At 41.7% G+C, this 112,405-nt stretch overlaps 2 protein-coding genes across 16 annotated transcripts; one reads left to right on the top strand and one right to left on the bottom strand.

The window, feature by feature from the left end:
* Positions 1–1,748: 1,748 nt before the first annotated feature.
* Positions 1,749–31,468, bottom strand: Cdc37l1 (cell division cycle 37 like 1, HSP90 cochaperone). 2 transcript variants are annotated; one of them, XM_006991079.4, is made up of 7 exons: positions 31,334–31,468; positions 26,688–26,969; positions 17,933–18,023; positions 11,184–11,299; positions 10,425–10,547; positions 6,582–6,746; positions 1,749–2,363 (listed from the first exon to the last, which is right to left on the bottom strand). In XM_006991079.4, the coding sequence occupies exons 1-7, from the start codon at positions 31,463–31,465 to the stop codon at positions 2,265–2,267; spliced, it is 1,008 nt and encodes a 335-aa protein (XP_006991141.2). In that variant the 5' UTR covers positions 31,466–31,468; the 3' UTR covers positions 1,749–2,264. The 2 variants fall into 2 exon arrangements, with proteins under 2 accessions (XP_006991141.2, XP_076418020.1); XM_076561905.1 differs by lacking the exon at positions 6,582–6,746.
* On the top strand, positions 31,380–105,202 carry Spata6l (spermatogenesis associated 6 like). 14 transcript variants are annotated; one of them, XR_013048013.1, is made up of 14 exons: positions 44,072–44,341; positions 48,332–48,469; positions 51,616–51,664; positions 57,768–57,809; positions 78,369–78,493; positions 80,896–80,973; positions 82,069–82,308; positions 84,859–84,958; positions 87,528–87,562; positions 88,287–88,474; positions 98,188–98,233; positions 99,138–99,239; positions 100,851–100,960; positions 105,008–105,202. XR_013048013.1 is itself a non-coding variant. In XM_076561874.1 (13 exons), the coding sequence occupies exons 2-12, from the start codon at positions 48,455–48,457 to the stop codon at positions 99,225–99,227; spliced, it is 1,047 nt and encodes a 348-aa protein (XP_076417989.1). In that variant the 5' UTR covers positions 31,380–31,512; positions 48,332–48,454; the 3' UTR covers positions 99,228–99,239; positions 105,008–105,202. The 14 variants fall into 14 exon arrangements, 12 of the variants coding, with proteins under 12 accessions (XP_076417989.1, XP_076417975.1, XP_006991143.2 ...); XR_013048012.1 differs by having other exon boundaries at positions 44,092–44,341; positions 98,188–98,272; XM_076561874.1 differs by lacking the exons at positions 44,072–44,341; positions 100,851–100,960 and adding an exon at positions 31,380–31,512 and having other exon boundaries at positions 98,188–98,272.
* Positions 105,203–112,405: the final 7,203 nt, after the last annotated feature.

The raw sequence follows: 112,405 nt of genomic DNA, 5'->3' as shown, positions 1-112,405 counted from the left end.
CTCTCAATACTAAGGACATTTTCAAAATAAAGGAAATAAAAGGACTCTAATATACTGTCGTTTTGTTTTGATTTTTTGAGACAGGGCTTCTATATGTAAATGTCCTGGAACTCACTCTGTAGAGCAGACTGGCCTCAAACTCAGAGATCACCTCCCAAATGCTGGGATTAAAGGAGTGTGCTACCACACCTAGCCCAATATACTGTCTTAATACTAAAGTCCTGGCAATGAGTACGTTACCATCCTTAAGTGCAAATTATGACATCCATTAGTGGCTCCCCCAAACAAATCAATCACACTTTTACACACTGAAACACAGAACACTTCCTTTGGGAAAAAATTCCAGTCAAATGTCAAAGAACAGTTTTTTTTCCTTAGTCAATTTCTGTCTCAGAAAACAAAACCAAAATGAACGTTAAATCCTCACTTTGTTACTGCTTTTTTTGTCACCAGTTTTTGGCCCTTAAGAGTTTAAATTATAGAAGGCAAAATGAAAGTCATAACCACTTGGCTGAGCACAGAAAAGCAGACAAGCTGTGGGCAGAAGCGAACTGGAGTGGGAACTGGTCAGTCCAGTCCACTTCTGTGAGGGACGGCGGAATCATTCTCTTCTAGTCTGTCCATTTGACAGGAAGAGGAAAACCGAGAGCATGCTCCAGACAAGAAGAAAAGAGAGAGAGGAAAAAAATACAACAAAACCAAAAACACCTTCCATGACTAGGCCACTGATTGAAAAGAACTACAAGCCAGTGAGCACTACCTTATAAATTAGTCAAACATTTTATTATAGAGTATATATATTTATATCAAAAGCACAAAAAGACTTTTATTCTGGGAACCAGGAAGATTGTGACATTACAGGAGTATGATTCAATGATTCCAGTCCATTTCCACAAGTACCCCATCACCTACTTCAGCCCCCTTGGCTGACAGAAGACAGATGAAGCCAAGGTCACAGCTCTGACCTACGCAGGCCACTGAACATGATTTTCTTACTCAAACTGAGACCTATAGTCCCAACCCCAGGTACCCACATTCCAAATATTTGCTACGAATTGAAGTGGGTACTGAGCCAAAGATTACACTCAAAAATAATCAAAGCTAATGCTCCTGTAAGTCAGAAGATTAATCCTCAAATAATAAGGATATCATAATTGGCACTGTCATCTAATTCTAAATAAAAAGAATCAAATATCCTGGTGGATCTGCAGTGACTTATATAGGAAGAAGTGAAGCTCAGAAGCATCTTGTAACTGAGCTAGAAGCTAGTAACAGATGGAGTGAAACCCATCATCACCACTGAGGGTGACTGTTATCAAGTTCTTAGACATGGTTGGCAGCTCAAGGCAGCTTAGCGCTACAACATTTCTCAAGGCTTCACCAGAGGGAAACACACAATAACGGTGATTTAACAATGACCTTACTCTTCCTGTTTGTTCTTACAGGCCCTTACTATTCTTTTAAAACTTACTCCCTGAGAGGTCCCAGACTATGTCAAGTAAAGAAATCAGAGTAAGCTTGCAGTTCATCTTGCTGGAAAAACAGAAAACTGTATCGCTTTCTACACATGCCACACTCCTTAATATTTAAACAGTCATCAGGATAAAGTCAACTTCTGAACAGTTTTGAGACGACTTGAGGGGTAAATGTCATGTTTTTAATACCAAATTTATAGTCAAGGAGTTAACTGGTGGTGCCGAAAATACAAACATAAATATTACCTTAAAACAATAATTTGTGCCATCCAGTTTACTTATTAGTAAAGTAGGTTACCACTACTAATTTATTGCTTTTAATGTGATGAACACCAGATGTGACAGCTGAACTTTGCGGTGGGACATAAGCACATTTGCATCTTTAATTCTTTCCATGAAGTAGGACATGTACACATCCACGGGAAAAAGACCATGTAGCAGATGCCTCCTCAGTCGGCCAGTCTTGTAAACATTGCATTGTGCAGATTTTCATACTTTGATTCAAAATTAAGAACAGTTAAAGGCAAATTTAGTAACTGAGGGGTGGGGGAGAGTCCAGTTTGACTTCCTGCAACATATGGTACCACTCCTCCCTTCAGAAACAAAACAACACAACAAAAAACCCTAGCAGCACATAAAAAAAAGTTGCAAAACATTTCAGTACTCTTTTCCCTCCCATCAAAAACCGAACAAAAATAAAGTGCAGCACCCATAAAAGTGTCAAGAAAATAGCCAAGCTCTTCCTTTCTTGTAACAAAATAGTCCTTGGCCTCAGCAGTCTTAAGTGAGTTATACAGTATCCATCATTTTCTCCTCCTCTTCCTTATGCAGCACTGAGTCGACACCGCAGAGAGGCGTACTGATAGAATACTGAAGATAATCTGGATTCTGGGGGGAGAGGAAGAGGGACAACACTTGAGAAGCAGCCTCATTCACTCCAGGACATTCAACTGTGCACCTGGCTTCACGCTCTGGTTCCTCTGAAGCACAACACAATAGGAAAGAAAATGGATTTGTGGAGTCTACTCCGGCTGAAACACAAAGAACTAAGGGTAGGATGATATTACTGAATCCAAAGAGATGTGATAAAAACAAGAGTGGATATATGGCAACAGAAATGTAACAAGTACCACACTTTTTTAACCCTTTCAACAAAACTAATTTTAATTCTTTAACCATACAAAGCTAAATTTCCCTGTGAGCATTGTATTTTAATTAATATGACTTTTGGGGGGCCGGAGAGAGATGAATCAGCAGTTAAGAGCACTTGTTGCTCTTCCAAAGGACCAGGGGATCTGACAGCCTGTCTGGCCTCCATGGGTACTGCATGCACACGGTGCATGTATTTAGGCAAAACACCCATACACATAAAATAATAAAATTTTAAAATCTGTTAAAATACAGTTTTTAGTCAGCAGTGTATCCTTAAGATAACTAATTACAACAGTTAAGTACTATAAATGTAAAACATTTTGATAAAGGTAAAATCCATGTACTGAGTAAAGTAAACAAAGAAAAAAAATCTTTACTTTTCCTGAGAGGTACTTTTGCCTACATTTAAAAAAAAATATGAGTTCAGAATATTGTTCAATTAACGCAAAACTAAATGCATGATTTTTAAATGTTCCATGGGTATGAGTGTAAGGTCTTAAAACCCAAGACTTTACTTGGCCATTTCGTCCTTTTGAAGTCATTTTTTTTTTCTCCTCAGTAATTCTGAATATTTTCCAGTGACCTGGACTTTTTATTACTTTTACTACCTAATTTCATTTACTTTTTAATAAACATTAATGAGCAAAGTTATCCAAATGAGATAGGCTTCTTTAGTAAAAGCCAAAAGCTAGGCAGGAATTTGATTATTTCCAAGAGAAACTTTTATATTTTGTTTTAATGCTTCTACTTAGTATTATTAATACTCAGGGAGAAAAAAAATATGTCACAACTTAATACCATTAGAAGCCAATCCAGAGACTAAACATGAAGCAGCTGCTCCAAGGCACTGCTGAGTCCTATCAAGGCTAAGGATGGCAGTATATGATGTGTTTCAGAGGACTGGTTTTCACCATAAAACTAAAATCAAGAGTGTTCCTGAATTCTGAGCTTTATAAAAGTCAATATTCTTGTTATATTACTGTTTCCATAAAGTAGTGCTAAGTCTTTTCTGATATCTGTTTCCGATTCCAGAGCCCTTCAAGACCAAACTTACAGTAACTCTAGCATGATACTCAGAACTAAAAGCAATCAATATCCCTAACCTAAGTGACACTGAAATTACACTGGTTGCCCTATCTGTCTGTCTGTCTGTCAGTATTCTCAGCACTTCACTTGTCTCAGTATACAGTTCTCCCCCAAAGCATGACCACTTGTAGTGTATGACTCCCAAGACCGGGGAAGGACATTCAAAACCAGAGTATCAGCCCCATCGCTTACTGTGCTAACTTTGGGCGAAGTAATTTAACCTTTGAAAATTTCAATTTACTTATGTGCAAAAATGAATTTAGCCAGGCGGTGGTGGCGCACGCCTTTAATCCCAGCACTTGGGAGGCAGAGGCAGGCGGATCTCTGTGAGTTCCAGGCCAGCCTGGGCTACCAAGTGAGTTCCAGGAAAGGCGCAAGGCTACACAGAGAAACCCTGTCTCATAAAACCAAAAAATAAAAAATAAAATAAAATAAAAATAATGACAGCATATTTAAGAAGATTAAATGATACATGTCAACATATCATACAACCCATGAAGGGTAGGTGAAGTTTATAAAATAATTGCTCAGAGGCTTAATATTAATTGCAAATTTTATGGTCTATTGGCTCAGGCTTCTTGCTAGCTAGCTGTTACAACTTAACCCTTAACTATTAATCTATGTATCACCACGTGTTCCATGGCTTTATCTGAGTCCCATTCCATGTTGCTCCTTGAATGGCGGTCTGGCATCTCCCCTTAATCTTTCCTTTCACTATCTCTCTTGGATTTTCCCACCCTGCCACAGGCCAATGCAGCTTTATTTGTCAGCCAATGGAAGTAATACATATTCACAGCATACAGAAAGACATCCCACAGCACTGTGATTAAGCGATACATGTCAACATATTGTACAACCTAGGAAGTGATATAAAAATGGTATATCATTATTATAGTAAGATTATTTTTAGACTTCAAAACGGTCATCTTGATCCCTTGGATGGCCTCCTTCTACTGTTTCCTTCATCTAGTCAATAATCTTATCTTGAACAGCAGCACTCCTCACCCTGAGGCAGTCTCAGTCAGAATGCCTAAATTCTCACCCTGTAAGGAGCAACTAGTCTATTAACCCAGAGTAATTAAGTATGGAGATTCCTGATAATAGTAATAATTCAAATGGCAAAATTATGACTCCAGCCTTCTCTACCACAAGTGACAATGGAGTCCTGGCCACATGTGTCAGCTGTTAACTGGTATGTATAAGAACGACTTACTTCTCTCAAACCAGATGCATCTCGACAATACAGGTTGCTTATATTTTAATGTGTAAAGAACCACTGACATCTTAGTCTCTCATTCCTCTGCGTGCAGGAGGTGACATCATCATAAAACTCCCTTGGAAAAAAATTGCTTTCTCATGTGCTACTTCTCACTACAGTATTGAAGTAACATTAAAGAAGTGATCTGGGGCTGAAGATGGCTCAGTAGTTTAGAGCGCATGCTCCCTTGCAGAGCGCCAGGGTTCACTCCCCAGTACCCACGTGGTGGCTCTCAACCATCTGTAACCAACAGTTCCAGGGGACCCAAAGCCCTCTTCTGACCTCCCTCTGGGGGCACCAGGCACATATGTGGTGCACATACATACATGCAGGCAAAATATTTTCATACATATCAAATAAAATTAAAAATAAAGAAGTGATCTGTAGGCATTCTTCAGGGGGCTATTCCTGACATGTCTAATTAAATGAGAACACTAGTAATTATTTAAAGTCAGACTGTGATTATTTACACCCTTGAAAATGTTTTTGGTTGAGTTAAAGATGACCAATTGCTTGCTTCCTTACTATTTTAGATACTACATTAGGTTAAAGTGCTGTGTAAAATTTAACAGCTGTTTAAGTACATGTTACTAAAATGGTAAAATTATAGTCACATAAGGTCAAGAAATTGAAAATTTCAATTTTTACCATTTTAAGAGGCTTAAAGATAAATACGGCCACTCCTCATATTGTCTTCTGAATGACACTTTCCATCTCCCAATGTAGACAATGGAATAAACTGGCTAAAGCTGGTCTTAAAACCTTGGAGCCTGGAAATGAGAGATAACTGGGCTCTATTTAAGTGGCTACTTCTAAAATCACAATGGGCAGGGACTGACAGTATCGTAAAGCTCTAGAAGTAGTATCAGCTACACTAGTGTCTGCTCCCCTCTTTCCACTGATATTTGAGTGTGTGTGTTAACGACAGTTTTTCTCTGATCTAACAACAGATTCTGAGGAAGTTCAAACAGGTGCTAACAGTACGCACACTCTCACTAGATATATAACATTAACAAAGTATTAATTACATAAAGCCATGCAACAGATCACTTCAGTTATCACTCACATGTCTGCTCGCAAGCTAATTTCATCCTTTAAAAAATTGCCAACAATGGTTTTACTCAGAAGGAGATGTCTGTGGGGAGCCACCCTGAGTTTATGACTGAGGTAACACTTGACATTAAAAATGTTTAGGTACAGCTCATCTTTTCCACATTAAGATGAGACAGAATTTGGTGTCTCTAAGAAGACAGAAGAGACTCAATGCCAAGGCATGGAATGAAATAAGACTAAGGGTTGTTGTTGTTATTATTATTATTATTATTATTATTATTATTAAGTATTTCTTTTGGAGACAGGGTCTCTCAACATACCCCTCGTTGGCCTGGAGCTCACTATGGCAATCAGGCCTCAAGCTCACAGAGATGATCCATCTGCCTCTGCTTCCTGAGCGCTTGGATTAAAGGCATGAGCCACCACATCAACACTAAGGATTATTTTCTGAGTCAAGAAAATTTTAAGTGGTCATACATACGTTATGCACAAGTGGTCCTAAAGAACAAAATTATGCGAGTTCATTTATGAAATGAGTATTCCCTTTTCCAGCTTACCTGTGATAAGGATTCTAAGGAGCCTATGCATCCAACACCAGAATGGGGAACATGATTCTGAACTGTTACAGGTTGAAAGCTTTGTGATTGAGCATAAAGTCTTACTCTTGACTTGAAAGCTTCAAGTTCATTTTTGAATGCCTCAAAATAACCTTCTTCCTCTGCCTAGAACATAAAAACAAACAAACAAAAACAATGTTTCTGGGCTGGGCAGTGGTAGCGCATGCCTTTAATCCCAGCGCTGGAGAGGCAGAGGCAGGTGGATCTCTGTGAGTTCGAGGCCAGCCTGGTCTACAGTGCAAGTTCCAGAACAGACTCCATAGCTCCACAGAGAAACCTTGTCTTGGAAAAACAACAACAAAAAAGAAAGACTGTTCTGGACTCCTAAACCACAGAGTAAATTTCAGAAGCACATAACAGAGGTGGAGCAGAGGCAGCAAAGAACAGTGAAAATGCAGAACCCAGTACAGTCTCCTCACAGACTGTGAACAGTTTCTTTCACAGAACATTTACAAAGAGTTGGTCTGCTCTGTATTTCTTTCTGCTTCAACAAAATTAACTAACAGGAAACATACTCCTATACAAACACATAAAGTGGGTGTGGCCTGGTGGTACAGTTTTTAAGACCAGCTATTCAGGAGGCTAAGGCAGGAGAATACCAAGTTCAAGGTTTGGTAGGCAAAAGAGTGAATTTAGCAGGAACAGGGCAATTTACTGAGACCCTTGGGTGGATGGATCTCTGTGAGTTCAAGGCCAGCCTGGTCTACAGAGCACGTTCCAGGACAGCCAGGACTGTTACAGAGGAACCCTGTCTTGAAGGAGAAAAAAAAAAAAACAAAAAAAACAAAAAAACCAAGTTATTTTTTATAACTTCTTCTGAGACGGGTGGGGCACTTGGTTAGCATGTACAAGGCTCAACTTCTAGAACTGCAAAACAAACTTTATTGAGCTCTCACATTCACTTTATTCTCACTTAACTGGGCCTGGGGGCACTATTACCTATCTAGTACATCTCCGACCTTTCAAAACTATTTGTAAAAGTTATACAAGACAAACTCAACATTCAGCTTAATTACTGTAAGGACACCTTAAGTGTTCTAATTAAGCCAGTGTCTGGCATCTGGAAACAAACATGTTAACTTTGGCTGAGGGAAGGGGCTCTCTCTCTGGCATCCAATGATGTAGGAGTTCTCCATGAAAAGCCCCCATCTTCTGACACAGGCCTCTTTTTAAATGCTCCTTCTATGTGTACCTGGCAGGGTACATGCCCTGTGCTAACAGCATGCTTGCTGGCTTTAAGTTCAAGGGCGAAAGAGATCTTGTTAATGGAGTTTAGGTTGTAGAACTTGGTTGAGATTGTAGATTAGCTCTGGGTTACATAAACAATGGAAATTATGTTCTGGGAGGATATCCTATCTTTCTGGACAATTTCTTCAGTTAAGCTTAACATCTCATTGTAGTAATACTAGCTGTACTTGTGTGGACCTATGCTACTACTGTCCAATGCTTGCATCCAAAGGTAATCGCTATCCAAGGCAAACAGCACGGCAGCGGACTACTGTAATCCTAACGCTGAGAGGCTGATCAAGAGACCTGACTCTGTTTAAAGACAAGACATTGTTTATTTTCTTTATGCCAGTTTCCTCCCTTACAAAACAGGAGCAAAAATCTTCATAAAGTACAGAAGGATTTAATAAGTTAACTCATGCAAAATGCTTAAAACAGTGCCTGTCTTGACAGAAGCACTCAATGAATACTGCCTAATTGTTAATATTAAAACTGTTAAGGTTGAAGATTTTTAATTATTTTCAGTTCTGTTTTATCAAAGAAAAAAAATTACATGTAGTGTGGCAATGTCCCATTACATATTAAGTATCGGTTTAAACACATTAAGGTATCACTAAAAGGTATACTTTTTATTGCTTCTATGAGTCAAGTAAAAATTTAGCTAAAATTCCAACCCAGTCATTTGTTTATTAAAAGTCCACTATAAACTGTAGGATAAGATTGTAGGAAATTGTAGGATTAGACTGTACTTCACAGAGTTTTTTTTTACATTTAAAAATAGAATTTAATAATTCTACCACTCAAGCATAGCCAAAGTTAAACTTCTGGTGTATTTCCCTTTAACTTCTAATTATGTATGATGAAATGCAAGAAACCATATATACGTGTGAGCGCGCGTGCGTGCGTGCGTGCGTGTGTGTGTGTGTGTGTGTGTGTATTGGATCCTCAGCTCCCACGTAACATTCCAGCATGGTGGCACACATCTGGAACCCCAGCACTGAAGAGAGGGAAGGGGGAGGTAACAAAAACAAGCAGATCCTGGGGGCTTCCTGGCCTAGCCACAATGGCCAGCTTCAAGTTCACTGAGAGACCCTGTCTTGGAAAACGGGATGGATTTTACCGTTGTCAGCTTCTGGCCTCTACACTTTATATAAGTAAACTTGCATACACACAATATGTAATATTTAAAAGACAAAACCATTCTTGAAAGCACCCTCCCCCAACAGGTGAGAGTAGTGAAATATGCTTTTCATCTCCTCAAGTCTCTCATGCTTGGCTTAACTGACGGTAAAAGGCTTCACCATTTCCTTCAGCATCAATGGCACACTCCTCCGTGAGAGGGAAAGCAGCCGCCGAGCATCACAGTAGCATTATGAAATCACTGCCACTGAGGGCCTGTCGACTGTCAGGGCCCTGACCTTGCTGAGAACTTGCTCTCTATGGTGCATTCCTCAAAATGGTCTTGCTATTTAGATGTGCACTTGTTCAGTTCCAGCAGAAATACTTCCAAAGGGGTTGTTCTAATGTATACTTCTACTAACAGTGAATTCGATTCTTACTGCTTTGCTTCTTAGGAAACTTTTAATTATTACTGATCCAGTAAACGTGAAACAGTCATTTTTCTGTAAATATTTATTTTCTTTAGTAGGGCCAACATTATGTGTCTATAAACCATGCATCTCCTATTTTAAACTTGTAACATAAACATTTTCCTAGATTATGGACAATGTTCCATAAATATATAATAGCTGCGTAACATTCTATGTATGTAGACATACTTTCTGGAAGTCATCCTTCAATGTGAGATGTTTAGGCTGCATGCTTGCTTCCTCCTCCTGCCTCCTCTACTGTCCCTCAACAGGATCTCACTATCTCAGCCTGTGCTGACCTCCAACTCATAATCCTCTTGCCTCAGCCTCCTGAGTATATTTTATATTTTTTCATTACAAATTTGGTTTCTTTCTTTCTTTCGTTTTTTCGAGACAGGGTTTCTCTGTGTAGTTTTGATGCCTGTTCTGGAACTCACTCTGTAGACCAGGCTGGCCTCGAACTCACAGAGATCTGCCTGGCTCTGCCTCCTAAGCACTGGGATTAAAGGCATGTGCCACCACTGCCCAGCCAAATTTGGTTTCTTAAACGGTGAATTCTACATGTGGAGGATGCTGTATCTGTTTTGCTCAACACCACATTTGAAATGGCTTTGCTTTCCATTAGTAAACACTCTATATAATAAATGGGTAAATGATGAAGTACTCCACAATAGTCACATTAATTTGCATGGGTTTCAAAAATGAGTTTTAAATATACGGTCTAGTGTAGCCTCTTAACTCATTTTAACTCTCAATCAGCAAAGAACTGTAATACTACATTGTATTATAAATGCAAGCACTATACTAGCTTATATGTACTAAGTACTAATACTGTACATTTCTTTTCACTAGAAAACCTACAGCATTTAGCAGCCTATTACCCAGATAGCTTCCTGATATGTACAGAACAAAGAGAGCTCAGTTACAGTCCAACCTTCTTAATTAACAATACCAAGTAACTACTTACTTTGGCTTTCTGGAAAAACAAACGAAAACAGCCTCTTGGATCCACATTACAGTTTTTGGCCATTTCCATAATAAACTGCATTACCACAGCCTGATGTGCTATTTGTTCCATTAGAGCACCTTTCTGAAAAAGACACATACCAGAGTTATAGAAAATACTTCTGGAAAGAGACTCAACTGGTACTGAGGCCAATTTTGAATTTTTAGAGTACTTTAGATTTTACTTTTTATTAAGTAAAAGACTAGCTAGACATAAAGTGAATGTTGTCTTAGTGCTGTTATGTGGACCAGAATAACCACATGCTTTTGGCTTGGTTCACATCATGGTTACTCCATGAGAAATTTCAAAGGTGACTCTCTGACTAGAGTGCATGGAAAGGCGGCAGAGCGAGCACACTGGAACCAACCACAGTAAACCCTCGCAGTAAGCTGGAAAACAACAGGAGGACTTCACAGTTCCTTCTAATGACCTTCCTGCCATCCTTGTTGTTGTTGGTGGTGGTGGTGAAGACAGGGGTTCTCTGTGGAGCCTTGGCTGTCCTGGAACTAGCTTTGTAGACCAGGCTGGCCTTGAACTCAGAGATCTACCTGCCTCTAGCTCTGGAGTCCTGGAATTAAAGGTGTCTTCCACCACTGCCCAACCTCCTGCTTCATTTAAAGTAAATAATGAAAAAAAGGAAGGAAGGGAGGGAGGGAGGGAGGGAGGGAGGAAGGAAGGGATTCTATTCAAGTTTGCAGACACTCAAGGTTCATACAATACCTGCTCAGCTTCTAGATGAAAACACCATAAAATAAGATATTTAGCAGTTTCTTCACATACAATGTACGGATGGTCAGACAGAAATCTCTGACTATCATCCCACCGACTCAACATACCTATAAAAGAGAATTGAATCACAACTGTCAACCATTTCCTTCCTTCCTGTGAGGCAAAAAGTGAATTCTAAATGTTTCTCTTTAAAGACAATTCCCAGTACCAGAGCAGTGTGTATGTGACAGGGCAAGCCAAGAGCACTAATACCTCTTAAAGCAATACCCAGCAGACTGAACTACAGCAGATTTTACTTCAGATAGCCTGACTTAAGAAGAGTGACCAATTGAATTCCACTGCTTACAGGAATGCCTGAAGTCCCCAGACACTGTGACACTTGGTCTTCCTTAAGGTTAAAGGGGAGCCAATGATTTCGAGATATATCATTTACTAAGAGAACAGTGCTTTCCATTGGAAAGATGGTTAAGAATCTGTTCCTGAGTGGCTGCAGCCAAAGACTGCAGATGGCCACAGAGCTTGTTCAAGGACAGCCTGACCAACTTTGCAAGACCTTCTTACAAACAAACAAACAAACAAACAAGGGGGCTAGGGGCTGGTTCAATGATCAAAGTGTTTGCTTATTATTATGCATGAGGCCTGAGGCTCAATCTCTAGCACAAAAATCTTTAAAAAGCAAGACTTTAAAAAATTATATGTGGCAAATTTAAGGGCTTACTAAACATTCAAAATAAATTATAATATCTCTAATTTTTTTTAAAGAGTCCAAGATATAGAGTCAAATGTAGACATTTATCAATTCAGAAAACTTTATCAACTAGGAAGCAAGCAAGTCAGTATTATAATAACTGATATACTGCAATTATTTTAGTTACATTAGGCAATACTAATGCTGTCTTTTCAGTGTATACAGTAAACACTTATTTTTTTTTTAAAAAGTCATTGAACATATATAAACACTGTCATTTTGTTTCAAGATATTAACGAATCTAAGTAGTACTTAGCATGCATCTGCATCTTTACCTAATTTAACAAAGACACTATTGCCAAGCAACATGGGACCTGGAGTGTGCTGTTCAGGGTTACATTTGAATGAACTGAGTATCACAACGTCAGAAACTTCAGTTTACACACAGAGCAAAAACGTTGCGGATATTATTAAGCCATTTTCGAAGTTTCAAAGGACTGTCTTGAGAATATGACAATAAAATTCAGCTCTCAACACAAAATGAATTCCTACATACTAAATTTCACATGAGAACATAAGATCAAAACCAAAGACAAACACCTTACATTGCAACATGTGGGGAACCAATCGAAAATATACTATCTTTAGAAAAAAGGTGGGGGCAATTTTAGTCTTTTTTGTTGTTGTTGTTGTTGTTAAGAAAAAAAGGGGGGGGCAGAGTCTTCTACATAACTCAAGAATCACTCAATCGTTAAACTTCTCCTGCCTCTGCCTCTCAGTGATAGGATTAGAAGGGTTCACCATACTTTTCTGACAGTTGGGTCATTGAAGATTCTGAGACACAGAATGATTCTGCAAATTTATTTAAAACTACTTCCCTAGGAGTTAATGAATGCTGAAAATCTGAGCTCATGAAAGTCCAATCCTTATTTCTTATACCTAAAGACATAAAATGACTCCTATGGCAGTTCCTGCCCCCTCCCCCTCTCTCCCCATACTTTGAGAGTATCTCATGGAACCAGGCTGACTTTGGCAGCATTGTGACTTTATTACAAAACCCTGTCCATTTGGACTCTGAATAGACAGTATGAAAAGGACTGGTAACACTTGCTACCAATCCGTTACATGCTGAAGTTTTTATCTTTTTAATACCTAAGCCACTTGAGACTTGACAAAGATATTAGATCTTGATTAGTATGAAATTGTGAAGTTACAAGTAGTCCATTTAGGTCTTAAAGAGAAAAGGTGTGGAATTTTATAAGGAAGTATTTAAAGAGAATCCAGAGTTACAAGAACAGAACATATCTGAAATTGCTGTTATTTTGAAATTTGTAAACAGAGTAACATAATCTAGGATGATGGACAGGGATGGTCTGAACCTCAGCCTCACCTCGGGCAAGTGCCCTCATATACCTCGATATCTTCCCACGTAGAGTAGGGCTAAAACAGTACCTGACATGAAGGATTTTTATGAATTAAAGATATTAATTCATATAAAGCTTTTAGAACAGTGCCTCACCTAGTAAATACTTGATAGCATGTATTAACACAATAGTGAATAATTCACTCATATAGCAAATACTTATTAAGACAATCTTTTGGTTAAGGAGAAGCCAACCACTCTAACCAATTTCTCAGAATTCTTAGACTTGCTTACTTTGACAAATTAAGTTAATTACATACATCTAAATGTCATCAGTTCTCAATGGTCTATCTGATTCTTAAAACTGCTCCCAGTACAAACTCTGCATTATCTTTACAGAATACACTTAACATTGTATACCATCTACTGTAACTATCTGCTACAAGTGCTCTAGCTAGGCTGAAAGACCCTTGAGAAGACTGACTATTCCTGCCTGAGTGCTCCTGTGTTTCTGTCACCAGACAAGTGGTTTTCACCTCCATGCCTACGCACAGTCATGTTAGTAAAAACCAAATCCATCCTTCTCCCGGCCACCCTACAGGCTTCTGAGGCTTCAGGTTACTTCATCAGGTATTCTAGAAACTCCTCTGACTTCCCATTTCTCTGGCATCAAACTGACCATGAAGTTCAGTGGCTATACTATTATATACTAAATACATTTTAAAATATTAAGCCATGGCAAAATTTTAGAATAAAACCTTAAGATATTTTTTCAGGTAATAAAAATTATATTTGTTGTGAAGAACTTAATTCCCAAATTAAAAAAATATGTAATTCTATCATAGAGACAATTTAAATCCTACATGTTTTCATTTCATTTTATTTTATATTTTATTCAGTATTTCATAGCATGTTTTTTAAAAACAGGATATTAATTTTTTAAAGTAAAGCACAAGTGAATAGAATCGAGATATTATAAATGAAAAAAGTTTTTATACAAATGTTTATAGTTTTTGATTAATTTCCCAGTGACCACATCCTACAGAGATTCAGAAAAAGCTGAATCAAAGTTAACTATGGCTGGAAGGGAAAATGATGTGCTCTGAAAAACCACTGCACAATTCAAAGAGCAGCTCCAAGAATCACAAAGACGGTGATGTTAAAGGGGTTAAACAGTTAAATCACTGTAAATGGTTGTGAATATGAATAGGAAACATGCTGTGTCTAAATCAGCACTTTGATTTAAAGCATGAATCAACCAACCAACAAAAATGTAAAGGAAAGTCAGATTCAATAATCTTTAACACTCAACAATGGTACCATTTAATCGGTAAACTTCATCTAAGTAGAAGGGTAAAAAGCAACAGGAGAAGAGAGTCATCCAACAGGACAAGAGAGAATTAGGAAGAACTATGAAGAATGTAACTACAAACGAGACAACTATTGGTTTGAAGTGCCTGCTGACCTACACAGACAGCTCACCTTCACCAGGCCCTCTTTTAAGAGTCTACAACGGAATCCAACTTGGAAGCTTTAATTACAGCTGCCATTCCAGATGTTTTTTAAGGAGTTCATCAATATACCTATCAGTCTGACAATGCTTTTTTTCTTTACTGATAGCATACACTAGCATAAGTATTTGTTTTCTCCAAAGGTGGACTGCATCAAACCTTCAAACTCTTGTCTCGGGCCTCTATCAACTGTGCTACCACTTTGTAAATGTGGATTCTGCTATCTCATCACCTCTGTAACTGTAAATTTAATCCACTCTATGTTCATGGAACTTGGCAGGCAGAAGTAGTAGATGCCCCAGATGCCTATTTATATATAATAAGATACACATATGCCAGAGAGTGGAAAGTTAAACACATGAAAAGTTTGGGAGCCTACTACCTTAGGAACATTTCTGTGGATCCAATGTGCTGCAGCAAGTAGGGTATCTCCTCCAAAGTGAAAAGCCAATGTGCATTTCCACTAAGAAACAGGTACAATGTGAATCTGGGAGTGGCTATAAGTCTGGTTGGATTTGAAGACAGCAAGGGTCTGGTTAGTATTACAAGATGAAATGCTGGAAGCTCACAACATGCAATGGTAAACAACTGCTTATTAATCACTGATGGATGTCAAGCCAGCCTTTTTTCCTGGACATCTGATTAAGCACACAACAGTTTCATAAACTAAGGGATCATGTCTTAGGTAGGCATAGGCTTAAGATTATACACAGACTCAAGAACATGGAATCTTTTCATCAAGGATGTTTCGGTAACCTAGTCCAGTAGAATCAATGAATACCAAATTTTTTCAGGAACAAAAACTCATGCTAAAACCCCAATATGGCACTACGTTCTATAGAATTATCCAGTCATAAAGTAGCTTGAGTATATTGGTCCAATTTCTTCTTGGAGGGATCAATAATCCCTCACATGAACAAGCCCTTTCTAGAGCTGAAAGTGTCCTCTCTCTTACCATGCTTCTACCAAATTACATTTTGGAGTGTACTAGATGGACTGACTGGTCATTGTACCACATTATTTTTGGTTCATTTTATATCAAAATAAATGATGAACATGAACTCATGAAATTCACTGGTCTTACCATGGACTACTCAGAAACAGCCGGTTTTACACAGTGAGGAAAGGGTCTACTGAAGACTGAGTCTCAGTGTCAGGTGGATTACAACATCTTGTGAAGCTGGGAGGTTTTCCCACACAGAACTGCATTTAACCGAAGCACTCAATCTACAACAAAAGAAGGTACTAGTTCTCACTTACTAGGTGACATGACTTCAAAGCAACCAGCCTACAGAATGCCAGCTGGGCAAAAGCACCACTAGTGACACTGTTCTCTCAAATGCTATGTGTGTCCAGAAAGAAGCATCAGGAGATGGCACATCATGTCCCTGAAGCAGAACACATGGGTCTTGGTAGCAGGACTGAAGTAGGAATGGCAACTGACAACACAGGACTCCTTTACAAATTACTATCTTCTACCCCTGTGATTCAAGACCCTGCTGGTTTAAAGACTTTAATATCGATCCAAGAGAGGGCTGCTTATTCCTTCTGTTTCTATATATGAAATGACACGATGATACATATAGAAATGTGAACCTGTGTTTCTTTTTTTTTTTGTTTTTTTGTTTTTTTTTTTTTGGCTATTTGTGACAGAGTCTCATAGTCCAGGCTAGCCCTGGACTTGTGATCCCCTAGCTTCAGCCTCTTCAGTGCTGGGATTACAAGCACATGCCATCATGCCCAGATTTCTTCAGGTACTAACTATTCTTGAATTAAGTACAGTTTTTCCTTTTGAAGAAAAAATACTTTGAGGGGATGGGCACAAATGGAAAAAGGTTTCAACATGCCACTGATGAATAAAACACAACAAAAACCAGTCTGTTAATTCATACAACACTTGAATTAAAAAAAAAAAAATATGGTCTGAAACTCAATTCCTCACACTTCCAAGCAGCATTTTTAATCTAGCAGTATCACACTGCTTGTAAGTTTCAGAACATATCATGCATGTATTTTCTGATTCTGCAAATTCTAATGCTGTTGCCTAATCTCTATGGAAAATCCTTATCTGCCTTCCTAAACAAACTTAAACATTGCCTCCTCCCCTATGAATCCTTCATTTACTTCAACTCTCCTCTCCCCGGCCCCCCATCTTCCCACAATAGAAAAAGCCACTTTGGGACTGGAGAGATGGTTCAGTCATTAGGAGTGCTTCCTGTCCAGCACCCATGTTGGGTGGCTCACAACCACTCCTAACTCCTCCTGCTCCAGGGGATCTGATGCCCTCTTGTGCTCTTCATGGGCCCCCTACACATGTGGCATATACTTACAGAGATATAAACACATAAAGATTAAAACATCTTAAAAAAAAATGGCATTCGTGTGTGTGTGTGTGTGTGTGTGTGTGTGTGTGTGTGTGTGTGTGTTCCGATCCCATGGTTAGGTGGTTCACAACCAACCATAACTTCTGTTCCAGGGGATCTGACGCCCTCTTGTGGTCTCCATGGGTCCCCTACACATGTGGCATATACTTACATAGACATCTTAGATCTGTGTGTGTGTGTGTGTGTGTGTGTGTGTGTGTGTGTGTGTGTGTGTGTGTGTGTATTATCTGAGCAACATGTCAAGGAACTATGAATTACACATCATCTATCTAAACCTGAGAAAAGGAAAAAAATGAGTGTTGGAGCTGGCAGGATGACTCAGTGGGTAAAGGTACCTGCACCAAACCTGATGACCGAAGTTCAATCCCTGGCACCCACATGGTGGGAAAAGGAGAAAACTGATTCCATCAAGTTGTGCTCTGCCCTCTACACATGTGCTGTGGCATGCACCTGACCCCTCCCCACTGCCCATGAAAAGAAAATATATAAAATTTTTAATGAATGCTTATCTTTTAATGCAAAGAAACAACAAAAAAAACAAAACATACAGTCAGTCAAGAAATGCAAAGCGGTGATACCATCACAGAAAGCAGCATTAGCAGACCGAACTGTGCTTCTCTTTACAACCTAGTTTTAGATACAAGCAAGGTCTAAAGCACATCATCAACCTTGCCACAAGCAACAACACACGTGGAGCTGGTCACATGGTTTTTGGACCTCATTTTAGAGGGTCAATTTTATACACACACGGATGATATCAAACACAATAAAGAACACTTAAGCAGTAGACTCACCAAAATGTCGGATTTTTTGCTCATATTTCTGCATAAATGATTGTGATTTATCTTCATCTTCTGTTTTTCTTTTATCTTGATTAATAAAACTCTGAAAAAATTTAGTAATTAAAATCAATATTTTAATTCAATTTCTTCAGATGCTAAGTGCTTAGCGATCTTTTCTATAGACATGATGTAATAAAAATATTGCATAGTACTATGCATCATTAAACTAATCTGTTAAAACTTGTTATTAAAAAGTTAAACATTCTCATTTGGTAGTTTCATTAATTTTGTTTTAAATTATAAATCTAGGGATCACACAGGAAAAAGTTGAATGACTTTTCATTAACCAGATTACCCTATCAAAGACAGGAATGGAAAGATTCTTCACATGTGTTATTCATTTTCAATAAACACTTGCAATTCTAGCCTAATCTTCGAAGCAAACTCAGCAAACCGAAGTATACAGAGTCAAAGATATTTACTATGAATTCTTTGAGAAGAGATAAAACAAAAATATAAACCTTGACTGAATGTCTAAAAACTTTCTCTTGGAAGGCTAAATAGTTTAATTCTTAATACTAAGAACAAACTTCTACTAAGGAAGTATTTACATTTGTTAAGTAAGTCATGAAACAGACCAACAAGTTTCTCATCTTACCAGCAAAACTGGCACAACAGTTTCCCAGAGTATTCTGATACACTTTATACCCAGATATTATCACTGACAAATTGAAAAGCACAAACTAGCTCCCTGCCAGCTTGTTTTTCAAAATAAAAGCACCTTGTACTTTTTTTTAAAATCTAGACCAATACTGTCCTAGTCACAAATATACTTTAAAATTTTCTACTAGCCCCATTAAAAAGCAGAAATACACAAATGACGTTCATAACCTAATATATTCAACATATCATCATTTCAATGTGAAAGAAACACCAAAAATTATTAACAAAGTATTTCACTTCTGGTGTTTTGGTATTGAGTAACGGAATCTGGTGTATACTTTTACACTTATAGAACATCCCAAATTGGATTAACCACATTTCAAGTGCTCAGTGGCTCATGTGGTACTTATTAGCAAGACCCCTGAGCAAGGATAACATTCAAAATTATGAAGCATTCTATACATGAATATATTAATTATATATTATATATATTTATTCTATATAAAAACATTACACACACACACACACATACACACACACACACACACACACACACACACACACACACTTATATGTTTTAGATTTGCTTCAGGTGATTGAGTATTTTGCCTGTTTGCATGTGTAAGTTCCATATATGTGACCAGAAAGGTCAGAAGAGTATTGGATCCCCTAGAACTGAAGTTACAGATGGTTGTAAGCTGCCATGCAGGTGCTGGGAACTGAACAAGGGTCCTCTGCAAGAGAAACGTGCTCTTAACTGATGAGTCATCTTGCTAGCCCTGTTCTATATTTTAAGTTTTAAATTGCATATCTTAATAGAGTATGGGTGATACAAGTATACATACTTGGTAAAATTTTACCTATATTACATGCATACCAAAGATGTGAGCAACTGATGTGGAACATGGGGCTCCTAGTTACTTCCTATCCAGAGAAATTTTCCATACTGAAATTTAAGCTTTAAGCCCAGTGGGGTTAAGAATGCTTGCTGTTTAGCCAGGCATGGTGGTTCATGTCTTTTAGTCCTAGCACTTGGGAGGTAGAGGCAGGTGGATCTCTGTGAGTTTGAGGCCAACCTGGTCTACAGAGTGAGTTCCAGAATGGCCACAGCTGTTACATAGAGAAACCCTGTCTCAAAAAAAAAAAGAAAGAAAGAAAGAAAGAGAGAGAGAGAGAGAGAGAGAGAGAGAGAGAGAGAGAGAGAGAGAGAAAGAGAGAGAGAGAGAGAGAAAGAAAGAAAGAAAGAAAGAAAGAAAGAAAGAAAGAAAGAAAGAAAGAAAGAAAAGAAAGAGAGAAAGAAAAAGAATGCTTGCTGCTCTTCCAGAGTTCAGTTCTTAGTACCACATCAAAGATCTCACAAATGCCTTTAGTTCCAGCTCCACGGAATCCAGTATCCTACTCCGATCTCCTCCATAACCTGTGCACGTGTTGCTTACAGTCACACAAACATACATGCATGTACACAAATTAAAAAAAAAAAAAAACAACTTTTAAACTTTAAAAAGACCCCAATTCCACCAAGTGTATGTCCATGGGTTAGTGAAGGGAAATGATGACATATAAAGGCCTCATTGCTCTAAATTCTCTTTAGAAATATAGTACTGTTTCAGACTCAGAAAAAACTAATATACAAGATCTACCTTTATCATAAAAATAAAGCTTTTAGCTTCTGTGAACTGTTTTCCTTAGCCATTTTGACAAAGAGAATCAAAATATTTATACCTATCTGTATATTCACAGACTTATGTTTCTCCAAAGTAATGCTTAATAGAGGTTACTATTCTTCAATATTTACTCAATTTTATTCTGTATTAAATACATTGTTCATAAGTTATCGAGTTTCACCTTTCTCCCCCTTTTTATGCACTATGAAATCAATCTTTAGAAACTCTACTTTCCAAATAGGAACAAATATATAAACCCAGAGTAGTTTGAGAAAAATGGGATTTTAATAGTTCAGCCAAGCTAATGATATCCTTTGTTAGTACTTGTTAGCGCTACCAATGAACACCATTATAGAAACATCATTTTCTTTCTTTCCTTTTTATTTTGAGGGCTGTGTGTGTGCGGTGCTAGGAACTGAGCCTGGGTCTTGACACACTACACAAGGGCTCTCCACTGAGCTCCAGCCTCAGTCCTTTTCACTTCTTTATTTTGAGATAAAGTCTCACTAAATTGCCCAGGCTTACCTTGAACTTGTACAATGTCTGCCTCATCCAACCAAGTAGGCTGGATTACAAGCCTATACTATACATCAGGCCAAGTAGAAATGTTTTCCTTCTTAAAGACATCTTTTTCCATTTTATATTTTATGTGTTTGGGTGTTTAGCCTTACACATATGTGCACCACACACATGACTGTGACCACAGGGGCCAGAAGAGGGCATGGGATTCCCTGGAACTAGAGCTGCAGATAGTTATAAGCCACCATCTGGGTGCTAGAACACAAACCTAGGTTCTCTACAAGAGTGGACAGTCCTCTTAACTAATCTTTCAGTCCCACAGTTTAGCATTCCTTCCTCAGACTTAATCCAGTACTTGATTAGGTATTTAGTTTTCAGCTTCTTCATTAATAAAATAAGGTGGCTCAATTAAAATCCCCAAAGCTTTGACCACTGCTTTAGAAGGCACAAATGAGGGCTGTGAGCAAAGTAATCTTAACTTTGACTTAGTTGCTCTCATCAGTATAAATGCCTCTATCCTTAAAAGCAGTGAATGCTTTTCTACACATTTCCTCATGTATATAAACAGTATTCTAGACAGCAAACGAAAATCGCCTACAGAGGTTAGGGGGTATCAGCTCAGTAGTACAGTGCCTTGTGTTTGACTTCCAGCAACACAAAAATAAAACCTCCCCAAACAAAAAAATCTATAGCTGTAAGAGCTTTCAAACTTCTAAATACAATTTAAGCAATTGTATTTAAGAAATAACACTATATACGCCCTAACATAAATTTTATAACACAGTGGTGACCTTCATTAAGTAGGATGAACTGTCTTTTTTTTTTTTTCCCCACTACTTGAAGAAGATAAAAATGCTGGGTGGATAACACCAAAATGTTTTCACAATTTGCTTAAACTGGCTCTGCCACATTCTTTCAACAACAAGCTCTCTTGTGATTCTACAATTTAAATCCATTTCTTCTTCAGATTCAAAAGGGAAAGCTAAGGCTTCTGTACACTAGTGAGAAACCGAATAATGTCCTGAAGAAAACTTAGAGCTGGTGAGGTGGCCAGGCAGGTCAAGGGACTGATGGCCTCACATTATGTAAAGAAAGGACCAACTCCACTAACTTATCCTCTGACCTTCATACACATCCCCTGGTGATATACTGTGTAGTGTTCCCCAATAAAGCTTGCCTGAGGATCAAAGGACAGAGCCAGCCACTAAATTAGACATAGAGGTCAGGCAGTGGTGGCACATACCTGTAATCCTATCATTCAGGAGGTAGAGATCCGTCTGATCTCTGAGTTCAAGACCACACTGGGCTACATGAGAGAAACAGAACCAGGCAGTGGTGACACACGCCTTTAACCCCAGGAATTAATATTGCAGGACACAGAAAGATATATAAGGCATGAGGAAACAGGAACTCTCCTCTTGAGGCTGAGGATTTCGTAGAGGTAAGCTAGTAGCTGGCTGTTCTGCTTCTCTGATCTTTCAGCTTTCACCCCAATACCTGGCTCTGGGTTTTTAATTATAAGACCTTTTAAGACTCATGTTACAATGCCCTAGTAAGCTTGCTCTTGTGCACACACCTGCTCTCTCCCCCACCCCCCTTATACTTACACACACTTACACACACTTACACACACACACACACACACACACACACACACACACTTAAAAAAAAAAACAAACCTAAACATGAAACAAAAAACTACTAACTCTGCCAGTTACTGCTCCCACTACTCACAAGCTAAGGAAGAAGAGCTGTTTGTTTTGTTGTGTTGTTGTTTATTTTGCTTTGTTTTTTTGAGACAGAGTCTCTTTATGTAGACAAATCTATTCTGGAAACTATGTGAACCAGATTGGCCTCAACTTGCAGGGACCCTCCTGACTCTGGCTGGGGTTTGAAGGCATGTGACACAATGCCTTGCTGATTATGAGTTTGGAGTGAGACATGGATACATGGCAGGAACAAGTCTCAAGACTGGGTGTGGGGCCACATGCCTTTTTTTTTTTGGGGGGGGGGGGGAGGCAAATCTCTGAGTTTGAGGCCTGCCTGGGGTATAGAGCAAGTTCCAGACCAGCCAGGGCTACACAATGGGACCCTATCTAAAAAACAGAGTAAGACAAAACAAAACAAACTGATTCTGCCAAATAAATAAATAAATAAATAAATAAATAAATAACAAGAAAACTATTAATTTGGCAAAAGTATTATACTATTTAAAAGTCTGAACTATCTAGATTATTAATTGTAAAGGGCTGTTTCAAAGTTTCCATACTAATACTTGTAAGAAAAGACTGGCACCTAAAACAAGACAAGGGTGCCTAATTCCTTCACTCTTATTCGATATGGTGTTTGATGTCTCACAGCATTAAGACGGAAGAAGAATAGAAAAGGAAGAAGTAATGTGTTCTTATTTGTAAATAATATAATCCTATTGGCCGGAGTCCCTAATGACTACACTAGAAATATCTTTAATTTGATACACTTTCAGCAAATTTGTAGGATACAAAACTAACATAAAAATCAATAGCTTACAGACTAGTAACATGCTGAAAAATAAATCAGAAAAAAAGATTGCATCACAATTGCCTTAAATAGAGACAAAACAAAAGACCTTGGAATAAGTCTACTTCTACCAAGGAAGTAAAAGATATCGTCTATAGTACAAACCCTAAAACGCTGAGGCAAGAAATCAAAGGAAATGGAAAGATCTCCTATGTTGATAGAATACAAGATTTAACACTGTGAAAATGGCTATCATACCAAGAGCAATTACAGATTCAATGCAATCTCCATCAAAATCCCAATGTGTTTCTTCACAGAAAGAGAAAAAAAAATCCAAAACATTCAAATGGAAGCACAAAGACCACAGACAGCCCAAACACCACTGTGCTACAAGAACAATGCCAGAGGTATCAATGTACTTGATTTCCATGGTACTAGAGCAACAGTAACAAAAACAGTACACTATCATGCAGCCACAGCTGACAAGAGTGTCAAAAAGAAATCAAAGTATCAGAGAACAGACAGCCTCTTTAAGTGGTGACGGCAAAACTGGACATCCACACATGGAAGAATCTAGAACTTTATCTCTCATCCAAAAGGATGAATGTGAGACCTGTTGTGGAATATTATTTTAAGATGTGTTACAATTGTTTATGCTCTTTTGGGGGGCTCCCCACCCAGCTCCCAAATAAGTCTCACATGGAAGCTTATTTTTAATTATGAATGCCTGCCCTTAGCTTGGCTTATTTCTTGCCAGCTTTCCTTAAATTATCCCATCTACCTTTTGCATCTGGGCTTTTCCCTTTCTCCTCTGTAAATCTTGCTCTTACTCTGTGGCTTGCTGTGTAACTGGGCAGCTGGCCCCTGATGTCCTTTGTCCTTCTCTGGCTTCTTCTCCTCTTCTCCCAGATATCTCCTTTGATTTATCCTCTCTGCCTATCCCTTCTCCTACCTCACTATTGGGCATTCAGTTCTTTATTAGACTGTTTTAGACTTTATTAGGTGTTTTAGACAGGCACAGTAACATAGCTTCACAGAGTTAAATGCAACATAAACAAAAGTAACACACCTTAAAATAATATTCTACCACAGTGGAACATTTGTCTAATGATGCAAAGATGTGTTGCATTCTTTTATATTGCATTTGTTTAACTCTGTGAAGCTGTGTTACTGTGCCTGTCTTTATAAAAACACCTGACTGGTCTAATCAAGAGCTGAACGGCCAATAGCAAGACAGGAGAAAGGATAGGTAGGACTGGCAGGCAGAGAGAATAAAAGAGGAGAAATCTGGAAGGAGAGGATCAAGGAACAAGAAAAGGAGAGAAGGACTCCAGGGGCCAGCCACCCAGCTGGGCAGAGAATAAAAAGAAAAGAAAAGATATAATACAGAAATAGAGAAAGGTAAAAGCCCAGAGGCAAAAGGTAGATGGGATAATTTAAGAAAAGCTGGCAAGAAACAAGCCAAGCTAAGGCTCGGCATTCATATGAAATAATAAGACTCAGTGTGTGATTTATTTGGGAGCTAGGTGGCAGGCCCCCAAAGAATAAAAAGTAAAAAACAACCAACAAGAGAGACCTGAAACTTTGATATTAGTAAAGGAAAAGGTAAAGAAAACACTAAGATAATGGCATAGGAAAGACTCTGAATAGGAGTCCAGTCAGTCAAGAAATAACACCAGCAATTAACCAGAGACTTTATATGGCATTTCCACGTAGAAAAACAGCCTAGAAAATGAGATAAAAAGCTGTGTTAGCTATACCTCAGACAGAGGTATAATACCTGTTTTAAGATTAAAATGTTTTATTACATTTAGTTGTTTAATTTGCATAAGGAGCATGTATGTGTGTGTGTGCAACAGAACATGTGTGGTGGTCAGAAGACAATCTCCAAGTGTTTCTCCCTTCACCATGTGGGTCCTAAGGATCAAACTCAGGTGGCAAGCATGTTTACCTGCTGAACTGTCTCACTGTCCTTAATATCTTTTATTATAGTTCACAAAGAATCAAAACAAACAGCCCAATCAATAAATGGATTAATGAAATGAGCAGACAATTCTCATACAAATAAAATACAAATGGCTAATAAATATATAAAAAATTTCAACACCAGCCATCCAAGAAATACAAATTAAAACTATATTGAGATTCCATCTCACCCCAACCAGAACAGCAGCCATTACAAAAACAAGTAACAGCTGGGTGGTGGTGGGCATGCCTTTAATCCCAGCACTTGGGAGGCAGAGGCAAGTGGATCTCGAGTTCGAGGCCAGGCTGATCTACAAAGTGAGATCCAGGACAGGCACCAAAACTACAGAGAGAAACCCTGTGGGGAGGGGGACAGGGGTGTGTGGGGGGGGCGGCGGACAGGACGGGACACAACATAGCAATAAATGCTGGCAGGGTTGCAGACAAAAGGGAACACTTAACACACTAATAGGAATTGTATGAGAGCCCAGCTACTATGGAAGTTAGAATGTAGGTTTCTCAAGAAACTAAAAATAGATCTACCATAGGGCCCAGCTATATTACTCCTGGATATTTACCTAAAAGAATGTCAGTCAATATATCAGAGATATTTGCACACCAAAATTTGTTGCAGCACTATTTTATTAGCTAGGACAATAGCTAGGGACTAACATGGGTGTCCAATAGCTGAATGGATAAAGTGAGAGCAAACATACACCAGTACACACAGATAAAACACACTATTTTATAGCCATAAAAAAAGAATGAGGTTATGTGATTAGCAGGAAAATAAACGGTACCTGGATATAATCATATAGCCTGTTTTCTATCATGTTTAGGCCCTAGATTTTCTATAAATATACACAATCACTAAAGTACAACGTGAAACTATCTAGGGGCACATAGGCAACTAACAGGAAGAGGAATGGGTGAGAAAAGGGAGAATGGAAGGGCATAAGAGCTGACTATGTCAAAGTACATGTATATATTGTATACTTGCATGAAAATGGCTTTATGTAACCTAGTATAATAAAACTTAAAATTAAAAAAAAAAAAAAAAGATTACCTGAGTTTACTAAACTTGTGCCGGTAAACTGAACGACTTTATTTACAAATCCTGTAACTATGTGGTACAAAGCTGACAGGAAGCTGACAGCAGAGCACCATCAGGAAGCACTCACATGTCAGCTGCAGTACACAGGCCCAGGCTATCACGCTACCCGACTCCATCTTCCCAGCCTCCCTACATGCTGAAGAAAGCAAGGCCTGAGATGTCTGCTGATTAAGAGGACTCTCCGTTGCTATGCTAACAGTGATTTTCAGAAGCGTCGGTTTTTCCTTCTTCACTTTTATCTGCGGTGCTGGGAATGGAACCCAGGGTCTCTTGCATGCTTTACCTCTGAGCCACATACCCAGCCCCTGCTCTTCTTTCTTTATGGTCCAACAAAAGATCATACCTTATTAAAAACATCCTTGCTAATGGCGTCCATGTTCCAGAGACTCATCCTCTCTCTCTGGACCAGAGCCGCCTCCTTCTGCCGCCATTCTTCCTCCCGCTGCCTCAGTTCTGACACTGCGGTCTGTGCTTTGGCATGTTCCTGATCCAAGGACTCAGAGTTATGCAGTGCTAAGCTGCCAAGTTTCTGCTGGGCTTCAGCAAGATTCCATTTGCACGCCACAGAGCTCTTCACAAATTCTTTCTGCTTTTGGCAAGCTAGCTCAATCCCATCGCTATACATCTAAATAAAAAGTAACAACAACAGTATTAGTAAGGAATGATGGTGGCAACAATATCACAGTCCATTGCTTTTCAACTCCAAGGATCTCTGTGATGTTTCTGGAGCACAGCATATCTGTATTCTTTGTCCTCAATGACATTTCACATTCATCAATTAGACTCTGAGCTTCTTTGTTCATCTATGCCCCTCCCCTGACAACTAACAACACAAAGCCGGGCAACTGTCAGTAACTTGTAACAGCTGGTCCACAACAAGCATCAGATGTGAGGGCTCCAGAATCCTTCACCAGAAGGAAAGCAAAGCTTAAGTCCAGTTCCTCAGTTATTTACAGCTTCTCATCCTGAAAACCAGACCTTTAGAGCTTTAACCTGCAAGTTCTCCCTGCACTGAGCATCCTTTGATTGATTTCTACTTTACTTTTGTGTTATCACAATTTGTGGAGATGTGAGTTTGTAATAGAAAATTCTACTTATAAATGATTATATCATATAGTATTATATATTAACTTAATACAAATGAAAAAAGTAAAGGTTAAATAAATTAAGAAGTGCCAACTGGTCTATCCTGGTGACTCTGCTCTGAGTATTTACTTTTCATATTTGCATAATTACTTATGTAAATGCAATAGGTATTTAATTCCTTATATTCCTTGTTTCAACAACAAAAGCTGAGGGCTTTTTTTTTTAGGATTTCTTGGTTAAAAGCACAATTTTATATTACTTACTGAGAATCACTGTTCTCAATCTGTGCCCACACCTGTTTCAGTATTCAAGCCTTTATAATTTTACATCTCAACTGTACAAATATAATCCTATTTTTTAGTCTTCATTAGCCATTTTATACTCTACTCAGGTGATCCTTCCAAGAAAGAGGGGCTGGGGGGCTCATGCTATTTATTAGAGTCCATTATTAGAAAGCACAGACTCCTGAGTTCCAGTTACTTTTACTCCCTGGCTTATTCTTCCCACCCTCAGGACCCTGTTTTCCCTGACAACCCTCTGTCCTCTACTCAACTCCTGCCCGATCCTTAAGCCTTTTCTTGTCCATTCCTTCCAAACCCAAAGTATACACATTTCTACAGTGGGTTTTTTTTTTTTTTTGTTGTTGTTGTTGGTTCTTTTGAGACAGGGTTTCTGGGTGTACCCTGGATGTCCTGAAACTCACTCTGTAAACCAAGCTGGCCTCGAACTCACAGAGATCCATCTGCTTTGGCCTCCCAAGTGGTGTTTATTTTCAACAGGGTATATACTTAGTTTTCTCTCTGACTACCAGCTTTGTAAGGAGTCATAATTTAATAGCTGTTAGATGAATAAACTAATCTTTACTTCTTGAACAAACTGTTCTGAGGCAGGTAATAAACAAACCTCTCCTACTTCCTGAGTTTTCGGGCCCATTCAAGATTTCTACAGTATGTGTATGTGGACTGTGGCTGTATGTGGACAGTTGCTCTCCTGGTACCTTATTTAGTCATTATGAAAGCTTAAAGCCCAGATACCACCTTGTCTCTAAATAACCAACACTTATTTTTACTTTTTGATACATGAGAAAAATTATGGGGCTGGAGACTTGGCTCAGGGTTTAAGAGCACTTGCTGCTCTTGCAGAGGACCTGAGTTCGATTCCTCCCACCCATATGATGACTCACAATTGTCTGTAACTCCAGGGCATTCAACACCCTCTTCTGTACTTGGCAGGCATCAGGAATGCATGGAGTGCACAAACATTTGTGCAAGCAAACAATCATATACATAAATGATTCTTTTAAAAAAGAAAAATAAGTTAACTACACTTTAAAATGAAGCCATATAAAGGAGGAAAATGAAGCTGTAAAACTTAATTTGTAAAAGACGAAGCCATACCAATAAAGGCTATTATGAATATATGGGGTATCTTTACTTTCTAATTATACAGAAGCAAATGTTTCTCAAATCAAACCAAATACAAGATTTATATTTATTCTGCATGGACTACCCTTATACCATTTGGCCATACTATCCAACATGCATTGGAATGACTAAGTATAATATTGCATCTTTAAAAAAGAATGCAATACAGGGAATTTAACCCATGTTAGGGCAAGAACTCTCTGCTGAGCTACATTCCCACCCTATATTAGGTCTTAATCTGTAATCATATAAAATTTTAGAAGAACGTAATTTTAATGAACAAAAACTCTGCAAAGGAACTGTTATTATTCAAGTCTACTGGTGTAACTTTACATCAAAAGTTCTCAAATATCAAGCCACACACGGGTCTCAGCACTGAGAGGGGTAAGTGGACATGGGCCCTACCCCTAACCAAGAAGCAATGTGCAATTGATAGCTGCTAGAAAGGGAAAATCACTTTTCTTCAGTGGAATGTTACTGGGTACCAGCAACCACACTCCAGGGCAGGCCCTATGCTGAGGAATAGTTGGCCAACACAAAAGGAACTCCATGGGTTTTTGTGGATATTTTGTTTCATTTTAGCATTTTAAAATTATTTCATTTAATTATTCTTACTGGTGTTTTTGTTGTTTGATTTTTCACTTTTGTTTTTAAAAGAGAAAGAACATAAAGGTGGGTGGGCAGAGAGGGGGGAGGATCTGGGAGGAGTTAGGAGAGTGGAAAAACATGATCAAAACATAAGTGTATGAAAATGTCAATAAAAATACACAGAATTTTTTTTAAAGTTCTCAAAAAGGACTTCCAAATTCTGGCTTGTCTTTTCACACATCACTTGTTATATTGAGATAGCACTCTCTCTCATATTTGATAAAAATTAAGACAGCCATTTAATGCAGATTTTAAAAGCCCGTTGATTGATTAAACATTTTATTTGTTTTTAAATATTCTAACCCCCAAATTTAAGTCCTAAAGCTAACAAGAAATATAAGTAGGCTTGTAATTTTTATGTCCTCAGGAGTAATGACTTTGCACATTTTATCACCATTTAAAGGCCTTCTCATACAAATAAAATTCTATAGTATTTCTCCAGATAGGCAGTGCAGAAGTAGGTTGGAAAAAAACAGAGCACTAGGAGTCATAAGTTCTAGTGAGGAGTCTGCCACTAACTAGATGACCTCAGGGAAATCTTTTAATGAAGGAATAAGCCTCTTGACTTTCAAACCCCCATCACCTAAACAAATGCACAGGGAAAACATGTTTTCAAATACTGAATTTCTTGGATTACTTCTTTTTTTCAACCACAGTGCAATGACATTCCTGAGATCATTTTCCCTTGCCACATCTGTTCAGACTGACACTACAATTGTTCATTTTCTCCCTCTGTAAGACCATGGATACACATGACACTAGTGAGCCATAATTAGTAGGTGACTACTGACCCATCAACTCTCATTTTGCCTCACTTTCCCTGTGACTAGTTGGATGAATACAGCCTGTGGTTATGAAACAGCATATTGTGTGTGAACCCAGTTAACTCAGCTGGCTGACATAACACCATTATCCTACATGGCAAACAATTTAAACCGGTCATTTTTATTTAAAAAAAAACAAACACGAACTATTAATTTTGTTACAATATTGTACTGCGTTTTGAGAAGAAAAAAAAACGCCTAAGGAAAAAAGACACCTACAATCAATTTCATTAAACAAATTAGCGTTTTGTCTGTGCTCCTGAAAACTAGTTCAAAACACACGCAGGTGAGAAGTCATGACAGGTGATGTATGTAAGCACTCCCAGAAAAACTAAACGACATATCACACCTGGCAGTTTCTGAGGCAGGAAAGCTGGGTAGAAAACCACAAGTAATATCAGGGACTGGGGTAGCACTGCGAAAGAAAAGCCACTTCTGTGGCTGTTACGTTTCACGGGAGGCTGGGGCGGCCCGAAACGGTTTTTACAGTAAGGGACCGGTGATTGAGTGAAAGGGAGGTGTGTGCCAACGTCAGAAGCGAGGCTCAGAGATTCTGCTGAGATGTCAGCGTGGGAAAAGAGCACGTGAGATGTTGATGTCAGGACTCGGTGTCCTATTATCCAAGTACAATCACTCACTGTTCCTATCAACTCTGCACAAAGTAGCTGGAGCTCGGAATAAAGGCTCGGATCAAAAAAAAAGCACGTACGAGGGGGCGAATAAAAGTCAAGTTGCACAGCCCGAGCCGCCCCCCGCGAATCTCGGCGCCGACCCGAGAGGGAGGAGGAGGGGGGACCTCTTGCAAAGGTGAGGGGTGGCCGGCCGAGGGGAAGGGACGAGCGAGCAAGCGTGCGTGGACGTGGGGATCGGGGAGGGAACGCGCGGGGCCAGCCCCTCTCTCGCGGAAGACGCTGCCGGCGCTGGCCCCCCGGCCCCCCGCGCTGCCCGCGGACGTTTGCCCGCCTCCCCTCCGCTCCCCTCCCCCCGGGAACGCAGGCTGCTCTCACCTGGGCGCCGCCGCCAGGCACCGGCGGGCAGTGGGAAGAAGAGGGGGACACGTCCAAGTCGCTCTCCTCCTCGGCCTCCCCGACAGTCCTCGGGAAGCTCCAGGGGCCCGGCGGCGGCCACGGCTGCTCCATGTCCCGCTGGCCCGGGCCCGACAACCGCCACCGCCAACCGCCCCGGCGTGAGTAGAACCTGCTGGGCGGAGCCAGCCGCCCCGCCGGCCACGGTCGTTACCCAGAATTCCTCGGCCGCCGGCCAGGCCGACGCACGCCCCGAGCAGGCCTGGGCCGTGCCGCCGGGGGGACTGCGGAAGAAGAAGTAGCCGGCCGCGGCGTCATTTCCGGTGGGCGAGACAGGGCGTGGCCGCGCCTGAGCGGACGGGGTGGGGGTAAGGTTCCCGAGCTGACGTCCAGGGAGGCCCGCGGTTTTGGGGGTTCGGATCCCGGCGGTCCAAGGGAGTTTTGGCTTCTTCCTCCTCTCGTGCTTCCGGACTGCAGCTCCTCCGTGTGCTGCAGTCTAAGTCGGCGTCGGGGATGGGCGGGGACGGGAGTGGGACGGGGGGCGTTTTAGGAAGCAGAGCCAACTTTGCCTTAACTTCAAGTTACCCACGACAAGACGCTAAAAATAAAACGCTGGAGCAGACACGTTTGTGAAGAATTGAGACGAGTGGTAGACAAATCGGAGGGCTTCCTGCCCCTCATCTTGTAGAATCGTGAAGATCCGTGCCCTCGCTGGCTGTCCCTTTTCTCTTTTGAGATGAATTTTTTCCAGATTACCAGAGACCACATTTTAAGAGAAAGACCCAGAGGCGGGGCGGTGGTGCATCTCTTTAACCCCAGCATTCATGAGGCAGGGGCAGGCGGATCTCTGTGAGTTCGAGGCCAGGCTGTCTACAGCTTGAGTTCCAGGAAAGCACAGAGAAACCCTGTCTTGAAAAACAAAACAGAGGAACAGACAGAGACCCAGGGACTGGGAATATACCTCGGTGGTAAAGTCCTTGCCTAGCACAGATAAGGCCCTAATTTCAATTTCTAGAACAGAAAGAGAAACAGCGAGGATGCAAGGAGTCCAACTTAACAAACAACCTGTATGTCTAACAATCAGGCCCTGTTGCCTGCTCATAATTAGACCAGACAACAGAACATCAATCTTTCAGCCTTTGATTGGCAAACTGTGCGAGGGGGCGGAGGGTCACAGGAATAAGCCAGAGGACCACATCAGTTGGCCTGCTCCATCGTTCTTCACTCTACTCTCTTGAGGCAGTCTCTCCCTGAGCTTGATAACTCGCGATTGGCCCCATGCAAGCCCCGTGATCCTTCTGCCTCAGTCCTCTTACAGAGGTGCGGGCCTTTGACACGATGGCAGCGGATTTGAACTAAGGTCCTCATGCTTGCTCAGCTAGCATTCTTACCCAGTGCCCCATCTTCCCTTGCTCTGGTTGGCAAGCTCTTAAGGTTGGTTAATCCTAATGGTTGACTAATGCATGAGGAGAATGTAGTTAGAAATGCCGTGTAACCTTTAGGGAAGAGGAATGACATGAGAGGCTTATGTGCTTCTCTTCTGATTTTTCACGACCAGGAAAATGCCCAACAGTATTTTTACAGCAGTAGCCAGAGATTGTATCTACAAAGATGTTTTGGGTTGGTAAAGGAAAGCTAAAAATAAATAAGTAGAAACAATGGAATTGCTCACAGATGAAGAATAAAGTAGATCTAGGTGGGCTGATATAGAAATATCTCTGAAATGAACTAAGTGTGATGGTACATGTCTGTAATCCTGGGGAGGGCTGAGGCATGAGGAGTAAGTACCAAGTTCACCACCACCCTGGGCTACAATAGACGGGGCACTGAGTTAAGGAAATCTGTGTAGAGTGAGAACACACTTTTTCTAAGATGTGTGTGTGTGTGTGTGTGTGTGTGTGTGTGTGTGTGTGTGTGTAAAAATCTTGGAAGGTATAGAAGAAACTTAATAATTACCTTGGTGGCTGAGGCCACGGAGGAAGGATTCTGAGGGTCTGTCTTACTTCACTGTTAGCATTCCTGTATTGTGCTGATTGATGATTTTCCTACAAGTATATAACTTTATAATCATAAATAAAAGTTGAAAAGCATTTCACTCAACCCCTGTTGAGGTCAAGTTTAAAAAGCCCCCGGGGAAAGTGTGACAGGCGAGAGAAAAGGGAAAAACTTCTTCCCCTCTTTATTTGAAACCACAAAGTGCTTCGAGTGGTGCCTGGCAGAGAAACCAGCTCTCTGTCGATGCAGAGTTCACTGTGAGTTCTAAGTTGCTCTCCTCGATTTCCCTCTCTTCTGCCTGATCTCTAATTTTAGAAATCCTCAGATGTTGTGTGGGGAAGGATCTTGTCAATGACCATAGGTTTAAACAACATCTGGGTATTGACTGTTCCCAGATTGTGATCTAAGCCTTGACTTTAACCCCAGTTAGCCTCATCTTATGTATCTGCAGTTCAGACATCCCCGTTTAAATGTATTTAAATGTATTATGCACATTTAAAATTTAACATGTCCAAAATGAGCTATTTCCTTAGAATTTGAACATTCCCTCTCCCCAAACAGGAGGGGTGTTCTAAGACTCAGAAAGCCACAAGATGCACAAGCTCAGGCTCCCAGAGTTATAAAGGCAGTAAACAGAGAGGCAAGCCACCCTGCGTCCCCTTCCCCCACTCCGCCTCTCTGCTTCTCATAGGTCAAATGTCCTTTACTTATGAGGCTAGCCTAGCTGCTGAGCCTAAATCAGGTTCACTCCCTTTCTAACCTGTAACCCTCCAGCTTTGTATATTTTTTCTTGCTATTCGCTGTACTATCTTTTCCTGTTCTTACTTTGTGTTTCTTCTCTCACTAGAATGTGAGTGCCACATGATCACAGGTTGCACCTTATTCACACTTGTAGAAATCAGAACTGTGCCTGATACACAGTAGTGTTCACCACATACAGTGAAGAAATGAATGGCAGTGACACAGGATGGCTGGAAACAGGATTAAATACAGGCAAAAGAGCAGAAGAGGGACATGAAGAAGTATGCTTTTCGACAGATGACTATTACTTTTCTCATCACTGTTACAGAATACCAGCGGAAGCAACTGTAAGGAGAAGGGGTTTTTCTGGGTTCACCGTTTCAGCAGCACCAGTCCATCATGCTGGACCAGCACCACGGTGGTGGGCACACGGAGCTGCAGCTCCTCACATCTTGGCAGATCCGGAAGCATCTGACTTAGACTGGAAGCAGACACACATAACCTTCAGGGCCCACTCCCAGAGACCCACTTCTCCTAGCTGGACCGTCTGTTCCAGAGGTTCCACAGCCTTCCAAAACACTGAGACCAACTGGTATTTCAGGTGTTTAAACACATGAGCCTGTCAGAGGACATCTCATATTCAAACCATAAGTGATGAAGGGGTGAATATGACAGTATGAGAAGCCTCGTTGTGAGCCACTGTTAACTTCAGGGCATAAAGCTTGTGCCTAGGCACAGTAATGTTGTAGAATATTATTTTAAGGTGTGTTACTTTTGTTTATGTTGCATTTGTTTAACTCTGTGAAGCTGTGTTACTTTGCCTGTCTAAAACACCTGATGGTCTAATAAAGAGCTAAATGGCCAATAGCAAGGCAGGAGAAAGGATAGGTGGGGCTGGCAGGCAGAGAGAAAGAATATGTAGAAGGAGAAATCTGGGAGGAGAAGAGAAAAGGAAGGAGCCAGAGAAGGAGAAATCAGGGGCCAGCCACCCAGCTACACAGCAAGCCACAGAGTTAAGAAACAAAGAAAGGATATACAGGAGTAGAAAAGAAAAAGCCTAGAGGCAAAAGATAGATGGGATAATTTCAAGTTAAGAAAAGCTGACAAAGCCGGGCGGTGGTGGCGGACGCCTTTAATCCCAGCACTCGGGAGGTAGAGCCAGGCAGATCTCTCTGAGTTTGAGGCCAGCCTGGGCTACCAAGTGAGTTCCAGGAAAGGCACAAAGCTACACAGAGAAACCCTGTCTTAAAAAACCAAAAAAAAAAAAAAAAAAAAAAAAAAAAGAAAAGAAAAGAAAAAGAAAAGCTGACAAGAAACTAAGCCAAGCTAAGGCTGGGCATTCATAAGTAATAATAGACTTCTGTGTGTGAATTTATTTGGGAGCTGGGTGGCCCCCCCCCAAAGAGAAAAAATAGCCAACAACATCGTTGTTGTTGTTGTTGTTGTTGTGTGTGTGTGTGTGTGTGTATGCGCGCTCGTGGTATACAAATATGGAGGCTAGAGGTGGAATGTGTTCTCACCTTCCACCTTTACAGGTGGGTTCCATTGATTGAACTCAGGTTGCTAGGTTCATGTGGCAAGTACCTTGGCCATAGATTCATCTCACTAGTCCTAATACTTAAAATAACAACAATAAAAAAACAAGTTTTGGAACTTTATTATACTTCTTCATTTTCTTATGTTGGAAAATTTTCTACAAATTGTTTTATGTTTTAATTCATCTTCTAATGAGCAAGCTAGTTTTTCTGAAATAAATGGCTTTCCAACTGCAGAGTATATAGTACAAATTCCTAGCAGCTGTCTCCAAGGAAGGGTTTGTGTGTCATCATTGTCATTGTTGAGCCCACAAATGCCAGTGAGTCCAGCTCAATCCGAGGTTAGCACTAGTCTGGCTTATAAATGCTAATGCTGTTATATGAAACAGAGCCCATGTGTAGGCTCAGATCTCAAATGGCTTCAAGATTGTTAAAGGCCTTTTCATTTTAATTTGCTCTTTCTTTGGAAGCATTCCCAAAAATTCCAGAGAACTAAGTATTCATTTTTGGTTGGTTGATTTTATTTTGTTTTTTGAGACCGGTCTTTCTCATAGCCCTGGCTGAGAGCTATGTATTCATTAAGCAATATTCAAATTGCCACTTTGTGCTGGGCATGAAGACCACTGTTCTCACAGTGCAGGGCTGCATTCTTCTTTCCATGGTGTTCCTTATGAAATAATTGCAAGATATTAATTATACTATCTGGTAATTGTCTGCATCTTCATTGAATTTATCACCATATTTTCCTTTTATATGTATGTGATATGGCTATGAAAAGGGATTTAAGACTGATGCCGCCAAGAGTCCTTTTAATGGACCATTGTGTGTGGGGTGGGGGAGGTAATGTAAGCATGTGGTAGCTTTTCCTATTTAAGCACATATTACAGATTGAAAGGCATATGTTTTAAACACACTAATGTTTAGACCACAGAAACCTCATATCACGATCATTGTCAGGATTTTACTACATTTGCTCTATTCCTTTTATTCATTTCCTGGAATACTTGAAAGTAAAATTAAAGCTTTCTGTCATTTTACCGATCTATGCCTCTGATGATCGTCTTTACTGACGCACACTTGAATGTGGGTGGCCCCATCCAATGGACTGCAGGGGAGGAACCTCCAGTTTCACGCTGGCAAGGCCCGCTGGCTGTCAGTGGAGTTGACAGGTTCTGGAGCAAGTGGAGCACCTGCATTCATCCCACTCAGCTTCCTGACTGTGGACCCAAGCAAAGGGGGCAGCAGCGTCACTCCTGCTGCTGTGTCTTGGCCACCATGATGGACTGTACCCTCAAACTCTGAGCCAAAGGAAACCTTTCCTTGACTGTCAGGCATGCTTTCACAGTAACAAAATGGTAGTAATACAGTACCTTAGTGTGCATCTCAAACGAAGTTAATGTGTCTAAACAAAGACACAAAGGCTTTATCATACCTATCAGAATTAATCACTGGGGATTATAGAATGTCCAAATATAGTCAAAATTTCCGGGAATTCTCAAACACTGAGTTGGTTTGTTAAAATCAAGGTGCAAAAATGGCCCACATACAATATTTGGTTATTGATATTTTTAAAATCTGTACCAGTTCCTGCCAACCTTTCCTTTGTTCTAACAATGGCATTGACTGTTTCAGTTGTCACACAGAAGGCTCTACATTCTAGATGTGACTTATAGGATGGCTTCTTTGTGGTGTCATTAATGTGTTTCTTAGCTGGCCACATTGCTCAGTGGTGGAGTACTTGCCTATCATGCGCAAGGCCTTAGGTTTTACACCTGACACTAAAACAAAGAAAAACAAAATGAAAGCCTGTTTATCCCTCATGTCCTTTAAGAGCAGTTAAGTCTAGAGCAATACTGCATGCTAGAACAGTCTTGGATGATGAGAATGATCTCTTTGCACTGGCTAGTGTAATAGTCACCAGCCGCATGTGGCTCCTGAGCAATGGGAATATGACTGAGGAACTAAATTTTATTTTGTTCTAGCTAACTTAGTTATATGTTGCCACCATATTGGCAATGCAGCACTAATAGCCTGATTCAACTTAATGTACATTTTCCCAATCAAAATGCTTCCTGTAGATCCATCCTGTGAATTAAATAGATAAGCATATAGTGTTACCATAGTGATATAATTAGCAACAGCCTGATCATTCTTGGGTAGTTCCCCAAAGGATGCAATTTAAATAATTTTTAAAATATAAACTTCATCTTTACACTGTTTGTTAAAACTAAGGAAAGAGCCAGGAGCAGTTCATTTATTTATTCATGGTAAAAGAAAGGTAAAATTTCTTCTTGACATATTAGACTGTGAGAAAGCTGAATTGTTAAAGAACATTTTAAAGACAGACTTTGGGAAAGGATGGATATAAGAGATAGTCTTATCTTAAAGCTCATATCTATCTTAAAGCTGGATTTGTGCACAAAAAGCAAATTAGTGCTCTGGAAATGCATTATTGCTGAGATAATCTGGGTTGTCTCAGGAACTAGTTTTTCTTTTCAGCAGGCATTTCTCACAAATACTGATAAATACTCACTTTGGAAACTCAATCTTCTGGTACTATTCATGCTTGCTAAAGGAGAATTCACTGGCATGGAAGACTGTAGGGCCTAACAAATCAGCCCTGGAGTACAGGCATAAATAAATGGGTTAGAACAGTACTTCAAAGGCCTGTCAATCATTTGTCATGGACTATAGCTGCCTTCCGAGAGAAACATCTAGCTGTAATAAGAAGGTATAAATGTGATGAAGAGGAGAAGGCCTCTGTTCTAACAGGCACCGTGTCTCCCCACTGCGCCACACTTTCACCGGGGAGCTCACTGGATGTTAGAGTAGAGATCTCAAGAAGCACTCAGAAGTGCTCCTATAACCTGAGGTGACTAACAGTCCTTTGAAACTCTGAAGAAAGCAGCAGGCTTTCTTTTAGAGCAATTCATTTCTAAACATGCAGGGAAGGTTGCCTACCATTTCAGGGGTGGGATTCCTGAAACACTTGTGGGTCATGGGATATAATCCCTTACCTTGAAAATAGAAGTGGCAGATAAATTTGCATGGGTGTTTCTGTGACATAGAATACATAGGCTTTGGCTCCAACCGTTGAAGTGTGGTCTCTTGTTCTTTTCTATGTTTATAGGCTTCTCTTTTTCTATTGTTTTATGTTTTTTTAATTATTTAATTTGTTTTCTTTTTTGGATTCAGCAATGGGAATTGTTGGGGAAAATACCATTTAACAGCATCGAAGGGTATTAAATGAAAAGCAAGGTTCCCTTCAATCACTCTATCTGAGGCTCTTTCCTAAGCTATATAGTATTAAGTCTCTAGTAATTCCTTGCCCTCCTGCCCCAGAAACACGTTAAGCATAATTATGCATATTTTATTTTCCTTCTTTTTGAAATGGCAGTGTATTAGATGTATTTTTATGGCATGCATTTATTTTCTTCTTAGAGATTATTTACTGTTAAAACTTCCAGCCCTGCTTTATTCTTTCTTCCTGATGCTTAATATCTATCAGCTTTAATATGACTCTACTTTATGAACATTTGATTCTTATTTTTTTAAATCTTAATGATGCAGCATATAATCTTCATGGTTTCTTTGTGAAAGTATATCCACAGAATAAATTCCTAGCAGCAGAAATACTAAGCCAAATTAAAATTTTTGAGAGACATTATCAAATCACTTTCTAAAGAAGTTGTATGTTGTAAGCAAAATAATTGTCCCCAAATATGTCCATATCCTAAACATGGAGACTGAAAGTATGTTATCTTACATAATAAAGGGGATATTGAGGTTTCAGGTGAAAATGAGGTTGTTGACCAATTACCCTTAAAATAGGAGAATTATCTTGGATTCTCTTGAGTGGTCTTGATGTGGTCACAAAGATCTTTTAAAAAAGATTATCTTATTTTAAATTATGCATATGTGTGTGTGTCTGTGTGGATGTATGCACATGAGTGCTGGTGACAGCAGAGACCAGAGTCATCAGATCATCTAGAGCTTGATTTACACACTTCAGTGAGCCATTCAGCCTCAGTGGTGGGAACCAAACTTGGGTCCTCTGCGAGGGCAGTAAGTGCTTTTAAGCCTCGATCCAGCCCAGTCACAAAGATTATAAAAAGTGAAGAACAGAATCAAAACTAAGGAACATGAGCAAGACTTGATTTGATATTGCTGGCTTTGAAGATGGAGGACGGGAGCTTTGTGCCAAGGAGTACCCGAAACCTTTAGAAGCTGGAAATGAAAGAGAACTAAAAGGTGCTGGGGTAAAGCCCTCTTGCCACCTAAATTTTTGCCTGGTAAGATGTAAGTTAGATTGTTGTTCCAAAAAACTGGAAGAAAATAAAAAATGTAAGGTCTTGAGAATACAGAAATTTGTTATAGTAGCCATAGACTACTATAACATTTTCATTCCCACCAACACTATGTATTTCCTCACACCCTTTCCTTTTATTCCTCTAAAATAATAGTTTCTCCCCTCACATGAATGCTGTTTCTGTTATTTGAAAAGTATTTATGATGTTGGGTCAAATACTTCCTTAAGTTAAAAGGAACATCTTGGTCATTAGAAGCTGATTGTCACATTCTTACTCCTGGTTAATTCACTCTTTGGAAATTCCTGTTTGGAGAATGCTTTTGTTTTCTCTCCTGTGACCAGGATGTGACCAGGATGGGTGATGCGTCATTTCTGCAATACTGAGGCCATCAAGCTGCACGGCAGAAGCACTCGGAAGTAGAGGCTGTTCACTGGCATCTGTTTATGACCGCAAAACCTACTGTCTTAAGGTTTCTATTGTAATAAAACACTGTGAGCAAAATCAACATGGTGAGGAAAGTGTTTACCTCATCTTCCAACTCTCAGGTCACATTCTGTCACTGAGGCCAGTCAGAGCAGGAACTCAAGGCAGAAGCCATAGGGGAACACTGCTCACTGACTTGCTCAGCTTTTCTTTCTTATACACCTCAGGACCACTGGCCCAGGGATGGCACCATCCCCATGGGATGTTCTCTTTCACATCAATTGTTAATCAAGACAATCCCCACAGACTTGCTCACAGGCTAGTCTTATGAAGGCATTTTCTCAATTAAAAGTCCTTCCCAGATATGTCTAGGCTTGTGTCAAGTTGACAAAAAAACAAAACAAAACAAAAAACAACCCAGTACAGATAGCTCCATGGGAGATTGTAGCTAGAGTTTTCCTGCTTTGCCCACAGTCAGGACAAATCTTTGTCACCCGCCAGTCCCACAGCCGCTCAGACCCAACCAAGTAAACACAGAGACTTATATTGTTTACAAACTGTATGGCCGTGGCAGGCTTCTTGCTAACTGTTCTTTTATCTTAAATTAACCATTTCCATAAATCTATACCTTGCCACGTGGCTGGTGGCTTACCGGCGTCTTCACATGCTGCTGGTCATGGCTGCGGCTGCAGTGTCTCTCCGCCTCAGCCTTCCGCTTCCCAGAATTCTCCTCTCTCCTTGTCCCACCTACTTCCTGCCTGGCCACTGGCCAATCAGTGTTTTATTTATTGACCAATCAGAGCAATTTGACATACAGACTGTCCCACAGCAGGAGATGAAGCCATTCCTTTGAATTGACTTGGTGACAGTCCAATCCTTGAATGGCTTTGCTCGGTCTCCAGCCTCAATAGGCAGCATCACTGATTAAAAGGTTTGCAAGACAGCCTTGACACTTACGTCTATAGCAACTTCCACATTTCTGTGGCATCTGGGAGTCTGAGATGACCATGGTGGGAAAAAAGCAACCTTAATAGGAAGAACTAAATAGAAGCCAGGGTGGCATATGCAAATTTGTGTGTGTTAACCAGAATCTATATTGAGTGTCACCTCAACAAAGGACTGCGGTGATAATTGTGTTCCCCGGTATATTGTGCACCCTAACAAACTTATCTGGGATCAGAGAACAGAACAGCCACTAGATAGACATAGAGGCCAGAAAATGGTGGCACACACCCCTTTAATCTTAGCATTCTGGAGGCAGAGATCCGGATGGATCTCTGTGAGTTCAAAGCCACACTGGAAACTGCCAGGCATAGTGACACACGCCTTTAATCCCAGGAAATGATGGCGGGAAGCAGAAAGGTATATAAGACGTGAGGACAAGAAACTAGAGCCTAGTTAAGCTTCTAGCAGCAGTTCAGCTGAGATCCATTTGGATGAGGACACAGAGGCTTCCAGTTTGAGAAAACGATCAGCTGAGGAGTTGGAGAGGTGAGGTTAGCTGTGGCTTGTTCTGTTTCTCTGATCTTTAAGCATTCACCCATCTGGCTCCCGAGTTTAGGCCCTTTAAGGTTCGTGCTACAAAGGACAGTGAGTTAAGCAAAGGATTCTAAAAATACTACTTGGCCAGGTAAAGGAGAGAAAACACAGACAAGAAGAATGGCTAGATAGTCAAGGGAAATCCAAAGAATTCAGGGCTCTACCATTCCATCAAGGTGAGTCTAGTGTAGGCAGAATTTTCCTGTTCTGACTGCTGGCTCCAAAATAACCACAAAGAGGCTTAGTATTATAAATGCTTGGTCAGTAGCTCAGGCTTACTTACAACTTAAATTATCCATTTCTATTAATCTATATATTAGTCATGTGGCTCATGGCTTTAGCTGTTCTCCAGCATGTCTTACTACCTCTGAGTCTGATGGTGTCTCTCCTCACTCTGCCCTTCTCCCGATCATCCTCAGTTTGATTGTCCAAACTATATTTCCTACCTGGCTATCAGCCAATCAGCTTTTTATTAAACCCATCTGAGTGACAAATCTTCACAGTGTACAAAAGGATTATTCCACAGCAGTCTAGTAATACCAAGTGTTAGGAAGAGAGGAGAATCTAATAATATTAAGAGGTAGACCAGCAAACGAAGAGCTTGTGGATAGGACAGGGTCTCCAAGGACCAATAAGATCTCTGTTTGTGGAGGCAGTGAGGGTGGTAGGGACATGGACTCAGACATGACTGTTATTAGTTATGTAGCCTTGGGGAAAAGGCTGTTTGGCTTCCATTCTGAAGCTGTAAAATACAGGTAACATCTCCCTCAGAGATCTACTGTGCCAATGAAATGATCACATGCAACATGCCCATCTTTTTGTAGATCTTCAGTAAGAATTGTTTCCTCTTCTATTTTACCCCTAGAAACTTAACTACAAATTTGTTTTGACACAGTATTAGTATTATCAACTAGTGCTATTCCTGTGATATCGTGGGTGTTGTGCCAGTTAGCTGGTAGGACATACCTGTGCTCTGGGCATCCAGAGAGCTGGGCACCCATCTGTATACATCTTCGGGTGCAGAGAGAGCACTAGGAGCTGGGTATAGACGAATGCTCCGTTCTTCATCACACTGGGTTTTTTCCTTTCAGAAAAATGAACTATAGCTCCTGAAGTGATTATCTTCAGAGGTATCTCTTTAGGGACATCTTCCTGCACCATTTCTAACTGCATAAATCTCAATGTAAAGTATTAATAATAAATCACAAGATAATTTTTTAAATTCTATTTTATTGAGGCAGGGTCTCATGTGGTCCAGTCTGACCTCAAACTCATTAGATATTCCAGGCTAAATTTGAATTTTTGATTCTCTTAACAGTGCTAGGAGTACAAACATCAATTAAAGACAGATTTATGTAGTTCTGCTGAACGCTAGCCTGGGCAAACATTACCAACTGAACCGCATGGCCTAGCCCCAATTCTTTAAGATTATTATGTATTTACTTGTTTAATTTTTTTGAGACATTAGCCTTCTGGGAAATTTTGAATCTGCTAAAAACGGCCCCATTCTCCTCTTGTCCACTGTTGTTTTTAAAATCACATAAAATAGAAAAAAAAATGTCATTTTTCTTGCCACTTGAGAAGTCTTACTCTGTCTGCTACCTGACCGATTTCCTCTGGGAGATGATGCAATGCAATGCTTGTCTTAAACTACTTGGTAAGGCTGAACTGTGCAGTGAAGAGGAACTGACAGTTTTGTTTCCAGACTTGAGACTCCTAACTTAAGTCTCTTTAGAAATGATCTATTTCTAGCTAGTACACTGTTTCATTTCTTAACGACAGTGAACATGTTTTCCGAGGCAAAAGAAGGAGACAAGACATTTAATAAGGGAGTCCCCTAGGGGACAGGCAACTATGCTAAATAGAAATTGTTACAGGAATCCCAGTGTCTGCGGTCCCATAGCCACTAGAAGTGATTACATAACAGAGCTATGATCTCATCCTACTTTTGGGATGGAAACTGTTATTATTTGAACACAGTAACCGAGGCCGTAGACAATCCAGGGAAAGAACGCAAAAGCTCTGCAGGCAGCTTCTCAGGCCTGTAGGCAGTAGTCAGTGGGCCCGGCCCACCGCCAGGGAGGCTGATGAGAACTCAGGTTCCCAGCAGAGCATTAGCGCGCCTGCGCGTTGGCCTTTCCAGCGTTCCAGGGGAGAAGGTTGAGCGTTTGAGTGTCCATGGCAACCCGACGCTTCCGCCTTCTGCAAGCTTACAATCCATAGCTTGTTGTGAGATACCCGGCCCGGTGGGAGGGACCTGGGCTGGGGGGACTGATGGGGTAACCAAGGGGTGGGGGGCCAGGGAAGCTTCTGGAAAACACTCGCCTTGATGTAAACTAAAATAATTGGTTCAAGGCTCGGCACAAAAGGATCTTGTCTTTCCGGCGCTTTCGCCCACACGGGGAAGGATGCCTCTGGAGGTGGTGGTGGAGCTCCAAATCCGGGCGGTAAGAGATCTGCGAGCCTGCCCTGTTAACCCCGTGTTCCCCTCTACTTACTCCACACACATCGCTTTTGGGACACACTGTACTTCTGTCCCTAAGATTCTGCACATTTATCACCCTTGGCACTCTTAGCCTTTAATCCAATTCAGTCTGTCTCCCCCTCCGCCCCCCCCCCCCCAACATGTTTCTTGACTTCTTTAAAACGATCCTGACTTAGGTTCAAGGAGTTTCAAGATTTGATTTTGTTTAAGTAATCAAAGAATATATGAGTTTTAAAGCTCCACTCTTGATAAATGTGCCACCTCTAGGAGGCAAAGCGCATTCCCATAGCTTTGGGTAGCTAATTTCAGCAGGACACTCAGTTTAACAAGAAACACTTTGTAATTACCCACCAACTCCTTCTTAAGTGAGGTGCTGGAGCACAGTGACCACCGTTCCAGTCTCCCCCCATTCTCCCATCCTCCCATTTATAGCAACAAGACTGGCACGGAGCTTGGCTCCCAGTTATAAAGGGCTTCACTACTGGCCATAGTCACAAGCCGATGCTAACAGGACGCTGCATGGAAATTCAGCTAGATGCCATACAACAGCAAACTCCTAGGTCTCATGGAGCATGTTGAAGTTAAAGGGTCCTGGTTTGGGTTCCATTTTACTGACAGTTATCAGTTGTACTGTATCAATTTCAAATGCCCAGGAAGAGGAAGGAATCCCTACAAGGCCATGAGATCTCTCTTAAAGCAAGAACAGAAACTAAGACATCATCTTATGTCATTCAACATTACCAGTTAATTTATTTTGATTTTTAAAAGGCATCCTTCAGTGCACAAGTAATTAACAAAAAATCAGTTTTTTACTCTAGAGAACTTAGAATGACCCATGAAGTCAGGTAATTTGACTTGATCTGTGCTTTAAAAAGCCGGCAAACTCAGGCCCTGGCAAACAAAACATGGAATTCCAGAAGTGTAACTAGAAGAGAGGCCCTCAGTAATCACACATGCGACACAGTAAGAGCAAATACTTTCCTTTCAAATGTCTGCCTTGAACATTACAATTAAAAAGGATCTCTGAAGCCAGGTGGTGGCGGCGGTGGCGCGCAACCCTTTAATCCCAGCACTCAGGAGGCAGAGGCAGGTAGATCTCTGAGTTCGAGGCCAGCCTGGTCTACAAAGTGAGTTGCAGGACAGCCAGGGCTACACAGAGAAACTATGTCCCAAAAAAACCAAAACAAACAAAAATCCGAAAGTTTAGACAACACACTCAGACCACTTAGAACCTCCCAGCTTGGCAGAGTTGGTAAGCAAAGAGGTAGTCCGTGTTCAGGGTGTTGTGGAAAGCAATGACTGTTTATTCAGAGGAAGAGCTGTTCCTATTGGTGTGCTTTACTCCCACTCTCCAAGGTCCTGCTTCCTCCCAGTGAGAACCTGTCTAGCACTGCCATTCTGGACAGTCGGGTCCACATCCTTGCATGTTAGATTACAGCCAGCAATCCGTTCTGTTTGTAAATGCCAGAACAATTGGTCATTCAGATTATCTGATGACACCACCGCCACCACCACCACCACCACCACGGGTGATTTAAAGGCTTTCTGTCCAGGCAGAGCAGCGTTTACAGATTTATATAGCACAAACTCTCTTTGGTCTTTCCAGGTCAGACAGCAGTCAGAGTCTACCACATTGTTTGGTCATCTTTGGTCTCATGATTGGGGGAGGTGCGTGAATGAACAGCTTTCCATGTAAACAGAAATTTAGGAGTTATACCTAGTGCTCACGTAGGGCAACAGGCTCTCCCGAAGAATTTCAAGTTAAGTACTGTTTCCTAAAATGTGCTGGATACAGCAAAGTAGAACTGATATGAGAAGGGACAGCACACAGTCTTCTTTGTGCTTTTCCATTTTTTACTTACTGGAGGACCATTGACTCGATGGAGTAGAGATGATGGGCAGCAGGGCCTCACCTCTTGCCACTGGTCATTGACATCTGTGGTCTGCCTATCTCCAGACTCTAAGTCCCCCCGGCTCTCCCCAGCAGCCCATCTGCTTGGCCCCCTGGTACGCACTGCTACTGGCCGTCAACAGAAATGAACAGTGGTCTCGTACTTACTTTTCTGTGGGAACCTTAGGCAAGCCCACTTTTTGAGTATGTCTTCTTTAACATCTTGGTTTGTTCTATGAATGCTAAAAGACACTATTAGAGAGTAGTGGAAAGTAGACATCTAAAGACCTTTTGAGAGGAACAGGAAGAAAGGCAAGTACTGTATGTAACCTCTTCCTTCTTACTACCTAATACACAAAGGTGGGAGAGCTTGTTAAGCACTCAGGATAAAGAAAAAGCTCCAATCGTGGCAACAGATGTTCAGAGATTAAACTGGAAAAGTCCACGTTAAACTTTAAAAATATTGTTTAAAATATACCACAGGGAAAGGGCTGGGAATAGTGCATGGCTTACCTGGAAGCTCATGTCTCTTAAAATTCAATTTACAAGTGATAAATTGGTTTTTTTGGGGGATTACTAATTAACACTAGTCTGTCAACTTTAAATAAATAGCAATCGTATAATCAGCCAGCTTGATTTCTTTACATTTGTCTTGGAGATAAACAGCTGTTGCCTATATACACAATAGACTTTCTTTCTCTAGTATGGCCGTGTTCAGTAATAGCCAGCACATACTCCGACCTAGGAACATGTCAAGACAGTGGGATTCCAGAATTCCCAAAGGTGCCTGAAATGTCTGAGGGGCAACTGGATGGTTCTGGTTTAGGTCAGACTTCTTGTGACCTTCAGACCTCCTGGTGCCCCAACAATCAATGAGATGGTGTCACTGTTGATTCCACAGTACAAAGAGGACCGGAACATTGTGGGGTGACAGCCAGCAATAATCCACAATGCTGTACAGCATGTAGCCCATAAAAAAGCCAAAAGCCACATCCGTGACGTTGTGCCGCCCAAGCATGATCCTGGAGAGACCTAAGACGAAGGCCCACAGTACCACCAGCACCCTCAGTGGGATGGCCAGGACCAGGTGGTTCAGGATGAACCGCGACACCAGGGCGGCCCTCGTGGCGTGGCCCGAGGGGAAGGAGTACTTGTCCACCGAGAGGGTGAAAAACATGTCCATCTGATTGTGCGCTGGTCGGCGCCTGCGGACCAGCCCTTTGATCACAGCCACCAGCAGCAGGTCCAACAGCAGAGAGAAGAGCAGGTTCATCAGCACTTCGCGCCCGGCCCAGCTGTCGCTCCTAAGCAGGCAGTAGACGGTGCCCAGCAGCCAGGGGATGCCGTGCCCGGAGATCTCCAGCAGCTTCATCAGGGGCCGCACGCTGCCCCAGGCCGAGCTCTCCCCGGCACACACCCCCAGCTTCTTGGACAGCCACAGGTCGATGGCCAGCAGGGAGCGCAGGGCGATGCCCAGGAAGGACGGGTTCAAGTTCATGCGGTCGTCCTCGGGTGGCAGGGCCGGAGCTGCTTGCGCGGGGCCGGCGGAGGCCAGCGGGAAGGAGCCGCGCCGATGCACCGGGCTGTCGGAAGCGCGCAGCCGGGCGCAAGTAGGGTCCGCGCCCGCGCGGCCGCTCAGCAGCGACTGGAACTCGAACCTGCCGCCGCCGTGGGCCGGGCTGCCCGGGACGCTGCTCCCGCCCGAGGTGCCCAGCGGCCGTCCCTCGATGGTCCTCCTGGGGCTCGGCATCGCGGCGGGCAGCAGGTCCCAGGGCCCCGGCCAGACCGGAGAGAGGCTTCCCGGCCCGGCAGCCTCTTCCGCTTCCGCACTGCCATCCTGGAGGGCGGGCCGAGGAGCTGCAGAGCGCGATTGTGACACCTGGCGGAGACGTGGGAGGGGACCGGGATATCCAGTTTGAGGAGAGGAGGGAGGATGCTATTGCTGGGAGGTAAAGGTGAAGGATGCAGTGATGGGGTCATTTCACAGGCTATGGGAGGTTAGGAGAAACACAGCCCTGTTGTAGAAAAACAAACCCTGATTGCCCTCCTCTTCTTTTTAAGATTTCTTGCCCGGGAGTGTTCCTGCCGGACAAGGAAGGTGTATACCTTGGAGTCTACCTCCTGAATCAGTACCTGGAGACAAACTGCTTTCCCTCTGTGTTCCCTATTGTGATTCAACAGAGCATGAGATTTGAAAAGGTGATCTTGACTTCTCAGTGGGTTTTGCTGTCTGAAGTCAGCGTAATAGTTATAAAGAATAGTGGTTTTGTACATTTTTTTCTTTTAAAAAAGTGACCCTCAGGCAATTCAGTATAGTTTAAAAGTACAGGCGGCCTTGAGGCAAAAGCATAGTTTGGAAGACTTACTTTTGCTCTGCAGGTCCGAGCCAAGTTCTGTCAATCGAGTGCTAAATACCCTGGTGGATGCTTTCTATTCTTGGAACTCCCATGGCATTTCCTAACTGGAGCAGAGAGCGTTTCTGAATGTTCTTGGAGGTGTTAGAGACAGTTGCATTACATTTATGAAAGGGGCTATTAATAAACTGCAGACCTTAAGAAAAAAAAAACTTTCTTAAGCCTAGAAAAATAATTTTAAACTATAACTAAGTCGGTTAAATCTTATAATTGAAATCTTGTAACTAAACACAAGAAAGCCGTTCATATTTTCTGAGTTTCCTTAAGTGTGTTATGTAACAGCAGTAAGGGCTAGATTCCATTCCAGTGAATGCAATCATGTTTTTTTTTTTTTTTTAAAAAAATACAGCCAAAACATTAGCCAGGGCTTCCCACTAAAGTATGCTGTAGCACATTCATTCCATTTTATTACTCTGTAATCACCAACTATTTTAGTTTGGGATTTAGAGATGAAATTGGAGTTATCTTTAGTAAGCCTAATGATTTTGCCCAAACAGTGTCACTGAGGCAGACTTTGGGGGCAGAGGGACATCACTTTCTAGGGTCTGGAGAATGGTGCCCAGAAAGCTACCTATCTCTTTTGACCCTAGGTAGAGAGAAAAGATGAAGATAGTTTGTAACAATAAAAAAAAATTTTCAGCCTATTTACTTAAATATATGTCAGATTGGTTGGGTAAAAGAGCAAATAGTTATTCTCTTGGAAAATACAGTCAGAATCTGATGGATCCATCTGGCCATAGGCAGGTGATGGGCATGATGAAAAGCAGGTGTTGAAAATTAAGTGTTTTTCCTCCCAACATTTTCTTCATTTATCAGTTTCAACAGCACTGTAGAAGAGTTCTAAGATACATTTGTAAGAAGCCCATAGATACAAAATTGTGCAAGCACAGAATGACACATCCATCAACCACCTTGGGAACTTACCTAGTCCAACCTCCTTTGTTTTTTAAATGGAGAATGTCTGAGACTCAAACTTTAGATGCTTCTCTACTGCTGTGTAGAAACACTGTTGGCTTGAGATGACTAGTTAAACATACCATGCATGGGACTGTTTTTTTGTTTTTTTTTCTAAAACTGAGTTGTTTAGGCTCATTTTCTAGTTTCTTCTAGTTCCAGGTTTCTTGCAATCTGTTCCATTCTTTAGCTGAAAATACTCACAGCAAGTAGCGAAAGCATTTTCTTTCCCCACAGCCTCTTTGCATGGCTCGGATTTGAATACTTAAAAGCATCGGGGTAAACAACTTCTTCATAAAAATTCATGAGCCATTGTATTTGAATAGGCCAAGCTGACTGCTCCCTGAGATCACACATGAGAAAACCCTTTTATGAGATTTATTAGGCTCCTAGAGGCGGCACACAGAAGTAACCCATGGGCAGCAAACTTAATGTCACAGTACTGGGGGCTAGAAGTCAGAGCAGAATGTTGGCGGGACCATGGTACTTCCCAAGGCATGCATGAGGGAAGGATATTTCTCTGACTTAAGATTCCAGTATGCACCATATAACCATTTATTCTCCATAGTGCATGGAGTTAAAAACATTCTGGGCATTAGACCAGAGAAGCTCTAGTTCTTTAGGTCAAAAGAAGATATGTGTGAATAGTAAAATCAAAGCAGAAAATTCACAGATGAGAAGTGTCAGGTGATCTGTGTGTGGTCTGTCCACTCTAACCAGTCAATTGTGTTTGCTTTCTCTGCTTTGCATGTGAGAGTAGAAAACTTGGGGCCCAGTTGGTAATAGTGGCTCCTTCTGCTCACTGTCTGGTTCATGAATGTTCTCTGCTCAAGTATACTCATGAGTTTATTTTAGTTTATTTTTAACTAAAAAAAAAAAGCATCAATCATGTGTTAAGTGCCCAACCTACTCCAGTATGACCTCATTCAAATTTTAACTAAGCATATCTATATTGACCCTATTTGGAAATAAGATCAGATTCTGAGATACTGGGGTTAGATGTCAACCTTCGAATTTTGACAGGGACACAATTCAACTGATAACAGAGTGAAATGGAAGGATGCAACTACTGAAATAGTTTAGGCCAAAAAAAGAATGTTAGCCACATTTATTTAATAAATGCAAGCAGCAAAACAGTGTCCATATTTTGCCCTCAAAAGAGATCTGGCTTTGAAACCTTAAGCAGAATTTTAACCATGTTTGCCTTTAAACCTCATTTGAGTCATCAGTTTAAAGGCTGAAGGCATTACTGAAAAAACTACTGAAAACCCTTAGTTTTTATAAGGTTCTTGGCGGCCTGTTCTGTTTCAGGGCTGCCTCAGCACCTTTTATTTCAAGAACAAAATATGCAGACCGGACAGTGTTTAAGGTGATACAGTAATGTTTTCCTGTGCTCCATGGTAGAGTCCCCCAGCCCCACCCCTGCTGCTACTTGTCTTTGATGTTACCTGTGGTTAAAAGTACTATTTTGCCTGGCAGTGGTGGTGCACACCTTTAATCCCAGCACTCAGGAGGTAGAGCCAGGCGGATCTCTGTGAGTTTGAGGCCAGCCTGGTCTACAGAGTGAGATCCAGGACAGGCACCAAAACTATACTGAGAAACTCTGTCTCAAAAAGACAAAACAAAAAAAAGTTGTATATGTTGATGAGTACCTGCTGCATGCAGAATGCCTTTCTATGCACTCAAGACTCAGGTTAATGCAAGATGTGTTGGCTTGTACAGTAGGTCAAACTGTGATGGATTTAGCTAACTCAGATTTCTTTGCACTTATCATTCTGATAGTTTTAATTCTTCTGTGCTTCAACCATTTGTGGTACTTTTACCATACACTTATTAGTCATGTTCCTGTTGGATCCTAAAATATTATATGGCTTGTTTTTCTATGTGCTAATTACTTGAAAGAACATAAACTAATGGTTTCTAGAAATACATTTTACTAAAACCTTGAAAATTTCTTTTCCTTGTTTTTCTCTGTAGACATTTGAAAATGCAATAGATCCTGGAGCTGTTGCAGAAATTTTAGAAAGTAGGTACTTAAGAGAATAAAAGACTCATATGTAATCCACAGGTACAGAATTCTGCTGCTTCTCAAGTGTGATATTTCTGTATTTCATCAATATTTAAACTTAGGGAAATTCTGTGGTGAAATTTGGTTCATGATTTATTTGGTTGGTTGGTTTTTAGAGAAATAGTCTTGCTATATAGTCTAGGCTGGCCTTGAACTCCCTCCTGCCTCCACTATCCAGGGTACTGGGATTATAGGCATATGTCATCACACCAACCTTTAAATGTTTTCATTTATTATTATTACTTTGTGTGTGTGTACGTGTGTGTGTGTGTGTGTGTGTGTGTGTGTGTGTGTGTATGCGCGCGTGCGCGCGTACACTAATGTGCATGTGAGTATGGGTGTGAGTGTGCCATGTGTGCCTGAGACATAGGACAACATTGGTGAGTTGGTTCTCTCCTTCCCTCATGAGTTCTTGGGATTCTGTGCCTTTACCCACTGAATGATCTCACGACCCATCACACCTGCCTTGAATCATTGTTTTCATTGTTATAAACATTTTTCTCAATACAGATGTGAAACCAGATGTGGTGGCACATGACTCTATCCTCAGTACTTGGAAGGTGGAGGCAAGAGAATCAGGAGTTCAAGGTTAACTGTGATAATAGATCTACCTTGAGGCTAGTCTGGGCTACATGAGACATTGTCTCTAAAACCATGACCACCAACAACAAAAAGCCCTCAAAATTTTGTACTATAGATATGGTTTTTCTGGATGATATGATTTTGATTGGTTATTATAAACATTAAGTGGATTCTGTCACAGCAATCAGATCATTTGATCAATTAGAACATTTTCAATGCTTCACAAAGAAACTCTACACCTGTTAGCAGTTTACTTTCAAATGCAAATGCCAATTTCTCCATCTCAGAGCCTAGACTGGCCTCGAACTCCTTTCTCTGTCTCCTGTGTGCTGGGGTTACAGGAATGTGCCACCATGCCCAGTGAGCAGAGATCTGCTTATTTTGGATATGTCGTATGAAGGAGTGTGCGCAGTATGTGGTCCTCTATGATCGGTTTCTTTGGCTTAGCATAATGTTTTTAAAGTTCATTTATATTATAGAATTTGCCAATACCTCATTCTTTAACATTCTGTTATATGAATTTACCACATTTTGTTTTTCTAGTCATCATTAATGGATGCTTGGGTTGCTTATGCTTTTAGAATATAGTAAATAATAATGTTATGAATATTTGTATGTAAATTTTTATATGGAAATGTGTTCTCAACTCTCTTGGACATACACATGCACACACACACACACACACACACACACAAACACACTCATGTAAGTGGCACTGCTGGATCACATAGTAACTTACAGTGTATTTAGTAACTTTTTAAGCCTCCTGTACTACTTACCAAAGCAGCTGTGTTTCAAGGGTTCATTCTTTTTCTCCCGTTTTGGCCAATACTTGTTTCTTGCTGTCATTTTGATTGGTCGAAGCCTGTGGGTATGAAGTGCTTTCTTACCATTGTTTTGTATCTCCCTAGTAGCTAGTGGTGTTGAGTGTACTTTGGAGAAATGCCTATTCATATTTTCTTCCTACTTTTTGACAGGGTTGTCTTTCTCTAAAACTGAATTAAAAGTATTCTTTGTAAAGAATCCCAAGACTTTCAAATGAGATAAAATATCTAATGTTTGACTTTCACTTAATATGGCGATCTGTAGTTACATCTATTTTCTACTGCTAGTAACTTTCACTTATTCTTTGTGTGATGGTTTGAATGAGAATGGCGCCATAGGCTTCTGTATTTGAATACTTGTTCCCCAGTCGGTAGAACTGCTTGGAAAGGATTGAGAGATGTGTCACTGGGGGTGGGCTTTGAGGGCCAGTGTCTCTTCCTCTACCTCCCGCCTATGGCTCAAGATGCAAGCTCTTAGCTACTGCTCAGCACCATGCCTGCCTGCCTGCTGATGTGCTCCCTGCCATGATGGTTACAAACTCTAACCCTCTGCAACTGTGAGCCACAAATTAAACGTTTTCTGTTATAAGTTGCCTTGGTCATAGTGTCTTATCACAGCAACAGAAACGTAACCAAGACAGTATGACTAAATCTCCACTGTGTATATGCACTATGTTTTCTTTATCCATCTGCTGATGACCTGCTGGGCTGACTTTATAGCTTGGCTGTTGTGAATAGTGCCACAGTAGACATGAGTATCTGTCGTGGCGGTAAGTTGCCTTGAGTTCTCTGGGTATATACCAAGATGCACTATAGCTGGGTCATACGATACTTGCATTTGTAAGTTTTTTGAGGACGCTCTATCCCAACTCAACCAATTCACATTCCCACCAGCAGTGTAGAATGGTCTCTTTGCCTTCCCAGATTCTTACCAACATTTGCTATTTTCTTGATAATTAATTTGACTGAAGTGAAATGGAGTCTTCCTGTAGTTTTAATTTGTGTTCTCTTTATGCCTAAGGATGTTGAACATCCCCCCCCCCCGCCTTTTTTTTGAGACTAGGTCTCATGTAGGCCAGGCTGGCCTTAAACTCATTATGTAGTTGAGGATAGCCTTGATTCTCGATTCCCCTGTCTCCACCTCCTCAGTGCTGGGTTATGGGTATGTGCCATCACATCTGCCCTTTCTCGTCTGTTTATTCTTCATTTCTGCTTCATCTTTTGACTATTGTGTATTTCATTAGCCCATTGTTGATTGGGTTGTTTGATTTTTCTTTTGACTATTGTGTATTCCTTTCATTAGCCTATTGTTGATCGGGTGGTTTGACTTTTGGGTGTTAAGGTTTTGGAGTTGTTTATACATTCTAGGTAGCAATTCTTTACCAGATATAGAGCTAGTGATTCTCCCCAGTTCTGAGGTCTTTTCACTTACTTCCTTTGCTATGGAGAAGACTTAATGTCAGGCAGTCCCAACATCTGTCAGTCCTTGGTATGACTTCTTGAACTGTTGCGCCGTTTTCACAGAGCTCCAGCCTTTACCTGTATCTTAAAGAGTTCCCCTCACACTCTCAGTCTCCTAGTAAGATCTTCAGTCTCTTTCTAACTGATTTGTGTACAGGACGAGATGTAAGAATATAGCTCCATTCGCTATCTGTGGCTCCAGCACCCTTGGTTGAAGAGGTTGTCTTCTCCAATATATGTTTTGACATCTTTCCAAAAAGGGTGGTTGTAACTGTGAGCGCTTGTTTGTAGACACTCCATTCTATTGTATTGTTTGACATGCCTTTTCTGTCCTGTTGTTTTGTTACTGTAGCTCTGTGGTATGACTTGAATCAGGCATTGCCATGTTCTTTTTGCTCAGGATTGCTTTAGCTATCTTTTTTTTTTTTAAACTTTTTATTTATTCCTTGTGGTTTTCACATCCTACATCTCAATCCCGTTCATCTCCCTGTCCCTTCATATCTGCCCTCTGCCCTTGCAGCCTCCCCCCATAAATAACATAAAATTTAAGAGAAAAGAAAAAAAGAGAAGGAAAAGATAAAAAGGAAAATCTAGTTGTTGAAGCTGTGGTATGACACAGTGAGTCACACAGTAAACACTTTGTCCACACATCTTTACTTGCAAGTGTTCCTTGCAAAGAGTCATTGGTCTGGTTGGAGGCCTCTGGTTTCTGCTACACTATCGATACTGGGCCCTCACTGGGGTTCCTCTTGTATTTCCTCCTGTGTCGTGGAGATCCTGCAGCTTTGGGTCTGCAGGACCGGCCCCTTCATGTGCTCCAGCAGATCATAGATGGAGTGGATATGGGGATGGGCCAACTCAGCCCTGCTTCTGGGTCTGGGTAGTTGCAGGGCCAGCCCACCAGCTCTCCCCCATCTTCACCACCAGGGTGAGCTCACAAGCTTTGCCCCAGCTAGCTGTGCAGCAGGGAGCAAGGGGTGGGGCGGGTTCTTCTGCATGCATGCCCTCGAGGTCCGCTCACCCACACCTACACTGCCAGGGCCTGTGTTGCCCAAGTCAAGCGGGGGGTGGGGTTGGGGTGGGGTGGGGAGCAGGGCCAGCTCTCCCACCTGCCACAGGTGACAAGGAGGGGAATGGTATCTTGCCTATACCACTGTATGGCAGATGAGGGGCAGGACCAGATTCCCCACTTTCATGCCCTTACGGCAAGGTCACCCATGCCCCTGCAAACAGAGTCAGCTCTATTGTGCTGCCCCAAAGAGGTGCAGGATCCACTCTCCTGAGTGCTGCAGCTGGTGAGAGGCAGGGCCAGTTCTCCCTAGTGTTGCAGCCAGTGGGGGCGGGGGCTAACTCTGCGTAGCCCCATCCTTTCTGGCCTGTGGTGGTAACAGGAGCTACAGACCATGGCTGCAGCAGGGCCACAGGCCCAGACATGGCCCTTGGCAACAGCCCAGGCTTGGACATCACTATGACCCCAGGTGGCAAGCAAGCTGCCCACCTCAGTCAGCTCCTCACTGCCTTCACCTCTTCAGATCTGCCTCTCTCCAGAGGACATGAACCATTCTGTCTCTCTCCCATACCTCACCATATGTCTGCTCACCATAATAGTGCCCCACCACCCAGCGCCTCACTTCCCTGCGCGGGTCACCCTTTCTCCTTCTCCTGCTCAGTTCTAATGTGCTTCAAATATCTTGGGTGTATGGCTTCCATTTTAATATTTCTGTGAAGAATGTCACTGAAATTTTGATGGCAATTGAGCTGATCTGTAGATCACATTTTGTTATAGTAATTTTCATAATATCCTGTCAATCCATGTAAGCATGGATTTTTTTTTTTTCATCTTCTAGTTTCTTCTATAGTTTTTTCCCGGTATTTGAAAACTATTGTTATTATTATTATATGTGTGATACATGTGAAAGCATTGCATGCCACTGTGTGTGTGTGTGTGTGTGTGTGTGTGTGTGTGTGTGTGTGTGTGCATGTGATACGTGAGTGTGGGTAAAAGTCAAAGGGTGACTTTAGGAGTTGGTATCTGCTGCGTCTGAGGGTTCTGGGGATTGAACTCAAACCACCAGGCTTGAGTGACACCTGCTTTAACCTGCCGAGTCATTGCTCCTAGCCCAAGATTTACATCTTAGCCTTGTCTTTATAGATATTACAGATAGCCTCTTCAAAAATATTTTCATCTCAAGGAACATAGTAAGATACCTTTTATGACACATTTGTATAGCATGCTTTACAGGCAAGCTAAACTTTTGCATTAATGGATAACATTGGCTTTTCAATCTTTAAAATGAAAAATATGTTGCTATTTTAGTACTCTATGAATATATATGTATATATATATACACTTTTATGTGTCTGTGTGCCATGTATATTCATAGGTGCCCATAAAGGCTGGAGAGGGGATTGGATCCTCTGGAACTGGAGTTACAGGCAGTTGTCAGCCGCCTGACACAGGTGCTGGGTCTAGAACCTGGGTTCTCTGCCAGAGCAGTGTGCTCTCTTGACATTGAGCCATCTTTCCAGCTCTGAATACACCTTTAAGAGACAAAATAGTATGTCAAGGAAGTAAAAAGCTAATTCTGTAGCTCGCTCATCTTTGCTCCGGTCCCGCATTTTATGAAAATCTGTTTCATCGTTGGCACAGCACTTACTTTAAACTATAGTTGTTCTTTGGTTCTTTGATGCCCTTGGGAAAATGGTTCCACAAGCTCCACACATGCTGAAGTACATAGGTGCTCAAGGATCATAAGTAAAATGAGGTAGAACTGCTTGTGACCTATGCATGAGTGTGTGTGCGCATGCCCGTGTGTGTGTGTGTGTGTGTGTGTGTGTGTGTGTGTGTGTGTGTGTGTGTGTGTGTGTATCCCACATAACTTGGATTATCTCTATATTATATACTGTAAACGCTGTATGAAGGTGTTATTCTACATTGTTTAGAGAATAAAGAGAAAAGAGCACACATGTTAGTGTACAGATGTGAGTACTTTGTAAACATTTTCTGTCTGTAGTTGGTTAAAAGACAGTTATAGAATCTGCAAATAGGGAATCTGTGAATATAGAGGACCAGTTATTCTGTTATCAGTAGTGTAAATGAGATATGGTAGTTTTAATTTAGCATATGTTAAGAAATAGGCAAATTTTCTGACATATTAAAATCTCATGTTTTTTCTTTCTGTTTTCCTTTTTAGGCTTCCTAACCAGGTTTGAATTGATACAGCTAGTGTCTCCAGGTAATATGCCCATAAACCTACCTCTAAACCAGCCATTTCACTTTGAAGGAATGGGGACAGGATTTCAGTTTTCTTTATGACTGAATCATTTTTAATGATATACTCTACACCATCATCTTTGATAGGTATAAAGAATTTCATCAATTTACGTGTGTGTGTGTGTGTGTGTGTGTGTGTGTGTGTGTGTGTGTATGTGTGTGTGTGTGTATGTGTGTGTATGTGTGTGTATGTGTGTGTGTGTTTCTGAGGACTGAATCCAGGGCTTCATACATGTTAGGTAAGCACTGTACCACGGAGCTACATCCCTAGTCTTTTAAAAAATGGTTTTAATTTTGAGGCCAAGTCTCATTGAATCACTTCGGCTGACCTTGAGCTCATAACTTTTCCTGCCTGAGTCTCCTGAGTCACTGTGATTACAAGCAGGCACTCCCATCACTGACTACTTGTGTATCCTCACAAACTATGAACAATGCAATTATATAGTATTTTGGGTTTTTGTTTCCTTTACCTTGTTACCAGAGTTAATATATTTGTCATTTTCAATAGCTATCTATTTTCATCGTATTATTATCCTTAAATTGTCATTTATGTTTTCTTTGTCTTTCCCATAACCATGAAAATTCTTTTTCTTTCCTCCCTTAATATATTTACAGAGTAGAATTCCCAGACTGAACTGTGCCTTGTGAGCCTGGGACAAACTGGTTCTCAGTAGAGCATGCCTGCACTCCTCATATCTTAACTAAACTGAACATTATCATTTGAATTTATTACTTTTGAATTGTACATTAGTTTAGATATGTTTTACCATATTTTTATGACCCCTTATTTTTTTTTTTTAGATCTGATGTGTAATTCTAAATTTAAAGTTTCCTTCTTAAAGGTTTCAATTTTTCCCATATTATTATTTGTTTTTTCCTTCTGGCCATTGTTTTATTGATATTTTCTCAAGGGAGCTTTCTTTTTTTCCTTGAGAGTTACTGAGAAAAGAGCAGTGACCTGTATAGAAGATGTCTCAGCTAAAAGGGGGCGGAAGGTTGAGTAGGGGCTTTTTATGAAGGTTGTGGATCTACCTGTAATTGGATCCCTGTGGCAGGTAAGGGGCCCAAGAAAGGGTGTAGAGCTAGGCACATGCTCCTTGGTTCTTTAGCATAGGTAGCCTTGGAAACAGATAAGAACACTATACTCTAAGAATATAGAGATACTAACAAGCACAAGGCTCTGGGTTCGGTCCTCAGCTCTGAAAAAAAAAAAAGAATATAGGGATAAACCTTCAAATTATTGCAGTATGAATGTAGTGATAGACAATTATTATGGTGTGAACTAGTGATAGGTACTCCAATATTTTGGTCTGAGCATCTATAGGTGCTCAACTATTATGTATGTAGGGAGAAGTGCTCTGAATGTGGGCACAGATGTAATCTGAATCTAGGTATAGTCATTCAGATACTACAGTGTGAATCCAGAGATAAATTCTCGAATTTGTGGTGTGAATTTATAGATGGACACTCAAGTGGTACTGTGTAAATCTAAGGATAAACATCTGAATGTTATGGTGTCAACCTAAGGATAAACAAGACACTCAGATACCACAGTGTTAATCTACAGATTATGATGTGAATCTAGGGATAGAAACTTGAATATTATAGTATGAGTCTATCCATTCAACAATTACTTGTTTTAGTAAACAATACAGAGCAACGCCTCCTACCTGCTATTCAGAAATTCTCACTGAATGGCTTTTTTTTTTTTTTTTTTTTTTTGGTTTTTTTATTATTATTATTATTATTATTTTACAACACCATTCAGTTCAACATAATAGCCACAGAATCCCCTGTTCTCCCCCTCTCGCCCACCCCTCCCCCCAGCCCACCCCCCATTCCCACCTCCTCCAGATCAAGGTCTCCCCCGAGGACCGGGGTTGACCTGGTAGACTCAGTCCAGGCAGGTCCATTCCCCCCTCCCAGACCGAGCCAAGTGTCCCTGCATAAGTCCCAGGATTCAAACAGCCAACTCATGCAACGAGCCCAGGACCTGGCACCAATGCACAGCTGCCTCCCAAACAGATCAAGCCAACTGACTGTCTCACCCGTTCAGGTGGCCTGATCCAGTTGGGAGCCCCTCAGCCTTTGGTTCATAGATCCTGTGCTTCCATTCATTTGGTTATTTATCCCGGAGCTTTATCCAACCTTGGCTTCAACAATTCTCGCTCATATAAATCCTCTTCATACTCACTAATTAGACTCCCAGTGCTCCACCAGGGGCCCAGCCGTGGATGTCTGCCTTCAGATTCCTCAGTCCTTGGATGGGGTTTATGGCATCACTATTTGGGTGTCTGGCCATTCCATCACCAGAGTAGGTCAGTTCCTGCCGTCTCGCGACCATTGCCAGCAGTCTTTTGAGGGGGTATCTTTGTGGATCTCCGTGGGCCTCCCTAGCTCTCTGCTTCCTCCCCTTCTCACCTTCCCATGTGGTCTTCATTTACCATGGTCTCCTATTCCTTGTTCTCCCTCTCTTTTCTTGATTTAGCTAGGATCTCCCACTCTTTCCCTCGACTGTCGCCCTTCATTGTTCCCACTCATGACCAGGCTATTCATGTAGATCTTGTCCATTTCTCCGTGTCTTTTTTGGGGTCCCGTTTTCCAGGTAGCCTCACTGGTGATGTGAGTAGCAGTCTAGTCATCCTTGTTCCACTTCTAGCATCTTCCTATGAGTGAGTACATACCATATTTGTCTTTCTGAGTCTGGGTTACCTCACTCAGGATGATTTTTTCTAGATCCATCCATTTGCCTGCAAACCGTGTGATGTCGTTGTTTTTCTCTGCTGAGTAGTATTCCATTGTGTATATGTGCCACAATTTATTTATCCATTCTTCAGTTGAAGGGCATCTAGGTTGTTTCCAGGTTTTGGCTATTACAAACAATGCTGATATGAACATAGCTGAGCAAGTGCTCTTGTGGTATGATTGAGCATTTCTTGGGTATATGCCCAGGAGTGGTATAGCTGGATCTTGGGGGAGATTGATTCCCAATTTTCTAAGAAAGCGCCATATTGATTTCCAAAGTGGTTGTACAAGCTTGCATTCCCACCAGCAGTGGAGGAGAGTTCCCCTAGTTCCACATCCTCTCCAGCATAAAGTGTCTTCAGTGTTTTTGATCTTAGCCACTCTGACAGGCGTAAGGTGGTATCTCAGAGTTGTCTTGATTTGCATTTCCCTGATGATTAGGGAAGTTGAGCAATTCCTTAAATGTCTTTCAGCCATTTGGGATTCCTCTGTTGAGAATTCTCTGTTTAGTTCTAAAGCCCATTTCTCAATTGGACTGTTGGTCCTTTTGATGTCTAATTTCTTGAGTTCCTTATATATTCTGGATATCAGTCCTCTGTCAGATGTGGGGTTGGTGAAGATCTTTTCCCATTCTGTAGGCTGTCGCTTTGCCTTGTTGACCGTATCCTTTGCTCTACAAAAGCTTCTCAGTTTCAAGAGGTCCCATTGATTGATTGTTTGTCTCAGTGTCTGCGCTACTGGTGTTATATTTAGGAAGTGATCTCCTATGCCAAGGCGTTCAAGACTATTTCCTACTTTTTCTTCTAGCAGGTTCAGAGTAGCTGGATTTATGTTGAGGTCTTTGATCCACTTGGACTTAAGTTTTGTGCACGGTGACAGATATGGATCTATTTGCAGCCTTCTACACGCTGATATCCAGTTATGCCAGCACCATTTGTTGAAGATGCTTTCTTTTTTCCATTGTACACTTTTGGCTTCTTTGTCAAAAATTATATGTCCATAGGTGTGTGGGTTAATGTCAGGGTCTTCAATTCGATTCCATTGGTCCACATGTCGGTTTTTATGCCAATACCAGGCTGTTTTTATTACTGTAGCTCTATAGTAGAGCTTGAAGTCGGGGATTGTGATGCCTCCAGAAGTTGTTTTATTGTACAGGTTTCTTTTAGCTATCCTGGGTTTTTTGTTTTTCCATATGAAGTTGAGTATTGTTCTTTCCAGATCTGTGAAGAATTGTGTTGGTATTTTGATGGGGATTGCATTGAATCTGTGATAGACAATTATTATGGTGTGAACTAGTGATAGGTACTCCAATATTTTGGTCTGAGCATCTATAGGTGCTCAACTATTATGTATGTAGGGAGAAGTGCTCTGAATGTGGGCACAGATGTAATCTGAATCTAGGTATAGTCATTCAGATACTACAGTGTGAATCCAGAGATAAATTCTCGAATTTGTGGTGTGAATTTATAGATGGACACTCAAGTGGTACTGTGTAAATCTAAGGATAAACATCTGAATGTTATGGTGTCAACCTAAGGATAAACAAGACACTCAGATACCACAGTGTTAATCTACAGATTATGATGTGAATCTAGGGATAGAAACTTGAATATTATAGTATGAGTCTATCCATTCAACAATTACTTGTTTTAGTAAACAATACAGAGCAACGCCTCCTACCTGCTATTCAGAAATTCTCACTGAATGGCTTTTTTTTTTTTTGACAAAAAAAAAAAAAAAAAAAAAGGACAGGCTAAAACCAGGCCATTGAGTTTTTTTCCATAAGTTTTTTTTCTTGTTTGACCCAATTTTATGTTCAAGCATATAACCCTGTGAACTGTACTAATTAAAAAAAAAAAAACCACCCAATGTAAAACCACCCAATGTAGAAATTTCAATTAACACATGATTATATAGATTAAAAGTAAAAAGAACCCATTCATTAACGATGCCTCACAGATACTTTATTGGCAATTTGCTGTTTGTTTTTTTTTTAGACTTTTAAAAAATGCACTTAGTATATTATGTATTGGCATATATACCTAACTCCAAAGTGACACACACCACACCTATATACAATTGTCTATCCTATACATAAGATATTGTGTGTAAATATATTGAATGAAAACATTTTATAACTTACTTCTTAGATTTTTTTTTTTTTTTTGGTTTTTCGAGACAGGGTTTCTCTGTGTAGCTTTGCGCCTTTTCTGGGACTCACTTGGTAGCCCAGGCTGGCCTCGAACTCACAGAGATCCACCTGGCTCTGCCTCCCGAGTGCTGGGATTAAAGGCGTGGGCCACCACCGCACGGCCTACTTCTTAGAATTTTATGTGTTAAAAACTATTACTTTTTTTTTTTTTTTAAAGTCAAGCCCATGCTGGCTTTGAACCCATGACCCTCCTGTCTTACCCTGCTGAGTGCTAGGATTCACAGGTCTGTCATGTGACCACATATCTGTGTGTGAGGTGATGAGAAGAGTGGCCTGACAATGAAGAGATGAAGACTGGGGAATATTCGAGCTGACAGCAGACATACCGTTTATAACTCACAAGTTAGCCACGGCAAACTGGGCGCCTTGTTGTGCTTGCTCGCTTTCTGTCCACAGCCCTCAGATTTCGGACTGTGATTTCAGTGGCACTCAGTTTGAAGGACTGAAAATAACAGTTTCACTCTGTGTCAGGTACTGTGCCTATTAATCAGTTACTTACTTCAACATGGCATATGGCAGCAGCAGTGGTCCTTGGTGCTAACTGGGTAAAAGAAATTTGCTTAGAGTCTCCTGTAGGGTCCTATGGACCATTTTTGAGTTCTCAGAGACCAGTTCTTTGACTAGCTGACCCATGACCTCTTTGTTCTGCTGTAGACGGTGCATTCTTGTGTGATAGTTTTCACAGCGTCTTTAGACGCACAGTCAAAGGCCATTTGAGCATCAGGTTAGGGATACATTAGTGATGCTCAGGTCTGCTTGTAGCTTACTGTAGTGACTAGAGAGAGTCAATGACTTTGCTCCCAGTAGATGAAGACCAGCCTCTGATTGTCAGTTCACAAAAAATGATGGACACAGGGGGGCAGTGTAATACTGTTTGACTTGGGAGCTTGGCGCTTTCTTTTCATTAACCTTCTCTTTGGCAAGTCATATATAATCAATATAACTGTAAAATCTCCCTTCCCTGGGCTCCTGTGTGCTGAGTTAGAGCTCAGTTTTCCACCACAGTCAGTAATGGTCACTAGAAGGGAGTAAGGAAGATGGCCTGCAGACATGGCTTTGAATTTCTACTTTGCCATGTGGCATCATGACAGCTACATGAAACTCTGAGTCTCAAAGAGAACCCAATGAGCTACTCTACCTGGAAGCATGGTGTTAACTGTGCTATGCTCTAGAAATGCAAGGTAGTTTTCAAACTCGTGCTGATACTAAACTTTTCTTTTCTTATAGTCTTATTCATTTCCTTTTGGGGAAGAAGTTGTTCGCTGACACACTGATGATGTCATTGTCTACATCATCAGCCAGTTGAGAACTCCACTTTCTTGACCTGTAAGATTAGACAGTCTGAGCACTCTCATATTTATTGTCTAGGCTCTGTAACATCTCATTATGTGCTGACATTTCCATATTGGCTACAATTTGGGTTACTGAAAAATGACCAAATTCGGGAGATGGTTTTAAGACACTTTGTAGCCTTCCAATGAGTTTTCTAACCCCATTTCAGTCTTATCTTACTTACTTTTCTGTTGTAATAAAATCTCTGACAAAAGCAATCCATGAAGGAATGATTTCTTGGGGCTTACAATTCAAGGTTATAGTAGATCGCTGAAGGGAAGTCACGGGGTCAGCTGGACACATTGCCTCTATAGTCAAGAAGCAGAGAGTATTAAGTGTTCTTAACCACTGAGCTACATCTCCAGTCCTCCAAACACATCACTTTAAAAACTTTTATCCTTTTAATTTATGTATATATCTGTATCTGTGTAAATATATGCTATGGATGTGAGTACTTGTGACAGCTAGAAGATGGTCTTATCCTCTTGAGCTGGAGTTATAGGCAATTGTGAGATATCCAACGTGAGTGCTGGGAACTAAACTGGAGTCCTCTGGAAAAGTAGGAAGCTATCTTAACCACTGACTCTCCTCAGGTCCACCCCAATGTAACACTTTGAAATCATACTCTTCCATCCCTTGTCTCCAAAGTCTCAAGTCCATCTCATAATGCAACACAGTCTATCTTCAGAAGTTCCCTTTGTCTTTAACAATTCCAAAGTCTATGTCTGAGACTCAAGGCAATCTCTTAACGATAAGTCCCTATAAAATAAAAAACAGGTTGTACACTTCCAACATAGAATGACACAAAATAAACATTCTCATTTCAGAAGTGGAAGCACCAGAGTATGGGAAAAAATGATCAAAGTGAGACCAAAATCCAGCAGGGAGGACTTCAAACCCTGCAGCTCCACGTTCCAGCATCTGAGCACATGATGAAATGCGTTGTGCTCCAAGGGGCTTGGGTAATCCCATCCCTCCAGATATGTAGCCTGTAGCACATATAACTTCTCTGTTAGTTTGATTCCACTCCATGCACACAGTGGCCCTTGGTGGGTGTCCTACATCCATGGCCTCTCCAGTATCTTGGGATTTGCATTGGAACTTAGTCGTCACATTTATAGCTTCACATTTATAATGGTCTACTGGGCTATGTTTATAGTATCAGAGGACTTTCTAGCCCAGAGTTCCAAACCCTTCTACATTCATCCTGCAAACTCGTTTCAAATACTCAAGAACCACATAATCATGTTTATGATATAACAACTCCACTTCTGGTACCAATGTTCTTTCTTCCTTTTTGTGTTTCTGTGATAAAAATATCCTGACAAAAGCAACCTAAGGAAGGAAGGAAGGGATTGTCTGGAGGCTCATAGTTTGGGGGTGCAGTCTATCATGGTGGGGAAGTCAAAGCAGCAGGAGCTTGTGGCAGCTGGTTACATTGCATCTGCTAGTCAGGAAGCAAAGGGTATGTGGTGATTTGTATGAAAATGCCCCCCATGGGCCCATAGGGAGGGGCACTAGTAGGAGCTGTGGCCTTGTTGGGGTAGGTGTGGTCGAGGAAGTGTGTCACTGAAGATGAGCTTTGAGGTTTCAAATGCTCATGCTGGGCCTAGTGCCTCTCTTTTTTCCTGCTGCCTGCTGAGATGTAGATCCCTTAGCTACCTCTCCAATACTATGTCTACTTACATGACCCCATACTTCTTGCCACAATGGACTAAGCCTCTAAATGTAAGCAAGCCCCAATGCTTTCTTTTATAAGAGTTGTTGTGGTCATGGTGTCTCTTCACAGCAATGGAACTTTGACTAAGATGGGGTGACTTATTCATGCTGTTGCTCAGTCCCCCCCCTTTTTTTTTTTACTTATATAGCCCAGCATCCCATCTAGGTAATGAAGCCATCCATAGTGGATGGATCTTTCCACCTCAATTAAGGAAATCAAAATAATTCTTCACATATATGCCCAGAGGCCTATTTTCTAGGTAATTCTGGATTCTGCAAATTGGTAAATAGTGCTAACCATCATAAATCTGTTCTTGGTATTCCAGAGACAGTGAATTAGTTTGTCTATACTTCTCTGGCTTCTTGTTTTTATTTATTTAAATTCTTGGCAAATATATGAATGATAATTTAATAGCTATAATTTTTGGATGTAGTGACAAGAATGATCCAAAAACCTATGAAAGGAAAGGGAACAAAAGAAAAGCCTAGTGTGCAGTGTGATACGCATGTGTCTTGGATGTATGTTTATGTAGGAATGCAATGATGCTAATATAGATTAGAAAGTGTGGGGCCGTTGTTAGAACGGTTGCATGGAGCAACGGTGATGATGGTAGATGATGACTTACACTCTTTTTGGCCAGTTTTTACACAGTAGACCAAGGGGCTATGTCTTAGTTCGGGTTTCTGTTGCTATGACAATACCATGCCAAAAGCGATTTTGGGAGGAAATGGTTTATTTTATTTTATACTTCCAGGTAACTGTCCATCATGCCAAGAAGTCAGGATAGGAACTCAAGGCAGGAACCTGGAAGCAGGAACTGATACAGAGGCCATGAAAGAGTCCTATTTACTGGCTTATTCCTCATGGCTTCCTCAACTTGCTTTCTTATAGCACTCAGCACCATCATCCCAGGACACTGTCTACAGTGACCTGGGCCCGCTCACTTCAATCATCAATCAAGAAAATGCACACAGGCTTACCCACAGGCCAATCTAGCACTCTTGGCCTGCAGTAAGTTCTCAATGACTGTTTTTTGAATGTGTGAATGTAAAGAAGTCATTGAAGAATGAATGGAGAGCAAGAATTAAAAAAATTTTAGAGAACATTTGGTCTTTGTAACTTGTTTTAACAGTTGTGGAAACTGAATTTCAAAAAGGGTAATTGTTTTGTTGAGTGACTGATAGAAGTAGGAACTTAAGTTATCTCATTTTAATTTATATTTCTTCATGAGTACAGATCAGAATTGTTTCCAGCATCTCCATTACGTACTAGGCATTCTTCCACAGGTTTGGGAGCAGTATCTAGGACATTTAAATCAAAGCTATCATTTGATAAGAGGGAGCCAGCCATTCAAGGACTTGGGGAAGGACTGTTAAGGGGAATGCAGAGAACAGAGAGATGGGTGTGGGATGCATACCTGTAATCCTAACACTTGGGAGGTAGAGGAGTTCAAGGCTATCTTTGGTTGTATAGCCAATTCAAGGCCTGTCTAGACTACATAAGGTCCTGTCTCAAGAAAAGCAACCAACTAAACAGAGGAAGAAACCCAAACAGCTCTAGAGGTGACTTTGATGTGTCTATGGTATGGCAAGAATGGCTCCAGGGACAAACGGACATTACTAAAATGTCATTAATGAAGTAGCAGCAGTGATTAGAGGCCTGATTTACATAAAACCTTGAAAACCAATTAAGGTAACAGGTTGTATCTTACTAGTGTTTTGTTTTGTTTTGAGAGCAGGCCTTGGTGTAACCCTGGTAGTCCTGGAATTTGCTCTGTAGATCACGCTGTCTTGAACTCACAGATATCTACCTGTCTCTGCCTCAGGAGTGCTGGGATTAAAGCTGTGCACCACCCCGCTGGGTGGTACATGGGTTTTATTCTGCTATGCAAAGCTAATGGAAGATTTTAAGTTGACTTCATAGTGAACCTTGAAAGAACAGGATCTCAACCATGTGAGGAGCACAGCTCAAGCTGTAGAAGTGTTTTGTAGAGAGGGGAGATGCCTCAGCCGGTCCACTGTGGTGGAAGCTTGTCTGCTAAGGCAGGAGTGGAGAGAAATGACATAGACCCAAAATAGAGAATACCGTACTCTGTATGTTGATCCTTACTTCCATATTGAATGCAATAAGTATGATGAAGAAACTAATCCACCCTATCATTTGATAGAAGGTCATTTATTGTCTTCTATAGCTACAAAACCTAAAATTTACCCTCATCAAAATTCTCCTCCCAAGAAACCAAACAGCCACCAAGCAGAAAAGCTGTCTATTTTATTAGCTGTAGTGACTTCTGCTGGTGTTCTGGGTAGGGGCCACTCTCAGTTCGAACTGATGATGGCGCGCCTGTTGTGCTTACAAGGCTGGCTTGGATGGCAGCTTTCCTGTCCATCAGCTCAATGGATGACTGTAACACCCCAGATCATTTTTGGTAACGAGCATTCTCTTTAATATACACTTTATCATAATTATCTTAGTTAGGGTTTACTGTTGCTGTGAGGAGACACCATGACCATGACAACTCTTACAAAGAGAACATTTAATTGAGAGGGCTCATATACAGTTTCAGAGGTTCAGTCCGTTATTGTCATGGCAGGGAGCATGGTGGTGAGCAGGCAGAGGTGGTGCTGGAGCTGAGACTGCTACATCTTGCAGGCAATAGGAAATCAACTGACTCACTGAGCGGTATCTTGAGTATAAGAAACCCAAGCCCACCTTCATAGTGACATACTTCCTCCAACAAGGCCATACCCACTCCAACAAAGCCACACCTCCTAATAGTGCCACTCCCTCTGAGATTGTGGAGGCCAAATACTTAAAACTACCACAACAATGAAATATGATTTATAGTTAACATAACCAACCTGGACAGGTCACTGCAGAAATCGGTATAATATTCCAGCTTCAGTGTGAGGGAGAAAGAAGGAAAGCGGCTTATAATGAAACAGGATTGTAGATGTAACCAATCGTCTTTTTAAAATAAGAAACACAGAGCCAATGTAAAAGAGAAAGCCAAGAGGTCAGAGCTCAGAGATAAAATCTTACCTCCTGCAGTGCTCCTAGCTTCCCCGAGAGAGAGCTTTTTCCTGTTTGTCTGTCTTTAAATAGTCTTTCTGTTCTGCCTTCTCATTGGTTGTAAACCCAACCACATGACTGCCTTGTCACTGCCTGTAAGTACCGCCCTCCAGGTCTTAAAGGCGTATGTCTCCAATACTGGCTGTATCCCTGAACACACAGAAATCTACCTAGCTCTTCTAACCACCACACTCTTGCTATGGCTCTAATAGCTCTGACCCCAGGGCAACTTTATTTATTAACATAAAATTAAAATCACATTTCAGTACAAATAAAATATCACCATATTTCCCCTTTTCTATTTTAATAAAAAGAAAAAAGGCAAAAGGTTATAACTAACAAAAGAAAAACTATATACAAAAGTACAATAACTATATACAATATATACAAGTAACAAATACCTAAACGATGTCTAGTCCATTTGTATTTGACAAATCAGAGAAAATAATTCCCTTATCTATCCTATTTTAGTAAGTCCAAAATGTATCTAATTCACTTTCTATCCTAATTAATCTTCAACTATAACTAACTAATCTTCAACTCCCTCAGAGACCCAAGAAGGAAATAATATTAGCTAACAAAAATAAAAACAGGAAGTGCGCGCAAGCAACTTCGAAAAATTTTGTGAGTTGACAGAAACAGCCAGGTGCCTGGACAGTCACCTGAGGTTTCTCCGCAGTGTTGGGGCATCATCTTCAGCCTATAGGCTTATTGTATCTGACAGACTCATTTGTGAAGTAGTTGTACACAAGGTCAACAGTTCAACCTCACATTGGGTGAGAGCAGTCCATGTACCAGAAACACCTGAATTCCACTAGTGTCATGTCATGATTTAGGATTTTAAATTCTGGAAATTGTTGACGGTTTTTGAATTCAGCTGTCCATTCTTCTTGGCTGTGTATATATGGCTTCATCTCAGCATCCCTTTCTTCTCCACATCCCTCTATTAAATGCCAGTCGACTATTGAGAGGCATGAGCTTTCAGCTGCTGTTCCATTGCACAACAGAAGCCATCGGCCCACTGCCTGTTCAGCTGTCTTCGAAGAAAAAGACACTGTACCTTTTCCGGATTGTGAAGACCACTTCAGGGATGGTGTCATATTGTCCTGGCCTCAGAAGATGCCTTTTGATAAAGCCATAACCACACTTGTTTTGCCAGGAATCGGTAGTCCTTTGTTTCGTGTTCTGTCTGTCCATTTTGTCCTGTTGATTTGAGGATACTTTGTTGTCCAGTGGCTAACTTTTGCCACAATGAAAGTTAACTCCATATGCAGTTTCTTCAATGCCCATATTTTCTCTGAAGTAGATTGGTACTGCCAGGAGTCGACATGTCTCAAAAAAGAAAAATTTCTAAGTTATTAAAACATTTTAAATGCCATATTCTGTAGATCTCTGAAGGGTTTGAAGATGACCTGTCTAAAATATATCTGCTCAATTTTTAAAACATATCTAATATGACTACAATTTCTATTGTAATGTCTAACTACTAACTTTCATTTCTTTATATCCTATTAGTTGGTAATAATGTAAAGTATTTAAAACTAGTAATTGTCTTTTTCTTTTCTTTTTTTCCCCTATTTTTTTTTAAACAAGAACCTTAAATCTAATCTCCTTTGCTTATCCTTTTTCCTAACCCTTGACAACAACTTGTAACCAACCCCCCTAAATAATGAAAATTATCCCAGACCCAAAACCCATTAAAAAGACCAAAAAAAAACCACCCGCCCCACACCACCTCTTTGGGAATGTGGGCATCATTCTTAAAATTGCTTCCTGCTGGGTATGGGCGAAGTTATCTTTATCCTGAAAGAAAAATTTTAGGTTAATTGTCAAATTCTAGGAAAGGTAACTATATCCTTCATTATTATCCAGTCTGTGTATAAAGCCAAAGTTCAGGGTTTATCTCAAGTCCTTATTCAAGTAGTCTTTGAGACTGGATCATCTCAGCTAGTCATCTCAAATTGCTCTGAGCACCTTGTAGTTCAAAGCTGATCTGTAGATGATGTTTGTCAGTTCAGTGATATTATTATTGTCCACGTGGAATTGTTGTTGTTGTGGGGCCCCATCTTCTTCCATATGTTAGGCCTGGCTGTGATTTCCTGCAGAAAACTGATAAGAGACTCGAACACAAAGACATACATATGCAGCTAATTGAAGCCTTTTTTCTAGAATTAGTTAGTACTCTATATGACCATTCATATCTTAACAAAGTTTAAAATGTGTATATATATATATATATATATATATATATATATATTAATCTTGTAAATTTTGATATAAAATTTATACTTTAAGAAAAGTTTAAAGAATCAGAATAGAATCAAAGAGTTGAGATTAGTAATAGAATAGTCCCTTAACTAATTTGGCTTTTGTCCCGTCCCATAGCAGAAAATGGCTCTTTTATTCTGGCAATGATACAGGGAGTTTGTATTTTCCTTTTAACAACATGCTTGAGTTTAAAGAAGGAGAGAGCCATTCTCCAACTCCAAAGTCAGCTTTAAATTTTAATTGAACTGGGACTATTAGAAGACCAATAGTGTTAAATCTTTAGAGAAAAGCAGAAACAAACATTTAGGAAGACATAAAATTTTTTAGATTATATATACCCATATGCCATTTCACTCTGTTTCCTGGGATTGATGATTTGTCCCTTTTCTTCAGTTGTCTCATTTGTCTTGTGTTCTTCAGATTCCTTAACCATCATTCTCCTAAAAGACAAAAACAAAAACCTTTCCCCAAGACTAATTTTGGGGATGTTCCTTTTTGGCAAGTTATTATCTGATTAAATGAAAAGGCATGTGTTACTGGTACAAGTTAGTTTAAATTGGATGTTCATGCTGGTTGATGAACTATCATCTCCTCTAATTAAGAGGTTTCTCTTGTTCAAATTGAACCTTTATCAATTTTGATGGCACCCACAGCTTATCTTCTCCTGTAGAAACAAAAGCAAAACCTCGTCCCCAACGTAATACATGCCCTGGTTTCCATTCTGAGGTCAGCACATCCTTAAAGTATATAGGCTGATTTAATTCTGTAGTTTTTTCTATTATCCAATGTCTCTCTGCAGCTGTTGTTCCTTTCTCATTGGCATTCAGAAAATTCAAAGTTAATAGAGCATTATGCAGTCTATTTCTGGGGGTTTTTGTTACTCCTTTCTGTTTATTTAGCATATCCTTTATAGGTCTGTTTGATCTTTCTATAACTGCTTGACCTGTAGGATTATGTGGTATACCTGTAATATGCTTTATTTTGTAATAAGCAAAAAACTGTTTCATTTTAACAGAGACATATGATGGAGCATTGTCAGTTTTGATTTGTGCAGGTATACCCATGATGGCCATAACTTCTAGCAAATGAGTGATTACAGAATCAGCTTTTTCAGAACTCAAAGCAGTTGCCCATTGAAATCCTGAATAAGTATCGATGGTGTGGTGTGCATATTTCAATTTTCCAAATTCTGCAAAGTGAAACACATCCATCTGCCAGATTTCATTTCTCTGAGTACCCTTTGGGTTACATCCTGCTGGTAATGGCATTTGATTGTAGAAGGAACAAGTAGGACATTTCTTTACTATTTCTTTGGCTTGTTGCCAGGTTATGGAAAAATCCTTTTTTAAACCTTTACTATTGACATGATGTTTTTTATGAAATTCGGAGGCCTCCAGCACATTTCCTATCAATAATTTATCAATCTCATCATTGCCTTGTGCTAAAGGGCCTGGCAGACCAGTATGAGATCGGATGTGAGTTATATATAAAGGATGACTCCTTTTCCTGATTGTATCTTGTAATTGAATAAATAGTGAAGTTAATTCTGAAGCATCAGGGATAAATTCTGCAGTCTCAATATGTAATACCACTCTTTCAGCATACTGAGAGCCAGTTACTATGTTGAGAGGTTCTGAAAAATCCATTAATACCAACAGAATAGCATACAATTCTGATTTTTGCACTGAATTATAAGGACTTTGAACCACTTTACTTAAATTTTCTGATTTGTAACCTGCCTTTCCTTGTTTGTTGGCATCTGTATAAAATGTACGAACTCCAGATATGGGTTTTTGCCATACAATTCGAGGCAAGATTCAATCAGCTCTCTTTATAAAATCAATTCTGTTGCTTTTGGGATATTTGTTGTTAATTTCTCCCAAAAAATTATTGCAAGCTCTTTGCCAAGGTTCACTTTCTGTCCATAATTTTTCAATGTCCTCCTTAGTTAAAGGTACGACAATTTCTGCTGGGTCTATTCCTGCTAATTGACGAAGTCTCAATTTTCCTTTCCAAATCAAGTCAGAGATTTTTTCCCCATAAGTTTTTAATTTTTTATTTGGTTTATTTGGTAAAAATATCCATTCCAATATAATATCTTCCCTCTGCATTAATATTCCAGTAGGGGAATGCCTAGAAGGTAAAATAACCAAAATGCAATCCAGCTTTGGATCAATACGATCCACGTGCCCTTCATGTACTTTCTTTTCTACCAAGGCCAATTCTTTCTCAGCTTCAGGTGATAATTCTCTTGGACTATTTAAGTCCTTGTCACCTTCTAAGGTTTTGAACAAATTAGTCAGTTCATCATTTTTTTACCCCAAGAATAGTTCGTAGATGAGAAATATCTCCAAATAATCTTTGAAAGTCATTAAGAGTCTGTAGTCTGTCTCTCCTAATTTGCACCTTTTGGGGTCTAATTTTTTATAGCTCTATTTTATATCCCAAATAATTAATAGAATCTCCTCTTTGTATTTTTTCAGGAGCAATTTGTAATCCCCAGCAAGGCAAAATTTTCTTTACCTCTTCAAACATTCTTTCTAAAGTATCTGCATTTGAGTCAGCTAGTAAAATATCATCCATATAATGATAAATTATAGATTTAGGAAATTTTTTACGTATCACTTCCAATGGCTGTTGTACAAAATATTGGCACAGAGTTGGGCTATTTAACATTCCCTGTGGGAGGACCCTCCATTGAAATCTTTTAACCGGTTGAGAATTATTATAAGGAGGCACTGTGAAAGCAAATCTTTCTTTGTCTTTTTCTTGTAAGGGTATTGAAAAGAAACAGTCTTTTAAATCAATAACTATGAGAGGCCATCCTTTTGGTAACAGAGTAGGCAAAGGAATTCCAGATTGTAGAGAGCCCATCGGCTGAATTACTTTGTTAATTGCTCTAAGGTCTGTTACCATTCTCCATTTACCAGATTTCTTTTTAATAACAAATACAGGAGAATTCCAAGGGCTGGTTGACTGTTCAATATGCTGAGCATTTAACTGTTCTTCTACCAGCTCTTATAAAGCCTGGAGTTTCTCTGTTGTTAAAGGCCATTGCTGAACCCATACAGGCTTGTCTGTTAACCATTTTAAAGGTAGAGCTGTTGGTATTTTTGGAAGATTATCAGTTGTTGTGCCCTGTTCTTGTATAATATGGATGGCTGGTGACCACTCAAAATAATGCCTTCTAATATTTCTCTCAGAAACATTTGCTAGTTAATGATTTGTTTCTGAGATTGGAGGGATTTTAATCTGAGTATTCCATTGTTGCAACAAGTCTGGATCCCACAGGTTCATAGCTATGTTAGCCACATATGGTTTTAATTTTCCTCTCTGTCCTTCTGGACCTATACATTCCAGCCATCTTGCACTCTGTTTCACCTGAGATAATGTCCCAATTCCTAACAGTTGAACGTTTACCTCCTGAAGAGGCCAAGCTGGATGCCAAAATTCTGGTGCAATTATGGTAACGTCCGCACCTGTGTCTACCAGACCAGACAACAAAACATTTATTTTTATCGTTAATTTTGGTCTCTGTTCATTAATAGAAGTTTGCCAAAAAATTTTCTTTATGTTTTCTCCTGAATTTTCTATTCTCTGTTCCATCATCCTGACCAGCATGATTTATTCCAATAGTCATTTGGTTATTTAATTGCTCAGAGCAGGGATTTCCTCTACAGCTGCAGGAAAGGTTTGAACAGGTTTTGCTATGGGGGCCTGCATGAGGCCCCTCCGAGAGTTTCCCGAAAACTGAGGCAAAGGATTACCCTGTCTGTCCTTTGTTGATCTACATTCATTGGTCCAGTGTTTTCCCTTACCACACCTTCTGCATACTCCAGAAGGAAGGGGCATTCTGTTGCCATTGTTCCTTGAAGAAACATTGCTTCTAGGAATGACCTGTTTACAGTCCCTTTTAAAATGTCCTTGCTTTCCACACCCAAAACATCTAACACTCCTCAAACCTTTTGAAATTACTTCTCCTACCCAAGTATCATCATGCTCATCAGCCTCAACATTAATTGTTTCTCTAATCCAATCTTCCAAAGGTGCAGATCTTGCCTTTAACGGCCTGATTATTCTTTTGCATGCTGCATTCGCATTCTCAAATGCCAAAGCTTCAATTATTGCCTTACTAGCTTCTGATTCTGAGACCATTCTGTTTACTGCTGAAGCCAGTCTTTGTAAAAAATCTGTGAAAGATTCTTTTGGGCCTTGCATAACCTTTGTAAATGACTCAGGTTTTTTTCCTGGTTCCTCAACTCTGTCCCATGCATTCAAGGCTGCCATTCGACAAAAAATTAGGGTTTGAACATCATATAAACATTGTGTTTGTACTGAAGCATATTGGCCTTCTCCAATAAGCTGATCCTGACAAACTTGTATTCCTTTATCCCTCCATTGTTTTTCTATGTTTCTAGCTTCCTCCTTAAACCACGTTAGAAACTGAAGTCTCTGTCTGTGTTCCAGAACAGCTTGTGCAAGGTCCCGCCAGTCCTGTGGTACAATCCTATTATATGTTGACCAAGAGTTTAACATTTGCTTTACATATGGGGAATGCATGCCATAAGATACTATTACCTCCTTAAACCTTTTAAAATCCAACAGTTCAATTGGAGTCCAAATATTTTGTGTAATCATTTGATCAGGCAACTGCTCTACAGTTACAGGATAAATTAAGGGTGACTGTGTGAAAACAGGATTTCTTTCTGTAACCTTATGATCCAGTCTTGAACCAACTTCACTGTTAATTTCTTCTGTCTGAATTTTTACAGGTTTAACAAGTTTTTCTAAAGCTGTCATCCTGGCACTTAAATCGACTATATTTTTAAATAGTAAAATGAGAATAAACATGGTGATAAAATGCATAATTCCCATAATACTAATCTTTTCATGTAGTTGTTCCATTGTCAGACTGCCTAAAATTTCAAACAAAACCCAACTTTCTTCCAATGTACACAGAAAACCCATTTTTTTTAAATGTGGAAAAAATTTGTCTTTTAAATAGTTTCCTTTATGACTTACCAAATCTGCATAGAACAGTAGAAATCCAAGCGAATTTCAAAACAGCCACCTAGTGTCCTAGGTGTGAATCCAGAGAGAGAGAGAGACAGAGACAGAGACAGAGACAGAGACAGAGAGAGACAGAGAGACGGAGAGACAGAGAGAGAGACAGAGAGAGAGAAAGCAAAAGCGAAAGTTAAAGTGAAAGTGAAAGTGAAAGCAAAAGCGTAGCCGGTGAAAGCTTAAATCCAGCCACTTATTCCCTCTTGAGCCGAGTCAAGGCTTGGCTTTACAGGCAGGGGCCCTGTTTGGCAGGGCAGGCTTGAGTTGTTTGTAGCACTGGCTTTAAACAAGCAGCTCACAGTTAGTCCGGCCTGAGGCCAAGCAGACCTGGGCCGGGGCTAGGGAGCCGGCTACTCGGGCTAGGGAGCCGGCCCCAAGCAGTTTTTAACAGATTCTTGTCACGTTGGGCGCCAGATGTAGATGTAACCAATCGTCTTTTTAAAATAAGAAACACAGAGCCAATGTAAAAGAGAAAGCCAAGAGGTCAGAGCTCAGAGATAAAATCTTACCTCCTGCAGTGCTCCTAGCTTCCCCGAGAGAGAGCTTCTTCCTGTTTGTCTGTCTTTAAATAGTCTTTCTGTTCTGCCTTCTCATTGGTTGTAAACCCAACCACATGACTGCCTTGTCACTGCCTGTAAGTACCGCCCTCCAGGTCTTAAAGGCGTATGTCTCCAATACTGGCTGTATCCCTGAACACACAGAAATCTACCTAGCTCTTCTAACCACCACACTCTTGCTATGGCTCGAATAGCTCTGACCCCAGGGCAACTTTATTTATTAACATAAAATTAAAATCACATTTCAGTACAAATAAAATATCACCATACAGGATGCATCTTAGAATGTAAATGCTGGGAATAATAATGTATTTAGATGTGATACAGTTTTCAAAATGCCAAATAGTTCTCAGTAAAAATCCCAACAACAAAAAAGCAAAATTGTTCTTTTATTTATGCAATACCCATACTTCTAGAAAAGTCAATGTATTGTAAAATCTTACAAAAAGTTCTTTGTAACATAGTTTTAGGTTCCAGGCTCAGATAATTATTAAATTATTTTTAGCATAAAGAAATGTCTAATAGGACATTAGAAAGTCATGCATGGTAGAGAAAATATGTGGAGATGTCTTGAGCTCCACAGGATACTGTAACATTGCTGGCTCCTTCTCATAAATAATCTTGACATATGTCTTAAGCATCCCTGGGTTGATATTATTCTTGTCAAGGACCTCAAGCCGGGTTGCTCTCTGGGCCATTGGCAACCCTGTACCCAAACATACAGAGTCCACTCAAAGTATAAGTTTTGTGTGAGCGGGATTGTGTCTACCTCATTCATGTCTGCCTTCAAGGTCTAGCTCAAAATTTGTCTTCAGTAAATATTGGTGAAGGGAAGGATGGATAGGTGGATGGATGGATGGATGGATGGATGGATGGATGGATGGATGGACAGATGGATAGATTCACTTTATTTTGTTCAATTTTGTGTAGTAACCTTCCTTTTTTTTTTTCAAGAAGACTATGCATGAGGTAAACTATTCACAAGATAAAAAGTAATAGAATTGATTTTTGGGTAACAGATACTAGGTTCAAAACATCTAGTTTGACTTAAGTGCCCTGCCTGATACCATCGGTCTTAGTTAGGGTTACTGTGGCTGTGATGAAACACCAGGACCAAAGCAACTTGCAGAAGAAAGGGTTTATTTGGCTTACATTTCCACATCATTATTCATCATAAAGAGAAGTACCTGAAGGCACAGGACAGGACAGGAACCTGGAGACAGAAGCTGATACAGAGGCCATGGAGGAGTGATGCTTGTTGGCTTTCTCAGCCTGCTTTCTCACAGCACCCAGGACCACCAGCCCAGGAGTGGTACCTCCTACAATAGGGTAGGCCTTCCCACATCCATCACTAATTTAAAATGCTCCACAGGCTTGCCTATAGCACAGTCTCCAGGAGGCATTTTCTCAGTTGATGCTCCCTCCTCTCAGATGACTATAAATTGTGTCAAGTGGACATCAAGCTAACCAGCACACCATCTGTGCATCTCCTTTGTTAAACTTGAGGAGTGTAGAACACATCTGCTTATGCCTTTTCTCCTTTCCTTCTAGTATGGGAAGAGCTGGCCTACTACGAAGAAAACACACGCGACTTTCTGTTCCCCGAGCCCAAGCTGACATCTTCACACCTTGGCATGCATAGAGAGGTGCTCATGAAGACACCAATAGGTTTTCCAGTGAGTGACCTCCCCCGCTTGGGCTTCTCCAGGGATAGAAATTCTTGCGGGCATGAGCATTTTATTCCTGACAGGGTTGATCTTGGGCAGGTAGCTTTGTCTTGCTTAGTTACCTCAGTTCTGTTTTCATCCAGGGTCAAGCCCAGCTCATGATGCCAAATTATATTCATTTCCACTATTGATCTACGAGCTGAAAGTTTCATTATCTAACTAAGCTGTATCGTTGCCATATTAAGCTGTCACATGATGTCCTAAAAGGTTCCTCTTTCGACTTCTTCTTGCAGAATAACAGAAAGATCTGTTTGGTCACAGCTGTTTTCACTAAATAGAGTAATGACAGCAATAATATTATCTCACATTTGTTTTATACTTTCAACCTTCCACATTTTTAGTTATTCCATTCCTAGCAATTTACAAATTAGCCACGGCTGATATTGAGCAGGTCCTCTTTAGCAGAGGGGAACCGATAGAGGCCGACGTTACTGAGGACCCATGCATGGTGCAGCAGATACGTAACTGATAACCTGTTTGGAGGCATTTATATGAACCCAGATTCAAGACATCCATTCTGATATTATGGTCTGTGATTTCTGTCTTTGAAACAAGCACTGTTTTTAGTGGATTTTTATGTCTTTTGGATAACCTTCTCTTTAAGGACCACACGTCTGTGAATTATAAAAAGCGTAATTAATACTTAAGCTTTCTGTCTCTGCCCTGTGAATTGCTGTTAATCATTTAGTGACGTGTTACTGTCCCCACCCTGCTGAGAGTTCTCTTCCGAGGATGTAATTGTTCCTTCAATGCTTCTGATGACTGATTTGCCAAACACAAACATTCATCAAAAGTTGTCTTACTCAGAATTCCGAATATCTTTAACTTTAAGCCCTCCTCCTTGTTATCTTTCAGGGTCTGGCAAATATTCCTAGAACCACTTTTTTCTTTTGACAACATCACCTTCATGTATCATTTAAGTCCATGGTACCTGTGAGGTGCTCACCTTTATTACTTCAAGTTATTGGCATGTTGCCCTTCAGCATCTAAAAGAAAAGAAAAGTTAATGGGAACCAGCCTGAGGAAACTCTCATATTCACTTTGTTTTCCTCAAATTCCCAGTTAAATAAGAGTCATCTTCAAAATCAAAATAAGGACAAACACTTATTTTTCCTCAAGTGTCACTCACATGTTGAATGTTCTGGGCATGTATAGAAAGACTAACCTGTATGAAGGTGTATTTGTATTGATTTATAAATGGAGATGATTATCAGGAAAAAGCTTTAAAATGCGTTGAAATACCTTCACGCATCAGTATCAATTCTTGTAACTGAGTTTATCAGACTCTATGAACAATTTGATGAATAGACAAAAATATAGAGTGGTTCAATTCCTCTGAAATATTTCACAAATCAGAATCGACCCACTCGAGAGAGCTCCAGGAGCAGCTGATGCCTGTGGTGTGTGTAGAGCTCACAGCATGGATTGTCTTGTTCTGTCCGTCCTGGGGAGGGACTGCTGTTCCTCCCCATCATCTGGAGGGGGACAGGTTGTGAATCAGAAATGTGTTTAGGCTCAGAGAACAGGAATTCCTGTGCTTCAGAGTTTATACTCTTAGCCACAAACATGATGCTAATTCTCTTGGATTTATTTCAGTTCACTCTTCTTGGTTTTTATTACTGCCGTAGAAAATGAGAATGAATGGCCTGTATAGGTCAGGCAAACCATTCACCTGCTTACTGCGTCTTATCAGTTCATTAACAATTAGATTGATTTTTCTCCACTATGGTGGGATTTTCTTTTGTATTCGCACACATTGTGTTTTTACTTCACTTTATACCTCAACAGTCATTTAGATGATAAAACATCACACTCAAACAGTAGTTACTAGAACAGTTTGAGAATAGGCCTGATGAATGTACGTGTTTGATAGATGAAAGCCAAGTTTCCCAAGGCAAGTAGGTCGGGAAGGAGACCCTCTTCCTGTCCTTCCTCTTCACTAATCTCATTTTCATGTTCCTGTGTTTCAGATAGAGTGGCTAACAGCGCGCACACTGGAACCCAGATGCCTAGGTCCAATTACCAGCTCTGCGGCTGCCAGCCTGACAGGCTACTGAAAGTGTCTGAGCTCATACATGTCCAAATGACAATTTCATTAGGACCTGCTTCACAGGGTTGTGTTAGGAGTATGAGTGTATATTCCAAGTTGACTAGGCCATGGCTTAGTATAGCATGCACATCATATACGTGTCCAGCTCTTCTTCTTTTGTGTATTTTTAAAAATGTATTCTGATTTTGCTGACTACAGAAGGACATTTGGGTTCTTAGAGGATTTCTGATGAAGAGGAGATGGGCAAAGGATTGTTTCCAGTCATTTTATTTGCTTCTCTTTATGCTGCCTTATTTTTTAGGGCATTGCTCCCAAACTAGAGTTTTCTACAAGGACAGCCATCCGAGAATGTGTGTTCCCGCATAAAAACAGATTTTTCGTAAGTATCATTAAGAGGGCAACGACAGAAATGACAATATCCCCCTACTCCAGTTTAAAGACTGCTAGCCTGAACTCCGCTTGCCGACTTTAAAGGAAACTGAACAGACAGTAACCTGCACAGTTTTTGCTGGGTTTGATTTCTGTGTTCAGACCATTTGCTCAGCCTGTCCTGCTGGAGTATGCTTGCCATGTACTTAGAGTGGTGGTGTTCAAGTGAACGGTTAGTTAAGTGATGGTGCTAAAGTGAGACCATTAGCCCTGCCCCACCCCCACCGGACCCGTCACCAAACAGAACAGCTGGAGGAACAGACAGGAGCCTCCCAGAGTCCCTGCTACAGTGCCAGAGAGCTGAGATGGGATTTCAGCTAAGGTGATTGTTTATTCTCTGAGACAGCTAGTTTTTAATTTGTAAAGCCATTTTAAGCTGGTTGGGGTGACACATATCTGTAATTGTAGCCCTTGGGATGCTGAGGTGGGAGCTTGCTGCTTTGGAATGGCAGCCTAGGCTACCTGGTCAAACCCCGACTCTAAAAAACAACCCCCCCCCGAAACTTTTAGAAATGCTGCCATTGCTGCACACATAGCAATACTTGATTACTTTTCATAAACTCTTTGAAGTGAAATGGTTGGAACCACCTATATATACCATTCATGCTTCTCTGTGTCAATAATCTGCCTGTGCTTGGAGTATGCCTGTGCCTATCTGCTGTTCTCAACTTCGCCCTAATACAAGTAAACCTCACTGTTATTACTAAAAATATGTGATTTTAGTAGCTTTGCGCCTTTCCTGGAACTCACTTGGTAGCCCAGGCTGGCCTCGAACTCACAGAGACCCGCCTGCCTCTGCCTCCCGAGTGCTGGGATTAAAGGCGTGCGCCACCACCGCCTGGCTTCCGAGGCAGTCTTCTATATTAGTTTTTAAATGTTCAATTAATTATATTATGTTCTTGACTGAATTATCATCTTTTTTTTTTCCAATCAAAAGAATATTTTTGGCTGGAGGTGTAGCTCACAGGCAGAGTGCCTTCCAAGCATGTTCAAGGCCTAACAAAATGAAGCAACAAATTTCTGTTTGTTTGTTTTCCACTTTCAGGAAGAGAAGTGTAAATTACAAAGGCTTTTATCGAAATCACGTGGGCAAAGAGCTCCCACAAATAACAGAAAAACAAAGCCCAAGGAGAAAAGTCCTGACCGATTTTCCAAAGGCACACAGTCCCGGGTAACCTCCCCATCTTCCCCCAGACGTCTCTTCCTGCACCAGCCGACTCAGCTGCACTTTGGAAAAAGCTTCAGGCTCCCTGGAGAAAGAAAGCCTCCGTTTGTGGTCAGACATGTGAGCTTCAAGTGATTTTTTCAGAGTAACTTGCTGCGGTGGGCATGCAGACGCGAGTGGGAAAGGAAGCGTTGAGCCGTGCAAACAAGTGGGCAATAGTAACTAGAGAGGGAATCCATATGAGCAATGCCTGTCATTAAATGATGTTCATTTTCCACTGTCATTGTTAGGAAATGTCTATAAAGGCATCTCAGAGGGAATTTACTCGGTAGATGTCAATCACCCCATTTTTAATTTTTGAACATTATTAATAGAGTGTGACGTCTGTAGATGAGAACTCACCATTATTCAGAGGGTCTGTGAACTGCCAGGAATTGAAGATGTCAGTCAAAGGCTGGCTGATAAGGTGCATCAATTCAAAGTTGAAGCTCCATCCCTTTATAGAAACAGTTTTCACTTTCTCAGTGAGATTGGTGCTCAGTAGCCAAATGCTGAGCGGGGGACAGGATGCCAGTGGGGAAAAAGCAGTGATGGGCCTCACTCAAAGAGCCATCTGAATCTCAGTCACCAGAAGCAATGGGCACGGTTAGTCACTGTAGTCCTCACAGCTGCCTTGAAAATTTGTTTTTAATTACTGTATTATAAGATCGAGATGTTCAAGATAAGTTTACACATCGGCTCATCAGTGCCATAAAAAGAATATCTGAAGTCAGGTGTGGTGATGTGCCCTTGCAATCCCAGCACTTGGGAGGCTACAGCAGGAGGATTACCATGAGTTTGAGGCTAGCCTGGGCTACATAGCATGTTCCAGGAAAATCTGAGCTACTGAGTTACACACACACACACACACACACACACACACACACACACCAGCCACAAATCACTAATTTGATTAATTTCTTCAGTTTTTGTATTCATAGTCTTTATGTTTTCCATGAAGTTGTAATTATATATATACATACATACACACACACACACATTCAAATTAACATTTTCTGTTATTTCATACTTTTTGTGAGCTCTACCACACATTCCAGCTAGTGACTTTCTTCAGAATGTTAGTGATGGATAAATTGTTGATATTTTCACTTAAGGTCATGAGAAATTATGATCGTGCATTTGATGTGAGGTATGAGGTGGTGTAAATCTCAGTCAAGTTGCTGTTGAGATGGTTGTGTGTAGTTTGTTTGTAGGTAGAATTGAACTTTCTGGCTAGGAAAGACTGACTAGCTAATCTACAAATAAGAACTATTCATAGACACAGAAATGCTAAATGGCTGTTTTCTTTTTGTTGGTCTTGGTAAAGATACCTGGCAAAAATGTAGCAAGCTGCCATTGAATGTGCTTCTGTAGAAGTGTTGATAGCTTGTATCTTTTGGACAGTGTGACTTATTCTGTTCCATATACATGCTTATAAAATGCAGTCCCTGTCACTGTGGAGTAATTAATCTTTTTAAAAAAGTGGTTAGCTTTCTTAGGGAGTGAAAATGTCCATTTCTATTGTTTAACACATTATTACAGTTTTTAAATCTATGCTAAGCTCTTTTATATGTTGTCTTACATACTTGATTAGGCAGACTTTCTGATCATATGTGAGACATCCTGGATGGAAGCATTAACATTTAGAGAACTTGTGTCTGGAGAGGTGGCTCAGCAGCTCAGAGCATTGGCTGTTCTTCCAGAGGACCCAGGTTCAATTCCCAGCCCCCACACGGCAATTCCTGTTTGTAACTCCAGTTCCAGGGGATCTGATGCCCTCTTCTGGCCTCTGTGGGCACCAGCACACATGTAGTACATGGACATACATGCAAACAAAACACTCAGACACATTAAAAAGTTTTAAATTAGGAAACACAATCAGTCTATTTCTTGACATCCAATTAGCATTGTAGCCTGCTTTACTGAAAAAATAAATAAATAAAAATTCCAAAGTCTATTTCAAAATTTATGCTGCAGAAGCATCTCTTTTTCAAGCCCTTTGACCTGCTTTTGCAGATCATGTTGAGCCATTTGTCTTAGGAAGCATGGTCTGTCATTTTAAGGAAGAGAGTGGTTCCTGCTATCGTGGGCTTTTGTGTCTTTGGTTTTTGGTTTTTGAGACGACTCTGTGTAGCCCTGGCTATCTTGTTCTGTAGACCAGGTTGGCCTTGAATCTCAATCTGCCAGCCTCTGGAGTGCTGCTGGGATTAAAGGCGTGTGCCACCACTGCTGGACTCTGTTGTGTTTTAAAAGAATCTAGATGGTAGATTGGAAGGGGATCTGAATGGTCAGTCTCTTGTGCTTGGCGTGCTCTGTGCAGTCTAAAGGATTCTGAGCCACGCGTGGCATCTCACACCTTCAGTCCCAGCACTCAGGAGGCAGAAGCTTGGTGCCGTCTTTTTATCTCTCTTCAGTTCTCTATGCTCACATTTAACACACACCCTCCAATCTAGCCTCAGTGGAGATGGTGGATGGTTTCTTCGTGGGGTATAACGTACCATATTTGGAGACTGTGGTTTACGTTATTTTCCAAGCTTCTCTCTGAATGGGGGAGGGGGGAGGCATTATGGGCAATGAGAAGGTAAGCCAAGCTACTGTAGGTAGAGTCTAACATGTTTCTTACACTTTCAGGTGGACAGTGGAAACCCCTTTGGTGAAAACAGTTTGACACGTTTACAGAAGTCCCGAAGAAAATCTAAGTTTTTGGACTTTGCTTTTCCGATGAGAAAAGGTACTTGAGTTTCTCGTTACTAATGTTCCCTTAATGAGTGCATCCCACTTAGCATCCTTGACCCCGAGGAACTACAGGTTACATTGCAAACTGTGGACCTGATTCTCAAGGCCTCACCAGCCAAGGCATTCCCATGGGGCAGAGGCAACTAAGAAGCAGTTTATTTTCCAGTTCCCCTCAGTGCTTGAAGGGGACTGAGCTGGATGGTGTGACTGACCACATGTGGCTACAGCCGGTGGCTAGGCTGGCAAAGCAGACGGCAGCTTCTCCTGGTGTGAACTCCTTGCAAAGGCATCGCTGACAGTTAGCAAATACGTTGTTTGTTGTGCCGTCTTTCGGAGGGCAAAGGAGCAAGAGACTGAAAGTGTCCTGACCCTGGCTGACCAGATTCCATGTTGTGAGAAGGGAGCCAGCTCTCTGAAGCAGTTAGGCTAATGCAGCCATCTTCTTCGGGGCTATCGATTTCAGGCTCCATTTGCAAATGATATTGAGGACTTTAAAGGGCTTTGATTGACATGGTTGATGGCTAGCCTCATTTAGCATGCTAGAAATTGAAAGCGAGTAATTGTAAAATGTAATATACCATTGGAAAAGTCAGAATAATAACGTTATGATGTGCTGTGGTGACTTTTGTTACCATGTGGGAGAATGAGAATGAGAGGAATAAATCGTGTAATTATGAATGCAGGCTTTAATTTGGATGTTTCATGAAAGGTTCTGAAGGGACCCCTCACCCCCTTTGAGGTTCCTGGACTGTATGTTACTAATTGACAGTGTTGGTGTTAGGGCATACTGGGAGGGTTTTGCCTCAGGACTGAAATGTGTGAGACCGTCCCTAGTAAAGGTCATGGCAGCTTGCCTGGAGTTCTAAGTCTAGACAGGGGCTGGTGATGGTCCCTTCTGTTACCTCACGGTGGGACTAGACTTGTGATGTCCAAACAGTGGAGTTCTCTGTGTTCGGCTTAATGGTTTGTACTTTTCAAGGGCTGCAGACTGTTTCGTGATAACTCAGGCCAGCCAGAGTGACTGATGATAGCTGCCCCGGACAGAGTGTGGGATTGGGAGGAGAAAGTGCTTCATCACCTCTGACATTTCATTTAAGCACTGCAATTGAAACATCACTGGCGCAGCACATAAAAGCAGCGTTATCTCCCCTGTCAAGTGCAAGCAAGCAACAGCAAATGTCCTTTCCTGGGAAGGCAGTGGAGCTTGAGGCTGGCTTGGCTCTGATGGCGCTCACACACCACGCTTGTGTCTTCGCCATTTCTTGATCCTGGCGAGTGAGGAAGAAATTTCCCCGAGGTTATGGTGTGAATACAAGTCGTACACCAAGCTGTAATCCCTGGTTCTTTTGGGCCATCCCCATGCTTAGGCCACCTCCAGATCTATGGGAGAATAAAACCATGCCTCAAGACTCCGTGCGCCTCTGAGCCAGCTGGGACCCTCCTTGCGCTACACGTCTTGAGAAAGCCCTGGGGTGGGGCCTGGGTCCTTTTCTCACAAGCTTCCATGTGGTCCTCGTGCTGCTGGGCCATGGATTGCCCCCTGAGAAACAAGGGCTCGAAAGCAGAACAGATGTCCATGCAGTTCCAACCTCACTACAGGCGAGTGCCCAAGGAGTTCCTAGGCCTCCGGAGGGTTTTGTAGCTGGAGCTGACATTGATGGTTCCTTGTCCAGCTTAGGGTGGTGGTGGTGGTGGTGGGTTTCCCAGGACTGTGCACACACAGATAAGTGTGCCCAGATAGGGAAGGTGTCAGGCTTTAAAAATCTCCTTTCTTCCTTATTGCATCTGGTGGTGTAAGCGGATGAGGAGTCCGGAGAATGTTTTGTCATTAGACTCGAGGGGAAAAAGCCACTTGCATTTCAGTGTTCTCCATGTATATTTATTACTTTTGGAATTAAATTTTAGTACTGCAATATTTTGTTTTGTTTTGGAATTAGGGCCTTGGACATGTTAGGCTATTATTCTGCTTTCTAGTCATCCTTGCCACTCACTAGTATGAGATCTGCTTAGCTCTGGTAGACATTCCGGGTAATGACAATGATTTGTGGTTGGGATGCATTGTGTTTCTCTGTGTCCTTATATAGTCATTGGCTCGATTTCACATTCATGTTTACCTTAGACAAGTATATTCCAGAGCTCTTATGTTACTAGGTCTCCAGAAACCAGCCAGGGCTCCTGCCCAGAGCACAGGAACGTTATATTAAATCCACGTTGTCCTCTTCGAGGCTCTGGGCTTCTGGGCAAACATGTATTCTCTTTAAGGCTGTAAGGGTCTTGAACTTCTGCTCCATGGCATGTTTGTCCCCTCACCCCCTTCCCAGCTGCGCTGTCACTGAAAACACAACCCGACTGTGGACCCCAGGAAGACAGAGGTTCCCATAGACTTGCAGTGCCCCAAGGGAGACTCGGTTGTGACCTTGGATTTTTACAAGGCAGCATTTTAGTTCCTTTATTAGTTATTTATTGTGTGAAACCTTGGTTCTTCTATGGGATGGATGTATCAGCAGTTTCATGGCTAACTGGTAACAAGGAGTTCCTCACACGCCTGTTTCTCTTTCTTCTAGCATCTTCTCTTGACAGCCTTGCGCCAGACATCAAGGTAATTTTAGCAGTAGCATCTGTAAAATGATCCATTTCCAGTGTCTCTGTCGAGCCCTGTGCAGCTGGTGGGGAGAATATGTTCCTGGCTGTGCTGCTCATGTTAGGGCGGCGTGGCTTAGGTGGGGTTTATGCAGAGCGGTGCTCAGGCCCCTCTGTCTGCTTCCCCCTGGGGTTCATGGCCTTGCTCCTCTTCTCTCATTTGTGTGACCAGTCACCAAGGAAGGGTTTCTGGAGGCAAATTATTACTTTATCACTCGTGTGGCCTGTCTCTAACCAGATACCTTTATACAGTGAGGTGGTGATCAAGCGTGACCAGTTTGCCCCACTGAAAGCTCCAACTTGTATGCTACAAACAGAGACATATGTGAAGGAAATTAAGTATATACTGCATTGCACATGTACAGGACAGACACACTTTGTTTAAAAATTTGATCTTCCCCAGAACCAAAAAAAGTCAGTGTCCTCAGAAATCAAAGTTCTAAGTGTGAGTTTACTATGTTATTAATGCTGCCAAACACAGAGCCTTCTGGACATGTCCCCCCTTGCCCATATTCCTGAGGCTTCTGTACCACAGCCCACTCTTTTATTTGTGGGAGATTCCTGGCCACATACCCTGTTATCTTACCTCAATTTCCCTTCCTTGTCCTAGCCTGTCCCTAGCTCTATATTAGACAAATCAAAACCAAAACTACAAGTGAAGAATAATTCATGTTGTCACTCAGGTTACCAGAGAGCCAGATGAGCGAATTGTTTTAAGGAGTCAGCCACCGCCACCTTTAGATCCAAGGAAGTCCAGAAAACCCTCACCCTGTCACCAAGGGGATGCCGATTTCCAACCGAAAACTCCAGTTTCCACCCCCCAGCATTCCAGATCTACCAGCCCTCTGGATCAGCCTCTTCTCCAAGAAAGGTGAGCAGCTGGTACCCATCCCCTTGCCCGATGAGTCCTGTGCTCTGTCAGGAAGAAAGCCTGCATGCCCCGTCAGTTTGTTTTGTTGGAATATTTAGCTGGTGAATGGGATCATCCCTTTTCCAACCTGCACAAAGCACTGTTAGCTTATTCTCTTTCCTAGGGAAAGGGTTTGAGGGTGCCTGGTTTAGGTTTAGTGGTGTAGCACACAGGAGGCCCTAGGTTCGATCCCCAGTACTGCCAGAAAGGAAAACCCAAGCAAGCCATCACCACAAACAATGGAAAAACAGTCAGGGAGACGACCCAGTGAGTAGTGCAAGTGCACACTTGCTGCACGAGCGTGAAGGCCTGAGTTCAGAGTCCCTGCACCCACGTCAGAAAGCCCGGTGTGGCCCCGCTGCTGGAGGAGAGTTGGGTAGGGCTGGGCTGAAGACAGAGCTCGAGCTTCAGGGAGAGAACCTGTCTCAAAAGAGTAAGGCAGAGGGTAAGTGACAGGGGGCACCCAACATCTTCCTTTGCTGCACACACGTGTACACACACACACACACACACACACACACACACACACATGAATGCATGAATGCACACATGTACACATACCCATTTTTTTTGTCATAAATTTTAAAACTGAAGGTTTGAGTTTTACAATATAAAGGGGTTCACTAGACATTTTAGAAGCTATACACCAACAAAAAGGAGTTGGGAAAATCACCTATTTCCCCCCCAATCAACAATAGACATCATTAATGTGCATATCTTATTTGCATAGACATAGTTTCTTGGTTTGTTTACATTACTGCAAGTAGTGAGAAACATTTGCCTAAGACTCTGTTGTTTTATCTCTTTACTCTTTGCTCTTTGAGGGGGCCGGCCACCCAGCTCCCAAATAAATACACGGAAACTTATTCTTTCTTATGAATGCCCAGCCTTGGCTTGTTTCTAGTCAGCTTTTCTTAAATTATCCCAACTACCTTTTGCCTCTGGGCTGTAATCTTTCTCTATTCTGTATTCCTTTCTTTACTTCTTACTCCATGGTTTGCTGTGTAGCTGGATGCCTTGCCCCTGATGTCCTCTCTCCTTTTCATGCTCCTCGATCTCCTCCCAGGTTTCTTCTCCTATTTATTCTCTCTGCCTGCCAGCCCTGCTTATCCTTTCTCCTGCCTTGCCATTGGCTATTCAGCCTTTTTTTTTGTTGGTTTTTTTTTTGTTTTTGTTTTTTTTTTGTTTTTCGAGACAGGGTTTCTCTGTGTAGCTTTGCACCTTTCCTGGAACTCTCTTTGTAGACCAGACTGGCCTCAAACTCACAGAGATCCACTTGCCTCTGCCTCCCGAGTGCTGGGATTAAAGGCGTGTGCCACCACCGCCTGGCAGCCATTCAGCTCTTTAATAGACCAATCAGGTGTTTTAGACAGGCACAGTAACACAGCTTCACAGAGTTAAACAAATGCAAGAGAAAAGAATGTACCATATCTTTGCATCATTGAACAAGTGTTCCACAGCATCAACAAATGTAACACATCTTAAAATAATATTCCACATCAAGACTCTGTCCAAAGAGGTGAAGCAGGGGTCTATATTTGTCAGTTGGTTTGCTTAAGTTTACCAGGGTTAGCCAAAGCCCTGTGTTTTGGGGAACCCTGTCACTCAGGCAGATCAGCCGAAGGGGTCGGTTACCTTTACTCCATGGAAAGGCACTGAAAAAAATCAGAAAGCAGCTTTGTAAGAAAGACATGCCAGTCGGCTTTTCTCTACATTGTTAGTGATGAGAGTTAGACATTCCCTTCCCTAGAAAACACAATTGCTTCACACAGAGGGACCCACTTTAAGCAGCCCCAGAACCTAAACGGCCCTGGAAATCTAACAGGAATCATACTTGAGTTTGAGGTAGCATAAGAAAGTAACAATCCATTTTTCAGTGTTTTTTTTTTTTTTTTTTTTTTTCAGAAATGGTAGAACAGAATGGGGAAATTACACAAAATATATTAATAAGATAATAATGTAATGCCAATGCTTGATTATTCACCTTATTAGAAATGGTGTAATAGATTGAAAAACACCGGGGTGAGATGGTCAGAGTCAGTTACTCCTGCCTTGGGCCTAGTCTCCTCTCCCCCTGGTTTGTGCCTTTTCCAGGCTGGCAAGGAGAGCGCTATTCAGTATTCAAAGACCTAGGGCATGGGGACTGGTGGTGACCTAGCAATGTGGGCTCTATTGACATGTGTCTGTAAGAGATATGTGACCTCAGCAGCATTCCTGCTTTACCGCAAAGATATCTGTGATAATCAAAAGCCCATCTGCTTTCCGCCACAGGGCTTTTCTGCTGCAGGAACTGGGGTAGCCCAGGGCTTTTGTCCGTGTGCTTTGTTTAGTGACACCTTCCTAACTCCTAGAATTAGAACAGCAGGCTTTTCTGACACCAAAGTACATGTGAAATTCTCAGACAACTATTTGTATTATACCTGATCAGGACACATCTCTACTTTCCAGGGGCTCGCAAACTAGACAAGAAGGTAGACATGACCCCATCCTGCTTACCATGACATAGATCATGGTATGCCCTCAACAGCGGTCCAACTGTGGGGGTGGGGGTGGGGGGGCAGAGCAGATAGAAGTTAATTCCCACAGGAGGGAGTGCAGAGGGAGGGCCCCACTGCTTCTGAATGTGTCAGGCAGTATATGCATGTGTGCATTGTTTCAGCTCCCCTCTGCTGCATGTCTTCACTGGCCAGTTGAGCCTCAGTTCTGGCTGATGAAAGAATTGCCTCATGCTGACAGTCAAACAATCTACCGGGATTGGAGTTGAGTGCAGGAGAAAGTGTTAAGATAGGTCATCTGTTTGCCAAGTCCCGAATGGAGACTAACATGTAACACATTTCTCCTGTTCCCTGACAACTTGCGACATAGCACAGAATAAAAACACACGTGCATACTCATGTACTCATGCACACACACACACACACACACACACACACACACACACACACACAAACACACACTCACGCTGATTTCTACAAGGCAGCACTTTATGGGAACTTTTGGAGAATAAGTGAGAACGGTTCTTACAGCTTGGTAGAGGAGGTGATGTTTGCTGTGGACCCTGAAGAAGACCGGTTCATGATTGAGTGAGTGGAGGGTAGGGATGCGAGGTGAGAAGACAGGGGTATTGTTAGCTTCCGGCAGTAAGATGAATTTGGGGAACTATTGGGTCCCAGGCCTCCAGAATCTGAGGATAATTGTGGAGGCACAGTTGAGATTTAACAGACAGGAGAGCCCCAGAATGTCCAGTCAGTGGAGGCAGGGCAGGGCGCATAAGGAAGGCGAGAGAGCATTCAGTCATCTCAGATGAGTCCAGTCATTCTGAACAGGTGACTTTGGAGCGAACTGGACTTTAAAGTGTGTAAGTAAGGCCATGATCCACAATGACAAAGAACTGTGACCACAGAAAGGCCATCCAGTAGGCCTGTGTGTGGCTAGCTTCCAAGTCCTGCATTGTGGGAAAGCCCTGAGTCCTGGGTAAGCAAAGTTAGTTGGTCACCATTCCATCAGAGGAGTGGCCTTAAATGCCATCTTTTAAAGAAAGCTGTTTTCGCCAGACAGTGGTGGCACACACCTTTAATCCCAGCACTCAAGAGGCAGAAGCAGGTGGATCTCTGAGTTTGAGGCCAGCCCGGTCTATGGAGTTGTCCAGGCAGCCAGGCCTACACAAAGAAATCTTGTTATGTAAAAAGAAAAAGAAAGAAAAGAAAGCTGTTTTCATATGACAATGTATGCTGGCAGGCATGTGGGGAGAAGATCTCAGGCCTTCCTTCACTGATGGGGGAATGGAAACTGAAGTGACCAGCGTGTGGGGTCAGTGTGGGAGCCGGTGTGGGAGTCAGTGTGTGAGCCAGTGTGGGAGCCGGTGTGGGAGCCGGTGTGGGAGTCAGTGTGGGAGCCAGTGTGGGGGGTCAGTGTGGGAGCCGGTGTGGGGGGTCAGTGTGGGAGCCGGTGTGGGAGCCGGTGTGGGGGGTCAGTGTGGGAGCCAGTGTGGGGGGTCAGTGTGGGAGCCGGTGTGGGGGGTCAGTGTGGGAGCCGGTGTGGGAGCCGGTGTGGGGGGTCAGTGTGGGAGCCGGTGTGGGGGGTCAGTGTGGGAGCCGGTGTGTGAGCCAGTGTGGGAGTTTATGGCTTTGCCTTTCGTATGCTTTGGGGAGATGCCATTGCCCCCTTGACAAGTTTAGCCGTTCACCAAGACAGATGGTAGCTATAGTACCTTGTTCTTTCTGCTCTGACTGCTCTCTGACAGCAAAGCCAACAATACCAGCCCCTCACAAGGGTGCAGAAGAAACTTCTCTTGAGACTCTGTTAGCTTCACCCTGGAGGCCATTAATGCTCAGCTTGTAGGGAGGAGGGGCCCAAGATAATAAACAAAACAATGATCTCATTACGACATTTCATGTGTATTTTGTTCTCTTTATACTACACTCCCACCCTTTCCTAATCCCTCTAACTCCTTGCTGATCCCCCCCCCCCCCCCCCCCCCCCGCTCTCAGGTCACATGTGCGCCATTACCCTCCTCCCAGCATCCCCCACCTCAGGGTCTCTTCTTACATGATTTCTGTCCTCGGTACCTCGGTAGTTTTATCGCTGTGATAAAAAACACTATGACCAAAGCAGCTTGGGGAGGAAAGGGCTTAGTCAGGACAGGAACTCAAGCAAGGCAGGGACCTGGAGGCAGAGCTGATGCAGGGCCATGGAGGGGTGCTGCTTACTGGCTTGCTCCTGATGACTTGCTCAGCATGCTTTGTTATAGAACCCAGGACCACCAGCCCAGGGATAGCACCACCCACAATGCGCTGGGCCCTTCCCCATTGATCACTAATTAAGAAAATGATTTGCAGGCATGCCTGCAGCCTGATCCATTTCCTTAACTGAAGTTCCCTCCTCTCAGCTGCCTATAGCTTATGCCAAGTTGACATAAAACTAGTCAATGTAATAGTTAGTTCCCTCTCTAGTTTTATGATTTACATGAGAGACAACATACAGTATTTGTCTTTGTGACTCTGACTTTGTTTGCTTGATATAATAATGTCCAGTTCCATCCATTTTCCTGCAGATGTCAGCATTTGTTTTCTTTGTGGTAGAATAAAATCCCATTGTGAATATTATCACATTGACCTTATCCATTTGTCTATTGACGGGCGTATAGGCTGATCCTATATCCTAGCTATTGTGAACACCACAGCAGTGAACATGGATGTACAGCTATCTCTATGGTATGTTGACTTAGAAAACTCCTGATACATGTCCAGGAGTGGGATAGTAGGATCATATGGTAGCTCTACTTTAATTTTTATTTTTCAGAAACTTTGCACTGATTTCCACAATGGCTGCGTCAGTTTAGGCTCTCACTGTCAGTAAATGAGGAGCTCCTCCTTCCTCTCGTCCTTGCCAGCATATATTCTTATGAAATGGTAGGATGGGCTCTCAAAGCAGGTTTTTTTTTTTTTGTTTTTTTTTAACATTTCCCAGCTAAGGATGCTGACCATTTTTTTCAATTATTTATTGTCCATTTGTGTTTCTTTAAGAACTGTATTCAGTTTACCAGTCCATTTATTAACTGCAGGCTTTGTTTTTTTGTGATACATTTTGGCAGTTCTTTATGTATTCTAGATGTTAATCTCCCGTTTGATGTATTGTTGGCAAAAAAATTTTCTCCCATTCTGTAGTCAGCCCAATTTAAAAAATTAACACTTTACATTTTTAAATGAAATTCATCACTTTCTCTTTTCCTTTTCCTCCATCCAACCCCTTCTGTATCCTTCCCACTCTCAAGTTGATAGCCTCTCTTTTTTATTGTTACACACACACACACACACACACACACGAAAGCACACACAGATAGATATATAGATATAACTGATGTGATAATATTTCACACACACATACTGTTTCAGGGCTGGCCATGTTGTATTGAGTCATGGGGCTCATCCCTGGAAGAGGTGAATTCTCCCTCTCTCAGCAGTCACCAGTTGCCTATAGTTTTTTGTTTAAGGGTGAGGCCCTGTGAGATTTTTACCCCTTTCATGTTAACATGGCTATTGATATTTCCCATCGTTCAGATCCTGTTTATACAACAGTTTCTTACTAGGAGAGGCAGCCACACAGCAGACTTCCTCATAGTCTGGCTCTTTCAAGCTTTCCACCCTCTTCCTAATTGACCCTGAGCCATAGATATAGGAGCTCCGCTACAGATGTATCCACCGGGGCGGGGCTTCCCATGACACATTCATCTTTTCAGCGTGTCCAGTTGTGGTTTTCTGCAGTACTGTCTATTTGCTGTAAGGGGAAGCCTCTTTGACAAGGGCTGATAGCTAGACTTATCTGTGGTTATAAGGTTAAGATGTAGAATGCAGTTGAAGAATTACACTGGTCTAGCAAAGTGGTGATAGTAGATTCTCTTCTCAAATTTATAACCTCACTAGCCCAGGTAGAGGCTAGGTTTCCAGCACGAGGCATGATTTCTTTCCTGTTGAGTAGACACTGGAACAGCTGTTGGTTGCTGCCAACATGGAGAACCACTACTGCACCTTATGGAAATCTTGCTGTGCTGGTCATTGTGGGGTTCATAGGTGTTACAGCTGGGTAGGACTGGTAATTGCTTCCCTCCCTTGGTAGCTTGCATAGTACTTTATGATACTGCGTAAACTAGATGCAAGGAGGGTGCTTTCAGATTAGATCCAGTTCAAATAATACAAGCCCTGTGTCCTAAGCGTTCAATGTCTTCAGCAATAGGGTCTTAATATCAACTGGTGAGAGGTATCCCGGGGCAACATCAGTAACCTATGTTGTTTGGGGAGTCATTTGGACTACCTTGACCAACCACTCAAAAGGAGGTTTCTCATGCCTGGTACTGTTAATGTATTGTTCTTGTAGGGAGCATTGTAAACCCAAGTGGCACAACTTCATTTAAGATACACACACATACACACACACACACACACACACACACACACACACACACAAACACACTTACATATTTTGTGTATAATTTTAGGTAAATATAAAATCTTATGATTCTTTGAGCCTTTATCAGACAACCTTGGTGTTATTTATCCCCACTTCTTCTCATTTTTCTCTTTCCCCCTTTAAATCACTTGTATTCTATTCCTTTCCCAATCCCCCACCTCCCACAGTGCCTCTATATTTTACTGGTTTCTGTGGTTACTCATGTTGTGTACTCACATCTGGAGATTTGAGGCTAGGAGCCTAGCCCCAAATAAGAGAGAACATGTGACATTTGTTTGGGTCCAGGTTACCTCATTCAATATAATCTTTTCTAGTTCCACCCACTTACCTGAAAATTTCACGATTCCATTTTTCTTTACAACTGACTAGCATTCCATAGTACATCTATGCACATTTCCCCCATCCATTCATTTCTTGAAGGATATTTAGGTTGCTTCCATTTTCTAGCTATTGCAAACAGGGTAGAAATAAGCAGTGCCAAGCAAGTTTCTGTCGAGTAGGATACCAAGTCCTTTGAGCCTCTGCCAAGGAGTGGTATTGCTGGGTCATATGGTAGACTTCATTGTCGGATTTCAAGCCCAAGATTTTAATGGAAAATGTACAACGCCTTTTGAATGCCAGAGTGAAGAATGTAGTCCCAAAGAAAAGAGAGATGACCCCCGCTTCCCATCTCCCCGTCTGCAGCATGTTGCCTGCCGTCACCACACAATCCCACTCTTCTTTTGTATGTAAGAATTACAGAGAAGGCTGGGATGATACAGCTCTAGTCCTTGCATGCAACTGTAGTATTTTTAAGGCCTATGTGTCCAACTGGTGGCTATTTTTAAAGACTTGGTGTATTTCTTGTAAGATTCTTAGGGAGAGCAGAAATTACATATGAAATACATGAATGATGTTTTCTGAAACACAGCAGTGCATTGAGCGTGCAGCCCTTTGCCGCCCCTTGTTTTCCTGGGTTGGTAATAGATGTGTGGACTGAGCTCTCCTTGGGTCCTTGGGCCTCAGTTCTTGCTCCAGAGAAGGGTGTAATGGGAGATCAATGGGCACGAACTACAGACAGGAGGAGCTGCGGGGGGGGGGGGGGGCGGGAGGGAGGGTCAGGGTCATCAGCATAGTGGTCCTAGCAACCACTCGCCTTCTATAGTCTGCTAATGGATGGTTCTCTACATATATTTTTTTTAAAAGATTTATTTATTATGTATACAGTGTGTATGACTGCAGGCCAGAAGAGGGCACCAGATCTCATTACAGATGGTTGTGAGCCACCATGTGGTTGCTGGGAATTGAACTCAGGACCTCTGGAAGAACAGTCAGTGCTCTTAACCTCTGAGCCATCTCTCCAGCCCTACATATTCCTTTTTTAATTATAATAATAATTTTTTTAATTATATAGTTTAACAGCAACCCTTGTTAACATCTCAAATACTTGTGCCATCCTAGTGTTTCTCACACATTACCAGAGAGGATGATTTTACCTGAATTGTTACAATTCTTTGAACATTTTAAGGAAACAGTATCTGCATTTTTCATCATCAAATTTCTGTGTACACTTTTAGCTTTGTGATGCTCAGAATTTAGGATTTGGTACTTACCACAGAATGAATAAATTCACTACTCAAACAATGTTATTTATTTAAAAAGATCTATTTTGTGGGCTTGAGTGTATATCTGTGCATCATATGTGTGCATGTTCCCATGGAGACCAGAAGTGGATCCCCTGGCACTGGAGTTAAAGGTAGTTGTGAGGCAGAAGATGTGGGTGCTGGGAACTGAACCTAGGTCCTCAGTAAGAGCATCAAATGCTCTTAACTACTGAGTCTCTCCTCACTCCAGCCCCTCAAACAATACTCTTTAAAGCCCACTGTGGTATTCAATACCTACTGTGACCTGAGAGGAGTTTCACTTTTGTCTCTTTGAGATAGGGTTCTGTTGTATAGCCCAGGCTACCCTCAAACTCATGATCCTTCTGCCTCAGTCTCCTTAGGGCTAGGATTACAGGTATGTGCCACCACACTTAAGTCTGGGATGAGATATTAACCAGAGTCTCAGCCCGGGTCTCAGTCTAGTGGACACATTAACCAGACGGGGCCAGTGTCCACTGTCAGAAGCATTGTGAAATGAACAACATACGGGTCGGCTGACCTGGGGGCTGGGGCTGGGGGTGGGGCTCGGGAAGGACTCCTTGAGAAATCAGCAATGGAGTTCATCCCAGAAGAGCAGTAGGGAGTCAGTGAAAGTGGGGACTTGGGTGGGAAGGCTGCTGTGTTCTACACGGAGCAATCTGTGGAAGAGAGAAAGTTCTGTGTGTGAGGAGCTGGAAGGAAGACATTATCTGGCTTGTGCTTGAGTTTGGGCTCTGAGTGGCCTAAACCAGGTGAGATGTAAAATAAAGTCTGTGGCAGAAAACAATTGAGATTAAGTTTTAAAAGTATAGTTTGGGGTTGTAAAAGTTGCATTTTCTCATTAGCAAATTCCCTGAAAATCAGTAATGTCCAAAGAAGAATGGTTCGTTTTAGCCATGTTGATGGAATGTATTCCCACATCCCTCACGTGGAGTTTTGATGCCAGCATTAAAATCATAGGTGTACCATTTTGCACACTGACATTTTAGCTTATAGTTACTTTTCAACCCATATTTTTAAGTACTCTAAGTCAGCATCCTTTTTAGTTGCTGCATAATGCTCCACTCCGTTTATTCTGTTGGGCAGGTTCCAGCCTTGTTCTCAGTCCACGTGGAAGAAGATCCATGAGAGGGTATGCAGCCTTCTTCCATCCCACAGAGCTCACCCAAAGGTCAGGGGTTCTGGTGAAACTAGATCCTTGCTGGTAAATGTGGGAATTGGAGTTCGAAGTCCAGTGAGGGAAGCAGACATTCCTAAAGTAACCATAGAAACAATGTAGAATTACAGCATTTGCCCAGGAGAGAACATGGCGTTCTGAGCCTGACTTTGTGGTATCTGTGTGGCCCAGAGTCAGGGCAGGTTTCCAGAGGAAAGGCCGGAGGAGGTTAATGTGAACAGTTCATTTGGCACAGCATTCATCAGGCAGAGGTCCCGGGAGCGGTCCAATGGACCAGGCATGCTCTCGCCCTCCGTTCACAGCAGTCCAACACAGAGAAGGAAAACATTTATGTGGGGTCCCATGTCGGGCCACGATCTGGAAGAAATGGCTTCGGTAGTTTAATAAGGTGTTTTTGGCTGTTTGATGTTTTCTGTGAGCTTAGGGAGGGTACTTGATGTTTCCTGCAGACACACAGCTTGGTGATCTTGACCTGAATTTAAAGGCATTCCAGTGAAGTGTCCAAAGGGCCCTCAGTTTCTGGAGCTGATCATGCCACACAGTCTAGTTTATACCAGGCTGGCAGGATGACATTCGTTTGTAAGTGGGTATTGGTCATGGTACCCATGGGAGTAGTCAGTTTCTTTTCTTCCTCTCTGAGGAGCTCTGGCTTAATCTTATTTCCCAACCTAAAGGAAACAAATCTCCTTAAGATGGTGAAAGGGGAGGAACCCCCCCCCCACACACACACAGAGTAGACCCCATTTGCATGACACATAGGGGATGCATGGACCTCTTCACATCAAAGGTCACATGTCTAGATGTTACCAATCTTTATTACGTCCTGGGTAATGCCATTGCTGGGTGTGTTTTATTGTAGGAAAATTTCATCTCTGAAACAAAGTATATCAATGAAAGACCAAGCTACCCCCTGAAGAAACACCCACTGCATGAACAGAGATATTTTTAATCACTATCTCATGTAAGTAAGCAGCTTAAGTACTGTTTGTTATTGTGGTTTGCTAAAAACAGTTCCCATCTGTCTCCCACTGTCACCAAAGTAGCTAAGAAATGTGGAGGAGGTGGGGAGGAGCTCTGAGAACTCCCCAATCCCCCTCCCCGAATCTGCCCCTCCCTCAGTGGAACACAGATAGCAGGGGCCCGAGCCAATTGTCACATCCCTCTGTCCCACACCTCCATCCCTCTTATGTAGAGGACACTTGAGCTTCTTTTCACCTGCCGTGGGCCCCCTGCATGCCACCTGGACTACTGTTTCCTGACGCAGATGGAGTTCCTTCAGTTCATCCTTAAGTCTGTGACTGTCCATTGATTCTCCCTGCTCTTCTGACACAAACCCTTGGTACCCTGCCTGTTTCTTTCCGAAGTACGAACAATGTATTACTACTGTTTAAAAATCGATCTTTTATATCAGACCAAAACAGAAACCCAGCATTTGGCTCAGTACAAGGAAACCCTAATGGGAGAAATCACAGAGTCTGCTTTAAGGGCAAAGGAAATTATTTGGGAAAGAAAATGCACAAGACAGAATAGAGGAATTTGTTGCAGGATCCTGGAAAGGTGAGGCACGGTCCCATGAAGTTTTTTTTCCTGAGATCTGCCTGGTCTGTCCCAGCATCCAAAACCATGAGGGAGCAAAGAGAGAGCCTTGTACATGTATCCCAGGTCTTAAGAGTCCCAAGTGGCCATGCCCCAGGGGTATGTGCTTCAAGGTCATAGGCAGGTGTAACAGTTACCTGTTACCTCACTAGGGGCAGTACTTCAAGGTCATAGCTAGAACAGCTACCCATTACATCTCTGTCTCCCCCTTTTGTCTAAATAAGAAAGTTCTAACCTAACACAAAACTATATACAATAGGAATGATTATTAAGTATTGTCCAGGAGAAATAAAGAGTAATGACCTAAACAAAATGAAACTACAACCAACAAGAACAACATCAAATAAGAGACATATACTAAAATCCACAGATGTCCAGAACATAGGTAAATGGCATGTTACAGAGATTATTCCAAAAGCTGTCCTATCCTGAAGAATCTGAATCTAGTACTTAATATGTTCTAGCTAAGATATGAGAAGATTGTAACTGTAACTATTAGTCTTCAACCCCATCAAAGACCTGAGAAGGAATATAATAATACCTGAGAAATGGGAAATGCATGCAAGCAATTTTTGAAAATTTTTCGAGAATAGACAGAGATAGCTGGCAGCCTGGACAGTCACCTAAAGTTTCTCAGCATCATTGGGGCATCCAATTTAGCTACAGGCCTAGAATATCTGACAGACCATTGTCAGAAGCAGGAATTTTGAAAGACCATCTTACTCTGTCTTGGCAGAGTTCAGTAGTTGCTTTTCCTTGTGTCCCGCTCATCCAGAAAGGACAGCATTCGTGCTATCAGCAGTTGAGGCAAGGGCAGTTCTTTGCCCAGCAGACCATTATGCATCAAGAAGAAGATAAGCTTCCAAATGGAAATGTCTCAGAAGCCCAACATTCTCTCAGAATCAGATTGGTGCTGCCAGGAGCAATGTGTCTCACATCAACAGAATCTAAGTTATTTAAATGTCATATTCTCTAGGTCTATGAAGTGTTTGAAGATTACCTATCCATCTGACCTATGTATCTGTAAATCTGGAGAACCTAATTAACATAACTATAGAAATGACAAGCATGGGTGGCTATAAAACTGTAAGTCTTATTTATCTACCTAAATAACCTAAGGACTAAGGCTTCACAAAAACAAGGTAAACAGTCTGTAAACAAATGTATCATAAAAGGACAATGACCTCAAAATTGTGACAATACATAAAATGTCCTAAACAGAGGTAGAAATGTATAGTGCAATATGCAAGATGACATCAATCCTGAATATGTATCAATATACAAAATATCTTAAACAGAGGTAGAACATATAACAGATATAATTTTATGTATCACTATATAAGATATTTCAAATAGGAGTAGAAATATATGTACAATATAACAAATATAGTTTTATATTTGTATTCTTATACAAATTACCTTAAATAGGAACATAAAATAGTTTACAAGAGTCCATAAGTGTGCAAATTATCTAAGGCTGATATTTTACTAAATTAATTTACTAGTATATACAATAATCTACCTTAATATCCTATACCTATCCACTCCCCTTTTTCTTTTTTTAAGGATAATAGTCTAACTTTTATTGTTCCACCCCCAACCCTATAACCATTATCCATAACCCAGAGAAAAATGAAACCTTTGGGAGAGGGGGCATTGTTTTCTTAGAATTACTTCTTGCTGTTTAGGGAGCGACGGTATCTCTGTGGGGTCCTGAGAAAGCTCAGGTAGTTAGGTCTCAATAGAACTAGCTGTAGATTCTGCAGTAATGGGGGAGTCTCAGAGTAATGGGGGAGGTTGTCCGAGATTCTGGCTAGAAGTGTAGTAGATGATGGACCATCTCATCTTGGACTGGGGTCCTGAGCAAGGCCCCGCCTTCCCACACTCACCCTCCTACTGTTCTTACATCTGTTGACCCTCCAGAGTGGTCACCAGCAAGTGTGCTTCTATGTGAATGCAGAAGGAGATGCTGAGGTGGGTCTAGAATGCTGATGTGTGGTGAGGTATTTGGCCATAGAGTGGCAGGTCATCATTTCTTAGTTTTCTTCCTTAATCCATGTCCCCCAAAATAATTGTGGTTTCCTCAAAAGTGGCATACTTGCCTGTGGACAGACAGAAGCTGGATTTCTGTGGATGGGGGTGAGGCTGAGGAACTTGGCTTCTGCCATCATGCAGACAGCTCTTCACTTTTCCTTATGTCTTCCCTACATAGGGTCAAGAGCTGGCCAAGTCCATCCCATGAGCTAAGTGAATTAATGTTTAGTTCTTACAACTCCAGGAGAAGGGTGCTTCTACTAAGTTGTATTTTTAAGGTAGGGAGACTGGGGTACAGAGAGGTCAGATACCTTGCTCAAAGTGATGTGGCTAGTCAGTGGCAGAGCCAAGACTATGATTGATGGGACTCCTTAGCACAGTAGACTTCAGAGACCATGCCCTGAATTGCCATATTCTGTTGCCTTTCCAAAGCTAGAGTATGACAAAAGAATGCCAAGGAGTAGGTGTGTCTGTAAATGGCAGCCCTTTGGCACCCAGGCAGTATGGGGACAAGAGCTACCTTTGAATGTTTCCCCCTAGGAGGAATCGTGTTGTATCTTATGGTCATCAGAAAGGACCAGGCCTTTTTGCAATGAAGGAGAATGGGATGACCTACTAGACTTCCCTAGTCAGGCACCTGAAAGTCTGCCTTGAGGGTCATTTATGCTTCAGCCTTGCCCGAGGGGCTGGCAGGGCTCTCTGCCTTCGGCACAAAGGAAGGAGGACATCTTGATAATTGCCCATTCCGTAGGCTTTCCTTTAGAACGTTCTGCTTGGTAGATTAAAGAGTGGATTCTAGGGCACTTAATCTCTCATTGCAAGAGTCTCGATGCCTTCATTAGGCTGTCCCACGGAACATAGCACACACAGTTACCAAATGCCCAATTACATTAAGTTTCTATGTGGGTAAAATCAAGTTTCACAAAGCTGATATCTGGACACTGATGTGAGGGGCTAGGAAGAAAGAAGATAGACACCCACCCCCTTGGCCAATTCTGTCTTGGGAAATGGGTTGCTTTACTAACAGGAGTCCCCACACAAGGTTTGGAAGATGTCCATAGGCCTTTCCCTGAAGTGGCCTTTCTTCCTTTGATTAATGTTACTTTTTGAACCTGGATCCCTAGTAAGTCAAGGATCCCAAAGGACAGAAGTAGGGAAGGGTCTCCAGGTTGAAATAAACAAATCCAAACAAGATGGACTAGGCGACTCTGAAGGTACCTGGGCATTTATTATGAGTGACCCAGTAGACCTGGGGAAAAGCAAGGTCAAGGACTTGTGAGAGGAGACTGGTGCTACCCCTGAGGTTGGGAAGACAGATTCTAGAGTGGGGGATTCCTTGACACACAGCAGAGCATCCTCGATCTCCACTACGTGTCCCTGCTCTACTTTCCCAAGGACTCCATTGACAGACCCCAACCTAGCTCCTCTGAGGCTCCACATCAGCTTCCACCGTGGTCTACCTTCCCTGTTCTGGCTTCCTTGGTCTCAGCTTCCCAGAAAAAAATGAAAAAGACCCTTAGTCACAAAAATATCAAGAAATTTTGAATCCCAAACAGGGAGTCCCATTGTCTGTCCTGGTAGATGTGGAATGGGGAGAAGGTGGGTAGAGGAAGTATACGACATTGATGTATCACTATTCTGATGTGTCAGGACATGGGACTTGGGGTATAAGTGGAATATCTCTGGCATACTTGAAAATGATAAAAATTTCTTATCAAATGAACACAGTCCCTCTGACAAATAGGAAAATCCCATAAACCCTCCAAACGCCACAGGTACCCCAAGTTCTCTTGAAGAGATGATTATTTCTATGTTCTGGCCTTTAGTGAGCTGATGCCCATGTCTAGTGTCATGACTGAGAATCCTCTATGGGAGTGGGCTCCAAAGGCTGTCTCTGATGGTCCCAGTCCCCCAGGCAGTGGTAGGCCCTCGTTAGGTGAGGGGTGCTGACCACATACACCAGCTCGAGCCAACTGAATGCTTACAGTCTCCCCGTCTGCTCCCAGATTTTGTCTGGAGCTAACCCTCAGGGGGAGAGAGCAGGAACCAGCCTTACTGTCAGGCTTTTAAGTAGATGGTAGTCAAGGAACTCGGCAGAAGTTCCTTAGACACGGGAAATTGTAGTCTCCTGCTTTTTGTAAAACTCAAGAATAACAACAAGCGAAGAGAAAAGTTAAAGTGCTGGTTTAAAGGGCTGGTTTCTGATGTGGGCATAGGCTGTGGCCCCAGCTCCTGGGACAGTAGTGGCCATAGGTTTTAGTCTCACCTGTCCTAGAGGATCCTTTACACCTGTTCCCACTGCAGCAGAAAGTAAAGCAACCTCATCTGGCAAAGCCCAAGCTCCTGTCAGCATTTCCGTCTAGATTTGGGCACCGGCATCTGAGGGACTTGTCATTTGGTGGCTGGTGGGGGACTGATGTAATGGATAATGATACATGATCTGTCTTCATCCTGGAAGCCCCTGTCAGCATCCAACAGACCACACAGGTGGTCAGCAAATTCTCAGGCCTCCAGGCCTCAAGAGCCATAGGATCATTAGAGGAGCTCTGAGAACCTAGAGCCCATGCTCTGTAATTCCACACCAGTTTAATCCCGGTGGTGCCCAGTGATGGGAATGCTACAGGAAGTTGCTTGTTAGGATATTATATGCACTTTTAAGACTGAGATCTCTAAGTAGACTTGAGTTTTGTGAGAATGGGGAATTTAGAAGACCCACTCCATCACCCAGTTCCAAACTTGACACCCTTTCATGCACAGCAATTGTTCTATAGAACAGCAGAGTGGAATGTCTTTAACACTCCCACTTAATAACATCCAGTACGTCTGGGCATATTTGCCATGAACCAAGAACTTCATTAACTCCACACATAGCACTGGGAGGTAAGTGCTCTGAGTGCCACTACTCTGCTATTATACAAAGAGGTCAAATGCTTTGCCTTATTCTGAACCAGGGATGTAGGGGAAGGGGCTCAGAGCACAGGCAATTCCGAGGCTGAGCTGGATCTGTGGTTAGGATAGTTCATGTTTTTCTCCTTGGCTGTGTCAATTATCCACCTTTTTCTCAATACCACATGTAGATGTGATCTTTAAATTTCACAGGGGAGCATGAATGAAACCCGAAGAAGGATGAAGGCCTCAGTCATCGAGACATTGACACATCCTTGGAGAAGTGAACAGCATTCTTTGTGGTCTGGGTTGAGTTACTGGTGCCTAGCCCCCATTAAATCAAACCTTATACTCAGTCTTTTGTGCCCAAGGTAAGAGTTGTTGATTAAATTCTGTTTGGGGCTCTCATTCACGCTTGTCACATGGAGAATTTGTGTTTGTTTTGAGCATGAAAAATATAATAGAAGTGTGTCAGGGGCTTTTCCATTTGGGAAGTATTTTTAAAAATTGTAACAAAATATGTTGCGGGATATTTGTACACTGTATAAAAATATATTGTGGGATATTTGTACACCATGTGAAAACATATTACTGTGATTGGTTTAAAAAAAGAGTTAAACGACCAATAGCTAGATAGAGGTATAGGCAGGATTTCCAGGCAGAGAGGAAATTGGAGGAGATAATCAAGGTGCAGGGAGATGCCAATGAGACATGGAGGGAGTCAGACATACAGAATGAAAGGTAAAAAAAAACCAATAACACATGGTAAAACATAGCACTCAGGAGGCAGAGCCAGGTGGATCTCTGTGAGTTCAAGGCCAGCCTGGTCTCTAGAGCAAGATTCAGGACAGGAGCCAAAACTACACAAAGAAACCTGTCTCGAAAAACCAAAAAAAAAAAAAAAAAAAAAAAAAGCCTATATAAAAAATTGTAACAAAAATGTCTTACATGAGCCAGGGAGTTGGATATTTAGGGAAACAACTGGATAAATTAACTGGGAAAAGACCAGCAACCTGATTGTCTCTTTTTGATAAATCTGATTTTTGTGTTTCACTTTTTTGTGTGTTAGGTTTAAATGGCATCAGGTCCCTTAAAGCCCAAGAAAAAGAATATTAACATCCGAAGAGTTCAGTTCTCTTTTTAAAGCTTAACTTTCTAAGATGAATTTTCGAGAGGAGCCAATTTCTGTAGTTTAAATCATCCTCTCTCCCTTTTGCCTCCTCCCAACAATTCTTAATAAATATAGATCAGAAACAAAATGTTCCACAAGCATTTTCCTAACAGAACTGCTTTAAGTAAATAGATTCCACAGAGCATGCCACCCAACCAGACTTCGAGTTCATCTGTAGGAGCCCTCATGAAATGCTTAGGCAGTCTGGGGAACAGGAAGAGGAATATGGTGATATTTTATTTGTACTGAAATGTGATTTTATTTGTATATTAATAAATAAAGTTGCCTGGGAGTCAGAGCTAATAGCAAGCCGTAGCAGAAGTCTGGCAGTGGTAGCACATGCCCTTAATCCCGATCACATGACAGGCAGATCTCTGTGTGTTCATGGATACAGCGAGCATGGAGACACGCCTTTAATCTCAATACCAACCATAGAGACCTGGAGGTCTGTATAGACAGGCAGGTCATGTGGTTGGGTTTACAACCAATGAGAAGGCAGAACAGAAAGTCAATAAAAAGACAGATACACAGGAAGTAGGTCTCTTGCTGAGGGGAAGGACAGCAACAGCAGTGAAGGGTAAAAAGGGGTTTTTAGAATCAGCTTTTAGCTACTGCTCTGACCTCTTGGGCTTTTAATTCTGCATTTGGCTCTGTGTTTCTTATTTAAAAAAGACGTTACATCTACAGAGGAAGAAGCTGGAAGGGGGCTGCAGGAATGCTGTCTTCCTTTTGCCCTCTTACTACTTGTGTGTCCTCTTCTCCCTCATCTGCTGCAGTCTGAATGCTCGGGTCTCCTTGAAATCCTAACTCAAAAGGTGATACCATTAGGAAATGGAGCTGTGCGGGAGTCGAGGGTAGAGCCCCATGGATGAGGCTGTAAAATAGGCCACGGAATGTTACCCCTCAAAACACACGAGGACACACCAAGCAAAGGCCTTTACCAGATTCCAAATTTGCTAGCACCTTGACCTTGGACATCTTGGCCTCTAGAACTGTGAGAAACAACTTTCTTTTGTTTATAAGCTATACCTAGTTTATGGAGTCTTGTCCTACCATCCCCAAAAGTACATTAAAAACCTTTTAGTTAAGACATGTGGGAGCTGGGTTTTGTTTTGAAAACCAAGAAATTGGTTTTCAAAGGTAAATTAGGAATAAATAAATATTAAAACAAACAAAAAATGATATTCCTGAAACAAAACTCATTTATGCTTCTCTCAGAATTTCAGGCAAGTAAGGGTACATTCCACCTTTGGAAGTCTAAGCTATGTGTCCTTTTAAATGGTCACAATGTCTCTGTAACAGGTCAGTTTGTTATTTTGATGTGAATTTTAAGTAGTCATCAGAAATAGAAGCTACTAAAACTAAAACTGTGTCATGATAAAGATTCAGTCTAGTTCTCAGAAGAGGGCCACCTGTATGATACAAGTCAGCCCTAATGAGTTTGCATCTAATTTCAGTTGTTAAAATGTATGTCGACACATTCAGTATTGATTTTAAAAAACACTTATTTTTCCTAATTGTGTATCTATATGTGGCTGTGTGCACATGCGTGTAGGTGCCTGCTGTGGCCACAGGTGTCTGATTCCCCTGGAGCTGGAGTTTCTGGCAGTTGTGAGCTGCTAAAGATGAGAGCTAAGAATCAAACCTGGGTCCTCTGCAGAGACATCGAGTACTCTTAACTGCTCAGCCATCTCTGCCTCTGGTTGTAACACGAACTGGTAAATGGTCTTATTAATAAAAAACCCAGAGCCAGATATTGGGGTAAAAGCTGAAAGATCAGAGAAACAGAACAAGCCACAGCCAGCCTTACCGTATCAACTCCTCAGCCTCCAGAGAGACTTCCTGTTTACTCAGGCCTTATATACCTTTCTGTGCCCTGCCATCTTCCTTCCTTCCTAGTGCTGGGATTAAAGGCATGTGTGCTTCACAAATACTTGGTAACAAAGGCATGAGATCTCAAGTGCTGGGATTAAAGGTGTGTGCTACCATGCCTGGCTCTGTTTCCAGTGTGGTCTTGAACTCACAGAGACCCAGACAATCTCTGCCTCCTGAGTGATAGGATTAAGGGTGTGTGCCACCACTGTCTTGCCTCTATGTCTAATCTAGTGGCTGGCTCTGTCTTCTGATCCCTAGATAAATTTATTAGGGTACACAACATATTGGGATACATGATATATCACCACATCTGGTGTTCCTTTTTTTGGGGGGAGGGGACCTCAATCATGATTTCTTAATTTAATAAGAATATAAATGCTCATTTTTATATGAAGTCCCCCCTTTCGTTTTTCTCAACAAATTATGCCCCTTTCTTATTTTCTGATCTGGTAATTTTATTGTTTAAATTATTTTAATTTTTTTTATTTTTCAAGGAACTATTTAAGCTTTGAGGAGCCCTATAGAGGCAAGGATTGAAATTCAGGTATCTTGCCTTTGGAGTCTATGAGAGCACAGATCATTTTTTGATGGCGGGGTTTGGTTTGCTATGGGGAGAACTGTATCATTGTGGAGGTTTGAATAAAAATGGCCCCTATAGGCTCACATATTACATGCTTAGTCACCAGGGAATGGCACTATTTGAAAGGATTAGGAAGATTAAGAGGTGTGGCCTTGTTGGAGGAAGCATGTCACTGGGGGTGGGCTTTGAGGTCTCTCTCTCTTAGCCTGTGAATGAGGTTGTAGCTCTCAGCCACTGCTCCAGCTCATTGAGTGTTGATGCTCCCACCCTGATGGCTCCTGAAATTGTAAGCAAGCCCCCAAATTAAATGCTTTCTTTTATAAGAGTTGCCTTGGTCATGGTGTCTCTTCACAGCAATAGAAGATTGACTAGAACATTAAACATAATGAAAAAGAATTCCTGTCGTGTTTTGGTTTATAATTCCTTCCTTGGCTTTCAGAGTTGCAGATCTGACAAATCCAGGACTACATTTTACAAGTGTATTTCATGGTGTTTGGGTTTGTATAAGCTCCTGAGACAGCATCCTTGTTGAACCTGGGCCTTCTAAGAATAGCCTCAATACTGCGACACCATTTCTCTCTGCTCACCAGACTGGATGAAGCCTGTAGGCTTTGAATTATAACAGAGATAAAAAGGAGAGCATGAAAGATAATATCTGACCTAAAATGATTTTAGGTGCTAGCTTGAGAAGCTTGACGAGTTACCTGTGTGAGATCAGCTTGGATCCAGTCCCTGAATGTTGGGGACCCTTCTCAATGTGTCCATACCCCAAACCAGGCTCCTTTAAGGGACTTGCTGTGATCCAGAGAGGACATGCCTTCAGTCCATGCTGTGACCCACAAATCTGCTAGCACTGCCAGATGGGACCCTTCTTCTCCTTGATTAGGGGACCCATTCCAACACCACTTGCAGGTTTTCAGGTCTTGTAGGGACCTTCTCTTCTTTCTCCTTTGTCCTGCTGACAATGAGAACTGGGACTTCTGCTCTCTTGGTATGGACCCTTCTTCCTTCCACACTGGGTCTGGAGGTCCCAAATTATGGTGGTAAAGTGACTTTATCAGAGGGAAGAACCTGTGCTTGGTTTTACCTTCAGAAGTAGGGAATTGGAGCCGGGCGTTGGTGGCGCACGCCTTTAATCCCAGCACTCGGGAGGCAGAGGCAGGCGGATCTCTGTGAGTTCGAGGCCAGCCTGGGCTACCAAGTGAGCTCCAGGAAAGGCGCAAAGCTACACAGAGAAACCCTGTCTCGAAAAACCAAAAAAAAAAAAAAAAAAAAAAAAAAAAAAAAGAAGTAGGGAATTGGGCCTAAATGAGTTCACATGTATGCCAAATGGGTCCTTTTTTAGGATGGATGCCTTGACAGAACCTCTTCACAGAGTGAGTGCTTCCAGTCCCAGAGATTTCCTCCTTGTGATTCTCTATCTTTGAGAGTGCTCCAAGAACATCTCTGTAAGTCCATAGTTTTCTGACAGTTCTGGGGACTGACCATAGGGCCTGTTCATAGTAGGCAAGTACTCTACCACATCCCCTGCTCTTAGTTGTTTGAAGCAGAGTATCCCAGTTCACATAGGATGGTTATGAACTCACGATCCTTCTGCCTCAGCCTCCCAAGCACCACTATTCCAGGGATAATACCCTACTTGAGTTTCTTATCTTTATGTGTGATGTGTATGACCTGGTGCATGCATATGAGTGTGCCATTCTGCACATGTGTGAGTGCTCACTCAGAAGTCAGAGCAAGACATCAAATGTCTTCCTCTATTGCTTTCTACCTTATTGTCTTGAGACAGTGTCTCTCACTGAACCCAAAGCAAAGCATTTTGATGGGTGCTGAGGATTTGCACTCAAGGTACTCATGCTTGTAAATAAGCATGACTACCCCTCTGAGCCATCTGATGTAAAAAATAAGAAAGGAATGTCATGACTGTTCTTAGGTATGGTGGAAGAGAAAGTTTACTGTAAATAAAAGGGAGAGGATAGCCAAGGCAGAGACATCTGGGAGAGTCCAGAGTGAACATGAGCTGGGCCATGTGAGGAAAAGGAAGAGGAGAGAGCCAGACCTCAGGAAGGTAAAGTGGAGACCAAAAGGACCAGGTAACCAAAATGGTTGGATTATATATGGAGGGCAGTTGGGGGAAGGGTAGCTCAGTCCCTGGGTTTGAGAAGTTTAGGGTAGGGGATGGGGTAATGCCAGCCAATCCCTGTTACAGCTGGGAACTGAGGGATACTGGGAGAACCTAGTGGCCAGGTCCACTTTGATATGTTAAATAGGAACCTCAGCCCTTTGTCCCAGGTTTGAGACCGAACACCATCTCCCTATCCCTTGTCTTTATTTTTAAAATGCCCTGCAGCTCATGGTCAAATAGCACCAGTCCTTACCTATACACAAGAATCCCCTGCTGGGGCACAGTTACAGTCTGTAGCTTTGTGGTCACCACACAGCTTTGCCTTCTTGTTAAGGCTGTGCCATCCACAAGACCACACAGCATATGTGGTGCCATCTATATTTTACATGACTGAGGAGTTGTGAGTTTGTGTGTGTGTGTGTGTGTGTGTATGTGTGTGTGTGTGTGTGTGTGTGTGTGTGTGTGTGTGTGTGTGTGTGTGTGGTGGGGTGGTGCCTTGTTATCATCTTGACAATACCAAGAACTCTGAAATGACAACATTGAGGGGTTCCCATAGATGACCCAGAATTAGTGATCCGGATTCTGGAGCTTGTTGGCTCCAAGTCACACCTAGATGAGGACTTTCAAACAAAGAAAAGGGAGGCTGGGGGCATGGCTCAGTGTCAGAGTACCTGCCTAATAAGCTCAAGGCCATGAGTTCTAAGGCCAGCACTGCATTTGAAGAGATAGAAGGGAGACCTGGCAATGTAGAGAGTTTGTTGGAAGGTAAGAGAGTTGAACAATGATCTGTGAGGTATACGAGTGGGTGGTTTTTAGGCCTTTGGTTGGGATTGGTTGGGAATGTTTTTAAACCAGGCAGGTGTGTCGTTGTATGTCCTGAGTAGCCTGGGTAGATGTGAAGGATGATTTGTCTTTTGTTCTTCCATGGGAAGAGGCCAGGAAAAGGACAGCTGTGGGGTAATTTGGAGAGGCATGTTTTTTAGAGACCTCATTATCCTCCCTGGGGTGGTGGTGGGTGTGTGGGACCTGAGGCCATAAACACAGATGAGGTTTCTTTCCTCCCCTTTGCATGCCCGTATCTGCTCTCATCCTCTAATCCCTTTGCTTAACATCTCTTGCCATGGGCCCGTATCCAGCACATATCAGCCTAGGTGTAAAGATTGAGCCCCTGGTTTTAGAGCCAAATAATACAACCTCTTCATGCCTCAGTTAAACATTTATTAAGCATTTAAAATGGAGTTGTGATACTATCTGCCTCAGAAAGTTGAAATGCAGATGACTCATTTAAAAAGCATGTTAAATCAGTGCCCAGCACAAAAGCAGAACCCATCAAGTATTACCATTATTGTTTCCATCTCTTAGACTCATTTAAGGAAAGCATCATTTCCTCCCATTTTCTTGCTAAGGACATCAAGGCTCAGAAAACCAAATGTCAGAACCAGTTTTCAAACTCTGGTCTGTCTTATTTCCAAACCACATGGTTTATGTTCTGTTGGTTTTTGTGACTTCTTGGTTGGTTGTCGCATGAACCTTATTGATCCTAATTCCTGGAGATTGTACCTGAGGGCCTGAAAAAAACTAACTCGTCATTTATCCCAGAGTGACAGGGTAACTCAGGTCTCCTGACAGTCTTAAGAATGAGGTTAGCCACCTCTTGTGTCAACAAGAGGGCTTTCTGCTATTTCCTGTCCTTGAAATGTTGTGTTTGTAAATAGCATTTTTAGGAAGTTCTCCTCCCCCCCCCCTTCAAAATAAGCCTCCCTGTTCCTTTTCCTTCAGGAACTGACACTTAGATCAATGTTCTGATCGGAGATAAACATCACACCTGTTTTAGTGGGATGACTTCCAGGAACAGAATGT

Source organism: Peromyscus maniculatus, chromosome 1 (genome assembly GCF_049852395.1).
Source record: "Peromyscus maniculatus bairdii isolate BWxNUB_F1_BW_parent chromosome 1, HU_Pman_BW_mat_3.1, whole genome shotgun sequence".
In the NCBI taxonomy this organism is placed as follows: Eukaryota; Metazoa; Chordata; class Mammalia; order Rodentia; family Cricetidae; genus Peromyscus; species Peromyscus maniculatus.
The sequence above is the reverse complement of the archived record's forward strand: the minus strand, read 5'-3'. Positions and strand labels throughout refer to the sequence as shown.

Coding starts and splice junctions, on each gene's coding strand:
- Cdc37l1 (XM_006991079.4), bottom strand. CDS start 31,465: ATGGAGCAGCCGTGGCCGCCGCCGGGCCCCTGGAGCTTCCCGAGGACT. Junction 26,970..31,333: donor TGCCTGGCGGCGGCGCCCAG/GTGAGAGCAGCC, acceptor CTTTTTATTTAG/ATGTATAGCGATGGGATTGA. Junction 10,548..11,183: donor TTCATCTAGAAGCTGAGCAG/GTATTGTATGAA, acceptor TGTCTTTTTCAG/AAAGGTGCTCTAATGGAACA.
- Spata6l (XM_076561846.1), top strand. CDS start 47,611: ATGCCGTGCCCGGAGATCTCCAGCAGCTTCATCAGGGGCCGCACGCTG. Junction 80,974..82,068: donor CGCATAAAAACAGATTTTTC/GTAAGTATCATT, acceptor TTCCACTTTCAG/GAAGAGAAGTGTAAATTACA. Junction 84,959..87,527: donor TGCTTTTCCGATGAGAAAAG/GTACTTGAGTTT, acceptor TCTTTCTTCTAG/CATCTTCTCTTGACAGCCTT.